Source organism: Haliotis rubra, unplaced genomic scaffold, assembly GCF_003918875.1.
Source record: "Haliotis rubra isolate DU_JTF1 unplaced genomic scaffold, ASM391887v1 Scf736, whole genome shotgun sequence".
Lineage (NCBI taxonomy): Eukaryota > Metazoa > Mollusca > Gastropoda > Lepetellida > Haliotidae > Haliotis > Haliotis rubra.
Window position 1 is genome coordinate 332,590 of NW_025767453.1, and position 144,179 is coordinate 476,768.

Consider the following 144,179-nt stretch of genomic DNA (forward strand, 5'->3'; position numbering starts at 1 on the left):
CCTTTGTCCTGGTCCAAAGCTATCATTATCCCATTTTATAAAAATGGAGATAAAACCTTGCCTGCAAATTACCGTGCCATATCACTTCTCAGAGTATTTGGCAAGTTATATACAAGTATCTTAAACAATAGACTTGTATTCCGGGCCGAGTGCTGCAATAAAATTAAACAGGAACAAGCTGGTTTCCGATCAGGATACTCTACCATTCATAATATCTGTACCCTACAGGCCCTTATCAGTAAATACCTCTCAAAAAAGGGTGGAAAACTCTATGCTTGTTTTATTCCGTTCAACAGACCAAAGCTCTGGTATCTATGAAAAAAGAACGGACTAGGGTAAAAAATAGATAAAGTGTTGCGATCTGTGTACCAAAACGTGAAAGCATGTGTGCGTACATCGAATAACGTAAACACAGAAGTATTTGAATGTACTCTAGGGGTACGGCAAGGTTGTGTTCTTAGTCCATTTCTGTTCTCATTTTTCATTAATGAATTGGTCGATGAAATCACGTCCACTTGTACAAATGGCGTTCAGTTATTCCCTGACCTACTCGAGCTGTTTCTTCTTTTATTTGCTGATGGACTCCAAAAATAAATTGATATTTTAGAGAATTACTGCGAAACATGGAGTCTCCAAGTAAATTTAAACAAGACAAGTATTGTTGTATTTAAACATGGGGGCAGACTTTCTAGAACGGAAAAGTGGACCTACAAACTTGTTCCAATTAAAGTTTCATCATCATATAGATACCTTGGCATGCTATTTACTAGAAATCTCACTTGGCACGCAGCTATAAATAATCTGACTCTTAAAGCTAAGAAGGCTCTTATAACCGTTCAACGTAGCTTGTTTAAGTTTGAAAATCTCTCATATGAACTATATTTTAAAATCTTTGACACTAAAATCCTTCCAATTCTATTATATGGTTCTGAGGTGTGGGGTGTTCAAAGATTTAAAAGCATTGAAAACATTCAGTTGCAAGCTTGTAAACGTTTTCTGGGCATCCGCAGATCAACATCCATTCTCTTCCCACAGAGGTTACTCCTGTCATATCTTCCTACGTAACCTCTGTTCTAATACGGCCCTTTCATGGTGTGAGCGTTCAAGACTCGTGATGGGAGGCAATCAGATTTAGTTGTGCAATCAGCGACGTTGTTTCAAAAGTGATCATTCAAGGCCTTGGTAATTTCCGTATGCTTCGAGAAAACTAAACTTCTTCCCCTGCGCGATGCGCAATAGTTTCTTCTAGACAGAACTCAGTCATGTTATGGCGGATCAGTGGCGTCTCCATCGCCCTCGTTGACAACGGACAAGCTAGCCATTACACGTCTTGTGTGTAACATCAACACAAGTCCCCGGCAGATGGGGGGATATTTGTGGCCCCACATTTGCTTGTGTTAGTCAAGTTGAATCCATGTCGATGTAACAAGTGTTCTGATTGGATAGAAGGAAGGGAGATAATTCGTGTTGCGATCTTTTGCCGCTAGGGGATTTTACGAGAACCCGGAAATATGGCCGTATTAGAACAGAGGTTCGTAGGAAGATATGACAAGTAACCTCTGCGGGAAGAGAATGATCAACATCCAGCGATATTGTATTAGGTGCATGCGGAAGATTGAAACGTTCTATCTTATAATCTTATATTGGTTGAAAGTCATCTCAATGCGTCCTCACCGCTACCCCTTAAAAACCTATAAGATGCTACATAACTGTATCTGGTTGAAAAATGCTAGCGAGGCTAGAAATAAGCACAACTGGGCTATGTTAATCAACAAGACATTGTTCCAACTTGGTCTCGTATATTCATGGGTCGGTCAGGGAGTTGGGGATGCTACAGCTTTTTTATCCATTGTTCAACAACGATGTAAGGATTGCAAGAGTGGACCAGAAATATTCAAACTGGAAAATGTTCTTATTCGTATTCATTGTTTAAACAACATTTTATGTGTGAAAAGTATTTAACAGACGTAAGTATAAGGAAATTAAGTGTATCGTTATCGCAGTTTCGATGTGGCTACTATGATTTAATGTATTTTAAAAGAATATGTCATGTTACTGAGCGCCAATACTGCAAAATGTGTGACAGGAATATTACTGAAGATGAATACCATGTCCTTCTCATCTGTCCACAGTATGAAGACCTAAGAAAGTATTATATACCATCTAAGTACACGTCCTGTCCTACATTTTACAAATTCAGCATACTAATGTCAACAGAAAATGTATAGCTACTTCAGAATATTGCTACGTTTATACACCATGCACTGTTAAAACGCAAACGCGCTTGTACCACACACCCATTGTACCTGTTTTTTACTTGTACTATGGGCCTCTGGCCTACAGTTCAGAAATAAATGTTTCTCCCTTCAGCAAGATATCTTGTATGTTTTGTAAAACATTGTAGGAAAAGATGGCAGTGCAAACGTGTGTCGGTCATGATATACATAGAATGGTGTTTTGTCGTAATGCACTCTGGAAAAGAGTTAGTCTGTCACGATATACACATGACAACAGTGTGCCTCACAAAATAAACTCATGACAAAAGTGTGTGTTTTCATGACATATAGTGTTTTGGAATCAGCTCTGTTGGCAAGAGGTTGACGATACCAACCCACACTCAACAAAGGCCTGAGTAAATAAACGAGGAGTTTATTACACAGAAGTCACAGGATCATCTTTTACATAATCAGTCAATAATAGTATGGATTACAAATACTTAATACAACGCGTTCACAACGCAATCAACTTTCAAAGTGCTTAAACACCACATGTATATTCGTTACACATTAATCACAACGTAATACAATAGTTCAATATTCTACACATCACCCCAGCCGGCGTTCATACAGTCACAAAACAGCATAGTGCTCACAACGTAATGTAATAGTTACGGTACCCGACACACTATACAATCTATAATAGTCACAAAACCGGGTAGGTAAATCAGTATTGCATAAACAATCCTGAGCAGAAATATATGACAGGATACCACGCTCCACATAAACCTGAAAGTACTGCCAAGGGTCGTAACATATAGTTAAGGTATTTACAATATATTAAGGTTAACATAGAATAACAATGGTAACGATGTGTCAAAGTAGAAGATAGTAAAGTTTCTTACCTGAGTAAATACACGAAGAGTATATTATGCAGCAGTCACAAGATGATTTGTGACTGTGTGTCGTCCCTTTTTATAACTATTCCAGCTAGCATAGATAAATGCATTTACTGAAAAAATGACGACAAAGTTGTTGCCGATACAGACGCCGTTCTCATTGGCCCCCATCTCGGCTCCCCACGCCCACGCGGGTTTGCTGAGCACTGCTCCATACGTGTGGGAGACCTGGTCCACCTCGATAAATGTACACTGCAAACAGTCGTCGGGAATTCCAATAGCAACAATTTAAAAAGCAAACCCATGCTAAACTTGAAACAAACACGCTACCCTTTTTCGACCCAACTTGGAACATTCTGGCTGGCCCGTGTGCGAAAAACGCATTATGTCGTTAAGCGCACGTAAAATCCTCCTCCTCTTCCTCCTCCTCATCATCATCGTCGTCGTCGTCGTACGTAGTCTCATCAGTCTTAAATGAAACACAGACTAAGGACAGTCGCCATTGTCTTTCTTGTTTGGTTGGATGGGTTGGAGGTATAGTTGAGTTGGTTTGCTGCATAGTTTCCGTGACTTCCCAGCTAACACGTTTTTTCAACGTTGTGGGAAGGTTGTAGATTGGCAACCTCATGACACAACGTTGTCACAACGTTAGTATTACAACGTTAGCATTACGTCATTTTATGACGAAATGTCACACCATAACACCAACAATATACGCAGATATAAACAGAGCTATATACATACAATTGGTATTGTAAGAAGCATTGTTGTAGATACACTGGCTATGGTGGTCAGTAGTGACCTACTTTGCGGTAATCACAAACCGTCTATATACAAGTGATTTAGTAAATACATATCAAACGTCTTTCTGTTTCTACTGTTTCTATACATAATCAATCCAGTTATAGAAGCTATCTTGGAATAAGATTCAAAGCTCTTATCTTAGCTAACAAGGGCATGGAGCAGCCACCGTAAGAGACATGTCACGTCTTCACATTCAGGTCTTAGCCACCGTAAGAGACATGTCACGTCTTCACATTCAGGTCTTAGCCACCGTAAGAGACATGTCACGTCTTCACATTCAGGTCTTAGCCACCGTAAGAGACATGTCACTTCTTCACATTCAGGTCTTAGCCACCGTAAGAGACATGTCACTTCTTCACATTCAGGTCTTAGCCACCGTAAGAGACATGTCACTTCTTCACATTCAGGTCTTAGCCAGCGTAAGAGACATGCAACTTCTTCACATTCAGGTCTTAGCCACCGTAAGAGACATGTCACGTCTTCACATTCAGGTCTTAGCCACCGTAAGAGACATGTCACTTCTTCACATTCAGGTCTTAGCCACCGTAAGAGACATGTCACTTCTTCACATTCAGGTCTTAGCCAGCGTAAGAGACATGCAACTTCTTCACATTCAGGTCTTAGCCAGCGTAAGAGACATGTCACTTCTTCACATTCAGGTCTTAGCCAGCGTAAGAGACATGCAACTTCTTCACATTCAGGTCTTAGCCAGCATAAGAGACATGTCACGTCTACACATGCAGGTCTTAGCCACCGTAAGAGACATGTCACTTCTACACATGCAGGTCTTAGCCAGCATAAGAGACATGTCACTTCTACACATTCAGGTCTTAGCCAACATAAGAGACATGCCATTTCTACACATGCAGGTCTTAGCCAGCATAAGAGACATGTCACTTCTACACATTCAGGTCTTAGCCAACATAAGAGACATGCCACTTCTTCACATTCAGGTCTTAGCCAACATAAGAGACATGTCACTTCTACACATGCAGGTCTTAGCCAACATAAGAGACATGTCACTTCTTCACATTCAGGTCTTAGCCAACATAAGAGACATGCCACTTCTTCACATTCAGGTCTTAGCCAACATAAGAGACATGCCACTTCTACACATGCAGGTCTTAGCCAGCATAAGAGACATGTCACGTCTACACATGCAGGTCTTAGCCACCGTAAGAGACATGTCACTTCTTCACATTCAGGTCTTAGCCAGCGTAAGAGACATGTCACTTCTTCACATTCAGGTCTTAGCCAGCGTAAGAGACATGCAACTTCTTCACATTCAGGTCTTAGCCAGCGTAAGAGACATGCAACTTCTTCACATTCAGGTCTTAGCCACCGTAAGAGACATGTCACTTCTTCACATTCAGGTCTTAGCCACCGTAAGAGACATGTCATTTCTTCACATTCAGGTCTTAGCCAGCGTAAGAGACATGTCACTTCTACACATTCAGGTCTTAGCCACCGTAAGAGACATGTCATTTCTTCACATTCAGGTCTTAGCCAGCGTAAGAGACATGTCACTTCTTCACATTCAGGTCTTAGCCACCGTAAGAGACATGCAACTTCTTCACATTCAGGTCTTAGCCAGCATAAGAGACATGTCACGTCTACACATGCAGGTCTTAGCCACCGTAAGAGACATGTCACTTCTTCACATTCAGGTCTTAGCCACCGTAAGAGACATGTCACGTCTACACATGCAGGTCTTAGCCACCGTAAGAGACATGCAACTTCTACACATGCAGGTCTTAGCCAGCGTAAGAGACATGTCACTTCTTCACATTCAGGTCTTAGCCACCGTAAGATACATGTCACGTCTACACATGCAGGTCTTAGCCAACATAAGAGACATGTCACTTCTTCACATTCAGGTTTTAGCCAACATAAGAGACATGCCACTTCTTCACATTCAGGTCTTAGCCAGCATAAGAGACATGTCACGTCTACACATGCAGGTCTTAGCCAGCGTAAGAGACATGTCACTTCTTCACATTCAGGTTTTAGCCAGCATAAGAGACATGTCATTTCTTCACATTCAGGCCTTAGCCAGCGTAAGAGGCATGCCACTGCGTGGGAGGGAGTGTCAGACACATATGGCATGTTGAGAGCACTATCTCCACTGGGGATTCTTCTCATCTCCGTAGACCTTCGGGACACCTACGGGCACGTTTCTGTCCATCCAACAGAAGGAACAGCTAGAGGACAATTAAAATGCTTATGAGCAAATATGAATCTTACAGTTATGAATATTGGCAGCCCATGAATGTTTGAGATTATCAGAAAGCCGAAGTGTAAACTGCTGCATAAGTACCTTGCTATCACCGACCTCTTAAGAAAGCCATACAAACCCAAAACCAAACGTACACAGGATATTGTGTAGCCCATGTACACGTAGTCCTACCCGAATCATCAAGAGGATTCAACACATTATAACCCTGAAATTGGTGTGTATGTGACTCTAACTGAATTAACCTTCAGCAATATGTATCCGCTCTAGACATATGATTAAACTACAATGGAAGCCTGCCACATTCCCCTAGAATTATACTACTACTTACATTTCTACCAACTCTGAAGTAATATCTACAAATCTTAATGTAAAGGACGTCATTAATTTTACAATATGATTTTCCCCAGACTTCAGATTCATATAACAAAATAGGCAGAATGACAGAATCAAACAATTTAAAGAGATCCTGAGCTGACAAAATACCAACATTTCTTTGAAAAGAATAGATAGACATAAGTGCTTTGTTACTTTGGGAGAGCAGACAGTGTTGAGCCTCTGTCCATGATAGTCATGACAGTGGAAACTATGCCAGGATACCTATAACATGACACCACCTCAATGTGTTTACCTTCGATGAACCAATTTTCATAATGCCCTTAACATCCTGAATTTCTAGGCACCATAATCTTTGCTTTGTCCATATTAACCTCCATACCAGTATGCCTGCAAAATTAGATCAAGTGCATTTAACCTTTTCTGCAACTAGAGTGCAGTATCTGCAACTCCTGACACATCATCATAAAGATGATCAACATTGACACCAATATTAACAGCTTTTCCTGCAAAAGGTTCAAGAACTGAAAAAAGCCTGTTTAAAAAAGTAATGATTAATTGAGGACTTGACGGGTACCTTAATTACACCTGAACGTATAATTGAGACCATTTGGAGTCCTAACACAAGCTACCAACTACATGGACACAAAAATATTATGAAATTTACCAGTGTTTTCAACAACCTCTAGACAATCAAACAAACTTTATGATTAATTGTATTGAACGTCTTTGCGAAATCTAGAAAAACACAATAAAATCTCCCCCGTTTCTTATGTGCAAATTTTTGTATATAACACCATTAAATGAAAAAGTATGGTCAACAGTGCTATAATTAGATGTAAATCCAGCCAGATACTCACAAATAGTATCGTTACTCTCACACCACTTCTGCAGCCAAGATGTTAAAATACAAGAAAACAATTTACAAAGTGAATCTACTAAAGAAATACCCCTATCATTACTAGCTATAGGGTCTTGCCTTTGTCCTGACTTGAAAAGAGGGCATATAATATTTGTACCCCACACAGCTGGGAAATTGCCTGTATTAGATATTTGAGCAAAAAGTAATGTAAGATGTTTTACAGAGTATGGTGTTGATGATTTGATAAATTCAGCTGCTATGCCATCAGGCCCAGGAGATTTATTGTTTTTTAGCTTGGCAATGTTAGAGTTCACCTCGCGTGCAGTAATGATATCACTTTAGTGATGATCACCGAAATTACACACTGCACCTGGAATGTCACATGAAGGTAACTGCAAGTCCTGATCGCAAGACATCAGAGATAACACGTGTTTAACCCAGCCACATTGGTCAATATTAACACCTATATTAGGTGGTTTTCTGGCAGATGTTAGTCACAGCCAAGGCGTTTTAGGGTTCTTGCCTACTTGACAACAATAGCCAAACATAAGGACAACTTTAGGGCGTATGAAATAGTGTGTATAAAAACTAGCAGCACATGCGGCAAATTATCCAGCATCATGACCTCTTTGTGCATTTGCTTGTAATACTAACATGTTTGTTCAATGAACATACAATCCCGAGTTGTTATATCTGTAAGAGTCCATAGATGACAAATATGCCTTGTGTGGTAATAATAAGAGTCGTAATGAAGCCATATTTGAAGAACGCCCCGAACGTAAGAGAAACATTCAGAGTCTGCTTCGCTTTCTGTGCTACAATTATGTTTGCCACGCTGCCGAAGAGTGTGAGGTTCCCAGCGATGGTAGAGCACCACGCAAGGTATAGTACAAAATCCAGCTGATTGGCACACGGTTGCAACTGCTCCAAAATGATAATCGTCAAGGGTACGTTGCTGAAAACATTAGATCCAAAGATTACAAACACCGCAAATATTGCAATGCTCTTGGCGTCATCAATAGGACGACCAGCTAAGCCTATGGCCTTCCACACATAGCGTGGTACTCGCGTGGCGTTTACCCCGCCCAACCATACGAAAATACCGAAGAACATGAGGATGACGTTCCAGTCTACTTTCATTATGAGGTGACTTGGGTTGGTCTTGTTCAATGCAACATCTGCTGCCATTATTAACGCAGATGCCGCCATTGGAAGAATACCTGAACACCAAAAGAAAAGAATTATATGTCATTAAACATGTCAATGTTAAGTTAAGACACAGATCAGTTACAACCCGAAGACAATGTCTCATTCATGGAACATATCTAGTGATAAATGCTTTTATTCTCTGTTTTATAACTCTTCTCTCTAGCGTGTACATTTGTTAGCTTGTAAAGCGAAACCATACAAACCCATGTCAAAACGGAGCTCGTCTGTCTTAACAAACAGAAGCACCAACATGATGACCAGAAGTAAGGGTGGCAGCAAAAAGAAGACGCGGCTACTTCCCCGTTCATCTTTCTCTGATGGCAACACACCATGTACCTCTTCTGCTACAGGGACCTGCTGTGCACAGCAGCTAGTGGAAGCATTCAGCCTGGAGTGAACAATCAGGAAGGCCAGGTTGAGGAGGTAGCCCAAGATGGCCGGTATTCCGAGGTACGTCACGCTGCGCTTGAGATTAAGCTGACTTTTAAGGTATACAGTGTTCTCGGTTGTTGACGCTATGAGTGCTATCTGAGGATTACCGAATATGGTTATGACACTTCCAAGGTTTGCTGATGTTGAAATAGATAGTAAAAGGGTTTCCAGCTCGACACTTGATCTTTCCTGTGAACACCAATGCTTTAGAATCAACGGTGTCAGTATGACACATGCAGCGTCGTTAGTAAACAACGCAGCCACAAAGAAGGACAACATCGTGACTCTCCATAAATAGCTGGGGAAGGATATATCTTTCTTCAGCACCTTATTAATCAAAGTTTGAATGATTTGTTCCCTTTCAAAGTACTGGGATATAATCATCATACCAAGGAGAAGGAATATTGTCCGCATGTTGCCGTCTTCTCCTATAATGTCATAGAAGTCTCCCTGGGACAGGACGGTGGTCGCCACCATGAGCACGGCCCCCAGGAGGATGGCGGAGCTGGCACCGATTGGGAAACAGCTAAACTCGAAAAGAACAAAGGGCAGGATGAGTAAAAACACAAGTGAGCCTGCCACCACTTTGTATGTGTCGTTTAGAGAGTAGTCCAGCTGGGGTAGAGATTCATTCAACGTGTTACTGTTAAATGCATTGCAGTTTATAGCGACGAGGTCGAACGACGATGCCATGGTCTATAACTTCTGGCTACAGTCTTCAATACAGTTTACAACCGAGGTTTGGGATATCTGAAAATAACAAAAAATACATAAAACCATTTCCAAATTAGCGACACTTGAAGACTGTTTGGTGAAGTTCAAAGACAAGCTGTGCTATAGTTTAATGTCACGATGTTATTTACAAACTGAAACGCAGAGGTACACACAACTAATTCAAGAAATTATTTAACGTCCACATAGGTTGAATTACTTTATGAGGTGATTTGCAAATGAAACGCACATGATGACCCAGAAAGTTTTAGGGTTACAATGAAAACCGGCACAAATCTCCGCAGAATGCCTGTACACTAGTCTGTCCTTCGGATGTTTCCAGGCCAGGCATCCAATCCGCACTTGCTAGGGAGATAAGACGGGTCGTAAGAGGAACCCGAATCAATCTCGTGTCACTGTTCCATAGGTTCAGGCAGCCTTCTAGAAACTTCTCGAACGGTCACGATGATTTTACTTTTTACTCTGTAGTACTCTGCGCGGTTGCTAAAATCAACTCGATCCTCACTCCTTCATTATTTGTGAGATCAATCAGCAAAGATTTCATAATACCTGCGTCAGAAAGTATTAGCAATAAAGAAGTGTAAAGTGTAATTTAGATGCCTCCTCAATGCTATGCAATACGTATACATAGACAATACAATATATATATGTATATGTATATATATAAATGTATGTATATGTATGTATATATATATAAGAAGAAGTTTCTGAAATAATCACACGACACGGATCTCCTCCAACATTAACATAATCCGTTTAACTGTAATCACTTCTCCCTGAAGATAAAAGTGAAACATGTTGGAGAAGATCCGTGTCGTGTGATTATTTCAGAAACTTCTTCTATATATGTACTACTGTACGCTCGGTATTCTCGTCACTTTCTTTATATATATATATATATATATATATATATATATATATATATATATATATATATATATATATATATATATATATATATATATATATCACATAGATAAATAAAAACAGAATGCCTTTTTCTCCAACATGTTTGGTTCTTTACTCTTCAGGGAGATTGTAGCAGTTACAGGATGACGTCATTACATCTATATTGTGACGTCACAATATGGACAACATTCTAGAACGACAAGGTCACAGCTTGCAATGGTTTAACATTGGTTTGAACTTGTCTATGAACTAGTGTTCTTTTAAAATTCGTTTTACTTTGTCCGAATTTTTGAACTTGATAAAAAGGAAATATTATAAATTTAACATCGTTTCCTTTCGCACAGACATCTAGATGTTCACTCAGCGGGATACATTGGGTTTCAGGACACTTTATTTGTTGTTTGTGGACACGAACCCGGGCTCTTAAATTTTCTGATTGACCAATATACTGTTCATTACAGCCTGTGCATGTTATGACATATATAATAATTATGTTTTTGGAAGAGTAGTCAAAATTCTGTTGTTACATAGAATTCTCCGCGTTACAGAGTGTCCTTCAACAATATGTCGACACGTTCCACAGTTACCTCTGTTGCATCTAGCTAGACACAGTAGGATTTGATAAATTCTGTTTCTTTAAAATAAATTTGGCTTTTGTTAGTATCTTTTTAAGATTCCGATTTTGTCTTGTGCTATTTATTATTTTTCTAGATTTCAGCATTGATTTCAGTTTTTCATCTTGTTCTAAGATGCACATATTTGTTTTTATGTTCTGGAACGCATTTGGGTTCAACGGATTAAGTAAGCAATTACTTTTACCTCATTGGTTTGTTTCATCGTTCCTGTCAAAGGATCTTCTCTATTAAGCTGTGAAGCTTTATTTATTCAAGAGATTTAACAAGAGATTTTGGACTGACTGACTGAGTTTGGTTTTACGCCGTTTTTAGCAATATTCCAGCAACATCACGGCGGGGGACACCAGAAATAGGCTTTACTCATGTGGGGATTCGAACCCGGGTCTTCGGCGTGACGAGCCAACGCTTTAACCACTAGGCTACCCCACCGCCCCAGAGATTTTGGATATTCCCGTAATAGTAAAAACATCTTAAGTCCATTCAGTCTTTGATTACGGGTGTCCTGGTTTGAAACTATTGTACATATTCTTCGTGCCAGGTTATATGGAAGACTTCTTTTAGTGTGGCTCGGATGACAGGATTTGAAGTTTAAATATTGTTTCGTATCTGTAGGTTTGTAGAAGATATCTGTGTCCCATTTCCGCCCCGATTTGATGACCATTGTGTCTAAGAAAGCCATTTTAGTTTCATCTGCCTCCATAGTGAAAACAAGATTTTCGTCCATGCTATTTAATAGTTCGTAAAATGTATTAAGTTTCTCCTCAGAAAATGGCCAAATTATGAAGCAGTCGTCTAGAAATCTTTTCCAATTATCCATGAACAAATGGGCAACATCCTCTCCAAGAATTTGACTGATTTTATGCTTGAACTTTTCCTCCAGATAACCTAGGACAAGCGTCGCATAAGTCGGCGCCATTTTGGTTCCCATGGCTGTTCCTTTAATCTGTTTATAGTACTTATCGTCAAAAAAGAAAATAATGTTTTTTAAGATGAATTCAACGCTTTCCAAAATGAATGATTTTGAAATTCTCTCAGGTATGTGTTCTTCACAACGGTTTAACCAATAATCCAACGTTTTAATTCCCAGGCTATGTGGGATATTTGAATACAAATTTGTTACGTCAAAAGTTACAAGTTTGCTTGTTTCATTAACGTCTTCTGGTAAAGAGGAAAGGAAATGCATGGTGTCACGAGTAAAACTTTTAACATTTGATGAGATTGGTTTCAATAAAATATCAATGAAATTACTGAGTCTATGTGTAGCACACGCTGGGCCTGCAATTATAGGTCGGAGTTTCAAATCTCCCGGGTGTTCCATCTCAACATAGCTGCTTTTAGCACTTTCACAATGTCTTATGATCTCCTTACTTTTATGAATTTTGGGTAAGCCATAGAAATTGCTCGATTTGCAGTCAAAATGTGTTATATAATTAAGTTCATTTGATGTGAGCTCTTCTGAGTACTGACTGGTTAGGTTCTTTAATTTCCGAAGTACACTGTCTGACTCTTTTTCACTGCACGGGACATAAGTACCTTTGTCCAGGAGTAAGTCCATTGCCATGTGTTTGTAGTTCGTTGAATCCATTAATACTGTTGCTCCGCCTTTGTCAGCTTCTTTTATTATGATGTTCGGCCAAAGAGTTTAAAGAATCTCTCTGTTTGCTGGTTATATTAGAGTGTTTCTTGCTTGCGTTAGGAATTATTGGATAACTGTTTATTTGATCCACAAAATTATCCAAATGTTTGTTTTGTCCCTTTTTGGCGCACCAAAAACTTTTATTTCTAACTAGGGATTCCTCCCCATTTTCACACTCGAAAAAGTATTCCTCATTTCGAAATTTTCTGCAGAATTCAGTTAAGTCTTCTTTCACTTCATTGCAGTTACTTGATTTTGGGGTAGGTGTAAATTTGAGTCCCCTATTTAATATTGTAATTTCATCTTCCGTTAAAGGGCGCCTGGACAAGTTAAATATCTTTATGTCTACTGTCTTTGGTTTTTCATTTTCCTTCTTTTCTTCACATTCCAAGTGTTGAATAAAAAAGGATTTTCAGTGTTGTAGTTTGTGTGGCTTTGTGAGGGGAATACATCAGTTTTACCTTGATTTCGCGGCACTGGTTTCTGATTTGTGTATTCCTCCTGGTGTTTTCTCTGCTGGTATGGAACTCCATACTGGAAGTGAACATTACTGTTATTTGTCAGTATCCTTCCATTCTTGGTCTTGCTTCCGATAAATGTAACTGATCTGGATTTCGAATTGTGGTGGACTGACTCACGAAGTTTGGATTTTCCTTCATGTTTGTTTGATTTAGATTTCAGCCACGGATTATCAGCGTAGATTTTGGAAGAAAATTCTTGTTCGTACTTCTTCAGCCATGAGAGATTTTTATCCCATCTGTTATAAGAATTGATTTCTTCTTTCTCGCATTGTTGCTGCCATTGTTTGAATAATGTGTCGGCTGTTGTGCCCTGTGTAGTTTTGTTGATTTCTTATTTCATCATTCTATCTATGTCAGCAACGCTTTCCTGTTGGCCAGCTGATCTCATCTTCATTAGTTCTATCTCCGTTTGCATGTAGGTGAATGCTTGCATCTCTCTCTTTCTCCTTTGTTCTGCAGATTCGCCAGGAATCTCCTTTATTTTGAATTTTTCTGGTATGATTTTAGTATCATTGTCCAACCACTGTATGAGTATATCAGCACAATTGTTGTTCCTGAGGCCTTGCCAGAATAGTTTTCTTCTTTGCGTCATATATATATACTCTCCCCCAAAAAAGAAACGCATATAGGAATTTCAACTGTATTTTTATGTTTATTTTGAAACATCTTGTAGGCTTTATGAGTCAATGAAATATAGCGAAATTGCACACTGGGAATGCAGACTTATCCGTCTTTTGCACCAACCCTAGGAAAGTCAGTTTGAGTGTCACATGGAGACGTGTGGTGGAAGTCAATACCTCGTGTGACCACCGTCGGCATCCAGAACTGCACGGCATCGCCTCGGCATCGAACGAATAAGTCTAAGAATCTCGTGTTGCCCAATCGCAGCCCACTCTGTCTGTAGTGCCTGTGTGAGTTGCTGAAGTGTCTGGGGCTGAGGGTTACGGTGTCGCACCCGTCTGTCCAGGGCATCCCACAGATGTTCGATCGGGTTTAAGTCCGGTGATCTTGAGGGCCAGGGGGGGGGCACATTGATGTTGTGGTTCTGGAGGAAGTCTCTAGTGTGACGTGCTGTGTGGGGCCTGGCATTGTCCTGTTGAAACAACTCCCTCTGGCGATCAATGATTGGAAGGAGGTGTGGGCGTAGGATTTCGTCACAGTACCGTTGAGCTGTCAGGTTGCCCTGGATCATCACCAAATCACTTTTCCTACGGCAGGTGATCGCTCCCCACATCATAACACTGGCCCGGCCGAATCTGTCCACCTGGGCAACGCAAGCGTCGGCGAAACGTTCGCGTCGACGTCTGTACACCCGCATTCTTCCATCGCGTCGTTCCAATAGAAATCGTGATTCATTACTGAACCAGATTTTACGCCAAATCGGTAGGTTCCAGGCCTGAACGTTGGTGCACCATTGAACTCGATGTCGACGATGTTGTTGTCGAAGCACAGGGCCAAAATAAGGTCTTCTGGCACGTAAACCAGCCTCTCTCAACCTGTTCCTGACGGTCTGTGCAGAAAGCCTCCTCAATTCGGGTATTTGTCGAGCGGTACTGGTGGCCGTAGCTGTTCGATGACGCAGGTGATGTACCCGGATGTAGCGATCCCGCGCCGCAGTGGTCGCTCGAGGTCGCCCACTACGAGGAGCATCTGCTACCGCATTCTGCCGGCGATATCTCTCCCAGAGCCGTGAAATGGTGCTTTGGTGAACATTCATGCGTCGGGCAATTGCACGTTGAGACTGGCCAGCTTCAAGCAAACCAATGGCGATATGACGGTTGGCTTCACTTAGACGTGGCATTTTGCGTTCGTCAACAATATTCCAAACGCAGTGAATAATCGACAGACAACGATCAACCTTTTATACCCATCATTGAGACTATCTGATCCCCAACTTTCACGTGCATTGCATGTGAATTCTGTATTCTGTGACACTACACGCCGAAATTGAAAATCATGCTGTTAAATACGGGTATTTTTCGGATGGTGCGTTTTGTTGTGATGTTTCAAAATATAAACACCATAGGACTCATAAACAGAGAAAAACATTTTGTATAATGAATCACGTTTTAATTCATTGCTATTTTCATGATGCGTTTCTTTTTTGGGAGAGTATATTAACATTTTTCAATATGATATATGATCATGCGTCGGGCAATTGCACGTTGAGACTGGCCAGCTTCAAGGAAACCAATGGCGATATGACGGTTGGCTTCACTTAGACGTGGCATTTTGCGTTCGTCAACAATATTCCAAACGCAGTGAATAATCGATAGACAACGATCAACCTTTTATACCCATCATTGAGACTATCTGATCCCCAACTTTCACGTGCATTGCATGTGAATTCTGTATTCTGTGACACTACACGCCGAAATTGAAAATCATGCTGTTAAATACGGGTATTTTTCGGATGGTGCGTTTTGTTGTGATGTTTCAAAATATAAACACCATAGGACTCATAAACAGAGAAAAACATTTTGTATAATGAATCACGTTTTAATTCATTGCTATTTTCATGATGCGTTTCTTTTTTGGGAGAGTATATTAACATTTTTCAATATGATAAAAATGATCTTTTAAATGCAATATCATTTAACTTAAGTCAGTGCGCCGGAACATCGTTCATTCACGGGTCCTAGTCAAAATGGCCACACGTCAAAATGGCCATAAAACATCCAAGTCAAAATGGCCACCAAAAAAAGTCAAAATGGCCACAAACCCCTAGTCAAAATGGCCATACCAAAAAGTCAAAATGGCCATAGAAAAGGTCAAAATGGCCATACATTATTTTAATATTTTTTGATACTTATAACATTTTCCCATGTGGCATTATTTGATATCAAGGTGTAAAAATGACAAAAGAAGTTATATCAGACAAAATTCGATGTTTATTACACATCAACAAATCATATTTTGAACAAATAACAAGACATATATATGTAGGTTCTTTCTTCATGTACATGTACTATGTACTATGTACTACTACAAGACATCCATGTCATTCCTCCGTTTGTCAGACAGTGGGTATGTATTATCAGGCAATACTGCCGCTTTAACAAAATGCACTATAGATTAAATAAATATGTTTTTGTATGGTCGGATGAGTGCGCGGGTGGACGTGTCAAAAATTGGAACTACCGTTTGAAAGCCAAAATTAAAGAATGGGGCTATGGAAGAGGGTGTGAGTGTGAAGAATGAATGTGAGCGGGTACAGGTTACTTGTATAGGAAAGTATGTGTCTGAGTGGTATGAAGCGTTGTATAAACAAGAAGGCAGAGTGGGTAGCAATAAGTTGCGGACGTATAGAATGTTTAAAAGTGTGTATGGTTGCGAAAGCTATGTAAGTATGCAAATGTCACGCTCCTATCCATCTGCCCTTTCCAAGTTTAGATCTGGTACTGCACCCCTAAAGTTGGAAACAGGCAGATATTCAAATATAAATGTAAATGAAAGGGTGTGTTTCCAATGCATGATAAGACTGGGGATGAACGTCATGTACTGTTGGAATGTCCGCTGTACGATGATCTACGTGAAAGTTTATATGGCCATATGTGTTTCAACTATCCCAACTTCCTAGATTTATGTGATAATGAATAAATGGTTTACTATTTAAAGAACATGTTTATTTTACAGCCAAAACCTGCTTTTATATACTTCAAAAAAGAAAACATCTTTTATACGGCTAATTTCATATTGTTACTTTTATCATATATGTCACTTCTATGAAATAGTCCCTCATAACCCTTAAAGGGTGGCTCATTTTATGTATATAATGTGTGTATATATCTGTACTTTTACATGAGGTGAGACTTAAATAAAATATCTGTCAGTCTGTCTGTCCATGTAGATCAGTTACATCAAGTCAGAAACAGTTCATTACACTGGTCCAGTCGTGATCAGCTGGGCACACAAGCGGAGAATTTCCACATGGCTCAGCTTTCCGTCCTTGTAGAGACTCTGCGAATACCTCCTCACCTTTTCAGCAATGGAGCGTCCAGACTCCTGCATATTTGCCATGGCTGCTTCCTTCACCTAAAAAGTATAAGAACAATTACAATAAACACAGAGATTGACAATTAACTGATCAATTACGGCTTGATGAGTTAACGAGGTTTCACATCTTAATTAAGGTTACACAATGTATGTAATTCCATGTTGATTAGTAATTAACGAGCCAATTTAAGGATAAGTTGTCATTTTTTTAATACCTATGCTTCTTACCTTTATCTTCACTTGTGCCTCCTGAAGTTTACCAGGCTCTATGGGATGGAAGTGTGGTGAAGAGCCCTAAGTAAAGGTGTCCTGGTCACTTATTGTCATGTTATCAAAACAGTAACCAAGGATCAAAGGGTCTTGAAATAACATTTAAAAGTATTAATTAAGAAAATGCGAGAATAATTAAACAGCCCAAAGTATTACATAAGAAAAAAAACATACTCGGATCTATAATTCCAATTTTACTGAGATTTGTAATTACTTTCATTAAAGCCCGTTTACCTCTTAGTGCCAGATCACCCCCCAGATCATTAACACAATTTCTCATTTTAAACACCCAAATATTTATAAGTATTAACTGTTGTTATTGGCTCATCATTCAAAGCAGAGTTTTCGCTTCTTGCTAGTCGACCTCCCCTTCTGAAAACAACAATTTTTGTCTTATCTAAATTAATTTTCAAGCCCGAGTATTCAGAGAAATTATACAAAATATTAAGCTGATTTTGTAACCCAGGAATTGTATCAGACACAAGAACGATGTCGTCTGCAAACATAAGTAATAAAATTTCTAATCAGTTAGGAAATAACTGTATACCATATTTACCATATTTTGATAATTCATCTGATAATTCATAATCTCAAAGTATCAATTAAGAGAGCATTTCAAGAACAATACTCATTAATATGAAAAAAATAATGTATGGCCATTTTGACTTTTTCTATGGCCATTTTGACTTTTTGGTATGGCCATTTTGATCAGGGTTGTGCCATTTTAACTTTTTCTATGGCCATTTTAACTTTTTCTATGGCTGTTTTGACTGGGGGTTGTGGCCATTTTAACTAGGGTCAGTGTGGCCATTTTTTCGTGTTGCCATTTTGACCTGTTCCCTCATTCACAACTGACGTGTGTCTAGTGACGGGCGATGGTGTAGTGTTGAAAAACACTTTGGCCCAAACCTGTCAATTTTTGGGAAAGTCAACGGTTAAAAGTTGGGAAATCTAAAAGACAACCATCCCACGAATACATCTAAAACACGTTTTCTGTCAAGAAACTCAATAAGTTTGAAGATTTAACATTTTGTTCTGTGGAAGTCGTGTTACAGTCACGTCATTGGTCGCAGTAGAGTACAGCAGTTCCAAGAAGGATAGCACTAGTCGGAATCCGAGTCAATGGGAAGAATATGCCTCTTTGGAGCAGATGGTCGACTCACAGAGGAGTCATTCGAGATGTTGAAGTGGAATAAAATGGACCTGAGAATATGTATGTACAGAATGAAGATTTACGTCATGCGACAAAGACTGTGACGTCATGGTAGCAGCCTGATGCTGAGGATGAGTGGGCAGAGTGGTGGAGTTACAAGGGTTTGACAACAATTTATTGATGGACTGATGTTGTTTCTCATTAACTGAAGAGTAACTGTTTAATGATTGAACATTTGTGCCTGGTTCTATGGCATGGACGCCGTGGCTGACGCACTTGTCACACTTTCAGGTAACACCTTAAGTTGGTATCTTGCTGCTTCTATTTCCCCGAATTCAGTTTTAATATCAAACAGGTTGTAGGAATTCAAGGTCTGTAGTATTCTTATCACTCTTCCTATTAGATCACCATCAACTTTAACTAGGTCATTGACTTTGAGCGGGGTTAGCCTAATGGCGGCCACATTTGTTGCAAACGATGCAAACGATTGTTGTTGTTGTTTTTTTTAAATGTTATTTATTTTGAAAAGTCTACTATTTATAACGCAATATATGTTCAAGTACACCACTCACTTCCTTTCCATTACATCAGCCTGTACTTGTACCCTCATTCCTCTCAATAGCCATCAATCACATATATAGAGATCCCCTTCTTCTCATATGTCTCCCCTAAGCATCCACTCATTGTCCTTCAGGGCCTCTACAGTCATCACCGTCCGGCACCATCCAAACTCTCAGTGAGATCTTCCACATTCTACGGGGCGGTGGGGTAGCCTAGTGATTAAAGTGTTGGCTCGTCACGCCGAAGACCCGTGTTCGAATCCCTACATGGGTACAATGTGTGAAGCCCATTTCTGGTGTTCCCCGCTGTGATGTTGCTGGAATATTGCTAAAAGAGGCGTAAAACCAAACTCAGTCAGTCAGTCTACATTCTACTAAGTGAGTTTGGGATAATTTGTGTAAAGTTCTAGTTTTTTTCGAGTTGCGTTAACATAACATGTATTCTGGTATGCATAGCCGCAACACATCCGGCAGGTTGATGTGTATCTGCCTGCAGCTGGCATGGGCAGCACATGCGTTGCCTGGCTCCATCCCTATAAAGGGAGTAGCTTAACAGTACTCCTAGTCTTTAGACGACTGGTTCACCAGAGGTGAGGACGCTTACTTCGGGTCCTGGTAATGCAGACCAAGTAGATAGGCTTTTGGTGGCTATTTTTCGTATTCCTGGAACTTTGAACTCAACGTCTGGAATGCCTTTTGCATAGGGAATTAATGTATTATTTTTGAATGTGCAAAAAAACTCCAAAGAAATAATCATAGATTTTAGAAAAGCTGAGTTAACAATAAGTAAGCTGTAAGTATTGAAGATAATGAAATAGAAAGAGTAATTGAATACAAATACATATACTTGAGTACTATCTTAGTTTGAAAGGTCTCTGGACCGAAAACAAAGAGTAAATATATAAGAAAGGACAACAACGCTTGCATTTTTTGTGGAAGTTGAAACATTTTAAAATGGACCAAACTATCATGATGTTATTTTGCAAAACCTTTATTCAAAGTGTCATAACCTTTAATTTCTTGAGTTGATTCGGGAACCTGTCTGTCCAGAATATAAGTAAACTCTCAAAACTTATAAACACTGCGTCTAAAATGATTGGTTCCTACCGAAAGTATCGGCAGTTATTATGAGCAGCAAATTTAAAAAAAAGGCAAACAAAATTTTAAGTGATCCTACTCACATACTTTTTTCGGAATATTCATCATTATATTCTGGACGCAAGCTGCGTATGCCGACTTTTAGAGCAAACAGGGTTCGCCACTCATTTGTTTCAGCCAGTATTAGATTCAATGAATTCAATAAATTCAATGAATGACTTGTCTTCCAACTGTCCAAATTCTAGTCAATATCAATGTATGTGTACTAAATTGATGTATTTATATCCTGATTATTTTAAACAATAGTTTTATGATTATCATTTGCAATGTTATATTTGGCTGCTTTATGAAAGAAGAAACTGGAGAACTGCAAATGATGCAAAACAAATTTCCCTTGGGGTAATAAAGAAATATTATCTTATCTTATCTTATTTATTTTTGGACATAAGCTCTGAAATCAGAGTCATGTCTCGTTAGGGGTAGGTCTTATGTGCTAGGGGTTAGATTGCTAAGGGTTCGGTTGCTAGGTATATTGGGATGTTAGGATTTTAGGGTGTTATGTTGATGGGTTCATCGCTAATGGGTTGAGTGGTTAATTAAGAAGATTAAAAGTTAGACTTTTTAATTAAATTTAGGGTTTAGGGAAGTCTGTGAGGTTTTGAATGTCTTGAAATGTGAGAATTTCACTGTATTGAGTTGACGTTTTGTGAATAAGTTATTGAGTTTCTCTGTTCTGTTTGTTATGTTTTTACCAGCATTGAGGCCTGATTCATAGAACCTATACACTTGAAGTTGGCTACCTTAAGATCATCATAAAAATACACAACGTCCTGTAGGTCCTATATCATACACCATTCTCTTCCCACAGAAGTTACTCAAGTCATATCTTCCCACGTAACCTCTGTTTTAATACGGCCATATTTCCCGGTTCTCGTAAAATCCCCTTGCGGCCAAAATTCGCAACCCGAATTATCTCCCTTCTTTCTATCCAATCAGAACACGTGTTACATCGACTTAGATCCAATATGGCGACCGCGATGGAGTTAGTTGATCAATATGCGAAGGACAGATTCGGTATTTCATGTTTAACTGAAAATCAGAAACTAGCAATAGAAAGTGGGGCCACATAGAAGAGGGTGAGAGGTACTAGTTTTTCCGAAGCATGCGGAAATTACCGAGGCTTTGCGAATGATTGCTTTTGAAACAACGTCGCTGATTGCACAACTAAATCTGATTGCAACCAGTCACGAATCCTGAACAGGCGCGCTATGAAAGGGCCGTATTAGAACAGATGTTACGTGGGAAGATATGACTTGAGTAACCTCTGTGGGAAGAGAGGGACCTTACACTAGCCAATTGTCACCTGGCAGAGAAGCCTATTACTATAAAATAACCTTAATGTAAGCTTTATCCACAGCGGCTTACATTCATGGTGATAGATGCGGTGTCAGCCCGATCTTTCGACAAATGAAAAATAGGATGTCGCTCTCTGTTTTAATTGGTGTGTTAATTCCGAGAACACTGGGCGTGAAGTCACTCATGTAGAACATCATCTCCCTTTCCCCGGACTGTTGACAAGTAATTTGGACGGATTATTTGTTGTTGTCGACAGTCCGGGAATAAACCATAGATTCACACGACTGACCTGACTGCGTACTGAACTGAACTTGTAACTCCTGCATGCACAAGGCTGCCGGTAGGTCAGGAGTATACACGGTGTGGGCGCTAGTGCAAACGTACAGTTGCATCGTTATAATAAGCACATGTGTCGGTCATAATATACATAGGAGAAGAGTGTCATGTCACATGTCACAGGACAACAGTCTGTCTGTCATGATGTACAACAGAAAAGTGTGCCTGTCATATTATTCGCAGGATAATAGTGTGTCTGTTATAATATGCACATAGGGAAACAGTGCATCAGTCATGTTAGACGTATGACAACAGTTTGTCATTATATACATAGAAGAGTGTCCCTGGCATGATATACCAGTGGCAACAGTGTGCATTCCATAACATACGTAGACGGGGTAGTCAGGTCAGTAGTGCACAGGACAACAGTGTACGTGAGTCTCATGATAAGCACGGGATGGTATGTCGGTCATGATTTACACAGCGCAAAAGTGTGTCGGTCACGATGTACATAGAATGTCGTTTTGTCGTAATGCAGGCTGGAAAAGAGTTATGATATACACCTGACAACAATGTGCCTGACAAAATAAACACATGACAAAACATGTCATTACATGCACAATGCAACAGTTTCTCTGTCATCATATACAAAGTACAACAGTGTGTCTGTCATGATATATACAATGCAACAGTGTGTCTGTCATGATCTATACAACACAACAGTGTGTCTCTCATGATATATACAATGCAACAGTGTGTCTGTCATGATCTATACAATACAACAGTGTGTCTGTCATGATATACACAGTATTACAGTTTGTCTATCATGATATACACTATACAACAGTGTCTGCCATGATATACACAATACAACAGTGTCTGTCATGATATATACACTCCAACAGTTTGTCTATCATGATATACACAATACAACAGTGTGTCTGTCATGATATATACAATACATCAGTGTGTCTGTCATGATATATACAACACAACAGTGTGTCGTTCATGATATACACAACACAACAGTGTGCCTGTCAAGACATACTCAATACAACAGTGTGTATGTTATGACATACACAATAAAACAGTGTGCCTGTCATGATATACACAGTACAACAGTGTGTCTGTCAGGATATACGCAATACAACATTGTATCTGTCATGATATATACTATACAACAGTTTGTCTATCATGATATACACAATACAACAGTGTGTCTGTCATGATATATACAATACAACAGTGTGTCTGTCATGATATATACAACACAACAGTGTGTCTCTCATGATGTGCACAATACAACTGTGTGCCTGTCAAGACATACTCAATACACCAGTGTATGTTATGACATACACAATACAACAGTGTGCCTGTCATGATATACACAATACAACAGTGTGTCTGTCATGCTATACACAATACAACATTGTATCTGTCATGATATATACAATACAACAGTTTGTCTATCATGATATACACAATACAACAGTGTCTGTCATGATATATACAATACAACAGTTTGTCTATCATGATATACACAATACAACTGTGTCTGTCTTGCTATACACAATACAACTGTGTCTATCATGATATATACAGTACAACTGTGTGTCTGTCTTGCTATACACAATACAACAGTGTCTATCATGATATATACAATTCAACTGTGTGTCTGTCTTGCTATACACAATACAACTGTGTCTATCATGATATATACAGTACAACTGTGTGTCTGTCTTGCTATACACAATACAACAGTGTCTATCATGATATATACAATACAACTCTGTGTCTGTCTTGCTGTACACAATACAACATTGTGTCTGTCATGATATATACAATACAACTGTGTGTCTGTCTTGCTATACACAATGCAACAGTGTCTATCATGATATATGCAATACAACAGTGTGGCTGTCATGATATACACAATACAACAGTGAGTCTATCATGATATATACAATACAACAGTGTCTATCATGATATATACAATACAACTGTGTGTCTGTCTTGCTATACACAATACAACTGTGTCTATCATGATATATACAGTACAACTGTGTGTCTGTCTTGCTATACGCAATACAACAGTGTCTATCATGAGATATACAATACAACTGTGTCTGTCTTTCTATACACAATACAACAGTGTCTATCATGATAATACAATACAACTGTGTCTGTCTTCCTATACACAATACAACAGTGTCTATCATGATATATTCAATACAACTGTGTGCCTGTCAAGACATACTCAATACAACAGTGTGTATGTTATGACATACACAATACAACAGTGTGTCTGTCACGATATATACAATACAACAGTATGTCTGTCATGATATACACAATATAACATTGTGTCTGTCTTGCTACACACAATACAACAGTGTCTATCATGATATATACAATACAACTGTGTGTCTGTCATGATATATACAATACAACAGTTTGTCTATCATGATATATACAATACAACAGTGTGTCTATCATGATATATACAATACAACAGTTTGTCTATCATGATATATACAAGACAACAGTTTGTCTATCATGATATATACAATAAAACTGTGTGTCTGTCATGATATATACAATACAACTGTGTGTCTGTCTTGCTATACACAATACAACAGTGTCTATCATGATATATACAATACAACAGTGTGTCTGTTATGATACATACAATACAACAGTGTGTCTATCATGATATATACAATACAACAGTTTGTCTATCATGATATATACAATACCACTGTGTGTCTGTCTTGCTATACAGAATACAACAGTGTCTATAATGATACGTACAATACAACAGTGTGTCTGTTATGGTATACACAAGACAGCAGTGAGTCTGCCATGATTACGCAGCGTAATGATGTGAACAGCAATCCATCATGGTGGTAGGGCGGCCCTCCTGCACGTGGCAGATGCACTGAGGGGATTCCGATATCGACAGGTGATTCTGCAACACAGCGTCACTCAAGACATTTCGTCAGCTGTGGGCTGTTCCAGCACGACAACGACAGACAAAGTGTTGTTTGTTTCAACGGCGCCACAACGTCAAGACATCACCTTGGCCTGCCCGTTCGCCGGATGTTCCCTCAATCCAACATCTATGGGATGATATTACGGCACTGTTGAGCAACGTTTGATTGCTTCCATGAGTCGTTACTGTCAAGCTGTGATCAGGACGCATGTTGGCCATAGCAGATAATACCTATGCCACTCGCATGCATAGGGGTTCCCTGAGATTTCGTTTATAGCAAGTCTAGTGTTGGCCATAGCAGATAATACCTATGCCACTCACATGCATAAGGGTTCCCAGAGATATTGTTTATAGCAAGTCTAGTGTTGGCCATAGCAGATAATACCTATGCCACTCACATGCATAGGGGTTACCAGAGATATTGTTTATAGCAAGTCTAGTGTTGGCCATAGCAGATAATACCTATGCCACTCACATGCATAGGGGTTCCCAGATATATTGTTTATAGCAAGTCTAGTGTTGGCCATAGCAGATAATACCTATTGCACTCACATGCATAGGGGTTCCCAGAGATTTCGTTTATAGCAAGTCTAGTGTTGGCCATAGCAGATAATACCTATGCCACTCACATGCATAGGGGTTCCCATAGATATTGTTTATTGCAAGTCTAGTGTTGTCCCCATCCCATTCTATGGTCTTTTGTTGCTGAAATCATGTGTACCAATTTTGGTTCTAAACTTTGAATGTCTGTATCAAGCTGTTTTAAGAGTATACACATGGTTATCATGTGCTTCTCAACACAAACACAGGATAACAGTATAACCATCGCCGCGGTGTGGCTGTTGTGAATACACAAAGGTCAGCTGTATCGATGTAGCTTGGTTTACTGATGTAGGTTGACCTGGGCTACGTCACAATGACGACGAGATAGTAGGGGAATTAACTTAAACCATAAAACCGAGAATGAATGAATGAATGAATGAATGAATGAATGAATGAATGAATGAATGAATGAATGAATGAATGAATGAATGAATGAAATGAATGAATGAATGAATCTCTTTATTTCCTCCAGATTATATTCCGAAGATCATTATAAACATGTACATGAAATATTTACAGCAACATAATCACAACAATATATTCACAACACCTTCATATAGTCATATATATGTACAAAGAAAAGATGAAAGGTCTAGAATGCACAGTTTAGTGAGGGAAGCAAGGAATATAGGTATTTACAGAAGAGGACAATCATACATCTCCATGACATTTCATCAATATCGTTAATAACTAGTAGTTCACCCCCAGAAAATAGTGATAACATTTCATCTTCAGATAATAATTCTATTTGTACATAAACATCCACATCAAAGAGATCTATAAGTTTTGAAAAGAAATTATTTCTGTTGTACATATAGTGTTCACAGTGTAGAATTACATGGCAGTCATAATCATTACAATATCTTTTGCAGAGTTCACAATGTTTTGCGAATTTTCCCCTTGAGCTGATTTGTACACAAAACTGTAATATATCTTTAAACTGTGGGTAAAAATACATCAAACAATACAATCTATGTACACCAAAGAAATTGTGGGTCAAGCGATATCTATTCATATCGTGCCTTACACACACTTGAGAAACCCATCGTTCAGTTTCAGATTTATTTATACAATTAATAGTTATTCTTCGCCATGACGATTTACATGGAAACCTTCCAAAATCGAGATAGTCACTAAGATAATTGAAGAGATTGTATTTTAAACTGGTTTGAATAAGTGTGTCACATATACTGTGTAAGAAGGCTGCAGAGTCCCTTAGAGTCTTTATTCGTAGCAGAGTGAGAAGTTACGTATACACGTATAGAGAGATTTCAAACAATAACTATACACTTGAGATAAAGTAAATTACTAACAATTAAGTGTAACATTACCAACATATCAACAGTATTGTTATTTAGGCAAAGATGTACGATTATGTTGGCAGACTTTAAATGACTGGTTTATCATTACTACAAATACGGCAATACAATGGACATGACAAGACTTTATGGATGATCCACTTCTTTATTTTAACAATGGCGACGTTTCGGTATAGATGCTTATACCGTTTTCAAGCATATGGGGAATGAAGGGGTACACCAGTTTATATACAAGATAAGATAAAGAGATGACAATAACAAGGGTGGAAACAAAGCATGAAAGAAAGTTACATGATGAGCTACAATAGCATGATGATGAGCTAAGATAACATAAATGAGATGAGTGGGATTACCAAGACAATTAGTGACAGTTACAAATTGTCTTGGTAATCCCCAACTTAATCGTACATCTTTTGCCTAAATAACAATACTGTTGTTATGTTGCTAATGTTACACTTAATTGTTAGTAATTTACTTTATCTTCCGTAAGTTAAGTTTAACTTACAGTCACTAATTGTCTTGGTAATCCCACTCATCTCATTTATGTTATCTTAGCTCATCATCATGCTATTGTAGCTCATCATGTAACTTTCTTTCATGCTTTGTTTCCACCCTTGTTATTGTTACCTCTTTATCTTATCTTGTATATAAACTGGTGTACCCATTCATTCCCCATATGCTTGAAAACGGTATAAGACTCTATACCGAAACGTCGCCATTGTTAAAATAAAAACTGAATCATCCCTAAAGTCTTGTCATTTCTATACCTACGACTTCTAGAATGCCACTCAAACAAATCACGGTAATACAATTACAAAGTAAATTGTGTCTGATACTAGACAGGGATCTTATTCTAGCGTATGTCACACAGGAACTGTTAACGATTCCATTTACGGCATTCTAGCGTTACTGATGTATTTACATATACATGTATTTTACATATACTGTAATATTTCAATGCCGTAAACGCTTACCCAAATAATAGACGTAGCATAGAAATTCACATGACCCGGTATGTACGTGAGGTTAGCAGCGGGTATTTACCACACTGTACTCGTACTCATACTATGTAATTAACTGACTATCTATCACTTGGCATATCAGCAGTTAATGTATGATTGAACTAATATACTAATATCTACATATATAAACGTACTATTTGCATCATCCTTGCTTGTTTTATGATGAACTATATAGACGTATGGTTAAAGCTGTGAAAATTAGTACACATAAGTGGAGTTCATATGATACGATATATCTTCAATACCTTAACTAATCAAATAATACAGTCTTACCTTAAAAACCGAGAGAAGGCTGCTGAGTCCTTTGGAGTCTTTATTCGCAGTGCTCAGAGTGAAGTATATGCTGCTGGACTCGGTATATACAGGGACTGTGGAATATCTAAGTTACTTAATATTATAATGATCGAACATCTGGTGTATCAATTACAATCATCATTTACATCACTATGTATCTGACGTTATACATTTTTAATGACAATGCGCTCGGCCATGCACAGCATGTTACAGCCTTAGGCAGCTTGACGGTACTGCATAATTCAGAGTTACTGATATGTGACGGTCCGTAACGTGAACGGCAAGTCCCTTACTTTATCGTAAGAAATATATATTAAAATTGTGCTGATCGTTTAATACATGTACAATATTGATGCAAACACGCAACTTATTATCGAAATATGATGACCATTATTTTGGATTAATTATAGTGATTTTAAGACTATGACAATATCCCTCCGCTGTGGGAAGCTTTTGATTGCAAAAGCAAAACATGGATGTTACATGTGCTACTGATTCTATCGAACAGTCATTTGTTCCTGATGAACCAAACATGAATATGGACATTTGATCAATCAACGATTGACGAAAGAGAACATGCGGCATTATTGCTTATAAACATGTATACCACCATAAAACACAGTGCAATATATGTCATAATAAGGAATTCCAATTGTTCTGCTTTGAGAAGCAAATATGGAGTAACATATGGTGAACACAATATCATTCTGTGCAATGAACTGACATAATAAAACACGTATGATAGAGTATTGTTCTCAGCAGGAGCTCAATTTTAGAAAGCCCCTTAATGGAAAAGGTTATTCACCTGTGATGGTCAAATTCATTTGGAACACTACTTAGAATGTAGAATATCGGAGTAAGGTTTTGAGAAGTTTCCAAATAGTTGTCAGGAGGACACACGGACGAATGTCAGCCCAGTTGGATTGGTCAGGCTTATAGTAAGATTATAAAGCTTGCGCGATCGTACTGTTACGCTGTTCAACCATTCCATGTGTCTGGGGGTAGTACAATGATATGAAGTGGTGTATAACCTTAAACATTTCACAAGTAGCACTGGCCAGCTTTGATGTGGACTGGCGACCTCTGTCAGTGATAAGAGTTCGAGGGGAACCATACCATTAAAGATCTTTGTTGCTACATCCACAGCATCTTGGGTGTGCAATGGAAATGCTTCAATCAACCTTAAGAATGAGTCCACAGCTACAAGAACATACATGTGCCCATCCTTTGTTTGAGAAAGAGGTCATATAGCCTGGCATATAGCCTGGAAAAGTTGTCATCAATAGGCATAGGTACAAGTGGAGCTGATTTGGAATGGAACCAACGTTTGCTTCTTTATTTTGACATTCACCACACGATTTGGTGTATGTTTCAGCATCTTGGTACAAGCCTGTCAATATGGACTGGCGAGTAGCATCACGACCAAGGTGGCATCCACCTGCTTTTGAATCACGGTAAGCATAAAGCAGGGATTTCTTGTCTGTAATAGGAAATGTCAGTTTTGTGACCTTTCTTTTCTCTTGCCGTGAAATGATATATTATTATCCATATGGAGGTTAAAATCGATGGACAAACTATTGGAAGAATGGTGAATATATTGCAACCTTTGGGAACACGCAGGGTATGTTAAGACGAGGGGTGTAGTGAGGCATTCTTTCAGTTTGTTAGGTGCCTGACCAGACCAGACCAGTTAAATGTGGCATCCTTTAGAAATTAGTTGTAAAATGGTGATGCTATCTCAATCTTATACTGACACAGATGTGTTTTGCCTAGCTCTGACCATTCGTGTGCAAAAACCGATCTTTGAGACAAGAGGAAGCACTCAAGTTGTTGATTTTGGGTCTCAGTGAGATCTGAATCACTCAGGTCAAAGGACAGATTAGAGTTTAGCTTTGAGGAGCTAGAAGGGACTGCAGTGTTGACTGAAGGATGAGCCTTGATTGGTTCAGATTCCAATGTATGGATAGATGATGGGTCTATGATGGTGGCTGTGACTATTCGTTGACAATAAATTGGATGAGACATTTGGCTCCTTGAAGATGGAGTGCCTCTAGAACAGAAAATGGTTCCAGTAGCAATACCCTCTTGTTCTCACAACGGGAGATTTTAGCAGGAATATTTGCTTGTGAATGGGAAGGAATATGAACGGTTTTTTTGTTTGTTGTTGTTGTAAAAGCAAGAATTTTATGGATGTCAACTTCTTTATTGTGCTGGACACAGCATTTCGGAGTGCATTTTCTTACTCCTTCACGTGAATGAAAAAGACAGACAGCTATATATAGTATGACCAGAAATTATTGAGAATTTTAGGAATATGTTTAATCGGATTTCTAGTATAAACAACCTTGACCAGCTATCAAGTGCTTGGTTTCATTCGAGAGAGACAACTCCGTTAATCTTTTTTCATTAGTTTGTGAGGAGTTATCCCCCTTTGTTTACTTGCTCGCAGACGACATTTTCAGTGATCCTCAGTATGGATGATTTAGAGAAGAGGAAGTTGATTTTAGAGTATTATAACAAGGTCATCAGATCAGCTAAAGGGATTTCAAGTAGAACAGGCATCCCTTTGTCTACTGTTTATCGTGTTTTGAAAAATATTGCAAATGGATATGGCACTGAGCACCACGGAGGCGCAGGTAGGCCCAGAAAGTTGACTGTCGGTGACAGGAGGCGGCTTGGTATTCTTGTTTCTAAAAACAAACGAAGGAGTTTAGAAAACTTAAGGCTGGATGTGATTGCTAGAGGAACCGTGGCTGTCTGTAAGGAGACAATTAGAACTGAGCTGCATGCAATGCATTGGCAGAAAAGTCGAGAAATTCCATCACCGATCATGAAACCTGAACAAAAGGAGCGAAGGTTGAACTGGTGCTTACAGCATAGACATTTTAACTGGGACAATGTGATTTTCTCAGATGAAAGTTCTGTTAGGCTGTTTCCTAATACACTGAAATTCTGGACCAAACAAACTGAAAAACCTTTGTATCAGCGCCCAAAGTACAGTCCGAAATTTAACGTGTGGGGTGGCATATCTGTGTTAGGGGCAACGCCCCTCTGTGTGTATTTGAAGGGAATATGAACAGTGAGCGGTACACAGATATTCTCGAGGGACATTTACTTCCATCTGCTCACGTGTTCTATGGAAATGTTTGGATTTTTCAAGCAGGACAACGACCCAAAACATCGTTCAAAGCATTCACAGGCCTGGTTTCGGACCCCAAATATGACATTATTAGATTGGCCAAGCTATAGCCCTGACCTAAATCCAATAGAAAATGTTTGGGGATTTATGAAGGAAAGTGTCAATAAGAAAACTCTGACAAATATTGCTGAAATGAAAGAAGAGGTGGTCCGATATTGGGACAGCATGGACCACGACTTTCTAACTTCTTTGATCAGTAGTATGCCCCCCGGCATTGAAGCCTGCATTGCTGCCCATGGTGACTTGACAAAATACTAACTGTTCACCTGTCTTTGAATTTGGAGTTATGTTCTGCTAATATTCACATTTAATACGTGAGTAATGAGTAAAAAAGAAATTTACAATCTTTAAATTCTCAATAATTTCTAGTTGTACTGTATGTGCATGTCAAAACAATAACAGTATGATAAAACAAGGCAAATCAGTAGGTAATTGGACAAGTGGAAGCCAGGGATTGTTAAACCAGGCATGACTGATTAGGTAACAATGGTGGCAATTTAACAGGGACTAAGAAAACAAATTTGAAATTGCCACCATTGTTCATAATTTGAGCCCACTTTAACATACATATGCATTGTGTACCGCCGTGTCACACACTGAGCAAATCATATCCAGATGAACTGTTAACAAACTCCCAGTTCGAGCAGTATATTATACCATCTGTTGATAGATTTCATTCCACACTAGAAATCGCACGAAAGTACAAACATTGGTGTTATGTGATATATATAAGCATATATTTTCATGAAAATGAAAGGGAATCAACAAACAAACCATATGACTTATGCATATACCTCTCCCTATACATGTTGAATACAGATGCATGAAACAAACCTTGAAGTCAACCTGAAACATCTATTACACAAATATTTAAAAAAATGAGTGTTGCGACCTTATATGTTTGCATAAGATAACAAAGATTCAAGTCCCTATGTTGCTTAGTGAATGAGGAAGTGGGTGAGTTCGGGATTTGTTTTGTTTGTTTGTTTTGACGTATTTTTTATTCACTTTACTTGATTACAGTTGAACAAGATATATGGGTAGAGTAACATGTTACAAATTGCACAATAAAAGGAAGCCTGTATAATGTATTTCAAATTGGGAATATGGATTAAACGGTTGAAATGATGCATAGTAAGACGGAGAATGTGAAAGACTAAATTCTAAATTACAGGACTGCATATAGGACATTCCATTTTCTGTAAAATGTTTCATATTGTCGTTCTTCTTATCGAAAAATTTCTCAATCTCATAAACGTCCTTTAATAATGTTCTGTAGATTGTGAAGCTAGGTTTGTGTCCTTTTATATCCATTACGAAAATGTGTCGCTTTGCCAATAATATCAAGTGGTTGAGTAAATGGTTCCCCTGCAACAAAATAGAATATCATGTGGTTGAGTAAATGGTTACCCCTGCAACAAAATAGAATATCATGTGCTTGAGTAAATGGTTACCCCTGCAACAAAATAGAATATCATGTGGTTGAGTAAATGGTTACCCCTGCAACAAAATAGAATATCATGTGCTTGAGTAAATGGTTACCCCTGCAACAAAATAGAATATCATGTGCTTGAGTAAATGGTTACCCCTGCAACAAAATAGAATATCATAATGTGAGGTTTCATACGTTTTACCAAGGGCTTGAGTTACAAAATTGTTAAAATCAGTCCAGAACATTTTGATGATTGGACAATCAAGGTATACATGGTAAATATCCTCACTTACTGAACCACATAATGTACATAGGCCATTATCTATCAATTTCATTTTAAGTAGTTCTGGTTTAGTTTGAATGGCCCTGTGCAATACTTATATTGAAAATCTAAGAGTTTCGTGTCTTTAGTGGATTGTCTATATTGTGAAAATATGGTTTTCCAATTTATCAAATCATTTAGTTCCCCGATCCATTTGAGACACACATTCGGAATGTTATAATCAGATATGAAATTATCATAGAATATTCTTGAGTCTTTACTAGGTTTAATCAAATCATTCCAAAGAGAACACATAGATAGCGTCGATATATTAAAATTGTTTTTGGTTCGTATAACTTCTTTCCACTGTTTGGATATACTAAGAAGAACACGATTAAAATCAAATGCAGTACCCCTAATGCCAAATTTTCCTGTAAGTTCCGCAAATGTTAGAAAAGCGTACCCAACATTTGAACCAGTTATGAATGATCGAGTTTGGCTGGTTACACTGGTGATTTAGCCATAGTGGTTGCATGAGTATTTCATTAATGTCGTTATTGTTACATTCATATCTTTTAACATACAGATCTATACCAGGCATCGAGAGAGTCTTTCCAAAATGGATTTTTAACTTTATAGTGTTTTGTAGTGTTGGCTCCTAGGAGAAGAAGGTTTTGTAAAGGGAAACCGGCAAGATCATAGTTCTTAGAGTTTGAAATGTATCTTTTCAAGCATGAAAGTTTTAAAGAGTCGATAAAGGTTTTCACATTGACCATACTTAGACCACATTCTTCGTACATTCGCACTAAATTAATTCGGTTTATTTTGTGAATTTTATCATTGACATATACATTTGAAGAAAAATCTGTTCAAATCAGTAGTTAATGTTTTCGGGGGATTAGGGAGAGAAGAGAAGATGTGGACAATCGTGGATAAAGCTAAACTTTTTACAACGGTTATTTTCCCTATCAACGTTAAATTACGTCTTTTCCAATTCAGTAGAATTCTTTTTATATTTTCGAGTGTCTTCTTTGTATTGATTACCCATAGGTTTTCTAAATGGGCATTTAATTTGATTCCCAATATGTCGAAATTCTCATTATGCCAATACAGCTTATAGTCATGGGATAAAAATATTTTACTACCTGCTATTAAACCTAGCCATACTGCTTTTGTTTTGTCAATATTTATTTTCTAACCTGACATCTTGTAAAAAGGAGATCAAAGTTTACATAGATTCATTAACAGAGGTTTTCGGACCGTCCAAAAACAATTCGTTTAACACAATCCCTTTTATTCTGTGGTTGTCTCTGATTATTATTCCTAGTATTTCTGCTACCAATAAGAATAAATACGGAGAGAACGGATCACCCTGTCTACATCCTCTTTCGTTGTCGAAAATCATTGACAAGTGCCCATTCTGTATCATACACGAGGATGCATAAGCAATCAATATGTTAACCCATTTTTGGATGTTCCTTCCAAAGCCAAACTTATCTAGGACCATCTCAATGAATGTTTTTGACACTGTGTCGAAAACTTTTTCAAAGTCAATTAAGATATGTTAACATTTTATGTTTTGCCTTTTAGTTTCAAACATAATGTTTTCCGGTTCGTTTTTTTGTGAGGCTTTCAAAAATCTTTCAGACATGAGGAATATTGTAGAAGCTTATGCCCATGCGGTCCTGTAGGCTGGGAAGACGTGACGATGTCACGCTTCTTGCATTCCCGGCTAGGCGGCAGTCATTTTGAGGGGCTGAGATGTAAGGAGCGATTGCATTGGCTGTATTTGTGAATCCCCTGTGCTGGCTATATAAGCCTACCCTGGGTAGGGAATCGGCAGTCGTCCTGTACCTGCATCGGGTAAGTTAACTGGCGACTTTCGAGTCTTGTAGCAAGGGTACACTCAGTTTCCAGTTCATGTTAGGTTTCTTCGGGGAGTACATTAGATTAGTGATAGTTGTGGGCTAGGAGAGAAATAGAGTAGGAACAAATAGGTTCATTTTTTTTTATTCATGTTTATTTTATTTTATTTATTTATAGGTTAGCAGGGTGAATCTAACCGGAAGTTTCATTGAGTTCAAGAGGTTGGATTTACGTAGGTGGGACAAGGGGAGAAACATGTAAGGGATGTTTGCTATATTGCTATACAGGCTTGACCTTTCTTTCATTCATTCATTCATTCATTTTATTTACCCCTTGTCTTTCATAAACTGACTTGAAGTTTCATAGTCTTGTGTTTTGTCTATAATTAACGAAGTTTTGGACACCGGCCAGGAACCCTACAGAAAACGTAGGCAAGGATTACTGTACACACAAGATAAAACGGTATCCATCTTACCATATACATCTACCTTGTGCTGCTATCACTGGGCGTCTAACACCACACGCGCTAGGCGCCCAATACAGATTTGGTGACGTGACGCCGATATTTTCAATTTTCTCATTACACTCAACTTCAGAAAAGAAATAAAAAATATGTCTGAAGATTTAGGTTTGAATTGATCATTCTTGTCCGAGACTGATGATCAGTTTCATGGCAGTACCGGTGTTAATCTGCAGGAACCACTTATCAATTTGACAAGTGAATTCCCACCACTTCGGCAAAATATGTATCCAGCTTCCGCACCGTAGTCACCTCTTCCTCCAGTAGGAGATGTTGTCGATTTAAAGCAAACACAGGTTGGTAGGAATACTCATATAGGTCAACCGTTGATTATCGGTTGTTTGGTCCTAATGTAGCAGATGGCATGACGAGTGATTGCTGTTCTGTGCATTTCAGTACACCAGAAACACAGGATAGGTATATATTGATTTTTCCGAATCGGCTCTGTAGTCGTATAATATTTTCTGCATAATTTATGAAACATGCCAGCTCTGTACTCCTTATTGTATAACGCATGGAACAAGTCAGCTCTGTACTCCTTATTGCATAATGTATGAAACAAGTCAGCTCTGTACTCCTTATTGTATAATGTATGAAACATGTCAACACTGTACTCCTTATTGTATAATGTACGAAACATGTCAGCTCTGTACTCCTTATTGTATAATGTACGAAACATTCCAGCTCTGTACTACTTATTGTATAATGTATGAAACATGCAGCTCTGTACTCCTTATTGTATAATGTAAGAAACATGTCAGCTCTGTACTCCTTATTGTATAATGTATGAAACATGTCAACACTGTACTCCTTATTGTATAACGCATGAAACATGTCAGCTCTGTACTCCTTATTGTATATTGACGAAACTTTCCAGCTCTGAACTCCTTATTGTATAATGTATGAAACAAGTCAGCTCTGTACTCCTTATTGTATAATGTATGAAACAAGTCAGATCTGTACTCCTTATTGTATAATGTATGAAACAAGTCAGCTCTGTACTCCTTATTGTTTAATGTATGAAACATGTCAGCTCTGTACTCCTTATTGTATAATGTATGAAACATTCCAGATCTGAACTCCTTATTGTATAATGTATGAAACAAGTCAGCTCTGTACTCCTTATTGTATAATGTATGGAACAAGTCAGCTCTGTACTCCTTATTGTATAATGTATGAAACATGTCAACACTGTACTCCTTATTGTATAATGTACGAAACATGCCAGCTCTGTACTCCTTATTGTATAATGTATGAAACATGTCAACACTGTACTCCTTATTGTATAACGCATGAAACAAGTCAGTTCTGTACTCCTTATTGTATAATGTATGAAACATTCCAGCTCTGAACTCCTCATTGTATAATGTATGAAACATGCAGCTCTGTACTCCTTATTGTATAATGTATGAAACAAGTCAACACTGTACTCCTTATTGTATAATGTATGAAACAAGTCAACACTGTACTCCTTATTGTATAATGTATGAAACATGTCAACACTGTACTCCTTATTGTATAATGTATGAAACATGCCAGCTCTGTACTCCTTATTGTATAACGCATGAAACATGTCAACACTGTACTCCTTATTGTATAATGTATGAAACAAGTCAGCTCTGTACTCCTTATTGTATAATGTATGAAACAAGTCAGCTCGGTAAGATTACAGAATACCGGATACCTTCCGCCATCTTTGAAAGCACGCGAGTTTACTTTTGGTTAGGGTTAGGGTTAGGGTAAGGGTTAGGGTAAGGTTTAGGGATAGGGTAAGGGTTAGGGTAAGGGTTAGGGTTAATGGTTAGGGTAAGGTTTAGGGTTAGGGTGACGTCACACTAAACAATATGGCTGGTAGGTATCCGGTATTCTGTAAGTGTACTCCTTATTGTATAATGTATGAAACATGTCAACACTGTACTCCTTATTGTATAATGCATGAAACATGTCAGCTCTGTACTCCTTATTGTATAATGCATGAAACATGTCAGCTCTGTACTCCTTATTGTATAATGTATGAAACATTCCAGATCTGAACTCCTTATTGTATAATATATGAAACAAGTCAGCTCTGTACTCCTTATTGTATAATGTATGAAACAGGTCAGCTCTGTACTCCTTATTGTATAATGTACGAAACATGTCAGCTCTGAACTCCTTATTGTATAATGTATGAAACATTCCAGCTCTGAACTCCTTATTGTATAATGTATGAAACATGTCAGCTCTGTACTCCATATTGTATAATGTACGAAACATGCCAGCTCTGTACTCCTTATTGTATAATGTATGAAACATGTCAACACTGTACTCCTTATTGTATAACGCATGAAACATGTCAGCTCTGTACTCCTGATTGTATAATGTATGAAACATGCAGCTCTGTACTCCTTATTGTATAATGTATGGAACAAGTGAGATCTGTACTCCTTATTGTATAATGTATGAAACATGTCAACACTGTACTCCTTATTGTATAATGTATGAAACAAGTCAGCTCTGTACTCCTTATTGTATAATGTATGAAACATTCCAGCTCTGAACTCCTTATTTTATAATGTACGAAACATGTCAGCTCTGAACTCCTTATTGTATAATGTATGAAACATTCCAGCTCTGAACTCCTTATTGTATAATGTATGAAACAAGTCAGATCTGTACTCCTTATTGTATAATGTATGAAACATGTCAACACTGTACTCCTTATTGTATAACGCATGAAACATGTCAGCTCTGTACTCCTTATTGTATAATGTACGAAACATGTCAGCTCTGAACTCCTTATTGTATAATGTATGAAACATTCCAGCTCTGAACTCCTTATTGTATAATGTATGAAACAAGTCAGCTCTGTACTCCTTATTGTATAATGTATGAAACAAGTCAGCTCTGTACTCCTTATTGTATAATGTATGAAACAAGTCAACACTGTACTCCTTATTGTATAATGTACGAAACATGCCAGCTCTGTACTCCTTATTGTATAATGTATGAAACATGTCAACACTGTACTCCTTATTGCATAATGTAAGAAACATGTCAGCTCTGTACTCCTTATTGTGTAATGTAGGAGAGATTGATTTAAGCTCTGTATTCCTTGTTGTATAATGCGTGACGATCTTGGTATTTCATGTGATTTCCCTGATGCCTTTCCGCTTACATGTTAACCTCCAATGGTATTATATCTATCAGCCTAGCAGCTAGTAGGGCACTTGGGGCTGGCTTCTACCCGACTGTCTGACGGAATAGTGACTGAAATGTGTGAGTCGCGGCTCATGCGTATGCCTGATGCGTATACCAAGTTGCATGAAGAAGTCTTGAATGGTTTCTCGGAATGGTTACTATTTTACAAACTTCACCCAACAGTGAAGTACATGGGCAAGTACAATTATATGTACTTAACTATACAGAAATACTGGTACGTTCTATTTTTGCACCAGTGAGGTCCAGTTCATATGTTCGAAACATAAGGATCCTTACCATCAATACCGTATGGTTGTGAAGTCCACTCCTGTAGAAGGTGTGCATGAAAATTGTTAAGGTTTGTACTGAATTTAAAACGTTATAAGGTGAGAATACCACGGATAATTGTTAGAGACTAAAGTCCCATTAATTTTACCTTCCTTATAAATTTCTCACACTACACTTATTGCTCATGACCTAGACTCCAAATGGCCTGAGATCGTGATTAATGTCCCTTTTTAAACATCTCATTTTGTTAAATTATATAATAACCCACTACCCTAATAAAATGTCACTTCTTTTCTCAATTAACCGTTGGTCAGAAGTCTTCATACTGATTTATGCTCGCCCTGCGATGCATGGAAGAAGGTATTACATAGTAAGCAAAACCAATAGGTAGTGGTGGCCATACAATCACAAATGTCTCTCCGTGTGTAATAGCAAAACTGAATAGAAAAACTGAATGTTTGGCAGCACAATCATGTTTCGTGGGCAATATTTTCCAAACCGCGCTTCCCTGTATAGTCCGAAGCTACAAACAAAAGATGAGCTGGGTAGCGACTCCGTGGGGTGAAGCATGTTACTCTTGCGATCCATTGTCTTCCTTTTGTACACCAATCATGAAAAAATACCTTTCAATTTGTTCATTGCACTCTTCAGAAGTCCTTCACGTGTCATTACATAACATACTCAGACATCTGAAAAGCATTTATTTCCACGGAAGCTTACAGCAGTCCTGCAAACAGCGTAAAAAGGCAACCTAGAAATTGCAGTCAGTTCACATTTGCCGCTATAACCAAATCAACAAAATTATCCAATATATACAACTTTAATAGCTACATAATAAATACTTCATAGATATACAGCATAAAAGCTTGTTTTAGGGAATTATGGACGAAACCAGAAGAACACACGAAGCCACTTGTGGTTATTTTCAAGTGAGTCAATCGATCTGCGATAGCCCCGACACAGCCAACATTCAGTGAAGACAACACATACAGGTCGTGTGCAGCAAGGTGCAAGGCTACATGTGACCACACTACAGACGTCCACCACGAAGATGGTTCCCAGGTGCAGTGTTTACAATGTTAGGCAACACGTGGTATAGTCATTGGCCAAGTTCACGACCCTCCGGTACAGGGAATACATACATAAAGCACACATGGACAGTTTTGCTTCTTCTCTTAAAGCGTAATTGTGTTTATCTTCATTTAAAAATGACCAAGTCAGACAATAACACGGGTTTCGGAAGTTTAGAAATATATACGTGTGCCTGGATGCCATAGAGTACCAGCTCTATTGGAAAGGAAAACTTATCAAGCTTATATCGCAGTGTTCAAAGTGCTTACAACCTAGAAACTGTAGATACACTACCTTCACCCACTTACAAATGATTTGACAGAGATACAGCGGCGGTGGCTGGAGGCGGCTGCACAAGCCCCAAACACCGTCAGTGGTGTCCCTCCACAAAGAGAGTATTGCAAGACAGACTTTGGCGCAGATCCTTGCATCCTAGTTATATCAGACATTCTACACGTCCTAGACTTATTCTACGAAGCCTGCTTATAAATTATTCCATGTTATATGCGAGTGTTCTGTCAGTAAGATACATCTCTTGTCCTGACCACCTTAAAGGAATATATTCCAAACATTAAGTACACTGAAATGCATTTGCAGCCTATAAATGAAGTGATGTTAAACGCTACTTTGATCGAGTTGTAATTTACTGGAGAGACGATGTGTAGATACAAACAGCACATAGAAGACAAGTGGTCCTTGTGTGTGGTATGTTGGCAGTGCCTTACTACAGCCCTGATTTAACATTCAATGTCGTGTAAGGTCTAGTTCACTTGGGACTGTTTGTAAGGTTTTTTGTGATGATAAAAATACATATACCTTTTGCTCATGTACTCCTGTGTATCCTGACCATTTGGGACAATAATTCTCAAGAAAATATATAAAACAAAAATGGAATGCATTAAACCTTAATATTGACAATGCACAGTAACACTGTGCAACCACACGCACATATATGACACGTCAAGGTGCAATGTTTGAAGACCACTGGTTTGTTTTGGAAAGTCAGTCTGTCTGGTTTGTTTTGGGGCATATGCAAAAAGCTGCGTTGGTTCACTTTAAATATACATAAGGACAGTATTTGCACGGGAGTATTATGCATTATGTTAGTAGTGGTCCACTAGCGCGTGTCGACAGACTGGGACAGTACGTTGGTCTGGCTGAGACAATAACAAACGCACACGCGTTTATGCACGGGATGCGGAGCTCTAGAAAGCTGTGGTAGAAGGTCGCCAAATAGTCCTTTATTTGTAGAATTTCACTTCGGTTTCACAGAAATCATTAAAAAGATCATTGAGTTCCTGCAGCTTGTTGTCGTCGATATCCTGAACAAACTCTCGGGTATCCTGGAGGCAATCTGTTTCTAATCTCTGCATGGTATGGAGCAATTTCTTACCGGCTGGTGTGTCGCCCTCCATCAGTGCTCTACCTTTCTCATGAGCTTTGAATAACGGGTGGCGCCGATCCACGGCTGTTTGAAAACTTGACCGGGCCTTGTCTCCAAAGTTTGGAGAAACGGTAAAATATCCGATCGAAGGTTCAGGAGAGAACATGAAAGGCTTGAAAACTGAAAGACTTGGGTTAGGCGTGGCTGTAAACCAGTGAATATCCATGGACTTGGATCCCTCCGGACGGAGGAGACTGACTTGACTTGACACTGTCTGCAGCTCGCCACTGAAGTTGATGCTGCTTTTTTCATCACGCAGTATGTTGAAAATGTTGGTCTGATTCAGCTTACCTGAAAATTTAACAAATCTTTGCTTATTCAAAGCCACGATCTTACTACCAAACTTATTTGATTGAAAGGGTATGGCTTTTGCTGTCACACTGTGAACCATTAGGAGAGTCCCATTCTAATGTACTGACACGCTACTATGGGATGACACTGAAGCCTTTGTTTCACTTTTTCTGATAGATATGCTATCTCGTCTATGCTAACGTACCTTCATTCGAAGCTGCCTCCAAGAGTTCCTTCCCCTTTTGCAGTCTGTTGCTGGCAACTTGAGCCTCGGACAGCGACATCCCAGTGAATGAAGCCCCGAACACTTTAGTGAAGTTAAAGTCCCCGTCCTCCGGTTTCCAATATCCCTCTGCCTTCGCCTTCTCCCGGAGACCACTGGAGCTCACGTCGAAGGCAGAGCCGATAGTGAGGGTGCTGGAGATGTTGTAGGTACCTCCTACATCAACAACCCGTAACATACGTGAACACATTCCTTCGTCCTGGGCATAAAATACTGTCGTAATGGAAACCACTTCAGCATGTTTCTTAAAAACTTCATATTTCCAAAATACTTCCATATGTTCCAAAGTGTACCAACATTATATAAACTTTGTCTGTCTGATACATTCAGCAAACGTTCGTATCCCTTCTTATTATACAAGTTCCCCCCAGGCAGCATCCTGAATCTCCACTGCTGTCTATAAATGCCAGTTTACGTCAGTTTATGATGCCTGGTCTTACGTATGTACATGTTCGTAAGTCAATCACCCTGAGTTAAGTTAGGTTACACATCTACCCTGGAAACAAGGAAATCGGCCAAGATCATCGTCAGGAACAAATGGGTTGTACAGCAACTATGGATTGTACGGCTGTGGGTAACGCATCACCAACGACTGCGTCGACGATGAAAAAACGCCGTCCGCCTTCCTGCATGTTTGTGTATAGTCAACTACTTTTTTTGTATGTGGCTACTCGGTTTGAGTGTGCATTCCTCCTCGTGAATACTATTACCATTTTCGCTACCTCCACATATCTTTTTCAACCTACAGCAATAAACCTTACTGTTGTCTAAAAACTTTCACACCTGAGTTTTTTCTTCCGAATACGCCAGCTCTTTCACAATAGTATAAAATGCCATAGAGATGTGCATGTGGCTTGGAGCTTTCGTAATGTATTGGCCTCACGTCCGTTTTAAGAGGTCGTCGTTCTATCTTGTTTAGTCTGTCTCACAGTCCCTGAACCACGTTATTTTCCTACTGCCTAGCCCTTGCTTCAATGATCAAGCCCTAAATGAAGCAAGTCTGTATTTCCTCCTGTTCAGAATCTCACAGCTCACCTTTTCAATTTACATGGGTTTAATTGTTACTATCAATACTATATATATTCAGGGGTTAAGTGTTAGTCTATATCCTGTTATGCTTCCTTACTTGTCAGCTTGTGAGCTGCCCAGAACTGCCCAGCTGTGTCCAGAACCCATGCCTCTGAGCGGTCAGCGATGAGGAAACTACTGTGGTATGTCCACTGACTGAAGCTGTGGTCTTCTGCACATGGCCCACCCTGTCCATACCGCTCAAGGAGTCCGCTGATCACATCCAGTGCGTCCTTGGCCGACTTGCTTCTCTCCAGGCCCAGCCTGAATGTAGGACACATACGTGTCAATCCGTGTATCAATAACAAAGCGAGATGAAATATGGTAGATGTATACAACGATGTGCAGGCTAACATTAGGCAACATGTCTTCAAATACCGACACACAACCTATATCATTTGCTTTAACTGAAATCTGCGTAAGAATCTCGTTTAAAGGATTCTAAACAAAAATATATGCATTCTGTATACACGTTGTAACCTTTCTTTTTGATAATGTGATATGTTTTTTCAACTATTTCAAGTAGAAAACATATCCCTATTCTATCTGCATTTGACTTATATTGTCATCAACGGCATATATATCTTGATCCTAACTTCAATCAACACACAATGAGAAAGGTGAAAGGACAAATCAAACAAACCTTACAAAATCTACACCAATAAGCTTTTCTGCGTGGTCCCCTGGGTGGCACAGTTTGGTCCACACCGCCGTGTTGCCGATACAGACGCCGTTCTCATTGGCCCCCATCTCGGCTCCCCACGCCCACGCGGGTTTGCTGAGCACTGCTCCATACGTGTGGGAGACCTGGTCCACCTCGATAAATGTACACTGCAAACAGTCGCCGGGAATTCCAATAGCAACAATTTAAAAAGCAAACCCATGCTAAACTTGAAACAAACACGCTACCCTCACCCCTCGCCACCTCTTGCCACCTCTGGCAAGATTTCAAATTAAAATTTCTACATAACTAAATAAGCCACTTATTTGGCTACACACCCCTCTTTCGATCCAACTGAATATTCTGGCTGGCCCCTCTACGAAATACGCATTATGTCGGAAAGCGCACGTAAAATCCTCCTCCTCCCCCCCGCCTCCTCCTCATCATCGTAGTACACATTTTCAACAGTCTTTAAATGAAATACGGATTAAGGACAGCCCTCATGGTCTTTCTTGTTGGTTGGATGGGTTGGAGGTATATTTGAGTTGGTTTGCTGCATAGTTCTCCGTGAATTAGTATTCTGTGTCAAGGAAAAGTAACGTGCCACGTAACTTCAGTTCGAGGAACCAACCTTAATTAAAGTTATGGTTCATCGTCCACCTGTCAATTGATGATAAGATCAGTACTGAAAACCAGTGTGATAAGTTGTGATCATTCGTCTGTATATACTTTATACTTATACGATACGGACAAGAGGCGGCTAATTGAATATTCCCCCAAACGTGTGTTAGACCTTCAACATTGTTTATGTGTTCATGTGTTTATTTAAATCTTTCGGAGTTTTCTTCTTTTGTGTATAACATAGACATAACTGCAAAATTCATGAAACATGGGGACCCGGGCTTATAGTATAACATGCCAAAACACTCAGATATTGCTTGAATTGTACACTGGTATCTATCATAACATTAAGGCAGTTGTCAGAACCAAATAGGTTATGAATATGTGTCTAATGAAGAGGTTTCATTCAGAAATTTTATTCTTATTTCTGTATACAGTAAAAACACAAATAACCATTTCTCTTTAACAAAACGACGATCCGTGCAAATCAGGTTATGCCTAACATTTCCTACAGTTCTGCCTGTTTCAAAGTATAAGTGAGCTGCATGTAAGCCAAATTAGAGATTTTCGAAACTCATTTAACTCTGTATAACCTGTTACTCATGTCATATAGCTTATCATGTCATGTGTTGCCCATTACGATATATAGAAGGCCACGTGCAGTTTCCGAAAATATGTTTGATCTTATCAGTCCACGTCTAATTCGACCTCGACACTGTTATTATTTCTATATGAAAAGCAAAACCTACACCAAGATGTCCTTATAATGAATAAAACAATGGGATTGAGATTTTATCGTCATGGTGAATATATGTAGCAACTTTGATGACATTCACAGGATATATGATATCCCCGGTCACTACTATACATCTGATATAGAAGTTGACTCACATGAAGCTTCCCACCAGCGTCGTGGTCAGATGGGGGGACATATATGACTTCTTGAACTTCTGACTGCGGTCGGTCCGAGTTCTTCCCGAATAGAACACTGCCGTCAACTGTTGCACCAGGCAGAGCCAAGAAAATGTCGGACATTGTCTACCAATCTGTAATACAGGACACATAGATTAATGATACCATGCATGTACTATATGAGTCATTACAAACATACCGTTCCACAGATATTCATCAATTATGACCACTCGTGGTGCCTGCTATCATTATGAAAGTACTCAGTCATTACACATGCATTAGCCAGTGTGCCTATACCAACCATGTATTTACTGATCATAACACATGTTCTAGTCCAATAAGTGTACTGTGAATATGTTAATAGTACAACACGAAGCTGCTCTTACAAATGCGCACTTCATGCCCCGGTATTGACTATGTACAGCTTTGATTATGCTCTTCAGACACTGGTACAGTGGGCACAGTACACACACATAGTTGTGTCGTCTCTAGAATGTGTGCACACGCGTTAAATACACTGACGGGCAAATGACAGTATCCACTAAATTTGATGGTGACTGAAAGAAACTAGTAATGATTAATCCATGGTGATGTGTTCAAGCTATATTACAAGCATCAAAGAGCATATGACAACATATGCTCTTTGAACATAGCAATTTCACACAATCTATTAAGTACAGAGAAGAGAGAATTTTCTAGTGACTATCATCTTTGTGGGGCAATCTAGAGAAAGCCAGGTGTGCACTCGAACAAGATGCAGCCTTGCCCGGAATCAATCAGTACACCTGCCATGCACGCATTGAGCTGAGGGAGACATTGATCATGCTTCCATATCATGATAGACAGGAAGACGACCTATTTCCGTCTCGGAGTGACATTAGGTCGATCAACAGCAGCTCAAAGACAAGGAAGACGACTGCAGAGGAAAGGGCAGCTCATGGCGTGACAGCAAGACGGCCACAGTGTGTACAGTAGGTTATGGTGTCAGACCAAGACGGCCACTGTGTGTACAGTAGGTCATGCTGTCAGACCAAGACGGCAACTGTGTGTACAGTTGTTCATAGTGTGACAGCTGTGTGTACAGTAGGTTATGGCGTGACAGCAAGACAGCCACTGTGTGTGCAGCAGTTCATGGTGTAACAGCAAGACGGCCACTGTGTGTACAGTAAGTTATGGTGTCAGACCAAGACGGGCACTGTGTGTACAGTTGTTCATAGTGAGACAGCTGTGTGTACAGTAGGTTATGGTGTGACAGCAAGACAGCCACTGTGTGTACAGTAGGTTATGGTGTAACAGCAAGACAGCCACTGTGTGTGCAGCAGTTCATGGTGTAACAGCAAGACGGCCACTTTGTGTACAGTAGGTTAGGGTGTCAGACCAAGACGGCCACTGTGTGTACAGTAGGTTATGGTGTAAAAGCTAGACGGCCCCTTTGTGTACAGTAGGTTATGGTGTAACAGCAAGACGGCCACTTTGTGTACAGTAGGTTATGGTGTAACAGCAAGACGGCCACAGTGTGTACAGTAGGTTATGGTGTAACAGCAAGACGGCCACTGTGTGTACAGTAGGTTATGGTGTGACAGCAAGACGGCCACAGAGTGTACAGTAGGTTATGCTGTGACAGCAACACAGCCACAGTGTGTACATTAGGTTATGGTGTAACAGCAAGACGGCCACTTTGTGTACAGTAGGTAATGGTGTCAGACCAAGACGGTCACTGTGTGTACAGTAGGTTATGGTGTAACAGCAAGACGGTAACTTTGTGTACAGTAGGTTATGGTGTAACAGCAAGACGGCCACTGTGTGTACAGTAGGTTATGGTGTAACAGCAAGACGGCCACTTTGTGTACAGTAGGTTATGGTGTACCAGCAAGACGGTCAGTAGGTTATGTGCACAGCCAGGTTATGGTGTAACAGCAAGACGGCCACTGTGTGTACAGTAGGTTATGGTGTCAGACCAAGACGGGCACTGGTGTACAGTTGTTCATATGGTGTGACAAGAGCCACTGTGTGTACAGTTGTTCATAGTGTGACAGCTGTGTGTACAGTAGGTTATGGTGTGACAGCAAGACAGCCACTGTGTGTACAGTAGGTTATGGTGTAACAGCAAGACAGCCACTGTGTGTGCAGCAGTTCATGGTGTAACAGCAAGACGGCCACTTTGTGTACAGTAGGTTAGGGTGTCAGACCAAGACGGCCACTGTGTGTACAGTAGGTTATGGTGTAACAGCTAGACGGCCCCTTTGTGTACAGTAGGTTATGGTGTAACAGCAAGACGGCCACTGCGTGTACAGTAGGTTATGGTGTAACAGCAAGACGGCCACAGTGTGTACAGTAGGTTATGGTGTAACAGCAAGACGGCCACTGTGTGTACAGTAGGTTATGGTGTGACAGCAAGACGGCCACAGAGTGTACAGTAGGTTATGGTGTAACAGCAAGACAGCCACTGTGTGTACATTAGGTTATGGTGTAACAGCAAGACGGCCACTTTGTGTACAGTAGGTTATGGTGTCAGACCAAGACGGTCACTGTGTGTACAGTAGGTTATGGTGTAACAGCAAGACGGCCACTGTGTGTACAGTAGGTTATGGTGTAACAGCAAGACGGCCACTGTGTGTACAGTAGGTTATGGTGTAACAGCAAGACGGCCACTTTGTGTACAGTAGGTTATGGTGTACCAGCAAGACGGTCACTGTGTGTACAGTAGGTTATGGTGTAACAGCAAGACGGCAACTTTGTGTACAGTAGGTTATGGTGTAACAGCAAGACGGCAACTTTGAGTACAGTAGGTTATGGTGTAACAGCAAGACGGCCACTTTGTGTACAGTAGGTTATGGTGTAACAGCAAGACAGCCACTTTGTGTACAGTAGGTTATTGTGTAACAGCAAGACAGCCACTGTGTGTACAGTAGGTTATGGTGTAACAGCAAGAGGGCCACTGTGTGTACATTAGGTTATGGTGTAACAGCAAGCCAACCACTGTGTGTACAGTAGGTTATGGTGTAACAGCAAGACGGCCACAGTGTGTACAGTAGGTTATGGTGTGACAGCAAGACGGCCACTTTGTGTACAGTAGGTTATGGTGTAACAGCAAGAAAGCAACTTTGTGTACAGTAGGTTATGGTGTAACAGCAAGACAGCCACTGTGTGTACAGTAGGTTATGGTGTAACAGCAAGACGGCCACCGTGTGTACAGTAGGTTATGGTGTAACAGCAAGCCAACCACTGTGTGTACAGTAGGTTATGGTGTAACAGCAAGACGGCCACAGTGTGTACAGTAGGTTATGGTGTGACAGCAAGACGGCCACTTTGTGTACAGTAGGTTATGGTGTAACAGCAAGAAAGCAACTTTGTGTACAGTAGGTTATGGTGTAACAGCAAGACAGCCACTGTGTGTACATTAGGTTATGGTGTAACAGCAAGACGGCCACTGTGTGTGCAGCAGGTTATGGTGTAACAGCAAGACAGTCACTGTGTGTACAGTAGGTTATGGTGTAACAGCAAGACAGCCACTGTGTGTACATTATGTTATGGTGTAACAGCAAGACGGCCACTTTGTGTACAGTAGGTTAGGGTGTCAGACCAAGACGGCCACTGTGTGTACAGTAGGTTATGGTGTAACAGCAAGACAGTCACTGTGTGTGCAGCAGTTCATGGTGTAACAGCAAGACGGCCACTTTGTGTACAGTAGGTTAGGGTGTCAGACCAAGACGGCCACTGTGTGTACAGTAGGTTATGGTGTAACAGCTAGACGGCCCCTTTGTGTACAGTAGATTATGGTGTAACAGCAAGACGGCCACTGTGTTTACAGTAGGTTATGGTGTAACAGCAAGACGGCCACAGTGTGTACAGTAGGTTATGGTGTAACAGCAAGACGGCCACTGTGTGTACATTAGGTTATGGTGTAACAGCAAGACGGCCACAGTGTGTACAGTAGGTTATGGTGTGACAGCAAGACAGCCACTGTGTGTACATTAGGTTATGGTGTAACAGCAAGACGGCCACTGTGTGTACAGTAGGTTATGGTGTCAGACCAAGACGGTCACTGTGTGTACATTAGGTTATGGTGTAACAGCAAGACGGCAACTTTGTGTACAGTAGGTTATGGTGTAACAGCAAGACGGCCACTGTACGTGTGTGTACAGTAGGTTATGGTGTAACAGCAAGACGGCCACTTTGTGTACAGTAGGTTATGGTGTACCAGCAAGACAGTCACTGTGTGTACAGTAGGTTATGGTGTAACAGCAAGATGGCAACTTTGTGTACAGTAGGTTATGGTGTAACAGCAAGACGGCCACTTTGTGTACAGTAGGTTATGGTGTAACAGCAAGACAGCCACTTTGTGTACAGTAGGTTATTGTGTAACAGCAAGACAGCCACTTTGTGTACAGTAGGTTATGGTGTAACAGCAAGACGGTCACTTTGTGTACAGTAGGTTATGGTGTAACAGCAAGACGGCCACTGTGTGTACAGTAGGTTATGGTGTAACAGCAAGACGGCCACTGTGTGTACAGTAGGTTATGGGTGACAGCAAGACAGCCACAGTGTTTACAGTAGGTTATGGTGTAACAACCGGCATACTTTGTGTACAGTAGGTTATGAGTGCCACGAAGCCACTTTGTGTACAGTAGGTTATGGTGTAACAGCAAGACGGCCACTTGTGTACAGTAGGTTATGGTGTAACAGCAAGACGGCCACTTTGTGTACAGTAGGTTATGGTGTAACAGCAAGACGGCCACTGTGTGTACAGTAGGTTATGGTGTAACAGCAAGACGGCCACACAGTGTACAGTAGGTTATGGTGTAACAACTTAAGATCGGCCACTGGTGTAACAGTAACAGCAAGACAGCCACAGTGTGTACAGTAGGTTATGGTGTAACAGCAAAGACAGCCAACTGTGTGTACAGTAGGTTATGGTGTAACAGCAAGACGGCCACTTTTGTGTACAGTAGGTTATGGTGTAACAGCAAGACAGCCACTTGTGTATGGTGGTACAGTAGGTTATGGTGTAACAGCAAGACAGCCACTTTGTGTACAGTAGGTTATGGTGTAACAGCAAGACTAACTCCGACCAAAGAAGACCAGGAATCTACAACGGCCGACACACAAGACACAGCCAACACACAGAAGACCACACAACGCACACCAGGCACACAGGCGAATACAGGAACAGTGTGTACATAGGAAGACCCCAGGTTATGGTGTAGACAAGCAAGACAGGCCACTGTGTGTGCAGTAGGTTAAGGTGTAGTAGCAGCAGATGGCCACTGTGTATTGTACAGACACACCAAAGATGGTGAAGATAACAACAAGACGGCCCACTGTATAAAGACAGTAGGTTACGATGAGACAACAAGACGGCCACACAGTACAGTAGGTTACGGGTGTCAGAACAGCAAGACAGCCAAATAGGAAAGAAAATAAAGAAGAAAATAGAAAGAATAGCCAACGACCAGGAAGAAGACGAAGAAAAGGAAGACGGAAGAAGGACAGACGGAAGAAGACAAAGAAAAGGAAGAGGAATAGTGAAGACGGTCAATGGAAGAAGGAAGGAATGAAAAGAAGAGGAAGGATGAAAATAGTAGAAGAAAACGGAAGAAGAGAAGAAGACGAAATAGGAAGAAGACAGAAAATAGGAAACAGGAAGAAAGACGGAAGACCAAAATAGAAACAGGAAGAAATAGGGAAAGGAATGGAATAGGAAGGATGAAGAAGATGGAAGAAGGAAGAGGAAGTGGTGTGTACAGTAGGACTGTGTGTGGCAGTTCAGTGTAAGAGCTGACCCTTTGTGTACCAGTAGGTTATGGTGTAACAGCAAGACGAAACACTTTTGTGTACAGTGAGGTTATGGTGTAACAGACAAGACCCAGCAACTTGTAAAGTACAGTGAATAGGTTATGTAGTTAGGAATAACAGCAAGATAGGGCCACTTTGTGGTACCAATGGGAGTTACAGTGTGACAACAAGGAATACGGCCACCTTTGTGTACAGTAGGTTATGGTGTAACAGCAAAGATCCACCACTGTGTGTACAGTAGGTTATGGTGTCCACAGCAAGATCTGGCAACTTTGTGTACAGTAGGTTATGGTGTAACAACAGACAGCGTCTTTATTGTACAGTAGTCCATGGTGCTTAACAGCCAAGACAGCCACTTTGTGTACAGTAGGTTAGGGTGTAACACCCAAGACAGCCACTTTGTGCACAGCCAGGTTATTATGCAACAGCCAGATCCAGCCACTGTGTGTACAGCAGGGATTATGGTGTAACAACAAGACCCAGCCACTGTAATTATTACAGTAGGTTATGGTGTAACAGCAAGACGGCCACTGTGTGTACAGCAGGTTATGGTGGTGTAACAGCAAGACGGGCCACTTTGTGTAAACAGTAGGTTATGGTGTAACAGCGAAGATCAGCCACAGTGTGTACAGTAGGTTATGGTGTAACAGCAAAGCTGGCCACTGTAAAATTGACAGTAGGCGATGGTGTAACAGCAAAGACGGCCACTGTGTGTACAGTAGGTTATGAGGTGTAACCGCAAGACAGCCACAGTGTGTGCAGTAGGTTCATGGTGTAATGGGAAGACGGCCACTTTGTGTACAGTAGGTTATGGTGTAACAGCAAGACAGCAACTTTGTGTACAGTAGGTTGTATGGTGTAACAACGAAGACGGCCACTTTGTGTACAGTAGGTTATGGTGTTACAGCAAAGACGGCCACTGTGTGTACAGTAGGTTATGGTGTAACAGCAAGACTGGCCACTTTGTGTGTACAGTAGAGTTATGGTGTAACAGACCAAGACGGCCACTTTGTGTACAGTAGGTTATGGTCAGTAACCAACAAGACAGCCACCAGTATTGTACAGTAGGTTATGGTGTAACAGCAAGACAGCCACTGTGTGCATACAGTATGTTATGGTGTAACAACTAAAGACGGCCACTGTGTGTACAGTAGGTTATGGTGTAACAGCAAGACAGGCCACCGTGTGTAATAGTAGGTTATGGTGTAACAGCAAGACGGCCACTTTGTGTACAGTAGGTTATGGTGTAACAGCAAGACAGCCACTTTTGTGTACGAGTAGGTTATGGTGTAACAGCAAGACGGCCACTTTGTGTACAGTGCAGGTTATGGTGTAACAGCCAACCAACCGCTGTGTGCCAATACAGTAGGTTATGGTGTAACAGCAAGACGGCCACTTTGGTAATACAGTAGGTTAATGTGACAACCAGGTGACAGCAAAGACGGCCACAAGACGGCCACAGTGTGTACAGTAGGTTATGGTGTAACAGCAAGACAGCCACTTTGTTGTACAGTAGGTTATGGTGTAACAGCCAAGACTGGCCACTATTATTGTACACAGGTTGTATGGTGTAACAGCAAGATCAGGCACACTGTGTGTACAGTAGGTTATGGTGTAACGAACAAGACGGCCACTGTGTGTACAGTAGGTTATGGTGTAACAGCCAAGACTGGCCACTGTGTGTAAACAGGAGTTATGGTGTAACAGCAAGACGGTCACTTTGTGTACAGTAGGTTATGAATGTAACAGCAAAGACAGCCACTTTGTGTACAGTAGGTTATGGTGTAACAGCAAGACCGACCCACTGTGTGTACAGTAGGTTATGGTGTAACAGCAACATCTGGCCACTGTGTGTACCGCAGGAGTTATGGCATTGTAATCAGCCAAAGACGGCCACTGTTGTATTACAGTAGGTTATGGTGTGCAACAACAAGACGGCCACTTTGTGTACAGTAGGTTATGTGGTGTAACAGCAAGACAGCCACTTTGTGTACAGTAGGTTATGGTGTAACAGCAAGACAGCCACTGTGTGTGTACAGTAGGTTATGGTGTAACAACAAGACGGCCACTGTGTGTGCAGTAGGTTATGGTGTAACAGCAAGACGATTACTGTGTGTACAGTAGGTTATGGTGTAACAGCAAGACCACTGTGTGTAACATTTAGGTTATGGTGTAACAGCAAGATCGGCCACTTTATTGTACAGTAGGTTATGGTGTAACAACAAGACAGCCAATTATTGTACAGTAGGTTATGGTGTAACAAGACGGCCACTATTTGTGTAACAGTAGGTTATGGTGTAACAGCAAGACAAGCCACTGTGTGTGTACAGTAGGTTATGGTGTAACAACAAGACGGCCACTTTTGTGTACAGTAGGTTATGGTGTAACAGCAAAGACGGCCACTTTATTGTACAGTAGGTTATGGTGTAACAGCAAAGACAGCAACTTTGTAAAAACAGTAAGTTATGGTGTAACAGCAAGACAGCCACACAGTGTGCACAGTAGAGCCAGGAGGACACAAGATCCACACCCCTAGACAACAGCAGGTCATGGTGTAATCACAAGACAGCCACTGCACAGCAGGTCATGGTGAAACACAAGATCACACCTCCCTAGGCAACAGTAGGTCATGGTAATCACAAGATCACCAATCAGGTAGTAACACATGGTGAAACAAGATCACCACTCCAGTAGGTCATGGTGGAAGAAGACCAATCAGGCACAGTAGGCCATGGTGAAACAGCAAGATCCACATCCTACACAGTGAGGCCAAGACAGCCAATCAGGAAACAGTAGGCCATGGTGAAAACAAGACCGGCCCAACTTGTAGGCACAGTAGGTCAAGGAAAATCACAAGACAGCCAACTTTGTGTATCAGTAGGAAGAGAATCAGCAAGACGGCAATCCCAGCCAGGAAGAAGACAGCCAATCAGGCACAGGAATGAAGACTGACCACAGAATCAAAGAAAGACACACAGCCAACCAACAACGGCCAACATGGAAGAAAAGAACAGGAACAAAGACAGCACAGGAAACAGCAAGACACACAGGAAGACCCACACCAGGCACACAGGAAACAGCACACAGGAAGACACAGGAAACAGGAAGATCCACACCAAAATACAGGAAGACGCACACCAGCAGGAACAGGAAGACACACCAGGTACAGGAACAGAAGACAGCACCAAAGAAAGAGGAAAAGACGAAAATCCCTAAAATAGTAGAAGAGGAAGACAGGAAAGGACAGTGACAGCTAACACGGAAAATAGGAAACAGGAACAAGACGGTAACTTGAAAAATAGTAGGAACAGGAATAGTAAGACGGCTTAATGAAGGAATGAAGAAATAGAAGAGGAAAATAAAGACGGAAGACGGAAATAGAAGGAAATGAAAGAAACAACTGACCAGGAATGGAAGGAAATGGTGGACAGTGACGGAAGAAAATAGGAAGAGGAATAGTAAAGACAGAACTTTTATACAGTAGAAAGAAAGGAAACAGTGAAGACGGAATAAAAATAGAAGAAAGGAAGAAGAATAAATAGAGCAGGAACAGAAGACGGAAAGAAAATAGAAGAGGAATGAAGATGAAAGAAGAAGAGAGGAACAAAGACGAAAATAGAATTGAAGACGGCCACTGGTGGGAAGACGAAGAAGAAGGAACAAAGAATAGGCAGGAAGATGAAGAAGGAAATGAAGACACAGGAATGAAAGACACACCAGGAAGAGAAGAGGGAGAAGACGGCTGAAGAAAGAGGAATAGTGAAGACAGCACCAGGGAAACAGGAAGAAGACGGTAACTTGAAGAAAGAGGAATGAAGAAAGAAAATAGAAAGAAAGAAATGAAAAATGACGGCAACTTTCAGTAGGTTGGCGTGGTGTAACGCGAAGATCCACACACCAGGCACAGCAGGCTATGGTGTAACGGTGCCAGTCAAAACCAATTTGTACCAGTAGGTCATGGTAACGTACAAGACCGTCAATCGAAAACAGCAGGTTTATGGTGAAACAAAGAAGTCAACCACCGTGCGCCAGCAGGTTTAGGGCGTAAACAAACGGTCAACAGTGCGTAACAGTAGGTCGGCGCATCAGCAAAGATCCACACCTCGGTGCAACAGTAGGTCATGGCGTAACAGCGCCGATCACAACTGCATACAGTAGGTTATGGTGAAACAGCAAAGATCAACAATCGTGCGCAACAGCAGGTTATGGTAATTCAGCAACACCGTGCGCCAGTAGGCCATGGTGAAACGAAGACCGGCCAACAGTAGGCCATGGCGTAACCAGCAAAGCATCGGAAAACACCTTTGTGCACAGTAGGTCATGGTGAAACAGCAAAGATTCAATACCGTGGTGCACAGTAGGCCATGGTGTAAACAGCGAAGATCACCGTGTGGCAGCAGCATATTTTGGTTTAACAGAAAGCAAAGATCTGGCCACCAAAATAGCAGGTTGGCGGTGTAACAGCGAAGACAGCCACACCGGTAGTGCGTAACAGTAGGTCATGGTGTAACGAGCAAGATCTACAACTCTGCGCCAGTGGTTATGGTGTAACGAAAGCAAGACAGCCAATCGTGCGTACAGTAGGTTATGTATCAGCGTCAGCCGCTGTGCACAGTAGGTTATGGAAAATTGTACAAGACGGCCACCTTTGTGCAACAGCAGGTTACGTGGTGTAACAGCAAAGACAGCCACCGTGTAAAACAGCAGGTCATGGTGTAACAAAGCAAGACAGCAACTTTGTGCACAGTAGGTTATGGTGACAGCAAAGATCTGGCCAATTTGCGTAACAGCAGGTTATGGCGTAACAGCAACATTCAGCAACTTAAAGCAGTAATATTGTGATCAGCAAGACGTCCAATCGTGTGTGCGCAGTAGGTTATGGTGTAAAGAAAGTTAAAGATTTGGCCACCAAAATAGCAGGTTATGGTGTAACAGCAACATCGGGCCACCGTAAAATAGCAGGTCACGATGAGACAGCAAAGACCCGGCCAATTGTCAGCAGGTTATGAAAATCGGTGCTAAAGACAACAGCCACCGTGGGGTGTGCAGCAACCATGGTGTAACAGCAAGACGGCCACTTTGCGCAGTAGGTTATGGTGTAACAGCAAATATCACCACTTTGTGTGTGCAGTGGGTTATGGTGTAACGAAAGCAAGACGGGCCACCTTGTGTAACAGTAGGTTATGGTGTAATCAGCAAGACGGCCAATTTTGTGCGCAATAGGTTACAGTGACGAAAGAAGACAGCCACCCTTTGTGCACAGTAGGTTTATGGTGTAACAGCAAGACGACCACCGTAACAGTGGTTATGGTGTAACGCAAAGACGGCCACCTGTGCGCCAGGTAGGTTATGTGTCAGACCGAAGATTCACACTGTGTAAAAATAGTAGGTTATGGTGTCAGACCAAAAACGCCACAGTGTACAGCAGGTTTTGTAAACAGCAAGACGCAGCCACTTTGTGTAACAGTAGGTTATGGTGTAACAGCAAAGACGACAACCGTGCGTGCGCCAGTAGGTTATGGTAACAGCAAGACGGACAGTGTAAAGTAGGTTATGGCGTAACGAGCAAAGACGGCCAACAGCAACAGTAGGTCACGACGAGCATCAGCAAAGATCTGGCCACCGCAGCCAGTGCAGGTTATGGTGTAACAGCAAAGACAGCCACTGTGTGCGCAGGAAGTTCATGGTGTAACAGCAAGTCTGGCCACCAGCAGTAGGTTATGGTGTAACAGCAAAGACAGCCACCTTTGTGTGCAGTGGTTATGGTAACAGCAAAGATCTGGCCAATTTTGTGGTAACAGTGTAGGTTATGGTGTAACGAAAGACGGCCACTTTGTGCAATAGGTTACGGTGTAACAGCAAAGACAGCCACTTTGTGTGGCCAGTAGGTTACGGCGATCAGGCAACGACCACTGTGTGCACAGCAGGTTATGGAAAATCAGCAAGATCTCAATAATTTCACCAGTAGGTTATGGTGTCAGACCAAGACGGCCACCGTGCGCCAGTAGGTTATGGTGAACAGACCAAACCGGCCACAGTGTGCACAGCAGGTTATGGTGCAACAGCCATCTACCAATTTGTGCAACAGCAGGCCGGCGGTGTAACAGCAAGACGGGCTCAACAGTACACAGTAGGTCATGGCGTAACAGCGCGATCGTACCACCCCAGGCAACAGTAGGTTACGTGGTGTAACAGCAAGATGGTCACCTTGTGCACAGTAGGCCGGTGGTAACAGCAAAGACCTGGCCACCGTGTAACAGTAGGCCGCGGTAAAAGACGGCCACCGTGTGCAACAGTAGGTTATGGCGTGACGTTAAAGACCCGGCCACACAGTGCTTCGCCAGTAAAATATGGTGAACAGCCAGACGCCCACTGTGCGGCCAGTAGGTTATGGTGCAACAGCAAGACGCACACCGTGTGGGTAACAGTAGGTTATGGTAACAAAGCAAAGATCTGGCCACTTTGTGTAACAGTAGGTTATGGTGACGAAGCAAAGACGCACACCGTGTGCAACAGTAGGTTATGGGCGTAATAGCAGCTCGGTGCCCCACTCGTGCGGTAATAGCAGGTTTATGGTGCACCAGCAAGACGGCACACCTTGTGCACAGTAGGTTATGGTGTAATAGCAAGACAGCCACCGTGTGCAACAGTAGGCGGTGTAACAGCAACATCGTGCCAACCTTGTGCAACAGCAGGTTATGGTGACAGCAAGATCTGGCCACCCCAGGCAACAGCAGGCTGGCGGTGCAACAGCAAAGACAGCAACCTTGTGCGCCAGCAGGTTATCAGGTGACAGCAAAGACGGCCACCGTGTGCGCAGCAGGTCATGGTGCAGCAGCAAGACGGCCACCGTGTATTGGGCAGGTCATGGTGTAACCAGCAAAGACGGGCCTCACCCGTGCGGCCAGTAGGTCACGATGAGACGAAAGCAAAGATCTGGCCACCGTGCACAGCAGGTTTATGGTGTAACAGCAAAGACAGCCACTGGTGGGTGCAGCAGTTCATGGTGTAACGAAAGCAAAGATCTGGCCACTTTTAGGTGCAGTAGGTTATGGTGTAACGAAAGCAAGACAACAGCCACTTTTTAGGTAGTGGGTTATGGTAACAGCAAGACTGTCAATTTTAGGCACAGTAGGTTATGGTGGAATGAAAGCAAGATTCACACTTTGAAAAGTAATAGGCCACAGTGTGTGACAGCAAAGACAAAAAGCCACTTTTAAAATAGTGGTTATGGAATAGTGAAGGACGACCACTTGTGGAAGAAAGAAAGGAATGAAAAGACGGTTAATGAAAATAGGAAGGAAATGAAGACGGCCAATTGTGTGGAAAGCAGGAACAGACCAAACGCACAATAGTAATAGGAAGAGGAATGAAGACAGTGAAGGAAGAGGAACAGTGAAGACGAACACCAGGTATTAGTAGGAAGAAGACGGACACAGTGAGCAGGAATAGTGAAAGACGGAAGAAGGAACATGAGACAGTGAAGACACACTGAAGAAGAAAGATAGCTGGAATGAAGGAAGATGGAAGACAGGGAAGAGGGAAAGAGGAATGAAGAAGGAAGGAAGACGACCACTGAAGGAAAGAGGAAGAATAGGAAGAGGAAACAGATCTCAAGAAACAGACCAAACGACAATAAAATAGGAAACAGGAACAGTGAAGGAAGGAAAAGACGAACACAGGGAATGGGGACAGGAAAGAACACAGGAATGAAGACAGGAACAGCAGATGGAGCCACTTTAGGCAACGCAGGTTTACGGTGTAACCAGCAAATGATCCGGTCAACTGTACCAGTACGGTCCAACGGCCAATCGTGCACAGTGGTCATGTGGTGACAGCAAAGATCTGGCCACAGTGTTTACCAGTAGCCAGGAAAACGCCAGATCCACACCCCTTGCGCGCAGCAGGTCATGGAAAAACAGCAAAGATCTACACCGTGTGGCAATAACAGCAGGTTATGGTGTAACGAAGCGAAGATCCGGGCCACCGTACCAGCAGGTTGGCGGTGCGACGAAGAAGACGACCAATCAAAAGCGCAGGTTATGGCGGCAACGATCCGGGACACAGTGTAAAGCAGGTTACGGCGTAACGGTACAAGACGGTCAATATGTGTAACAGCATGTTTATGGCGTAACAGGAACATCAAAACACCCGAAAATAGCAGGTCATATGGCGTAACAGCAAGACGGGCCAATAGTGCGCCACAGCAGGTTACGGTAATCTGTGCCAGCAGTCAGCCACCAGGTACAGCAGGTCATGGTGTAACAGCAAAGATCCGGCCACCGTGCAACAGCACGTTATGGCGTGACAAAGCCGTGCACAGCAGGTTACGCAGGTAACAGCGAAGATCCGGCCAATCGTGCACAGTACTTTATGGCGTAAACAGCAAAGACCTGGCCAATTATGTGCAACAGTAGGTTATGAAAACGATCTGGCCAATCAGTAACAGCAGGTTATGGCGTAACAGCAAGACGGCCACCGTGCACAGTAGGTTGGCGTGATCAGCCAGTGCACAGCAGGTCATGGTGTAACAGCAAGTCGGCCCACCGTGCGTCAGCAGGTCATGGTGCGATCAGCCGTGCGCCAGTAGGTCATGGTGCAATTCATGCCCAATCAGTAACAAAACAGGTTATGGTGTAACAGCGTAAAGATCCACACCAGGCAACAGTAGGTTATGGAAAACAGCGATCTGGCCAATTTGTGTAACAGTAGGTTGGGTGTAACAGCAAGATCTGGGCCACCCTTTGTGTGCTAATAGGTTACAGTGGCATAAAGAAGACAGCCACTTTGTGGCCAGGTTATGGTGTTTGAAAGAAGACGACCACCGTGCACAGCAGGTTGGCGGAACAGCAAGATCCACACCTTTGTGCGCCAGCAGGTTATGGTAAACAGACCAAGACGGGCCACCGGCACAGTAGGTTATGGCGGTCAGACCCCAAAACGGCCACAGTGCAACAGTAGGTCATGGTGCAACAAGACAGCCACTTTGTGGCACAGCAGGTTATGGTGTAACAGCAAAGACGGCTCCACCGTGTAACAGTAGGTTGCGGTGTAACAGCAAAGACGGGGACACCAGTGGTTATGGTGTAACGAAGAAGACGGGCCACAGTGTGGGTGGCCAGAAACACGACGAGACAGCAAGACGGCCACCGTGTAAAATAGTAGCCAGGAAAAATCGAAGAAGATAGCCACCAGGTGGTGTGAAACAGTGGAATAGGAAGACGCACACTTTAGAAGGAAGAAGACAGCACGGAAGGAAGGAAGACGGTTAACGGAAGGAAGAATGACCACTGAAGGAATGAAGACGGAAAAGGAACAGGAAATGACCAAGACTTGCCACTGAAAATAGGAAGGACCGGGAAACGCACACAGGAACAGGAATGGACACACCGAAAATAGAAAGGAAACACACCAGGAACACAGGAACAGAAGACGGCCACACAGAAGACACAGGAACAGCACAGGAATCAACCAGGAAGAGGACCAACGACGGCCACCAGGACACACACAGGCCAGCTGATCCACACACAGGAACAGCCGACCACAACCAACACAGGAAGAAGATCACACCCAGGAACAAGACCCACACAGGAAGACGACCCCAGGAAGACGGCCCACAGTGGCCACCAGGAAGACGGCCACCAGGCACAAAGGAAGGAAGACGGCCACCGGCACAGGCCAGGAACAAAGAAGACGGCCACCATAAAAATAGAAAGGAACAGAAGACCACACAGGAAGGAACAGCAAAGACGGCCACCAAAAGGACAAAATAACCGACCCCAGGCACACAGGACAGCCACACAGGAAGAAGATCCCACACCGGCACAGGAACAGAAGATCCACACCAAAATAACGGCCAACCAATCAGAAGACCACACAGTGGACAAAGAAGACAGCCACCAGGCCACAGGAAGACGACGACCGTGGCACAGGAACAGCAAGACGGCTGACCCCAGGAAATGACCCAAGACGGCACAGGAAGAGGAAGACAGCCACCAGGAAGAAACCATGGAAGGAAGACGGCCGGAAAATAGAAAAGAAAACAGACCCGGCCCTGTAAATAGAAACAGGAAAATGAAGACACACCAGGTAAAGAAAGACAGGAATGAAAGAAGACACACCAAAAGGAAAAGGAAAGCCACAGTGTGTACAGTAGGTTATGGTGTAACAGCAAGACGGTCACAGTGTATGTGTACAGTAGGTTATGGTGTAACAGCAAGAGACTAATTGCACAGTAACAGCAAGACGGCCACTGTGTGTACAGTAGGTTATGGTGTAACAGCAAGACGGCCACTTTGTGTACAGTAGGTTAGGGTGTAACAGCAAGACGGCCACTTTGTGTGCAATAGGTTACAGTGTGACAGCAAGACAGCCACTGTGTGTACAGTAGGTTATGGTGTAACAGCAAGACGACGACTGTGTGTACAGTAGGTTATGGTGTAACAGCAAGACGGCCACTTTGTGTACAGTAGGTTAGGGTGTCAGACCAAGACGGCCACTTTGTGTACAGTAGGTTATGGTGTAACAGCAAGACAGCCACTGTGTGTGCAGCAGTTCATGGTGTAACAGCAAGACGGCCACTTTGTGTACAGTAGGTTAGGGTGTCAGACCAAGACGGCCTCTGTGTGTACAGTAGGTTATGGTGTAACAGCAAGACGGCCACTGTGTGTACAGTAGGTTATGGTGTAACAGCAAGACGGCCACTGTGTGTACAGTAGGTTATGGTGTAACAGCAAGACGGCCACAGTGCAATAGTACAGTAGGTTATGGTGTGACAGCAAGACTGGGCCAATGACAACTGTGTGTACAGTAGGTTATGGTGTAACAGCAAGACAGCCACTGTGTGTAGACAGTAGGTTATGGTTGTAACAGCAAAGACGGCCACTTGCGTATTGGCCCGCAGTAGGTTATGGTGTAACAGCAAGACAGCCACTGTGTGTACAGTAGGTTATGGTGTAACAGCAAGCCAGCCACTGTGTGTACAGTAGGTTATGGTGTAACAGCAAGACGGTCACTTTGTGTACAGTAGGTTATGGTGTAACAGCAAGACGGCCACAGTGTGTACAGTAGGTTATGGTGTAACAGCAAGACGGCCACAGTGTGTACAGTAGGTTATGGTGTAACAGCAAGACGGTCACAGTGTGTACAGTAGGTTATGGTGTAACAGCAAGACGGCCACTGTGTGTACAGTAGGTTATGGTGTAACAGCAAGACGGCCACTTTGTGTACAGTAGGTTATGGTGTAACAGCAAGACGGCCACTGTGTGTACAGTAGGTTATGGTGTAACAGCAAGACGGCCACTGTGTGTACAGTAGGTTATGGTGTAACAGCAAGACGGCCACTGTGTGTACAGTAGGTTATGGTGTAACAGCAAGACGGCCCACAGTAGGTGTGTACAGTAGGTTATGGTGTAACAGCAAGACGGCCACTGTGTGTACAGTAGGTTATGGTGTAACAGCAAGACGGCCACACTGTGTGTACAGTAGGTTATGGTGTAACAGCAAGACAGCCACTGTGTGTGCAGTAGGTATTATGGTGTAACAGCAAGACGGCCACTTTGTGTACAGTAGGTTATGGTGTGACAGCAAGACGGCCACTGTGTGTACAGTAGGTTATGGTGTAACAGCAAGACGGCCACTGTGTGTACAGTAGGTTATGGTGTAACAGCAAGACGGCCACAGTGTGTACAGTAGGTTATGGTGTAACAGCAAGACGGCCACTGTGTGTACAGTAGGTTATGGTGTGACAGCAAGACGGCCACAGTGTGTACAGTAGGTTATGGTGTAACAGCAAGACGGCCACTGTGTGTACAGTAGGTTAGGTGGTGTAACAGCAAGACAGCAACTTGTGTACAGTAGGTTATGGTGTAACAGCAAGACGGCCACTGTGTGTACAGTAGGTTATGGTGTAACAGCAAGACAGCCACTGTGTGTACAGTAGGTTATGGTGTAACAGCAAGACGGCCACTTTGTGTACAGTAGGTTATGGTGTAACAGCAAGACGGACACAGTGTGTACAGTAGGTTATGGTGTAACAGCAAGACGGCTGCTGTGTGTATAGTAGGTTATGGTGTAACAGCAAGACGGCCACTGTGTGTACAGTAGGTTATGGTGTACTGTCGGGTACATTAGCCCTTGGAATGACGGAAGAAAACTATCCATTAATGGTGTCAATGTTATGTTATTTGAAATGGCATAGCAGTTGGTTATTCATCTCATGAATGTTTTATCATAACAATTTCACTGACAAAACCCATAGTATGTAATAGAAAACTGACAGGAATGGTAAAACTTAAATAATGTCAATATCGGATCTGGCCACTAGGTAGAAGACACTAGATGGTTTAGAACAGCCCGGGGGAAGTTATTCCTAATGTCAGGTAAACATTGGGTCAACTGAGCTAGCATTAACAGGTTGATTCTAGTCCTGTCGTAGGCGTTCCACCCTCACATTAAAGACATGTTCTTTAGGGGCAACGGCGACGTTATGTTGCCATAAGAAGGCATGCTACAGCACGAGAAGCATGTGAAGAACTACAATGAGATGTTAATACCCCTTATACAAAAGGTGGAACATGATTTCTAACAATGCCGTCCCGGCAGCGCACGGCATTAAAACTGCCATGAACGTTGTACCATCAGCCTGTTCGTCATGAGCCGTGATGCCACCTTCGCTGATCACATCAATAAATAAATACGCATCATCGTGTACTGTTCACATTGTAATACCACGTTTGTGAATATCAGAAACACGAAAACATTCACGCTGTTTGCCGTGCATGAACATGAATGAGCAAGTTGTAAATTACGATCCTGGAGATGCCGCCAGAAAATTTAGTGAACTATCCATCATACTATTTTCACAATACATTCATTTTTATTGGACTTCATATGACGCCCGGTTATTTTTTCCTAAGTATATCCCTCTCGACCCTTCTCTCTCACCCTGAGTCACTCAACGTTAGACTCTGACCACCATGACATTACATTTGACCTAACTGATGGCAATGCCAACACAATTAGAGCTGATAAGAATATCATGGGTTTCACGTTGCGTTGGGTCATACATTTTCCTTCTGACTGTTAAGTCAGTGATATGCCTATTATGCATTATCAAATATGAAGTGTGGTTCAATTGGGGTTGCGCAACAAGTCACATAATCGTGAAACACAACAATTATGTCAACCGACGAAAACACCATAGTGGCGAGGAAAATTACTGTTTAGCTACACGCACGCACGCACGCACGTACGCACACCAGAATCCTTGTGTTTACACATTTCACATACTTGTCATCAACATAGGTTCGCATTACCTTAAAGTATCCCAACTTTGCTTGTAAATTTTACATTCTATTTTAAAAGAACAACGGAAATACATATATAGGCCTTTATTCTCCGTCTAGTGACTATATATAATTGTAGGTTCATAGTTACATAGGCATAGAAGCCTGGGATCAGACACCGAACATAAAAGTCAAGATGTTTACCGATTAGAAATAAACTATGTAAATTCGTTAAAAAAGGCTTTTAACAACTAAGAGGCTTTGTGGGATTGCGCAACAGTCTGTAGACACACTGGGTCAGGTCAGAGGATATTGATGTTTGTGATGAAGCTGTATGAGTCATGATGTCTGAGATAACGACAGATACAGACGCACCTGTTGGTGTTACTGCCGCACATCGTGTCACCTAGTTGAAGGTATGCAAGAGCTCCTTTCACGTGTCTCTTCACCTAGTTGAAGGTATGCAAGGGCTCCTGTCACATGTCTCTTCACCCAGTTGAAGGTATGCAAGAGCTCCTGTCACGTGTCTCTTCATTCAGTTGAAGGTATGCAAGAGCTCCTGTCACGTGTCTCTTCACCCAGTTGAAGGTATGCAAGGGCTCCTGCCACATGTCTCTTCACCCAGTTGAAGGTATGCAAGAGCTCCTGTCACGTGTCTCTTCACCCAGTTGAAGGTATGCAAGAGCTCCTGTCACGTGTCTCTTCACCCAGTTGAAGGTATGCAAGAGCTCCTGTCACGTGTCTCTTCACCCAGTTGAAGGTATGCAAGAGCTCCTGTCACGTGTCTCTTCACCCAGTTGAAGGTATGCAAGAGCTCCTGTTACGTGTCTCTTCATCCAGTTGAAGGTATGCAAGGGCTCCTGTCACATGTCTCTTCACCCAGTTGAAGGTATGCAAGAGCTCCTGTTACGTGTCTCTTCACCCAGTTGAAGGTATGCAAGGGCTCCTGTCACATGTCTCTTCACCCAGTTGAAGGTATGCAAGAGCTCCTGTTACGTGTCTCTTCACCCAGTTGAAGGTATGCAAGAGCTCCTGTCACGTGTCTCTTCACCCAGTTGAAGGTATGCAAGAGCTCCTGTTACGTGTCTCTTCACCCAGTTGAAGGTATGCAAGAGCTCCTGTTACGTGTCTCTTCACCCAGTTGAAGGTATGCAAGAGCTCCTGTCACGTGTCCGTTCATTCAGTTGAAGGTATCCAAGAGCTCTTGTCACTTGTCCGTCCATCTAGTTGAAGGTATTAAAGAGCTCCTGTCACGTGTCAGTGCACCGTGTTCACGGTATGCAAGAGCTCCTGTCACGTGTCAGTTCAACAAGTGGAAGTTCTCAGTGTGATCTCACCTTGTATTAAACCATTGTCAAATGGGTGTGAGTGTGATGTAGCCCGGTATTAAACCAGTGTTACATGGGTGTCACCTTGGTGAAGGTGGGTATCAAGCCAGTGTCAGATGGGTGTCACCTGCTAGTACACCAGTGTTAGATGGGTGTCAGTGTGATCTCGGCTGGTATTACACCAGTGTTAGATGGGTGTCACCTGGTATTACACCAGTGTTAGATGGGTGTCACCTGGTATTACACCAGTGTTAGATGGGTGTCACGTAGTTTTACACCAGTGTTAGATGGGTGTCACCAGGTATTACACCAGTGTTAGATGGGTGTCACCTGGTATTACACCAGTGTTAGATGGGTGTCACCAGGTATTACACCAGTGTTAAATGGGTGTCATCATGTATTACACCAGTGTTAAATCTGTCAGTGTGATGAGGTCTGGTATTACAGCAGTGTTAGATGGGTGTCACCAGTTATTACACCAGTGTTAGATTGGTGTCACAGGGCATACATCAGTGTTAGATGGGTATCATGAGGTATTACGCCAGTGTTACATGGGTGTCAGTGTGATGTAGTCTGATATTACACCAGTGTTAGATGGGCGTCAGTGTGATGTAGACTGGTATGACACCAGTGTTAGAAGGTTGTCACCAGGTATTACACCAGTGTTAGATGGGTGTCACCAGGTATTTCACCAGTGTTTGATGGTTGTAACCTGATATTACACCCGTGTTAGATGGACGTCACTGTGATGTAGACTGGTATGACACCAGTGTTAGATGGTTGTCACCAGGTATTACACCAGTGTTAGATGATTGTAACCAGGTATTATACCAGTGTTAGATGAGTGACATTGTGATGTAGCCTGATATTACACCAGTGTTAGATGGGCGTCAGTGTGATGTAGACTGGTATTACACCAGTGTTAGATGATTGTAAACAGGTATTACACCAGTGTTAGATGGGTGTCAGTGTGATGTAACCTGGTAGTACACCAGTGTTAGATGATTGTGACCATGTATTACACCAGTGTTAGATGGGTGTCAGTGTGATGTAACCTGGCAGTACACCAGTGTTAGATGGGTGTCACCAGGTATTACACCAGTGTTTGATGGTTGTCACCTGGTATTACACCAGTGTCATATTGGTGTCACCTGGTATTACACCAGTGTTATATTGGTGTCAGTGTGATGTAGCCTGGTATTAGACCAGTGTTAGATGAGTGTCACCTGGTATTACAACAGTGTTAGATGGGTGTCACCTGGTGTTACACCAGTGTTAGATGGGCGTCACCTGGTATGACACCAGTGTTAGATGAGTGTCACCTGGTATTACAACAGTGTTAGATGGGTGTCACCTGGTGTTACAACAGTGTTAGATGGGTGTCACCTGGTATTACAACAGTGTTAGATGGGTGTCACCTGGTCTTACAACGGTGTTAGATGGGTGTCACCTGCCATGACACCAGAGTTAGATCGGTGTCACCTGGTATTACACCAGTGTTAGATGGGTGTCACCTGGTATTACAACAGTGTTAGATGGGTGTCAACAGGTATTACACCAGTGTGAGATGGATGTCACCTTGTATTACATCAGTGTTAGATGGGTGTCACCTGGTATTACATCAGGGTTAGATGGGTGTCACCTTGTATTACACCAGTGTAAGATGGGTGTCAACAGGTATTGAAACAGTGTGAGATGGGTGACTCCTGGTATTACAACAGTGTTAGATGGATGTCACCTGGTATTACATCAGTGTTACATGGTTGTCACCTCGTATTACACCAGTGTAAGATGGGTGTCTCCTGGTATTACACCAGTGTTAGATGGGTGTCACCTGGTATTACACAAGTGTTCATGGGTGTCAGTGTGATGTAGCCTGGTATTACACCAATGTTAGATGGGTGTCACCAGGTATTACATCTGTGTTAGATGGGTGTCACCAGGTATTACGCCAGTGTTAGATGGGTGACAGTTTGATGTAGCCTGATATTACACCAGTGTTAGATGGGTGTCAGTGTGATGTAGACTGGTATTACACCAGCGTTACATGGTTGTCACCAGGTATTACACCAGTGTTAGATGGGTGTCACCAGGTATTTCACCAGTGTAACCTGGTTGTAACCTGTTATTACACCTGTGTTAGATGTGTGTCAATGTGATGTACCCTGGTATTACACCACTGTTAGATGGTTGTCACCAGGAATAACACCAGTATTAGATTGGTGACAGTGTGATGTAGCCTGATATTACACCAGTGTTAGATGGTTGTCACCTGGTATTACAACAGTGTTAGATGAGTGTCACCTGGTATTGCAACAGTGTTAGATGGGTGTCACCTGGTATTACACCAGTGTTAGATGGGTGCCACCTGGTATTACACAAGTGTTCATGGGTGTCACCAGGTATTACACCAGAGTTAGATGGTTGTCACCATGTATTACAACAGTGTTAGATGGGTGTCAGTGTGATGTAGCCTGGTATTAGACCAGTGTTATATGGGTGTCACCTGGTATTACTCCAGTGATACATGGGTGTCACCTGGTATTACACCAGTGTTTGATGGGTGTCATCTGGGATAACACCAGTGTTAGATTGGTGTCAACTAGTATTACAACTGTGTTAGATTGGTGACACCTGGTTTTACACCTGTGTTAGATGGGTGTCATCTGGTTTTACAACAGTGTTAGATAGGTGTCGCCTGGTATTACACCAGTGTTAGATGGTTGTCATCTGATATGACACCAGTGTTAGATGGGTGTCGCCTGCTATTACACCAGTGTTAGATGGGTGTCACCTGGTATTACACCAGTGGAAGATGGGTGTCACCTGGTATTACACCAGTGTTAGATGGGTGTCACCTGGTATTACACCAGTGTTAGATGGGTGTCACCTGGTATTACACCAGTGTTAGATGGGTGTCAACTGGTATTACACCAGTGTTAGATGGGTGTCAGTGTGATGTAGCCTGGTATTACACCATTGTTAGGTCGGTGTCATCTGGTATTACAACAGTGTTAGATGGATTTCACCTGGTGTTACACCAGTGATAGATGGGTGTCACCTGGTATTACACCTGTGTTTGATAGATGTCACCTGGTATTACACCAGTGATAAATGGGTGTCACCATGTATTACACAAGTGTTAGATGGATGTCACCACGTATTACACCAGTGTTAGATTGGTGTCACCAGGTATTACACCATTGTCATATGGGTGTCACCTGGTATTACATCAGTGTTAGATGGGTGTCAGTGTGATGTAGCCTGGTATTACATCACTGTTAGATGGGTGTCAACAGGTATTACACAAGTGTTCAATGGGTGTAAGTGTGATGTAGCCTGGTATTACACCAATGTTAGATGGGTGTCACCAGGTATTACATCAGTGTTCGATGGGTGTCAGTGTGATGTAGCCTGGTATTACACCAGTGTTAGATGGGAGTCAGTGTGATGTAGACTGGTATTACACCAGTGTTAGATGGGTGTCACCAGGTATTTCACCAGTGTAACCTGGTTGTAACCTGATATTACACCTGTGTTAGATGTGTGTCAGTGTGATGTACCTTGGTATTACACCAGTGTTAGATGGTTGTCCCCTGGTATTACAACAGTGTTAGATGAGTGTCACCTGGTATTGCAACAGTGTTAGATGGGTGTCACCTGCTGTTACACCAGTGTTTGATGGGCGTCACCTGGTATTACACCCGTGATAAATGGGTGTCACCATGTATTACACCAGTGTTAGATGGGTGTCAGTGTGATGTGGCCTGGTATTACACCAGTGTTAGATGGGTGTCACCAGGTATTACACCAGTTTTAGATGGGTGTCACCAGGTATTACACCATTGTCATATGGGTGTCAGCTGGTATTACACCAGTGTTAGATGGTTGTCACCAGGAATAACACCAGTATTAGATGGTTGACAGTGTGATGTAGCCTGATATTACACCAGTGTTAGATGGTTGTCACCTGGTATAACACCAGTGTTAGATGGGTGTCACCAGGTATAACACCAGTGTTAGATGGGTGTCACCTGGTATTACAACAGTGTTACATGGGTGTCACCTGGTATTACACCAGTGTTAGATGGATGTCACCTGGTATTACATCAGTGTTAGATGGGTGTCACCAGGTATTACAACCGTGTTAGATGGGTGCCTCCTGGTATTATACAAGTGTTCATGGGTGTCACTGTGATGTAGCCTGGTATTACACCAATGTTAGATGGGTGTCACCAAGTATTACACCAGTGTTAGATGGGTGTCACCTCGTATTACACCTGTGTTAGATGAATGTCACCTGGTATTACATCAGTGTTAGATGGGTGTCACCTCGTATTACACCAGTGTAAGATGGGTGTCACCAGGTATTACACCTGTGTTATATGGGTGTCACCTGGTATTACACCAGTGTTAGATGGGTGTCACCTGGTATTATACAAGTGTTCATGGGTGTCAGTGTGATGTAGCCTGGTATTACACCAATGTTAGATGGGTGTCACCAGGTATTACACCAGTGTTAGATGGGTGTCACCTCGTATTACACCAGTGTAAGATGGGTGTCACCAGGTATTACACCAGTGTTAGATGGGTGTCACCAGGTATTACACAAGTGTTAGATGGGTGTCACCTGGTATTACACAAGTGTTCATGGGTGTCAGTGTGATGTAGCCTGGTATTACATCAATGTTAGATGGGTGTCACCAGGTATTACATCAGTGTTAGATGGGTGTCACCAGGTATTACGCCAGTGTTAGATGGGTGACAGTTTGATGTAGCCTGATATTACACCAGTGTTAGATGGGTGTCAGTGTGATGTAGACTGGTATTACACCAGTGTTACATGGTTGTCACCAGGTATTACACCAGTGTTAGATGGGTGTCACCAGGTATTTCACCAGTGTAACCTGGTTGTAACCTGTTATTACACCTGTGTTAGATGTGTGTCAATGTGATGTACCTTGGTATTACACCACTGTGAGATGGTTGTCACCAGGAATAACACCTGTATTAGATTGGTGACAGTGTGATGTAGCCTGATATCACACCAGTGTTAGATGGTTGTCACCTGGTATTACAACAGTGTTAGATGAGTGTCACCTGGTATTGCAACAGTGTTAGATTGGTGTCACCTGGTATTACACCAGTGTTAGATGGGTGTCACCTGGTATTACAACAGTGTTAGATGGGTGTCACCTGGTATTACACCAGTGTTAGATGTGTGTCACCTGGTATTACACCAGTGTTAGGTGGGTGTCTCCTGGTGTTACACCAGTGTTAGATGGGTGTCACCTGGTATTACAACAGTGTTAGATGGGTGTCACCTGGTATTACACCAGTGTTAGGTGGGTGTCACCAGGTATTACACCAGTGTTAGATGGTTGTGACCTGGTATTACACCAGTGTTAGGTGGGTGTCACCAGGTATTACACCAGTGTTAGATGGGTGTCTCCTGGTGTTACACCAGTGTTAGATGGGTGTCAGTTTGATGTCGGGTGACAAAAAAACGTGTGTTGTGTTTGTCACAGATTTTACATTAATCTCTGATGATGATAAACTACTGCGACTCCCAGCAACTGTTTGAACTGCTAGTTTTATTTTGTCGATACCTCTACATTTTGGAATAGAGGGTCTAAGATCAGCACGCTGATGAACTGTCCATATAATAGGCGCTAATGGGACGGATGTCAAACTCCATGCGACAACGCCAATGTCACCATGAGCCAGTCAGTTAGGCCTGCTGACTGTGGTCCCTCGTGTAGCACCAAGCTCGTAGTACATGGAACTACATTCCCATCCAGTATTGATTTTCCTCACTGTTCTAAGAGCGACCAAACACACGCCCGTAGCAGGGCCAAGATCTAAATATGGACATTGTTGCATGCATATAGCTGCATAAAATAACAGAGATCACAGAGGGAGGTTAACAATGAACTGAGTGCTTCTTGAAGTACTTGTCTTTCTGTCTGGTTAAGATTGTCTCTGTGTCTTCATCTCCCGCGATCAGACTTAGAACTTTCCAGTGTTTATCTGTCTGTGTGTCGTTGCGGCTGTGTCATTTGTCTGCACAAATGTCTGGCTCAGTCACAACCAGACTGTCAACAGATTAGCTTCACCCTTGAGCAGACTGTCTGTCTGCCTACTGGGCTACTGTTTGTGTGGGTTTATCACTGTGTGCCTGATGGTATGTGCATCACCTAACGTTAGCTCGTTTTAAATTCACGACTGTGCAGACCATCGTAGTTATGGAACTGTTCTATGTGTGAAGAGAATTATATACTACCACAATATGCTTTCATTTCAAACTATCAAACATAAATAAACGATTTGATGACTACACACTGTACTAGTCTCATGGGGTGAGTCATGTAGCCAGGCACATCCGGAATCGCCATTCTAATTAGAGAGTATGTGGCATGTTCACTCAAGTCGTGTAACATACGGTATTTTCGTAACCCTATCGAAAACCGATGCCATGAACATATCATCCACATGTAATCGTCTTTGCTTTCATGACCCTGCGATAGTACACTGGCGTGGCGAGTTCCTCCTGGTTACCATGGCAATTAATGACCCAATCTGCCGATTGCCGTAAAACGTCCCGCTCTATCTTGACTTCCGGAGGTCATGCATGGCCACATGATGTATATTATCGTGCATGCGAGACTTGGTCGGTATGAGTGGCCTGGGGCTTCATTATGATGAACTGCAGTCGGGGCATGGTTGCCATGTATATCTGTACGACGTGGAAGCACGCAAGGCAATCCACATATTCTAGGTCAGGTATTACGTCATACAGACGTCTAATCCTGAAAGAATGTTGAAATATGAAATCGCTATTTTGTTCAGCGGTCATGATTTTGTAAGCAGGGGGTCCATTCCAAAGTCGTGTCGGTTTAAACATGTTTGTGATAGACATTATGCTAATTTGATTGGAAGTCGTTTGTTGATACCATGCTGTATGTTTTGAAATAAGCCAACTTCAAACAACACACAATTCTTTGTTTACAAACCTAAAAACATAACTAGCGGCACCGAGAGGTGAAATGTTGCGTGTGGTGTGCTGGCAACAAGAAGAAGCTTGGTGCCGAGGCCGGCCCATACATACCGCCAACACAAGTCAATATACATCGCCTTCCAATCACACAGCCAACTGGCCAACACACACCAGCCTTGGATGCAAAATATCCTTACCTAAAGAAAGCTAGTTGGTAAAAATCCTTCAGAAAATATTCCTAGACAAGAGCGATACTGGTCGTTTCGTGAATAATGCGCCGGTAGAGGTGTACATTCCCCGTGATGGCCAGTACGCATGTGTAGGAAATATCAATACTTGCAGTGATCGTACTGTGCACCGTGCTGCTCGCCGGTGGCGCCACTCGCAGTTGATGTAGATTGTGATTCACTCTATGGAAACCTGGAAGGGACATTGTTGCATCAACGCACTACAAACACAAGCAAAGTACACAATATTTTGTCAAGTACGATAATTCAACAACGCAGCATTTTGACCGTTTGCCGTAATGTTGCCTAATCGCATTGTCTTGCTTGGAATATTTTTAAAAAAATTAACACAAGGCGACATCGCGACACTCGCCAAGGTCACAATGTATTGGGCTGTTGCACGTGTAGCCCTGACTAAATGTACAGAAAAGGGCGTCAGAACACAGATACATTGTTAATGTCACAGTGTCGCCCTCCCCCACTATATTGTGGATGTGGCGTATGGGAAGTACTGTGAGTGCGCTGAAATAGTCCCTTTCTAAACCCACAGGTGATCGTTTTGTTTATCTCCAATCATTGTAATACCAAAGTTATATCAATGGGAAAATAGGGGTTTAGTGCTTAGAACAGAAAAAAATCTTTGATCTCTTCTTTACAAATTGTACGTCCTCTGTGGTCTAGTGCAGAGTGCGTCAGTATAGAGAGCGATTGGAAGCTATGATAAACTGCGGCACAGGATATGGAACATGCATTACCACACACTAGAACGCGCTCACATGCACATATCCCCCCCCCCACACACACACACACACACACAGACACACGCACGTACACACATATACTAATTCATGAACACCAAATTTAAATTTTCATAAATCGAAGCGTTTTGTCGTACTGTACATATAGTCCAGGAGGAGGCAGCTGAAAAATTTCAAATCGTAGCCTCCCAAGTACTGATTTTGTTTGACACTATTTTCAGTTAGTATGATGTCTTGGGCTCATGAAAAGGCCTGTAATACTCTCAGATTGTGGTATCAGGTTTTTTTTACAGGCCATTATATGTGGTGGGGGTGCGAGCATTTTCGCCACATTTGGTTTGCTGCCCGACACCTCAAAGTTAATCATTAATAGTTTTATTACTATCAATCTGATCACTTTCATTTTGATTCTGTGTACTGATAAAGGATGTAGAAATTATTTGACATAATTTTGTTTTGAAAATTTTTTTAAATGGCCGCCATTTTGTTTTGTCGTGTTTTGCCTTCTCAGCACTTAAATTTACATAAAAATGAACACCGAATGTTTCCATTTACATCCAAAGTTGATACTATTGATGTGTTTTGACACTTATTTCCCCTAGAGTGTTGGCTTGGGCACAAAACAAGTCATTTTGTATGGTCATAGCATGGTAATTTAATGTTTTACAGCTTATTCTTTGAGACAGGGGTATTTTTGCAATTCTCCGACTTTTCATGGAAATGTGTGAGGGTGATTGATTTAATGGCAGTTAACATTTTTGTTACTAAAACAGACAGACAGACAGGTTTATTTCATAGATGTGGCCATGAGGCCAATAGTATAAAATGACAATTTAGATTAAATTTTTACAGAGCGCATAGACATGATTTTGTTTACAAAAATTGCTAGACGTATTATGGTTCTTAGTATTTAGAAGATGTACAAATTTTTGTTTATTTGGGTTCATAATATAGATACTTGGTATGTAGTGAGTTCTTACTGCTGCATATAAAGGACATTTCATTAACACATGATACTCATCTTCTGGTACATTTTTACAATAATCGCACATAGTTACACTAATGTCATTGTCTTTAGATCTTCTATACGAAACTATTTATAAATTGGTGGAGCCGCATCTGAATTCTGTTAAGACTCTGCGCAGATGTAACGAAGAGAGTGCGATCAAATACAATTCAGGAACAATATCAGATTTAAAGGCAGAATACATATGTAATGATTTTGAGTTTCTTATATCTTGTGTCCATTCTTGATAGTACATGTACATTTACAACGTTGTTTGAAAAGATTTAAAAACAATTCCCAGTTTCCCACATTTTGATATGTCCATACATAAGCAAATCCAAGTTGAAATAATATTGATCGTACTGCCGAAGCCCAGTTAATATCTCCATTGTCGTCTAAACGTTTCAACATATCATACGAGCGACGTGGGTAACGTGTGTCTGGTTGCCGAAGCAGACGTATCCAGAACGAAACAACTCGTGTCATATAATTTACATGTAAAGGGTATCTCCCACATTCTGCTAAAACTGCCTTGTTCGATGTGCGATAGCCAACGTTTAGAACGTTTTTACAAAATTTGAATGTACTTTTTCTATTCTATGGCGGATAACAGTTCCCCAAATTTCTGCTCCATATAATAATATAGGTTGGATTTTACAGTCAAAGATTTTGAAAAATATATCGAACGGAATTGTTTTATATCTGTACATGAATTTCTTAATAGGAAATAATGCTTTCTCTGCTTGCTTACACAAAACACCACAAGCTTTTGTGAATATATTTCTACAAGATAACGTTAATCCCAGATACTTATAATAGGAGACAGTTTCTAGTTTCTCTGTTCCAATTGACCATTTTTCTCTTTCTGCTATTCTACCACCTTTTTTAAAAACTATGACCTTTGTCTTATTTGTATTTATTGACAATCCCCGTTTCGTACAATACTGTTCTAAGATATCTATCTTTTTCTGTAGTTAACAACGCTGTCTCCAAATATAGCGACATCATCCGCAAACAGAAGAATTGACAGTGCATTTATAGTCTCATCAATAAAAGCGCCACTATAGTCGCTGTTTATGATGTCGTTAACTAGTTCATCAATGTACATAATAAATAGGATTGTTTTTGTTTTCTCTTTACTTCTAGAGTGACGGCATATTTCTAGGGATTTTTATATATTACCCAGAATTCAAAATTGAAACCAAAATGGCCGCCATTGTAGTTTAACTACATATACTTATTGGAGGACTAAATTTGTACTGATATGAAATCCAAACAAATCATTTGGTGTCTAATGTTTAATACAGTATAGGAATAGAGCTAAATTTCAATGATAGGGTCAATCAAAGTTTCACACTCCTAAAATAGTTGATGAAATAACATTATCCAAATGTGTTTGAAAACTATGCTTCATATCCGATAACTACGTCTAAGCTTTGGTTGTAGGTATTCAAATTGTTCTATCAGATAACTCTTAATCACTTTTGATACATCCATAAGCTTGCAATTAACCCTCCTTTTCACTTTCTTTCATTTCATATGTTACTTCATGTCAGAATCGGACCTTTGAAGATTCAGGTTAGAATTGATCTTCAATAACCCATGCTTGTTGTAAGAGGCGACTAACGGGATCTGGTTTTCAGGCTCGCTGACTGGGTTGACACATGTCATCGTATCCCAATTGCACAGATTGATGTTCATGCTGTTGATCCCTGGGTTGTCTGGTCCACACTCGATTATTAACAGACTGTCGCCATATAGCTGGAATATTACTGAGTGCGTAAAACTAAACTCACTAACTCACTCATGTCAGAATCGGAGTCATCTACTGGCAACACGTCAAAGGTGTTCGGGCAACAATCATTTGCCATACAAAAAGATATGCCTCTGTGCACACTATATCATTCTTTCTGCTGGCATGCAGACTTTTTGCATTTACACGATGTCAGTTCAACCAATCCATGGGGAGCAGGATCTCTCGACATCAGAATAGCTGACCATCACATATGCTCCAACCATGGTCAACTGGTGAAAGAATGTTCATGATTGGTTGCAGAGACTGTTTCCAAACATGGACTTTGAAGTTTACTCGTTCAATGTGATGTTTTAGACTGTTGGATGTTGGTGGGAGGTTTTCATTCAATATCTTGTGTCATCTACAGACTTCACTTCACTAAACAAGCTGTAGTGTACAACACACTAAACAAGCTGTAGTGTACAACACACTAAACAAGCTGTACTGTACAACACACTAAACAGGCTGTAGTGTACAACACACTAAACAAGCTGTAGTGTACAACACACTAAGCAAGCTGTAGTGTACAACACACTAAACAAGCTGTAGTGCACAACACACTTAACAAGCTATATTGTACAACACACTTAACAAGCTATAGTGTACAACACACTAAACAAGCTGTAGTGCACAACACACTAAAGAACCTGTAGTGTCCAACACACTAAACAAGCTGTAGTGTCTAACACACTAAAGAATCTGTAGTGTACAACACACGAAAGAACCTGTAGTGTACAACACACTAAAGAATCTGTAGTGTACAACACACTAAACAAGCTGTAGTGTACAACACACTAAACAAGCTATAGTGTACAACACACTAAAGAATCTGTAGTGTACAACACACTAAACAAGCTGTAGTGTACAGCACACTAAACAAGCTGTAGTGTACAGCACACTAAACAAGCTGTAGTGTACAACACACTAAACAGGCTGTAGTGTACTGCACACTAAACAAGCTGTAGTGGATAACACTAAATAAGCTGTAGTGTATAACACTAAACAAGCTGTGGTGTATAACACTAAACAAGCTATAGTGTATAACACACTAAACAAGCTGTAGTGTATAACACACTAAACAAGCTGTAGTGTACAGCACGCTAAACAAGCTGTAGTATATAACACTAAACAAGCTGTAGTGTACAGCACACTAAACAAGCTGTAGTGTACAGCACACTAAACAAGCTGTAGTGTACAGCACACTAAACAGGCTGTAGTGTACAGCACACTAAACATGCTGTAGTTTATAACAATAAACAATCTGTAGTGTATAACACACTAAACAAGCTGTAGTGTATAACACACTAAACAAGCTGTAGTGTATAACACTAAACAAGCTGTAGTGTACAGCACACTAAAGAATATGTAGTGTACAACACACTAAACAAGCTGTAGTGTACAACAAACTAAGCAAGCTGTAGTGTACAACACACAAAACAAGCTGTAGTGTTCAACACACTTAACAAGCTCTATTGTACAACACACTAAACAAGCTATAGCGTACAACACACTAAACAAGCTGTAGTGCACAACACACTAAGGAACCTGTAGTGTACAACACACTAAACAAGCTGTAGTGTATAACACACTAAACAAGCTGTAGTGTACAACACACTAAAGGACATGTAGTGTACAACACACTAAAGAATCTGTAGTGTACAACACACTAAAGAATCTGTAGTGTACAACACACTAAACAACCTGTAGTGTATAACACTAAACAAGCTGCAGTGTACAACACACTAAAGAACCTGTAGTGTACAACACACTAAAGAATCTGTAGTGTACAACACACTAAAGAATCTGTAGTGTACAACACACTAAACAAGCTGTAGTGTATAACAGTAAACAAGCTGTAGTGTACAACACACTAAACAAGCTATAGTGTACAACACACTAAACAAGCTGTAGTGTATAACACTAAAGAATCTGTAGTGGATAACACTAAACAAGCTGTAGTGTATAACACTAAACAAGCTGTGGTGTATAACACTTAACAAACTATAGCGTACAACACACTAAACAAGCTGTAGTGCACAACACACTAAGGAACCTGTAGTGTACAACACACTAAACAAGCTGTAGTGTATAACACACTAAACAGGCTGTAGTGTACAACACACTAAAGGACATGTAGTGTACAACACACTAAAGAATCTGTAATGTACAGCACACTAAACAAGCTGTAGTGTACAGCACACTAAACAAGCTGTAGTGTATAACAATAAACAAGCTGTAGTGTATAACACACTAAAGAACCTGTAGTGTATAACACACTAAACAAGCTGTAGTGTATAACACACTAAACAAGCTGTAGTGTACAGCACACTAAACAAGCTGTAGTGTACAGCACACTAAACAAGCTGTAGTGTATAACAATAAACAAGCTGTAGTGTATAACACACTAAAGAACCTGTAGTGTATAACACACTAAACAAGCTGTAGTGTATAACACACTAAACAAGCTGTAGTGTACAGCACACTAAACAAGCTGTAGTGTACTGCACACTAAACAAGCTGTAGTGTATAACAATAAACAAGCTGTAGTGTATAACACACTAAACAAGCTGTAGTGTATAACACACTAAACAAGCTGTAGTGTATAACACTAAACAAGCTGTAGTGTACAGCACACTAAAGAATATGTAGTGTACAACACACTAAACAAGCTGTAGTGTATTACACTAAATATATTTGTATTGCTGTAGTGCATAGTTTCCAGATGTTTCCCTGGATGCCCAATTGATGTAACTTGTAAAATAGACCATCGTGCCATGTTCTGTCAAATGCTTTTTGTTATCTAAAAAGGCAGCATATACTGTAGAGTTTCTCTCAATGTAATATTTGGTACTTTCAATAAGAGCAAAAACCCTCATAACTGCGCCATGTTCCTTTCTAAATCCAAATTGGAGTATATCAGGGAAATAAGGATTATTTTCAAGTAATTTAGTTTCTATACGTTTAAGTAATAGCTTCTCAAAAAGTTTTCCAAGGCATGACGTTAGAGTAATTCCCCTATAGTTTCGGGGATCGGATATTTCCTTTTTACCTTTATAGATTGGAATGACCATACCAAGTCTATAAGTAAAAGGCACATAGCGAAATTTAATTATTTTGTTAAAGAGGTCACAAAGGTGTGTAATGAGACACTGCCCCCCGTGGATAATGTGCTCATTTGTAATGTTATCTGGGCCTCGAGATTTGTGTTTGCACAGAGATTTGACAGTCTCTCGTACCTCGTTATCTGTAAGATCCCTTTCCAGTCCTTCATCGATTAAATAGTCATCTAATGCTTCAATAACTGCAACCCTCTGACATATTTCATCTTTAAATTCATCATCAAACATCTGTGAGGTGTGTGGCTGAGCTAAGTCCGAGTAATATTTACTCCACAGTCTACATATACCAGCAGGTGTTGATTCATTTTCATTATCATAGTTAAGTGTGGTTATAACATCAGTTGTGGATCTTTGTTTTCTGACAGTTTTGTAAAAGGTATTGATATCAAGTTTAGCTGCATGTTCAATATCAGTCAAAATCCCACGCTTTTTAGATCTTTTAGATTTTCAATGCAGACGTCTAAAGTTTGACTTTTCAGTTTTATATGATAATTATACATTCGAGTCGTCACTTCTGGGCTTACCACTGTTAACCCATGCTCTACGAGCAACTCTCATACGGTAGTGGGCATTATCTAAACCATCCTGTTTCCAGTATTGCTTTCGATAAGGCGTGAATGTACTTTGTGGGATACATTTACAGCTGGCCTGTATAAGGCCGTTAGTAATAATCTGACAATGGTTTTCTATAACTTGACAATGGTCAGTTGTAGATTGTGTGCTTGGGTGATATACAAAACTGAGATATTTTTCTATTTCATACTCAAACATATCTAAGTTGTCCCTGTTAGCTCTGTTCCATTTTGGGACTTTAGGGTTTTTGTTAAAATCATCACGGCGTAGGACGTGTTCTGAAAGGGACAAAAGACAAGGAAAGTATAACCCAAGGAGCCAGTTGTAACATATTACACACCAAACCAGCTGTACTGTATCTCACAACAAATTGTAATGTGTAACCAGCCAGTTGTAACATATCATAATGTATAATACACCAAACCAACTGGCATGTATGTATATATATTATAAGACTAAGCGTCACCCTGACATCGCTGCAATCAAGTTGTAAAGTCGTGGTCCAGACGCTCACACCAATGTGTAACTCTCACAGTCAGGCTCAATGTTTCTACTTGGGTTATTGTGGACACAGACCCCTCGTGGTCCATCCGAGGCTCACACCAATGTGTAACTCTCACAGTCAGGCTCCATGTTTCTACTTGGGTTATTGTGGACACCGACCCCTCGTGGTCCATCCGAGGCTCACACCAATGTGTAACTCTCACAGTCAGGCTCCATGTTTCTACTTGGGTTATTGTGGACACCGACCCCTCGTGGTCCTTCAGACGCTCACACCAATGACAGTCAGGCTCAATGTTTCTACTTGGGTTATTGTGGACACCGACCCCTCGTGGTCCTTCAGACGCTCATACCAATGTGTAACTCACACATTCAGGCTCAATGTTTCTACTTGGGTTATTATCCCTGCTGAGGGTCACTTAATCCAATAAGCGCGGATAATGACGTCATCTACTCTATAGTCTTTATTGTACAAGTGTAGTTCATTGACTTTTGAAGACTCCCCTCGGAGATCTAGACGTGATCTAACGGGTAACACGAAGACTGACATTACAAGTGTGTCAGTATGACAGAACAGCACTGTGAACATGGTGAATGTCCAACTGCTTGAATCACTGCACACCAATGCTCCTGTATAGTCCCTTACATAAAACGCAACAACTACAAGTACATCCTGCTTGCATATATGGAACGAGCTATAAGACACATGCAACCACTGCATTTGTGGATCTACCGAGGTTTATAAGCCTGTCAACATGCAGAACAGAAGACCAGTCCTTGTGTTGGATGGCTCGGGTCGGACCGTTCTATGAACAACATTTGAAATTTGGAGACGGAGAAATCTGAGAGTTGTACTTATCTGGCTTTTAGATAAGTAATGTCGTGGCTTGCTCTCCGAATATAATAAGGTACAGTTCTCGTAATAATATGAACATTGTTTTCAATATGGTGACTTGTAAAGTACATTGCGCACAGTGTACAAAGAGGATACTACCCTCGGTTTCGTTACATACCTTCTAAACGGAAGCAGTGCACTCCCTACGGTATCTGAACGAGTTTGGTATCATTTTAATATGCCAGTGCCATATATATCATATGTGCACGTGTGCACATATCACCTTTGCCTAACAACCATTGATTCTGTATTTCGTCGTCTCTGACATTATTAAATAATGGAACGTAACATCAATTAACAGGGCCGTCTTGCTTACCGAGTTTTACTGTACAAATGTAAATAAATATAATGGATTATAAAGAAATTATTACACTCGCCAGGGATCGTCCATCTCTCTCTTACGTTTGTATATAGCTTTGTCGTCAGTGACACATTGCGTACAGTACACATATGATGACCTTCTGTATCTAGGGTTACGTTAGTGACACATTGTGTACAGTACACATATGATGTATTGTATGCGGAGTGTGCGTTAGTGACACATTGTGTACAGTACACATATGATGACCTTCTGCATGTAGAGTGTACGTTAGTGAGACATTCTCTACAGTACACACATGATGACCTTCTGAATGTAGAGAGTAGGCTAGTTACATATTGTGTACAGTACACATATGATGACCTTCTGCATGCAGATTTTGCGTCAGTGAGACATTGTCGCCAGGGATGACGTGTACGTTAGTGACAATATGTCTACAGTACACATATGATGACATTCTGTATGTAAAGTGTATGTTAGTAAGACATTATGTAGAGTACACATATTGTGACCTGCAGTATGAATAGTGTACGTTAGTGAGACATTGTGTACAGTACACACATGATGATCTTCTGTATGTAGAGGGTACGTTAGTGACACATTGTGCACAGTTCACATATGATGTCCTTCTGTATGTAGGGTTACGTTAATAACACATTATGTACAGTACACATATGATGACCTTCTGTATGTGGGGTTACGTTAGTGACACATTGCGTACAGTTCACATATGATGACCTTCTGTATGTACAGTGTACTTTAGTGACACATTGTGTACAGTTCACATATGATGTCCTTCTGCATGTAGGGTTACACTAGTGACACATTGTGTACAGTACACATATGATGACCTTCTGTATCTAGAGTGTACGTTAGTGACACATTGTGTACAGTACACATATGACGTCCTTCTGTATGTAGGGTTATGTTAGTGACACATTGTGTACATTACACATATGATGACATTCTGTATGTACAGTGTACGTTAGGGACACATTGTGTACAGTACACATGTGATGACCTTCTGAGTGTGGAGTGAACATTAGTTACACATTGTGTACAGTACACGTATGATGTCCTTCTGTATGTAGGGTTAAGTTAGTGACACATTGTGTACAGTACACATATGATGACATTCTGTATGTACAGTGTACGTTAGGGACACATTGTGTACAGTACACATATGATGACCTTCTGTATCTAGAGTGTACGTTAGTGACACATTGTGTACAGTACACATATTACGACCTTCTTTATGTAGGGTTATGTTAGTGACACATTGTGTACATTACGCATATGATGACATTTTGTATGTAGAGTTACGTTAGTGACACATTGTGTACAGTGCACATGTGATTACCTTCTGTATGTGGGGTTACGTTAGTGACACATTATGTACAGTACACATTTGATGAACTTCTGTATGTAGGGTTACGTTAGTGACACATTGCATACAGTACACATTTGATGACATTCTGTATGTAGAGTGTACGTTAGTGACACATTGTGTACAGTACACATATGATGACCTGAGTGTGGAGTGAACGTTAGTTACACATTGTGTACAGTACACATATGACGTCCTTCTGTATGTGGGGTTAAGTTAGTGACACATTGTGTACAGTTGACATATGATGACCTGAGTGTGGAGTGAACGTTAGTTACACATTGTGTACAGTACACATATGACGTCCTTCTGTATGTGGGGTTAAGTTAGTGACACATTGTGTACAGTTGACATATGATGACCTGAGTGTGGAGTGAACGTTAGTTACACATTGTGTACAGTACACATATGACGTCCTTCTGTATGTGGGGTTAAGTTAGTGACACATTGTGTACAGTTGACATATGATGACATTCTGTATGTAGAGTGTAAGGTAGTGACACATTGTGTACAGTTCACATATGATGTCCTTCTGTATGTAGGGCTGCGTTAGTGACGCATTGTGTACAGTACACATATGATGTCCTTCTGTATGTAGGGTTAAGTTAGTGACACATTGTGTACAGTACACATATGATAACCTTCTGTATCTAGGGTAACGTTAGTGACACATTCTGTACAGTTCACATATGATGTCCTTCTGTATGTAGGGCTGCGTTAGTGACGCATTGTGTACAGTACACATATGATGTCCTTCTGTATGTAGGGTTACGTTAGTGTCACATTGTGTACAGTACACATATGATGTCCTTCTGTATGTAGGGTTAAGTTAGTGACACATTGTGTACAGTACACATATGATAACCTTCTGTATCTAGGGTAACGTTAGTGACACATTCTGTACAGTTCACATATGATGTCCTTCTGTATGTAGGGTTACGTTAGTGACACATTGCATACAGTACACATATGATGACCTTCTGTATCTAGAGTGTACGTTAGTGACACATTGTGTACAGTACACATATGACGTCCTTCTGTATGTGGGGTTAAGTTAGTGACACATTGTGTAAAGTACACATATGATGACATTCTGTATGTACAGTGTACGTTAGTGACACATTATGTACAGTTCACATATGATGACCTTCTGTATGTAGAGTGTAAGGTAGTGACACAATGTGTACAGTGCACATATGATGTCCTTCTGTATGTAAGGTTACGTTAGTGACACATTGTGTACAGTACACATATGATGGCCTTCTGTGTCTAGGGTTAAGTTAGTGACGCATTGTGTACAGTACAAATGTGATGACCTTCTGTATGTAGGGCTACGTTAGTGACACATTGTGTACAGTACACATATGATGTCCTTCTGTATGTAGGGTTACGTTAGTGACACATTGCGTTCAGTAGACATATGATGTCCTTCTGTATGTAGAGTGTACGTTAGTGACACGTTGTGTACAGTTCACATACGAATACCTCGTGTATGTGCAGCGTACGTTAGCGACACATTGTGGACAGTACACAGATGATAACCTTCTGTATGTACAGTGTACGTTAGTGACACATTATTTACAGTACACATATTATGACCTTCTGCATGTGGGGTTACGTTAGTGACGCATTGTGTAGAGTACACGCATGATGACCTTCTGTATGTAGGGTTAAGTTAGTGACACATTGTGTACAGTACACATATTATGACCTGTATGTAGGGTTACGTTAGTGACGCATTGTGTACAGTACACACATGATGACCTTGGGTATGTAGTGTTAAGTTAGTGACACATTGTGTACAGTACACATATGGTGACCTTATGTATGTAGAGTGTACGTTAGTGTCAGATTGTGTACAGTACACATATGATGTCCTTCTGTATGTAGGGTTACACTAGTTACACATTGTGTACAGTACACATACGATGTCCTTCTGTATGTAGGGTTACGTTAGTGACACATTGTGTACAGTACACATGTGATGACCTTCTGTGTGTGGAGTGTACGTTAGATACACATTGTGTACAGTACACATATGACGTCCTTCTTTACGTACAGTGTACGTTAGTGACACATTGTGTACAGTACACTTATGATGACCTTCCGTATGTAGAGTGTAAGGTAGGGACACATTGTGTACAGTACACATATGATGACTTTCGGTATGTAGGGTTACGTTAGTGACACATTGTGTACAGTACACATATGATGACATTCTGTATGTAGAGTGTACGTTAGTGACACAGTGTGTACAGTTCACATATGATGACCTTCTGTATGTAGAGTGAACGTTAGTGACACTTTGTGTACAGCACACATATGATGACCTTTTGTATGTAGAGTGTACGTTAGGGACACATTGTGTACAGTGCATATATGATGACCTTCTGTATGAAGAGTGTACGTTAGTGACACATTGTGTACAGTACACATATGACGTCCTTCTTTATGTATAGTGTACGTTAGTGACACATTGTGTACAGTACACATATGATGACCTTCTGTATGTAGAGTGTAAGGTAGGGACACATTGTGTACAGTACACATATGATGACTTTCGGTATGCAGGGTTACGTTAGTGACACATTGTGTACAGTACACATATGATGACCTTCTGTATGTAGAGTGTACGTTAGTGACACATTGTGTACAGTTCACATATGATGACCTTCTGTTTGTAGACTGTAGAGTGAGCGTTGGTGACACTTTGTGTACAGTACACATATGATGACCTTTTGTATGTAGAGTGTACGTTACTGACACATTGTGTACAGTGCATATATCATGACCTTCTGTATGTAGAGTGTACATTAGAGATACATTGCGTACAGAACACATATGATGACCTTCTGTATGTAGAGTGTACATTAGAGACACATTGCGTACAGAACACATATGATGACCTTCTGTATGTGAAGTGTGCGATAGGGGAATCGTGTGTACAGTACACATATGATGACCTTCTGTATGTAGAGTGTACGTTATTGACACATTATGTACAGTGCACATATGATGACCTTCTGTATGTAGTGTTACGTTAGTGACACATTGTGTACAGTGCACATATGATAACCTTCTGTATATAGGTTTATGTTAGTGACACATTGTGTACAGTACACATATGATGCCCTTGTGTATGTAGGGTTACATTAGTGACACCTTATCTACAGGATACATATGATGACCTTCTGTATGTAGGTTTACGTTAGTGACACATTGTCTACAGTACACATAAGATGTCCTTCTGTATGTAGAGCGTGCGTCAGTTATTTATTGTCTACAGTACACACATGATGACCTTCTGTATGTAGAGTGTACGTTAGTGACACATTGTCTACAGTACACATAAGATGTCCTGTATGTAGAGTGTGCGTCAGTTATTTATTGTCTACTGTACACATATGATGACCTTCTGTATGTGGAGTGTACGTTATGTATCCATTGTGTACAGTACACATATGATTACCTTCTGAATGTAGGGTTACGTTAGTGAGATATTGTGTACAGTACTCACATGGTGACCTTATGTGTGTAGAAGCTCCTGTTTTCGGTGTTATCATCAAACAGTTATATATATTGTCCCACGATATACCGAAGAAGCGGGCATTCACGAAAATGGGTTTTAGTGGTTGTACGGTCAATGACCATCATGCTAAAACACAGCTTGGTTGGCTGCATATCAAAGCAAAGGGTTTAAACATTTTGGTTACGCTTATGATCCTGCAGACTGTTTGTATGTTTTGCATCATGAGAAATTTAACCGAATCAAGTGTGCAAGCAAGTTTCTCAAAAAAGAAAGACGGACACGAAGGCAGATCCTTTACAAACAAAGACAGTCAAGCTATAGCTTATAGCTTCCCCATTTTCAAAAACACTCACACGTTATTTCATTAGCATATGGTTTAGCCAACAGTCCTAAATACATTTACTTCGGTACACAGGCACGTGAACGTCTTTCTGCACTCAGTCGAAATGATGAAATACATCAATATAAAGCAAAGTTGCTTTTTCACCACCATGTGTGTGATGTGCTGGTTTGGTAAAAGTGAACAGTTCATAGGTGTGATGTACTTCTAGTTTAGTGTCTCTCCAACACGAATGATAGGTTTGCATACATACATCGTCAGCCTTTCTTTACCAGAGCAAGTAGTTGACGTATGCGCGCAAGGCAACAACAGCTTGTACAGTGTTCTTTATATCGTGAAATGTGACTGCGGGTGATGTGTCATTGTCCCGTCAGTTGACACAAACCACCAACTATGTTGACGCTGAAATGTAGTGTGACTATTTTATTCACGTCAGGCAAGCTGTTCACGTCTCAGTGGTTAACCAAGTTCCACCATTTTTTTATTTTTTCGAATAAATTTTGGGCACGTTGGCTTAGACAGTATTGACTCGCCTATGTGATTGCTATCACCGCAGAAGACGACGACAGCAGCGGCAGCATGTACCTTAACCACTACAACAGGTCCTCCTCGTTCCCCAGCATACTGATCCAGTATGACACGCCACGTCTCGCTAAACAGGTGAGAACATATGAACAGCAATGATTTCTAAACAGACACTTCAATACACAGATACATCAGGTGAAATCACACAGAAGGCTTTTGACAATCTCAGTGGGATACACAGACACCTCAGGTGAAATCACACAGAAAGCTTTCACAGTCTCAGGTGAAATCACACAGAAGGCTTTCACAGTCTCAGTGGGATACACAGACACCTCAGGTGAAATCACACAGAAGGCTTTCACAGTCTCAGTGACATACACAGACACCTCGGGTGAAATCACACAGAAAGCTTTCACAGTCTCAGTGGGATACACAGACACCTCAGGTGAAATCACACAGAAGGCTTTCACAGTCTCAGTGACATACACAGACACCTCAGGTGAAATCACACAGAAAGCTTTCACAGTCTCAGTGGGATACACAGACACCTCAGGTGAAATCACACAGAAGGCTTTCACAGTCTCAGTGACATACACAGACACCTCGGGTGAAATCACACAGAAGGCTTTCACAGTCTCAGTGACATACACAGACACCTCAGGTGAAATCACACGGAAGGCTTTCACAGTCTCAGTGGGATACACAGACACCTCGGGTGAAATCACACAGAAGGCTTTCACAGCCTCAGTGGGATACACAGACACCTCGGGTGAAATCACACAGAAGGCTTTCACAGTCTCAGTGACATACACAAACACCTCAGGTAAAATCACACAGAAGGCTTTCACAGTCTCAGTGGGATACACAGACACCTCAGGTGAAATCACACAGAAAGCTTTCACAGTCTCATTGGGATACACAGACACCTCAGGTGAAATCACACAGAAAGCTTTCACAGTCTCAGTGGGATACACAGACACCTCAGGTGAAATCACACAGAAGGCTTTCACAGTCTCAGTGACATACACAGACACCTCAGGTGAAATCACACAGAAAGCTTTCACAGTCTCAGTGACATACACAGACACCTCAGGTGAAATCACACAGAAAGCTTTCACAGTCTCAGTGACATACACAAGCACCTCAGGTGAAATCGCACAGAAAGCTTTCACAGTCTCAGTGACATACACAAGCACCTCAGGTAAAATCACACAGAAGGCTTTCACAGTCTCAGTGGGATACACAGACACCTCAGGTGAAATCACACAGAAAGCTTTCACAGTCTCATTGGGATACACAGACACCTCAGGTGAAATCACACAGAAAGCTTTCACAGTCTCAGTGGGATACACAGACACCTCAGGTGAAATCACACAGAAGGCTTTCACAGTCTCAGTGACATACACAGACACCTCAGGTGAAATCACACAGAAAGCTTTCACAGTCTCAGTGACATACACAGACACCTCAGGTGAAATCACACAGAAAGCTTTCACAGTCTCAGTGACATACACAAGCACCTCAGGTGAAATCGCACAGAAAGCTTTCACAGTCTCAGTGACATACACAAGCACCTCAGGTGAAATCGCACAGAAAGCTTTCACAGTCTCAGTGACATACACAAGCACCTCAGGTGAAATCACACAGAAAGCTTTCACAGTCTCAGTGGGATAAAAGGTCAGTTCAAGTGACGTTAGATGTGAGGCTTTCACAGTCTCAGAGACAGGGTTTCACAGAATTAGTGACATACACAAACACCTCAGATGAAATGACATGGAAGGCTTTCACAGTCTCAGTGGCATGCAAGGACATTATCTGTTCTTCCGGATTGGAAACAAAATGCGAAATACTTTCATCGGAGAAGCCCTCAATTCATGACTTACATTACAAAGTCTAACGTCGAGGTAAAGATGGGTAATTCACATATTTTACTGACACTTCTATTAATATCTTAACGTGGCATATACAGTCTTACTAAAAAATGCAAACTGAATATGGGCGCCATGTTTAATGATGTATAATGTCAACAGTCAATCTTAGCTTTACAGACGCAGTCTTTGGGTGGATTGTATCAGAAAATCGCCATCAGAAGTTCTCTTAAACGTTCTAGTATGTACCTTGTGTAAAGATTCCCAGATTTCAACTGATCTCTAGACGTGTGAGTATTATGTTGAACAGTTATGGTCTGTCACATAGGGATGACTTTACGTTTATGTACGTAGGTGCACTGGTCACGTCGAACCAAGGAGGAGGAACGAAGTAAGGGAATAAGACAGAGCGGAGATGATCTGGACAGACTAGAGAACATAGTGGAGAAGAAAGGGAGAACGGAGGTAAGAGAGCAGTGGGGTAATAATAACAATAATATATGTATTTCTATAGCGCATATATTCACACAGCAGTATGCTCTGTGCGCTACTCAGACAAGGTGAATGTAGGAGAAATGTCTTTTGAAAGAGACAAGTCTTTAGATTATTGTTTAAGGAAGGCACGGTTTCAGCTATTTTGAGGGATGTAGGCAGCTCATTCCATAAGGTTGAGAATATCACATTGCAGTATTGCAGAGATAAAGTGTGATTATAGAGACTGAAGGTAGATGGGAGTAATGTAACATCCCTGAGAGAGGAACAGCTATATGAAGGAAAGGTTAGGTTAGGAGACAGAAAAGGTAAACGTCCGAGGTTAAGGATGGGAGCCAGTTGGTACACCACTGCACAAAGCTGTATTCTAAGGTGAAAAGGACCGGAAAGGGTATCCATTATATAATTCAATCACAGACATTTGTCCAGACAAGTACAAGCCGACAGACAAGGCACATCCGCACGCACACACGCACGCGCGCGCGCGCACACACACACACACACACACACACACGTAGACTTAATGCGACTGTCGTCTCGACAACATTTGAAGATTCTTTGTAAAAAGAATTCATATCAAATGGCTTAATTGCAAACACTCAGTGTTATCACTTTAATGTTCAATATGACACGTACAACCGACAATGTATCGGCCTCATACGAATAAGCTAAGATATTACGTCACCCAGCAGATGCGGGCCCTGAAACTTGAAGCGATTGCGAGGGAACAGCTAGCCAGGTATGACAGCTATATCCAGCGGCTCAACGACAAGGTGGCCCGACAGAGGGCGGAGATGAGACGCCGCACAGAGGAGACTGAGACCCGGATCCTGGCACAGGAGCAACAGGTACAACTTCCCTTGTATGTAAAGCCAATGGCAGCTTCTGACGACAGCTGGATATGTCTACAGCCATTTTGAGCAGCTTTACCGTGAGGTTTCGTGTCTCTGGGTAATTCTTAGCCACGTTGTTTCAGCGACGACGTGAACGGAAAGCCAGGAAAACACAACCTCTCCCTCCAATAAACAACCCTGACCATTTCAAGAAATATCCAAAACAAAATTTGGCAAGGTCAGTAACAAAATTGTCCAACTGTGTTTTTGTTGATTACATCTTAATATGGCTCTGTATTAATGATGTCTTTAAGAATTAAAAGGCAGAATATACATGTAAAATATAGTTTGTCGATATTGTTGCGTTAGCCGGGGTCTTCAATTGATAACACTTTTGTGTTTCAACGGGTTTATTGATGACGACTGTCAACAAGCCATAATGATTTGACATTGTTTTATATCTCGTACGTAATCTGTTTTTGCCTGTTGAAGTTGTTTGTTCATTACATTGTTTTATTAATACATGATTATGTTTAACTCTGTATGGAGTGCAATATTTCCGCCCGACAGGGTGTTGTTTTTGTTAAATACAATGTAGTGTATTCATGCTTCTTACACGTAGACCGTGCTCCTCGGAGACGTCTTGAAAAGGAAGGGCTTCCTGCGCTGTCAGGAGGAAGTGGATCGGTTCTGGCACACTAATATGATCGGCCACAACGTAGGTCAGCACTCATCTGCCTAGTCCCTGCACTACTGCCCATTGATATGGCTTCTGCAACACAGGAATCGGATACCCCATGCGGACGACGCTGTCTTCCTTCGCCTGTAATCAAAGATATGTTCCAGCCTGCCTCGTTTATTTTACATCCATGCGCTGGATCACCGGCTGCTAAAGACCAAGGGAAGTACCTGCAGAGAGGTACATGGGTGTCTCCTGGTACTGTGTCATTACGTCCGACAAAATACTTGAGTGAGTGAGTGAGTTCAGATTTCTCGTCACATCGGGGTATTTCAGCCTTTTAGGGACTGAAACAAGTTATGCATTCATCACAGACGAATCCAGGATATGAAATACGTAGAGCAGTAAAAGCATCAAGAATATCAAGATATACAGCATTATAATCTGAAATGTAGACAATACAATATATAACAGGCTATATATCGCAAACAAGTGAAGGTAGATCACCATACTAAGGACAGTAATCACTTACATTACTTTTCCTTCCTGCATGGACCCTAGCTAGATTTACACCGTCACTTCATCCGTTGGCGTTGTGCTATTTATCTATTTACAAAATATATTTATCCAAAATTTTCAAACAATTGAATTTCTTTTAACAAATCAATAATTAAATAACAACTAACATTACCAAAACGATCCTTGACTGTTTTCACGGTGAAATGTTTCCCCCTTGTCATGGACAAAATCAACACAGTCAATCAGAACATGCTTGAACACGTGATTCTTTCATCGCAGGGGATGCAAAATAGCGGATTCTCACCTTTCACATAAGTATTCAGGTGTATATCGTGGATGGCCAATACGGCATCGTCGCATAATGATTTCGTCTAACCTGGACTAACAACCCATGTAGGTGTAACCGATAGTTGGTTTAACTTCATGTCATTTATTGACACCTACTTGAGTGTCCCACTTGTTTTGTATTAAATCTCTAATGCAACATCTAATTATTGGTTTATAATCTGTGTAGGGGATGGTAAGTGGTGTCACAGATTGGTCAATCTCAAGATGACATGTGATATGTAATATACAATAATAGTATTCTTTAGAATATAGTTACTGTAATAGATTCACATGCTTTAGAACACAATCATTTAAGAACAGAGCCAACTCATTTTCATTGGCAAGTGTCTGCAGACACACCGATGTCATGAGTATGCGCCTCTGAATGTATGAACATACTAGTTTTTTACGTTGGTACGCATAGTTGGGATGTAGACGTGCAGACAATACACGAACATAACATACATACAGTATATTCGCAAGAGGGAATACCGACAGCTAGATATTAGTTAATTGGTACTTGTCGCAAAGCTACGTTAGAGTCATGACATTATACCTTACACCTAACATATTTAGTTTGAAGCGAGCAGCGTAAGAAATGTCTTACCTTAAAGAAGGGTGTTGAGTTGTCGGCGTTTATTAGGCGGAGGCAGAGTGAGGCAGGCATCACGACAGCCGTTAATACAATTCAAGCCTTTATTAATAATTGTTTTTATTATTTACATACATGTTTTACATAACGCACCCTGTGACGCAAGGTTAACACATGTATATAACAAATACAACATATCTCCCACGGGATGTCTCCACAACACCTCTACTTCAAGGTAAAGAATCTGCGGAATGAGTGGTCGGTATGAACAATAGTTTCCATGGTATCTCCGAGTGTGTTAAGTAGCAAGTGAAATGCGTTGGCAACCCCTGCAGATAGGTGTACTGGGTCCCAGTGACATGCGTGGTGTCATCCATCCACTGTTATAACGACATGATGGTGACTGAAACGTATTGTTGCCAACTTGATATCCTGATTATTGCTCTACACCTTTCTGATACATTCTGGTGTTATTCACATCACCACGTACAGATGCACTTCAAACGTGATCTTGTTTATTCATAAAAATATTCAATACAAATGCAATATTTTTATACAAAGATGTTAGTCGCATGTTCGATAACTGGCTAGGTGCATAAACGCAACCATTTTTAACTTATGTGCAGTGACAATGACTATAAAGGGTCAAACGTCATTAACCATTTGTCATCTGTTTGTCCACTTACTGGAAGTGGGAAAATGTAGAGGCTGAATATTGCCGATCGCAACATTGCCATATGACTTCTGAAAACGGAGAGTCCCAGTCTGCAGTTGCACGTCATTTCAACGTACACTAGCGCACCGTATCTCGTTTTTAGGGATCGGTATACCGCCTCAGTTCAACCCAAAGTCGTCCGAGAAATAGCCGACCACTTCTGCATAAGTTCTCTACATCCGGGTCTTTCATTCAGGTCATGATGGCTTGAGATTATCGGGGCATGCAATCACGGGAGTAGGAAATGAGAAGTAACCCCAGAAGACCGAGAGTGTACCTGTATGATGCAGCAGCTCTATACTGGCGGCGACAATGGTGTAGTGATGAATCATTATTTATTCTCCGACGCCCAGATGAAAGACAACATCTTTACCGACGGTGCGGTGAACATTTTGCAACGAGATGCATCTTACAGATCGACAGATACGGTGGCGGGAGTGGGATGGTATGGGGAGCCATATCCTATACAGGTCGGACTTGGAGGTGAAGGTGGCGGTAGTTCAGGGGTATCTAACAGCAAACCGGTATTTTGATCGAATTCTCCAACGTCACCCTCGTTTATCAACCAACATAGATGTTTCAACTAGACAACATTCACGCCACATGATACACAGCTCGAGTCACAGTGTACTACCCATGCAGAAGTCAGTATCTGGCCACGACCAGATCTCCGGACCTGAACCCGACAACCAAATACAGTTGCTATTATCTTAACAGATCATGTGACTATCGCCTTTCTTTGTTTTATTCTTGTATCACTCATAAGAAATTATTTTTTCTTTTATTTATGTGTATTATCAACTCTTACTATATATTACTCTCGTCATCGTGTGAACTACTCCAGTAACATTCCTCGAAACTGGATCCGCAAAGACTAATCGTTTCAATGTATACATGCGCCACAGTACTATCTCTATTGTATATGTAATATATTCAGGGTGTCTTCCCAGTATGACTACGTCCCAGTATGGATACTCCTCCAATACACACCTTGAATGGTTGAGTGATTTCTAATTACTAGCTGTCACCCCTTCCCTGTGGGAACAGCCCTAGAAGCTAGGAGGTCTTGCCATTGCAATTGATTATGGCTATGGTAGTTTGTATGTTTTTAAAAGAAGCAGAAGAAAATGTAGGTTCATTTTCCTTGTATGCTATATACGTAATGCATGTATTGAACATAAAAGGAACATGAACCTACATTTTCTTCTGCTTCTTTCAAAAACAAGATGTAAAATAGAACAGTAGAATAACATACACAGTATAGTTACAGTAGTACCATAGCATTGGAATATGACCAACAGATATACTCTCTATTTGCACCATCCATGCATAACATATGCAGCGTAATTATACATGTATATACATATCTGTGTATGAAAGTATCTGATATAAATTATCTGAACATTTGTATTATTGCAATATCAGATGTACACTAAACATAGCATGATTCGCAGTATTTTGATGAGTAACTCATTCAACGTCAGTGTTTTAAGTCACAAGTCACACAGAAATATTCAGTCGAACTTCAGCAGGCTTCATAGCCTGCAGGGCTCCTCCCTGAGATAACATAAACTCTGCTCTCTGAACATTGGCCATAGTTGTGCCAGGACATTTCCGTTTGTATCTTTTATAGTGAAGTTTTAAAGTTAAACAAAATTGAGAAGCTAAGACACTCAACTTCCTACTACTCCGTACTACTACTCATTATCCATAGGCAGTTTTATATTTCCCAGTTTCCATGACAACAATTTGGACTTAGTGTCAAAACGGAGGGGTGGGCTTATTTTCCGGAGCACAACTAAAAAATCGTTCCATATACGATTTGGACAATTTAATTATCAGATGATTTGATCTTCTGATGACTCATGTTTACTGTTTGTATCTACCTGGGTATGACATTGGTTTTACAAATGAAGATATGTTTACAAAATAATAAGTTAATTGATAATTAGAAGGATCACCACCCTCACAACTTTTGTGCCATAAGGTGATTATCGTAGTTCTAGTATAAACAGATGGCTACTCAATGTACAGTGTACTATGTACACATGTCTATGAACACCTCCTTGTGTAACCGAAACTGCCGGATGTATATTAGTCATGTAACATCATAACATAACGTAATATCCGTACCTACAAAACATGATGGACATGGTCAAACAGGGAGACAACATTTCATGTTAGTCCCCAATCTGCAATAAACCTGGCTGGTTTCTTCACATTTGCATTTTTGTTTTCAGTCACCCGATTGAGATGCCACCTGAAAACAAATCAGGGTTCTCGGACATAATGAATTAAAAACTCAAAAACAATCACAAAGTAGGTGTGTATTTTACTATATTCAATATATGTAAACTTGCGTGGGTACTGGAATGCTGCATACCACCCAGGGGGCTGCATACCATACCTGATAAAGTTAGATAACGGACCGGACTGGACTAGAGTCACTAGGAAGCACTCGGCGTATAGACAGAACAAACATTGTAATAAAAGGAGATCATTCCAACACATGCCACAGAGCCCATATGGCGTTTATACGATACTAACTGGAGATCTGGCCAAAGAGAGAACAACGTTAGTAGACTTCTAGTTCTGGCTGTTTGCATCTCATTGATACTCATCTCATTGATACTACCGATATGGATTAGTGGCACATTGGCTGGAGCTTAGCCCTTTGCAGTTTCCATAAATAATACGTAAAACCATATGTAACGCTTCAACTTTCGGAATTAACTGATTCGAGTTACTTCTCTGACTTAAACCATAGTATCACTGAAACTTAATTTACCCATGATTTCGCAAAATACACTATAGCTGCGTCAGATTTACTTATGTACATGCACGCTAATATATGGACTTTACACACTGTACCAATATGGGGAATCGAACCCGGGCCTTCGGCGTGACCAGCGGACGCTCTAACCACTAGGCTACCCCACCGTCCCCGATATAATGAACCTATACATAATGTGCAACATACCATACACGCCTATGTGACACCAATCAAACACGTCTTGTGCATTAAGCCACACAATTCTCCATGTTCCCAAGCTAACATACAGATATACGCTATAGCAGGATGTAAGCTCTCTCCTACCGGCAGTGAACAATGTCCTGAACCACTTGTCCTCAGGCATGCATTGTTTCAGAACGGACATCAGTAAGGAGATACCCAATGGGGGAAGGTGAAACGTCCTCATTTACCCGGTGCAGAAATATACTCTCCCCAAAAAGAAACGCATCATGAAAATAGCAATTTCATGTAGCAATGAATTAAAACGTGATTCATTTTACAAAAGGTTTTGCTCTGTTTATGAGTCCTATGGTGTTTATGTTTTGAAACATCATAACAAAACGTACCATCCGTAAAATACCCGTATTTAACAGCATGATTTTCAATTTCGGCGTGTAGTGTCACAGAATACAGAATTCACATGCAATGCACGTGAAAGTTGGGGATCAGATAGTCTCAATGATGGGTATAAAAGGTTGATCGCTGTCTGTCGATTATTCACTGTATTTGGAATATTGTTGATGAACGCAAAATGCAACGTCTAAGTGAAGCCAACCGTCATATCGCCATTGGTTTGCTTGAAGCTGGCCAGTCTCAACGTGCAGTTGCCCGACGCATGAATGTTCACCAAAGCACCATTTCACGGCTCTGGGAGAGATATCCCCGCAGAATGCGGTAGCAGATGCTCCTCGTAGTGGGCGACCTCGAGCGACCACTGCGGCGCAGGATCGCTACATCCGGGTACATCACCTGCGTCATCGAACAGCTACGGCCACCAGTACCGCTCGACAAATACCCGCACTGAGGAGGCTTTCTGCACAGACCGTCAGGAACAGGTTGAGAGAGACTGGTTTACGTGCCAGAAGACCTTATTTTGGCCCTGTGCTTCGACAACAACTTCGTCGACATCGAGTTCAATGGTGCACCAACGTTCAGGCCTGGAACCTACCGAATAGGCGTAGAATCTGGTTCAGTGATGAATCACGATTTCTATTGGAACGACGCGATGGAAGAATGCGGGTGTACAGACGTCGACGTGAACTTTTCGCCGACGCTTGCGTTCCCCAGGTGGACAGATTCGGCCGGGACAGTGTGGGGAGCGATCACCTGCCGTAGGAAAAGTGATTTGGTGATGATCCAGGGCAACCTGACAGCTCAACGGTACTGTGACAAAATCCTACGCCCACACCTCCTTCCAATCATTGATCGCCAGAGGGACAATGCCAGGCCCCAGACAGCACGTCACACTAGACACTAGAGACACTTCAGCAACTCGCATAGGCACTACAGGCAGAGTGGGCTGCGATTGGGCAACACGAGATTCTGAGACTTATTCGTTCGATGCCGAGGCGATGCCGTCCAGTTCTGGATGCCCACGGTGGTCACACGAGGTATTGATTTCAGCGCCACCACACGTCTCCATGTGACACTCAAACTGACTTTCCTCGAGTTGGTGCCAAAGACGGATAAGTCTGCATTCCCAGTGTGCAATTTCGCTATATTTCATTGACTCATAAAACCTACAAGATGTTTCAAAATAAACATAAAATACAGTTGAAATTCCTATATGCGTTTCTTTTTTGGGAGAGTATATATGATGATATTGGGAAAAAGTGGACATGTCTGCGCAATGTCACTAAGCACGTTACATTGTTCAGCTAGGCTCAACACATATGAAAACATCATGGCATAACAACTTTGCTGAAAGAACCAGCATGCCTCATCAGTAATGTCACAATACTAGCCAATGTCGATACATACCAAGTCATTAAAACTCGCCGTGCAAAATCATGTTTCATCACGTTCTCGTTTTCTAACCAAATACTTTGCTCGTTTTGAAACACTTCATACGCCTCTTTTAGCAAAACCCATTCCTATCCAGCTGCAGTCCTTCCCTAATGAACACAACTGTTCTGCTAAATACAATCTGGCCTGCATTGTAACCCTATCACTGCTTGTGATTCTCGCCGCCAATAGTAATGCCACTGATACGATGTAAAGCAGCGTGCATTCATCCATTCTTCCTGGGATGGGTGTTAATGCATCCTCTGGCAGGCCACAGAAGCCAACAAAAAGCAGTAGCTCTTGTCCCTTGTGTGGAGCAACATGTCGGAAATATTCTGGGCTGTTGTTCATGTGCCGTGGGACTGGTTCAAAACTGAAACAGATTCAGAAACCATGTTACGACCAGACAAGCCCACAAACATGTCTTATACTAACAGGTCAAAATATTCCCCATGAAGCCTTTACCAATCAGGGGAGATCATGTTAATCTTACACCAACAAATGTAAGTGTTCCCCATGAAAACTTTACCAATATAAGGGCATCATAAAATCCCTATAAAACCTGTACCAATCACAGGACATGACCATACAGATGGTATTCTGACAAGTGTATGGTTTCCTATGAAGCCCTGAACCAGTCGGATCACTCACTTGGGACTTTCTCCTCAAAGGATATATCCATTTCACTGGCGGGATCCTTAGGCCCAGATATTGTCACGTCTATGTACGGGAGGTCCTGATCGACTGCACTGGCGACCGTGGCTGCTGATGTCGGTTGTATTGGGGGTTGTGAACGTAGAACCAGTCCTTCCTCGATGGTGGCCAGGCGCTTTAATGGTGGGTCGTTGATGGCGACATAGTATTTGAGGAAGGCTATGACGGACCTTCTGCCCCGCTGTCACACGAAATCCGTTGCATTATTGGTGAATAAGACATTGAAAACAGTATATTGCGTATTTAACCATCTATGTTGTAAAAGGCAAATATGTTCTCATGTAAGTCATATATGCTTACCTCGACAATACTTAGGTAAGTCATATATGCTTACCTCGACAATACTCATGTAAGTCATATGTGATTACCTCGACAATACTCATGTAAGCCATATATGCTTACCTCGACAATACTTAGGTAAATCATATATGCTTACCTCGACAATACTCATTTAAGTCATAGATTGATTACCTCGACAATACTCACGTAAGTCATATATGCTTACCTCGACAATACTCATGTAAGTCATATATGATTACCTAGACAATACTCATGTAAGTCATATATGATTACCTCGACAATACTCATGTAAGTCATATATGATTACCTCGACAATACTTATGTAAGTCATATCTGCTTACCTCGACAATACTCATGTAAGTCATATATGAGTCATATATAAGTCATATATGATTCCTCGACAATACTCATGTAAGTCATATATGATTACCTCGACAATATATATAAGTCATATATGCTTACCTCGACAATACTCATATAAGCTTACCTCGACAATACTCATGTAAGTCATATATGATTACCTCGACAATACTCATGTAAGTCATATATGATTACCTCGACAATACTTATGTCATCATATATGATTACCTAAGTCATATATGATTACATCGACAATACTCATGTAAGTCATATATGATTACCTCGACAATACTCATGTAAGTCATATATGCTTACCTCGACAATACTCATGTAAGTCATATATGATTACCTCGACAATACTCATGTAAGTCATATATGCTTACATCGACAATACTCATGTAAGTCATATATGCTTACATCGACAATACTCATGTAAGTCATATAATCGACAATACTCATGTAAGCCATATATGCCTACCTCGACAATACTCATGTAAGTCATATATGCTTACCTCGACAATACTCATGTAAGCCATCTATGCTTACCTCGACAATACTCATGTAAGTCATATATGATTACCTCGACAATACTCATGTAAGTCATATATGATTACCTCGACAATACTCATGTAAGTCATATATGCTTACATCGACAATACTCATGTAAGTCATATATGATTACCTCGACAATACTCATGTAAGTCATATATGATTACCTCGACAATACTCATGTAAGTCATATATGATTACCTCGACAATACTCATGTAAGTCATATATAATTACCTCGACAATACTTATGTAAGTCATATATGATTACCTCGACAATACTCATGTAAGTCATATATGCTTACCTCGACAATACTTATGTAAGTCATATATGATTACCTCGACAATACTTATGTAAGTCATATATGATTACCTCGACAATACTCATGTAAGTCATATATGATTACCTCGACAATACTCATGTAAGTCATATATGATTACCTCGACAATACTCATTTAAGTCATATATGCTTACCTCGACAATACTTATGTAAGTCATATATGCTTACCTCGACAATACTCATGTAAGTCATATATGATTACCTCGACAATACTTATGTAAGTCATATATGCTTACCTCGACAATACTCATGTAAGTCATATATGATTACCCCGACAATACTCATGTAAGTCATATATGATTACCTCGACAATACTCATGTAAGTCATATATGATTACCTCGACAATACTCATGTAAGTCATATATGATTACCTCGACAATACTTATGTAAGTCATATATGCTTACCTCGACAATACTCATGTAAGTCATATATGCTTACCTCGACAATAAGCATGTAAGCCATCTATGCTTACTTCGACAATACTCATGTAAGTCATACATGCTTACCTCGACAATAGCATGTAAGTCATATATGCTTACCTCGACAATACTCATGTAAGTCATACATGCTTACCTCGACAATACTCATGTAAGTCATATATGCTTACATCGACAATACTCATGTAAGTCATATATGATTACCTCGACAATTCTCATGTAAGTCATCTATGCTTACCTCGACAATACTCATGTAAGTCATATATGATTACCTCGACAATAAACTCCCGGTCCGCATCCTCCAGCACAAAGTCTGTAGTGCCCACGTGACCAGTGTTGATCCCAACACTCCTCTCTTTGTCCCTTTCCTGGGAACGACAAAGACAATGTAACAGTGCTTGACACATCTCTGGGACGGTGCTAAACAATGCAAGAGTTTTTTATGAAAGATACCAGTGGCTTTACTACACCTGTACAGTATGTGTGACACCAACACGACAAAGGTGTTGTACGTGTTAGAACCGGATTACCTCTACATATATCCTTCTTGACATTAGTTAGTAGTGTAGACTGTAGCGTCGAGAAGAAGTTGAACAAGTTGTTGACTTCCTTCCTGTCGTAACCAAGGAAACGAGTCTGCAGTGTGATCCCAGTTTCTTCCATAAACCGCATGAGTTCGTTGTATGTGATCTGCGACAAACAAAGGATCAGCTTATTAGATCTGATACGTCCCAAATATAGGATCAGTTCAGTATATGTGAATTGTTGCAGATGATGGATAAATTGGTTACACGTCATCTATCACAGATTAAAGATGTGAATGTCACCATGGATCAGCTTGTGATATGCGTTTCATCATGGAGAATCAGCTCGCTGCAAGTGATCTGTCACAGGAAAAGGATCAGCCAAGAAGCTATAGATTATCTGTCACTTTGGATAACATATATGTGTGTTGCTCAGGTAAAAAGAGAGCCATCTTACATTTCCGTTCCCATCACGGTCCAGATATTGAAGGATGGTGTCGTCGTCGACGTCCCCGAAGATCCGTCTTCGGCGCGTCCTGGTGAAGGTGGCCTCCTGTGGTGTAACCAGTACATATATGCAGGTGAAGTTCACCAATGTCATTTATATGTGTACTACTGCAGCTATATCCTTTTTGGAAAAATCCCAGGAAACATCTTAAATTCTATTTCACATTTGTGTTGCGCATTTACTGTGAGCGCCTAAATGGATGCACCTTGTTTTGGGGTCCTTATTCTGTTCACGCACGCATTCTCTTAGTGTGCGTACGTGTGTGTGTGTGTGTGTGTGTGTGTGTGTGTGTGTGTGTGTGTGTGTGTGTGTGTGTGTGTGTGTGTGTGTGTGTGCGTGCGTGCGTGCGCGCGTGTGTGTGTGTGTGTGCGTGTTTGTGTGTGTGTGCGTGCGTGCGTGCAGTCATAGTATTTTATCACAGAGATGCTTGCAGTGAGCACGTTTAATTCATAATGACAACTGTATATTCTAAGTTGTCTATGTCGACATTAGTGGTGTAACGATTCATCGATAGTATCGATGTTTACATCGTCAACTACGCGATACGTGTGCATCGATACAAAACACATTTAGGCAATATATCAGGATATTTATATCGCAAGGGTCCATGATACATCGATGTATCGCCACAAGAGACGATATATCCCGATACTACTTAAATACTACTTAAAGTTGTAAGGAATATTGCATTAGGATTAGGAAGGGAGTCTCTTTGAAATACTTCTAAATTTAAAAAAAAGACTGAACCTTGTAGGAATTTGTTTGTGTGTGCCACATTTGTTACATGGACAAAAGAGTTGGTGTGTGAGTGAAAGAATGTGAACATTTTTCAATCTCTGTGAATTGTAAAGATTTGTCTTTAAGTAATTGAAACATGTTTTAGTTGTTTGACAAATAACACCATTTATTAGCAACTATGAACGATGTCTGTGTTAAGAAAGAGAAGATAAAATTTAGAAAGCATACTTAAGAGATTTTTTCAGTGATTCTGGTATAAATTACGTTGAATTGTCTGTGAATGCATTGGTGAAACACAACTTTCCAAGGGAAACCTAGATCAAGGTATACTGAATATGTTTGATTGTACTTTCTTAAGCATTAAGTGCTGAAACTGTATTACATAAACAGCCTTTTAAGTGTGTGTGAATGTAACACCTGTTCTCCTGTATAACAAATAAAGATTCAGTCATTTCATCTATCATATATGTCCTGTTTCTAGAATCGTATAGTATCGGGATACGTATCATATCGCCATCACTGTATCGTGAATGAAGACACTTTTGAAATCAGTTTACCTTATAACCAGCAACCACAAAGTTCAGAGCTCAATAACAGCTTAACCAAAACCCGTTTTGATTCAAATGCTCAAATCAGTGGATTGGGGTTAAAAAGTGGAACAGAGGCATATGTCTGACCTGTCAATAATAGGGGAGGGTAGCTCAATAACAGTTGGGAAACATACAGAATTACATTGTGTGTCATCAAGTTCACAACCACACGATACATGGGAAGAAATCAAATTCAAATGTTTCCCTTTTATAAAATAGCTTCAAGGGACAAACTCAAACAAAGTGAACGTCTGGAAGAACAATAGGTCATTCTATTAGTCACCTATTGAAGACATCAATGTTTATTGTATGACGTCACAATGCTTATACCACTGTCACAATGGTATTAGACCTAGCTTTACCCGTGGAAAACTGAGAGTCATCACACTGTATGCAGTTTCTATCAATTTATGTTGGAGAATAATAAACAGAATACTAAAGTCGCTTCCGTGAAATACCATCACAATCCTCTCCCTGATGACACGAATGAAACAGATCGCAGGAAGTAATCAGCAATGTGTTTATATTGAATACATTGTGACGTAATGCAAAAAGTGCACATTATCGTCTGATAAAGTACTGTCGGCGCCTTTGATATTTCACCGAAGCATCTTAGAATGTTCATTATAGGTATGTTGGACTGTGCACTAGAACACCTAGAATGACAAATGTATAGAGATGATATACTTACGTCACGAAGTGCTGCCTCTAGTTCGTCCCGGCTGATTGTCGAATCACAGTCAACATTATGACGTTTAAGAACCTGCAATATTGTTGATGAAGTGAAAACGAAGAATTTCTATCATATTTCATGTGTAATGCTCAGACAAGGGTAAGGACCGACAGTAGAATATCTGGTTGGGCGGACTGGGTTGTTTTATAAAGGACCAGGGGTGGTTGGACGATTTGACTAAGGATACTATTATTCTGTCATATCGAATAGACAGCATACATTTTCTATGAAATAGATTCATTTATTTCACAATAACGAAATAGATCTGTACGGCATGAGTACAGAATGATTTGCCAAAGCTACAATTCTTTAAACGTCATCATTCTGTAAAATACGTGACGCTTAAAGAGTGACGTGATCTGCATTTAAATTCCTAAATCGTGAGGACTGCGAGGTACCATATAAATATTATCCTGGTTTTAAAGGGAATGAGGTAATTTCCGGACTTGATGCCCGTAGTGTGATGTTTCATTTCCTTTGGCTGATTAACTAGCAGATATGATGTAGGTGTCTACACTCGTAGTGGGTTTTCAATGAATATTGTTTTAAAACACCTATAGATCTGCCTAACGCCAGTTTAAACCTGATCATGGTATATTTGACTTGTTTGACATTCAGCTTATTGTTGTTTATTTATTTGAGTTCAAAGTTTAGATAATACTATTTGAAACTGGAGAAGCACATTGACCAACATCACGAGTCTGACCTGGAGGAAGGCGTCCACAGCCCTGACAACACGCCTGTGCTCCCTGTCCGCTTTCAGCTGCAGCTGCCGCGTCTTCACCTTCTCCCTGAAACATTGACAGTGACTCTTAAAAATATACAACTTATGATCTGTAATGACATTCTTAGTTTCATTCTGTAAAGGATATGAAGACAATGCCGGACGGACCCACCTGGCCAGTTTAGTGTCCGGGAGATCCTGGAGCTCCACGCCCATCCTCTTCTCCAGCTGGTACCTCAGCACGTCCTCCTCATTGTCAGCATACTGCAACATCAATACACAATCAACACAACAGCCACGTCTTTGATGACTGACCAGTTATTACTCTTCGTTATTTAGTTTTGATAACGGTTAAGGTTCATGGTTAGGGACCACTTGTACAGAACATTCTTAGCGCTACAATTATTGTAATCCTTAAGATCACAATTTTAGACCTCGGTTACAAACGATTGTAGGCTAAGACCAGTGTAAGCTACAATGGAAACTTACAGTTGGTCCGGACCAATCTTAAATAACCAAGATCGTTGTTGTCCGTGACAAAATGTCTTTTAAATCAGTTTCACACAAGTTTACCCTACGTGTTTTACACTTCCTCAACACGGGGATTACACCACTGATTTAACGTCAGAACCATTGTTATTTACGGTAGTGAACCACATAACTATGAAGTGTGAAACGACATACCTTTTCGATAATCAAGAATAAATAATAACGACCTTTTTACAAACTGAAGGTCCTCTAATCTCAGTTTACACGCAACATGGGAGTGGTTTCCATTGACATAATATGCCGCTGTCGTAGAATCTGCCTTGACCAATGTTTCCAGTTTTGTAACATCACAGAGCACCACCTATACTTCTTTGCGACATTCGCTCACTTTTGTCTTGTTTCGGTTTGATTTTGTCTTTAGTTTAATCTATCATTTAAATATATCAATTAGACACAAGTTAGCGTACAAAATCAAGTTTCTTTCTCATTCTTAAATCTTAAGTGTTAATATATGCATTTCAAATATATACATACATGTATTCATCAAACAGGGAAATACACATGCTGAGGCATTTGAAATTTGTGTGAAATATCTTATAAACAGCAAAATAATCATTTTAAAACATAAGATCAATAGTGCTAAATAATTAGTACACAGTGAATAAGTATTTAACAACTGCTCTCTCGAAATATCATCATTTATTATTAATATTTCCCTGTCATGCATTTTTCACACTCCTGTTGCAATAACACACTTTCATCTAGCAACAAACCTTATAATTCTGGGATATATTTGCGATTTTAAAAACAAATCCCCTAAACGTATGCGTTTTAGACAATGACTCACTGACAACAATTGACATATCATATATCTACGGGCTATGTTAAAAGGAAATATTCGTTATATTAATGTAATAACGACAGTTTGCATGTATTATGCTGTCTTCACACTAATCGTTTCCTTCAAACATTTGTGGGGTCTTTTTCATAAAACAACTGTGCGGGATGGAGGGTTTGTTTGTTGCTAGATGGGATGGATGGATGGAGGTATGTGTTCTCTGCCGTAATCGGTTCCACTATTGGTTTGTGAAGTATGCTATGCGTGCTTGCAGACAAATGTAGGGTCGAGTGTGAGAAACTCGATCGTACCTTCCCCATCGAAGATCCCCGGTTCCGTTTCTCTTCATATCACTAGATACGTTGACGCCGCGCGCCCGAGCCCGGAGGGAATATAAGATAACATATTAATCTTACGGCACATGCTCTGTTCGTTTTCAGCTGGAGAGTCATGCTCCCCGGATATTGTGATCACAGTAACACGGATACCCACGCCGTGACTACAGTGACCCGGATACCCACGCCGTGACTACAGTGACCCGGATACCCACGCCGTGACTACAGTGACCCGGATACCCACGCCGTGACTACAGTGACCCGGATACCCACGCCGTGACTACAGTAACACGGATATCCACGCCGTGACTACAGTGACCCGGATATCCACGCCGTGACTACAGTGACCCGGATATCCACGCCATGACTACAGTGACCCGGATACCCACGCCGTGACTACAGTAACACGGATATCCACGCCGTGACTACAGTGACCCGGATATCCACGCCGTGACTACAGTGACCCGGATATCCACGCCATGACTACAGTGACCCGGATACCCACGCCGTGACTACAGTAACACGGATATCCACGCCGTGACTACAGTGACCCGGATATCCACGCCGTGACTACAGTGACCCGGATATCCACGCCATGACTACAGTGACCCGGATACCCACGCCGTGACTACAGTAACACGGATATCCACGCCATGACTACAGTGACCCGGATACCCACGCCGTGACTACAGTAACACGGATATCCACGCCGTGACTACAGTGACCCGGATACCCACGCCGTGACTACAGTGACCCGGATACCCACACTGTGACCATAGTGACCCGGATACCCACACTGTGACCATAGTGACCCGGATACCCACGCCGTGACTACAGTAACACGGATATCCACGCCGTGACTACAGTGACCCTGATACCCACACTGTGACCATAGTGACCCGGATATCCACGCCGTGACTACAGTGACCCGGATACCCACGCCGTGACTACAGTGACCCGGATACCCACACTGTGACCATAGTGACCCGGATATCCATAGTGCGTTTTTAAGGAAAGGTATGTGCTGTGAAAGAAACGAAAACGTTTTTTGTCTAAATAAAGTTTGCCAAATGAGCCATTTCCAAGGTAAACAATCGTCACAGAGAAACCGTAATACAAGTAAACGTGTCGGCGAACTGCAACGATAACGAGTTAAACCAAATATACATGGAGTCCCCTTGCAGCATCTGTCGGGCTGTAAAGCCGGGGCGGACAATCTGAGGGAGAGCACTCCTTAAGTCAAGCCATGTTCTTTCGGTTGTCAGGACAACGTGACGTAGGCTGAATATAATTTACAGGTAGCAGTCTGCTGAAGACCGAGGTTAGAGCATCGGTAAAGATGTGCGGTATGTTAATATAGGTTGGGCACCTGTTCCTACAACTGGGACTGTTTTGGTAACTTTAGACCCCGACTTTATAAATACAAAAAACAAGCGAGTAAACATACACACTCTGAGCCTGGTGATATCGGCACCGGTAAGGTTTCAAAGTCAACTATGAAATGTCATTTTCTTTTAATTCCTAGAGTGCCTCAAAATATTATTGGTCGTTATTATCATCACCTGAGCTATGGAAACTTGAATCGTGCTTTACACTAGCTATGATACGTAAACATAAAACCATCGGAACTGAGCCACGGGTCTTAACATGGTAACTGTTTGTATGTGGAATAATTGCCGAATAAGATTATCAATAATTATTTTGAGAAAAACACTTTTCAACGTGTGGCTCATTAAAACATGGGTGTCTGCGAGTTATCTTTCTGAACGTTCAGTAACGTTGACTGAGGTAATCCGTTTCATGTCAAATTTGTAAAATGTACAAATATAAACTGAAGAGTTCGCCTCTATGACAACCCCAGTAGGTAACTAAGTGTCGATTTCTGAACAGACTGAAAAAAAATGTCATTTTGAAAACAGCAACTGATGTGAACATAAGTAGTTCCGGTTGTTGACAATAAACCCAAACCAGGATATTGTATGTGAACATCAAGGGACACCGTAGGATAAAGCAAACATAACACATGAAAACGTATGCAATATAGGCCACCGAGCATATCACATTGGGGATGAGCCAAAATCACGGATGCGGCTAACAAGTTCACATATTTGTGATACTGTACAGAACTGTTAAAGTAGGTAGACAGACGGGCATAAGACTGACCACAATCCAGGACACGTGAGTTGGTGTTCAGGTGAGCTGCAAGATGGAAATACATTATTGTAGTCTTCAGCTGGGCGGTAAATAGTGCAATAAGTGAGCATAGTATCAACATAGTAGGAGTTCTCTGCTGTTTGAAATGAGTGAGGTGGAGCCTCTATGCTTGGGACTATATATGGATATATGGCCTCTATGCTTGGACTATATATGGATATATGGCCTCTCTATTCTTGGACTATATATGGATATATGGCCTCTATGCTTGGACTATATATGGATATATGGCCTCTCTATTCTTGGACTATATATGGATATATGGCCTCTATGCTTGGACTAAATATGGATATATGGTCTCCATGCTTGGACTATATATGGATATATGGCCTCTCTATTCTTGGACTATGTATGGATATATGGCCTCTATTCTTGGACTATATATGGATATATGGCCTCTATTCTTGGACTATATATGGATATATGGCCTCTCTATTCTTGGACTATATATGGATATATGGCCTCTATCCTTGGACTATATATGGATATATGGCCTCTCTATTCTTGGACTATATATGGATATATGGCCTCTATTCTTGGACTATATATGGATATATGGCCTCTATTCTTGGACTATATATGGATATATGGCCTCTATTCTTGGACTTATATATGGATATATGGCCTCTATGCTTGGACTATATATGGATATATGGCCTCTCTATTCTTGGACTATATATGGATATATGACCTCTCTATTCTTGGACTATATATGGATATATGGCCTCTCTATTCTTGGACTATGTATAGATATATGGCCTCTATTCTTGGGCTATATATGGATATATGGCCTCTATGCTTGGATTATATATGGATATATGGCCTCTCTATTCTTGGACTATATATGGATATATGGCCTCTCTATTCTTGGACTATATATGGATATATGGCCTCTCTATTCTTGGACTATATATGGATATATGGCGTCTATTCTTGGACTATATATGGATATATGGCCTCTATTCTTGGACTATATAGGGATATATGGCCTCTATGCTTGGACTATATATGGATATATGGCCTCTCTATTCTTGGACTATATATGGATATATGGCCTCTATTCTTGGACTATATATGGATATATGGCCTCTATTCTTGGACTATATATGGATATATGGCCTCTATTCTTGGACTATATATGGATATATGGTCTCTCTATTCTTGGACTATATATGGATATATGGCCTTCTATTCTTGGACTATATATGGATATATGGCCTCTATTCTTGGGCTATATATGGATATATGGCCTCTATTCTTGGACTATATATGGATATACGGTCTCTATTCTTGGACTATATATGGATATATGGCCTTTATTCTTGGACTATATGTGGATATATGGCCTCTATTCTTGGACTATATATGGATATATGGCCTCTATGCTTGGACTATATATGGATATATGGCCTCTATTCTTGGACTATATATGGATATATGGCCTCTATGCTTGGACTATATATGGATATATGGTCTCTATGCTTGGACTATATATGGATATATGGCCTCTATGCTTGGACTATATATGGATATATTGCCTCTATGCTTGGACTATATATGGATATATGGCCTCTCTATTCTTGGATTATATATGGATATATGGCCTCTATTCTTGGACTATATATGGATATGTGACCTCTCTATTCTTGGACTATATATGGATATACGGCCTCTCTATTATTGGACTATATATGGATATATGGCCTCTCTATTCTTGGACTATATATGGATATATGGCCTCTATTCTTGGACTATATACGGATATATGGCCTCTCTATTCTTGGACTATATATGGATATATGGCCTCTCTATTCTTGGACTATATATAGATATACACTGTGTTATGATACAGCACTGATATCTTATTGATTATATAACAGTTACAGTAATTTATCCAGAAAAGAAAGAGTTACGTCTTTTGCCCAACAGCAAGACAATGTGGTAATAGACCCCCACCCTGCTACCTGAAAACGAATGATTCTGTCTACAAGCTTTTATAGATGTGAATTGTTACCGCCGTATACGGTAACGAACACGAAATGATTGAAATGTCCCAGCGTTACCTTGCTCGCTCGACAACAGATTCGTCTATGTCAAACTTAGGAATGTTGTCAATGAATGGTTACATAGATAGATGTAGATTACAATCATTAGGAAGGCCCTGTCACAATGATTGCAACTCAATAACTAAAGATCTATTTATGCTCATGTTACTATCAACGCTCGTGACAGTACCAGCCGTCCGACAAGCATAGTGGAAGTACACCATGGTCACACTTAGGATATAGAACCCCTTGTTTGATTCTACGCTGTTCTGAATACGGAAATTTCATTACAGATATGCATATGACTAAATAGCATTATTTAGGTCGGCTCTGGCAGCAAATTACATTTTGTGATTTGAGTTGAGTTGAGTTGGGCTTTACGTCACATCGGCATTATTTCAGCCATATAGTAACGAGAACAAGTCTGCATTCATAAACATCTGAGTACAAAGTCCCAAATGAGTTGTATTTTAAAAAACATATATGTTCATTACATTATTATTTACAAACAGAAATTGACACAGCATCAAATTCAAAAACAAGCAATCCGTCGTTCACATTACATACAATTTATGATACAGGTCAAATTCCCCCAGGTAGCTAACAATGAGATGTCCGCTGACGCAGGAAAACAGGTGTTTCAGAGTTATCGCTTCATAATGACTTTGTGAGTCCGTTGCAGTTGAAAGGTCCACACAGTCAAGCAGTATATGCTTGATGGTGAACGCTTCTTCGCAAGAGATACACATCCATCCGTCCATCTCCATCCGTTTTGAGCAGATAGTCATAGGTAAACCGACTGTGGCCAATACGACATTACCGTAAAACTACCTCATCGCGTCTTCAAGGACAACCCAAGTAGGTATAACCAATTGATTTCATTTCATGAAGTTTATTTCTTCCTTCTTGGGTGTCCCACCTTTTTTGCATAAGGTCCCCAGTATAACTTTTGATAGTGGGTTTGAAATCACGATACGGGATCAGCAGTGTAGATAAGGTCTTGTCAAGAGCTGCTTTAGCTGCAGCATCGGCCTTTATGTTACCTGCTATGCCGACGTGACCCGGCAACCAGCAGAGGACGATGTCACATTGGCCAGTAGAAAGATCGTTGTAAAGTTCTAAAATGTCCAGGATGGTATTATGACTTGAAGTAACATTTTGAAGTGCTTGAAGGCAAGATAATGAATCGGTAAATACGATGAAGGTTTTGGAATGATTCTGCTGTTTAATGTAGGTCAAAGTCATGAGGATAGCTTTGTCCTCAGCAGTGACAATGGAACTATTGTTTGGGAAATCTGGAAGAGACAGTCTTGGATTCTTCTGTAAAAATGGATCTATGGGTGTTATACTTGGAACGTAACTGGTTGTATTCCTGTTGGAACGTCAAAGGATTTGTTTCTGACTTTTTGAGTTTGGTGAGGGTAATATGGCTTCACCATCTGCCAGGGTGGCGAAGACAGAACGTAACAGAAGTCGGCAAGGTGCTATGATATTGAAATCAATGTTAGCAGATATGTGGGGTTGAATTCTAATTCCGAGTGGTCGAACCAGGCTTGGCAGATTAGGAAACAGGTTTTCATAGAGAGGGTTGAAACACAATTGTATACTGGATTGGACTGATTTGAACGTAATTTAGTGATATACTGTACTGAAAGTTGCGGCGTTGTTCCAGGGGAGGTTCGTTATCCTCCGCTTATAGACTGTCTACCGTAGAGGTCCTAAAGTACCGGACGTATTCGTTTATGGACAAATCAGTTAACTCTCCAATGCTACTAAAAGGTATCTGTGGGTAAAATAATACGAGACAGATTGAAATATGCTAGAAATGTATGCCACAATGTCTCCACAGTCACCACTATTACCCCTTCTCCACGTCATGGCGTACTACTTGCGATTTGAGCGATTAACTCGGCACTGGGGTTTGATATCAAGTTACAATGTACATGAAATACTATCAATATTGCTAAGTACGCCAAATATATTTCAAACGTCTACAACTCGAGATATATGTTTTCTGACAGGCACTTTTCAAGATCTGGTATACAAAGATATAGGGTTACATACCAATATCCTTTTCTGGGGCTTTTGCCATCGGCATAGAATCCATTCCTGACATGAGTGCACACAGGGATACTTACAACTTCATTCAGTAACTTCAGTCGAACTTTTGAAAAGCCCAGGAAATATTTCTTAACCATGGGTATGAGCAACCGATCTGTTCGGCAAATAATAACATTGATTTACACCCCTGTCGATTTGTGAGCCTTATATGTGTGTATTGTCGAGGGAGCATTTGTTTAGTCCTGGTTTCCTTTTGTTTAGATATAAAATTTATGCATATGCGATCTTTTGAACAAAACATTTGAAAGTTTACACTTATCCAAAAACAAATATAATTTTTTCAAAATCTTTTATACGCGTAAGGACTGAAGCCAGACGGAGTCCCTTCTCCCTGGGCGATGTAAAGCCAGACGGAGCAGTCCCTTCTCCCTGGGCGATGTAAAGCACGAATATTCATAAGCGATAGACTGTGGCTTGGTCTCCTGTGTACTCGGAAATGTTAAAAACGGGTACCTCAGAAGATATGTTGTGTGTTTTGACAGTTACTCAGGCATGTAACATTATCGTAAGATGCATACCCCACCACCCCCCACCACCCCGGCTTATAAAAATAATTGAAACACCTACCAAAAGAAATCCTAGTGTCTTATCGTTGAATTCACCGAACCTCTCGCTCCTGTCGAAGAGCCGGGTGAGAGCACTGAGTGGCTGGAGTCGTTGGATAAAGCTGTCTGTGTTCTTCATCGACAGCCACCAGCCTGAAGCCAGATACAGAGAAGGTCAGTTATGTCAAACCGATGTAGGTGGCACTACATCCTGGATCTTAGTAGCTTCAAGTAGAATCAGAGTAAACAAGTCGGGATTAGATTGCCGATTTCCGTGAATGGCATATGCTGCAGTTAATGATGATCAGCACTATTTTCTCAAATTTGTTTCATCCACACGAAAATCCATCTTAGAGTAGGGCAGGTACGACAAATAGCACTAAACTGTACACGGATTGGCGCACTGAATAAGGACCGCTTCACTGTACACGGATTGGCACACTGAATAAGGACCGCTTCAATGTACACGGATTGGCACACTGAATAAGGACCGCTTCCCTGTACACGGATCGGCGCACTGAATAAGGACCGCTTCACTGTACACGGATTGGCGCACTGAATAAGGAGCGCTTCAATGTACACGGATTGGCGCACTGAATAAGGACCGCCTCATTATACATGGATTGGCCCACTGAATAAGGAGCGCTTCACTGTACATGGATTGGCGCACTGAATAAGGAGCGCTTCACTATACACGGATTGGCGCACTGTATAAGGACCGCCTCATTATACATGGATTGGCACACTGAATAAGGACGCAATGTACAAGATTGGCACACTGAATAGGCGCTTCACTGTACACGGATTGGTGCACTGAATAAGGACCGCTTCACGGTACACGGATTGGCACACTGAATAAGGACCGCCTCATTATACATGGATTGGCACACTGAATAAGGACCGCTTCAATGTACACGGATTGGCACACTGAATAAGGAGCGCTTCACTATACACGGATTGGCGCACTGAATAAGGACCGCCTCATTATACATGGATTGGCACACTGAATAAGGACCGCTTCAATGTACACGGATTGGCACACTGAATAAAGAGCGCTTCAATGTACACGGATTGGCGCACTGAATAAGGACCGCCTCATTATACATGGATTGGCCCACTGAATAAGGAGCGCTTCACTGTACACGGATTGGCCCACTGAATAAGGAGCGCTTCACTATACACGGATTGGCGCACTGAATAAGGACCGCTTCATTATACATGGATTGGCCCACTGAATAAGGAGCGCTTCACTGTACACGGATTGGCGCACTGAATAAGGAGTGCTTCACTGTACACGGATTGGTGCACTGAATAAGGAGCGCTTCACTGTACACGGATTGGCACACTGAATAAGGACCGCCTCATTATACATGGATTGGCACACTGAATAAGGGCTTCCAGTACACGGAACACACTGAATAAACAATGTACGGACTGAATAAGGACCGCCTCATTATACATGGATCGGCGCACTGAATAAGGACCGCTTCAATGTCCGGATTGGCCCACTGAATAAAGAGCTTCAATGTACACGGATTGGCGCACTGAATAAGGACCGCCTCATTATACATGGATTGGCCCACTGAATAAGGACCGCCTCATTATACATGGATTGGCCCACTGAATAAGGAGCGCTTCACTGTACATGGATTGGCGCACTGAATAAGGAGCGCTTCACTGTACACGGATTGGCGCACTGAATAAGGACCGCCTCATTATACATGGATTGGCCCACTGAATAAGGGCTTCACTGTACACGGATTGGTGCACTGAATAAGGGCGGCTTCATTACCGCGGATTGGCCCACTGAATAAGGAGTGCTTCACGGTACTGATTGGCACACTGAATAAGGGGCTTCACGGTAACGGATTGGCGCACTGAATAAGGAGTGCTTCACGGTACACGGATTGGCGCACTGAATAAGGAGTGCTTCACGGTGTTGGCACTGGATTGGCTTCACTGTACAGTTGGCGCACTGAATAAGGACCGCTTCATTATACACGGATTGGCACACTGAATAAGGACCGCTTCACTGTACACGGATTGGTGCACTTAATAAGGAGCGCTTCACTGTACACGGATTGGCGCACTGAATAAGGAACGCTTCACTGTACACGGATTGGCACACTGAATAAGGAACGCTTCACTGTACACGGATTGGCACACTGAATAAGGAGCACGAACAAGAACACTGTACACAGATTGGAGCACTGAATAAGGAGCACTTCCAAGTACACCGACAAGGCAGACTGAATAAGGAGCGCTTCCCTCTATAGGGATTGGCGCACTAAACAATGATTGATAAACTGTACATGGATTTCAATAATCAACAATCAGCAGTGCACTGTACACGGATTGGCATACTGAACAGTGATCTGTACACTGTAGACGGGTTGGCATACTGAACAGTGATCTGTACACTGTAGACGGGTTGGCATACTGAACAGTGATCTGTACACTGTAGACGGGTTGGCATACTGAACAGTGATCTGTACACTGTAGACGGGTTGGCATACTGAACAGTGATCTGTACACTGTAGACGGGTTAACATAACGAACAAGGAGACTACATAGTCTCAAGTGTCGTTGTGATTAAAGAGCGGTCAAGATTCTATTTCTTTGACGGTGACGAATAACAACTGCATCTTACGCAAGCAATAAACAATTCGGCTTGATCAGGAAGCAGACTGTTAGTGTGTATAAGGGGTTATCTCCCAATTGACAGACACCCATTTGACAGACACCCAATTGGCAGACACTGAACTAGAAGGTTAATTAGGGTGACACCTACGGGTATAATGGAACAGTCCACTGTCTAGTGAGCAGAGCAGGGTGAGCCTGAAACAGGTTCGTTACTGAGTAGTTTGATTGTGGGTAAATAGAACTTTGTTGTGATTGAATGATAAATGGTTTTCTTCTCAAAATTGATTTTACTATCAATTACTGTCGAATATAAAAACAGGTTTGTCACTGAGAGGTTTGATTGTGTTTATTGATAGAAAAGACCCCTCCCAATAAAAGCATATGTACAACAGAAGTTAACTGTGAAAACGTTTTGTTTGAGAGATATAGATATGTACATATTTGAAAACATTCTGATTTGCAGTAAATGAGACACCTGCATTGCCATGTAAGATACGATTAATACCAATCAGTGTTCTAATTTTAACAATACTTTCTAAAGATTGTAACAGTTTGTGTTTTTGAGTAGTATACAATGGACATTCAAGGAAGTAATAAAAAACATTCTCACATCCATGGTCACATTCACATGATGCGTCATACATTAAACAATTATTATAAATAAATCGTAGTTAAGTGCACTCGTCCTATATCTCAATGTTGTGTGCAAAACATATAACTTCTTTATTCCTTATGAAAAACATTTGGGTTCATATTTGTCTTTATTTGATTTATACGATACAACAGTGTCGCAATTTCTAATAGCTAAGTTAATGTTTTCAATATGATGATGCCGACTCCCGTTAGACAAGAAGGTTAAACCGAAATGTTTATGAAAATAAACTGTTTATATTGCAGCAACAAGCATTCAAATTACTGTATTTTCGTCCATCTTTCAAAATAAATAATAAAGCTTAAGATAGTTCCTGTGTTTTTATTTGGACTATTCCATAATAATGTTGTTGTTTTAAGGTGTCTGCGAACTGGCTGTCTGCGTAATGGGAGGACACCGTATAAGGTGCAGTCACTCTATGTTTTCCACAGTCGACCCGTGAAAGTAACTGATGATTCTCGGCGAAACACAAGAAGGATATGATGAAAAGATAATTGCATACTGCATCGATTAATATCTTCATAAAAAGCAGAGTATGTTTTTCGCAAAGAGATAATTATTACCAAGTTCTCACAAGATGCTCCTTTCTTGATGTGCATACCGCCATAGGAGTGTATGGGGTAGTAACAGATATTACTGTATGGGGTAGTTACAGATATTAGAGTATGGGGTAGTTACAGATATTAGTGTATGGGGTAGTTACAGACATTAGTGTATGGGGTAGTTACAGACATTAGTGTATGAGGTAGTTACAGATATTAGTGTATGGGGTAGTAACAGATATTAGTGTATGGGTAGTTACAGACATTAGTGTATGGGGTAGTTACAGACATTAGTGTATGGGGTAGTTACGGACATTAGTGTATGAGGTAGTTACAGACATTAGTGTATGGGGTATTTACAGACATTAGTGTATGGGGTAGTTACAGGCATTAGTGTATGAGGTAGTTACAGATATTAGTGTATGGGGTAGTTACAGATATTAGTGTATGGGGTAGTTACAGATATTAGTGTATGGGGTAGTTACACATGTTAGTGTATGAGGTAGTTACAGATATAAGTGTATGGGGTAGTTACAGACATTAGATATTAGAGTATGGGGTAGTTAGTTACAGATGTTAGTGTATGGGGTAGTTACAGATATTAGTGTATGGGGTAGTTACAGACATTAGTGTATGGGGTAGTTACAGATGTTAGTGTATGAGGTAGTTACAGTTACAGACAGATGTTATTAGTGTATGGGTAGTACAGATATTACAGGTAGTTAGTGTATGTATGGGTAGTTACAGATATTAGTGTATGGGGTAGTTACAGATATTAGTGTATGGGGTAGTTAGTTAGTGTATGGGGTAGTTACAGATATTAGTGTATGGGGTAGTTACAGATATTAGTGTATGGGGTAGTTACAGATATTAGTGTATGGGGTAGTTACAGATATTAGTGTATGGGGTAGTTACAGATATTAGTGTATGGGGTAGTTACAGATATTAGTGTATGGGGTAGTTACAGATATTAGTGTATGGGGTAGTTACAGATATTAGTGTATGGGGTAGTTACAGATATTAGTGTATGGGTTACAGTAGTTACAGATATTAGTGTATGGGGTAGTTACAGATATTAGTGTATGGGGTAGTTACAGATATTAGTGTATGGGGTAGTTACAGATATTAGTGTATGGGGTAGTTACAGATATTAGTGTATGGGGTAGTTACAGATATTAGTGTATGGGGTAGTTACAGATATTAGTGTATTGGATAGTTACAGATATTAGTGTATGGGGTAGTTACAGATATTAGTGTATGGGGTAGTTACAGATATTAGTGTATGGGGTAGTTACAGATATTAGTGTATGGGTAGTTACAGATATTAGTGTATGAGGTAGTTATAGATATTAGTGTATGGGGTAGTTTCAGATATTAGTGGATGGGGTAGTTGCAGATATTAGTGTATGAGGTAGTTATAGATATTAGTGTATGGGGTAGTTATAGATATTAGTGTATGGGGTAGTTACAGATATTAGTGTATGGGGTAGTTACAGATGTTAGTGTATGGAGTAGTTACAGATATAAGTGTATGGGGTAGTTACAGATATTAGTGTATGGGGTAGTTACAGATATTAGTGTATGGGGGTAGTGAGATACAGCACATACCGTCATAGCAGTGTATGGGATAGTTACAGAGGACCCCGCCATCCACAAACGTATCCTCCACGCCATGTAGTTTATACCTAGGGGCTCTGAACATGCCTGAAACAGATCATTGCTCAATGAACAAATCATACATGTGCTACAGTCCGTTTGATTTCATTTGAGACCAATGAGTTGTTCACTAACACGAAATCTAATAAATGCAAGAAAACAAAATTTTGCACAGTCACATGAAATCGACATACCAACTCTGATGATTTGTTTCATAATTTGGACACCCGAACAGAAAAGTTGTTTAACAAGCGATCATTATTTTGTTGTCACTTTTCGCTATTTTCAACGAGGGGAGACCACTTAATGGTAGAACAGCCAGGTGTTCGAGTTGCACGTGTGAAATTGAAATTTCACTACACACGCTTGTTGATTGCCTGGACCTTTAACGTGGACCAATGAGAGTGAGTATATTTTGGCTGTCTTGAATCCCATGTTTCATAAATTAGCCCTACCTGGTATTGCCATTGACATGCGCACTGCTTGCCTAACAGGCATATCCGGTGTTGTTTTGGGGTGGCAGTATTCGGTGCTCATTTGGTTCAGGTTGGTCACTACAACGCACAGCTCTTTCTCATACTTCTGTAGCACCTAAAAGTAAAACGTAAACAATAAAACAACAAAATCATGAGGATCGACACTTGAAAAAACACATACATGTCCAACAAATGCAGCAGGGTGTAACACGACTAGATCGTCTTTGCCTGTTCTTCTACTGCTTTGGTGCCGGGTGTTATTTTATTATGTACTTTAGCGTGAAAGACTGAGATTTCTGAGTTTGATGAATGTGATATTTTCACTGCAGTGACAGAAATTATATCTCTTTGCCGGAATTACTTCATTGCTCAGCAACGTTTTTATCCAGCATCTTGTCACACAACCCAACAAATGGCATACATTTCACCAAATGCATTTGGTCGGCAGGCCTATAGACATCGGATGACCAACCTCCATCCCCTAAAACTGGGTCCAATCAGCTGATCGCCGGGTCATCCAGTGACTACCCCTCGCTGAGTTGTGTCGAGTCTGCGAGTTTACCTAACTTAGGAACACTTAAGTTACGTTTCGGCTAAGTTATTCCTCTTACAGTCGGTGAGGGGCTGTAAGTCTTCCTGTTACTGTTCTGATGGGGCGTCACTGCGCTTGTTATATCAGTGCAAGGGTCTATTTAAACCGGTTATAGTATTGAAGGGACGTTATTTCTAGGAAGCGTTTCAACGCTGATGGAAAGTTATTGATACCGTTTAAAAGGGATTAAGGGCCTTACTATGCCCGTTATGTTTGTGAATGGTTTATATTATTTACAGCTGTGAAATCGGAGTTATATATACCTGTGTCAGAATTCCAAGAGGACCCAATGTTTACCAAATTGAACACTGTGAGACACGTACCATCAACTGTAGAGTTCCTCTGAGGTCTGGCCGTGGCAGGCTTTTATTATAATATTATATTTACTGACATCTAGGAGAGATCGTCCCATTTAGCCAATTGTACTGTGCAGCAGATTCAAATCTACTCCTGTCACCAAAAAGAAGTGGAAGGTGCAGAGCAGTGTGCAGGAGGGAGTACCGATAGTGAGCTTTTTCACGTGTCGTGTCCCCTGATAGTGAGTGAGTGAGTGAGTTCACATTTAACGTAACATCGACATTGTTTCAGCCCTACATGTATAGCGGCAAGTTGTCCCGGAAAATACAGTTGGGGGAGTCCCAGTACATGTTATTAGTAATGCACGAGCTGAGAGGCGTATGGTTCATGCCAGTCATCTGTGTGTGAACACACGTGTCTGGTCATATTTCGCCTATTCATAAAATTTCATTTTGGCATACATTTGAAACCCTTTGAACTCTCTTCGATTGAAAACGTTTGAAAACAGTTAATTGGTGCAGTCAGCATGATTGTTGGCGGTTGAAAGGCGCTCTTGTCTTGCATTCATTGTTATAAATGGGGGCCTCCTTCTTTTCGGATCACAGCACATTCACAAGTGTATTGCTTCACGGGAGGTCTATAGTCGCTTCAGAGAGCTTTAAGGTTATATTTCAGGCGCAACAGAGTGGTAGCTACAGGGTTGATTGATCGGTGGGACATGGACTTAGCAGACGCCTCAAATGCAACAAATAGCTCAAACAATGGTGATATCAACTACTCAATATGTACTCAATAACAATTAATATGTTTTTCTAGATATGTATGGGTTGAATACCAAGTCCCCCGATTTTGTGAAATATATGTACAACCGCTTGTAATGACAGATCACAGGACACCATCAGACATTAATGCTGAGAATGAAGCTTTGGTGTGATGGAATCAGCACACTGACACACTGGTCAACCCTGTTAAATCTGAAGTTGAGGAACAGACTAAACAAGAAACTTTACGATTAAAGTGGCTGATCCAGGTGACTGGCTCATTGAAAATAGATTTGTCAAGCTGAGAGATATCCAAGAAACACTAAGAGCTAGATTCCAGAGGCCTATATCCACAGGGAATTAGTAGGGAAACTGTACTGACCGCTACCTTGGACTTCACATTTTCTGATTGTGAGAAGACATTGTTCGAGAGAAGTCATCTAGTATACACGGTGCAGCTGAGTGGATGGTGTTAATGTACAGTACAGATGAGTGGATGGAGTTTAGTGTATAAAGTGCAGCTGAGTTAATGGATTTTAGTGTATTGTGCAGTTGAATGGGTGATTATTAGTGTATAATCCAGCTGAGTGGATGGTTTTTAGCATATAATGCAGTTGAGTAGATTATTTTAGGATATGGTGCAGTTACGTGGATGTGTTCGAGAACATGGTGCAGTTGAGAGGATCTGTTTTGGGGACATGGTGCAGTTGAGAGGATCTGTTTTGGGGACATAGTGGAGTTACGTGGATGTGTTTCGAGAACATTGTGCAGTTGAGAGGATCTGTTTTGGGGACATGGTGCAGTTGAGAGGATCTGTTTTGGGGACATGGTTTAATTGAGAGGATCTGTTTTGGGGACACAGTGCAGTCCGGTGGATGTGTTTCGAGAACATTGTGCAGTTGAGAGGATCTGTTTTGAGGACATGGTGCAGTTGAGAGGATCTGTTTTGAGGACATGGTGCAGTTGAGAGGATCTGTTTTGGGAACAAGGTGCAGTAGAGACGATTTGTTTTGTGAACATGGTTTAGTTGAGAGGATCTGTTTTGGGGACATGGTGCAGTAGAGAGGGTCTCTTTTGAGGACATGGTGCAGTAGAGAGGGTCTGTTTGGAGAACATGATGCAGTTGAGGGAGAATGAGTGTCTCCTGCTGTAACATGACGGTGACAGCAGTCCCTGGAGGGTATAAGCTGCAAGGTGTAGCAGGGTACATATTATGTTCTTACCTGCTTGAAGGTAATGTCTTTGTCTTGAGTCTTTGCTTCTAACTGGTTCCCGAACCACTGAAAGATCTTCTTGCCTGGGTTCCAGCCATAGCCCCTCATCAAGTTGGGTAGGAGACTGCAGTACCCACACTGGTGGTCTGTCAACAATAGACTAAACATACATACGAAAAGAACATGTACATTCAAATTTACATAGCACACGCATTAAACTCAGTTGCAACAACGAATTTCCTACACATGCTGTTGATATTGTCATGATCATACATGATTAAGCAGGTACTAGTTTCTATACAATTACGATCGGGCATTAAAGAGCCGCTGTCGGTAAATGTAAATAGGAAAATCGGGGCAACATGAAAAACACAGTTTCAACTAGTAGGGTAGACTAACAACTAGTCTCTGAAATGAACATATTTAGGAGATAAACGTACTGTGTTTTGAAATTAGATGAATGTTAGACCGAATTGATAGTCTCTAAATTTCATTTGAAGCCGAACGCGTAGCGTGATGTTTCAAATGATTAATTTAGAGACCAACAATTCGGTCTAACATTCATCTAATTTCAAAACACAGTATGTTTATCTCCATTCTACCATAACCGATTTAACATCGAACTTCCTCGTCCTGCGGAAGACACGGCGTAATCCGGCATGGGACGAGAAGGCGAATTGAACTCGTCTGTGAAGGGAGTGGTAGGTGCCGTTCGTATGTTTGTTAACATTGCAACACAAAATATATTCTGTCCAAAGAAAACAAACTACTGTTTATTCAATACAATAATGTAACACCTAAGAGCTTGGTTTATATAATCATAACTCCACACGACCGAAACCAGCCTATTCTTTTGTGTGCCGTGTTACTGTACCACCCCCACCCCCACTGTACCCCTGCCACACTATAATGTAATCGTCTGACCTATTTATTTTCTTGGCAGTAGACAGTTACGCAACAGTTTGAAATGGCAGACGAGCCAGTGTTTACATTTTGCGAAAGGTTGAAATTCGAAGTGACAGTTGATAATACTTGACTGACTGTCGAACCTGAACACTGGAGAATCGAAGAAAACATCGTTTTCTGATCGACCTATAACCTGTAACTCATCAAAGACTGTTGATTTTTATGACCGGCGAGTGTCGATCATGATTTCACGTACCTGCCTCCACCCCGGCATGCGACAAAAGAGTGACAGTGCTGCTTTGTGTACATGCGACTAACTTGGGATTCCTTGGAACATTGTTCTCATCATTTTGGACTGGATTGTGGCCAAGCTTTTCAAAGTGTACGAACATAGCACTGACAGCCTTGCGGGGAAGGTGGCAGAGAGCGGAATTCTCGTGGTTTAATTTTTGACATTTTGAACGATGCAACGGGACATGATGGAGTATGAGTGGCCTAAATTTTGTGTTTCTCCTGACCGTTATCTTGAGAATTTCTCATTCTAAACGGAAACAAATATACCATTTACCAAGTAGGTAAATGTTTACGAACGTTTTGCCGCACAAATAGGGATAGATAGGGATATTTTTAATTTTTACAAGGTTTTCTGATTTATATGTTAGATATTGTTTGTTTATGTTTGGGGATGTGTATTGTAATTAAGTTTGAATATTTTTATAATAGAAGGTAATAATTATGATAGTGAGGTTCCCTAATAATTGTGGAGGAGAAATCGTTTAATTGTAGTTTTCGAGTTTTAATAAATGTTTCATCAGTATTTCCATCACGTGTTGATGTGTTGATATTAGTCATGTTGGTGGCCAAGCTGAAGTAGTGCGGCAGTGTTGTATACGTGCGCAAATGTAGAAGTATATTAATATTGCTGGTCAAAAGATAAATGTAAGAGCGCATAGATTATAATACATCTCGTGAAAGCATATGTTATATGCTTCTTATGTTCTCTACTTCATCCACCGTGATATCTGTCTACATTTGAATTCGCAATATCTGATATTTTTATCCAGCAGTACCTTTTTATCATTCACACAGAATTTGATCATTCACATCTCCGTCCAACGTTCAACAACTACACGAGCTCAACCCACTTCTTCATGAAAAAGGTAGTTTACCCTTTCACATACAGGTCTTATTCTTCCTTCATACACGATCACACCAATAGTGAGGAGAGTGAATTTTAATTCATGTTAAGCTATGCTAGTTTTTTTGCGGCCTTACCTAAAAACACAGTTGACAAATCCTGGCTGAGGAAGCCTTCGATGTCTTTGGAGTTGTACCCCACAGCCAACAGCGTTGCCGTCATGGCCCCTGCGCTGGCACCCGCCAGTCTCCTGATCTGTGGCCAAATCCCAAGTTCCTCCAGCACCTGGCAGTTGAGCATCGACGTCAACACAAACAAATATCGTAATGTTTAGAAATGGCTACTCGGGAAGTAAGGCACGGTGGTGAAACATATTTAATAGTTAAAAACATTTAAAATTTAGTTTTTTCTCAGATTCAGAATTTATATCTGTTGTGTATCCATTTCACCTTTTCAGTGGTTGTGAAGTATGGTGTGTGTTGTGGGGTATGGGACTGGAAGCTGTAGCTGTTGAAAGGGTACAGCGATAATATATTTAGCCAATATTAAGTGTGAAAAGTGTATAAACCATCAGCCTTTGTAGATAGTGAAATCGGTATTGTTATATATTGGTTGTACATTATGAGTATTTACACGTTTTATGACGTTGTTGAAACATGCTTGGCATAAACTAGAATGAAAGACATGGGTTAACTTGAACACATATTTATCATATTAGTATGGATACGGTTGTGTGTGGTTGGCGCAAACTATAGACAACACAGGATTTAGGCACAGTGTAGCACAGAACTCGGAACACGGAACTCATAGAACGTAATATGGTCCTGGAACACCTAAACTCTATACTCGCTGACTGTAATATAGTCCTGGGAGACCTAAGCTTTACGCTCACTGAATTTGATAGGGTCCTGGGATACCTAATCTGTATACTCGCTGGCTGTAATATAGTCCTGGGACACCTAAGCTATAGGGTCCTGGGATCTGTGAAACCTAATCTTTATACTGGCGGACTGTAATATGGTCCTGGGACACCTAAACGTTATACTCGCTGACTGTCATATAGTCTAGTGATACCAAAGCTTTACGCTCACTGAATTTGATAGGGTCAAGGGATGCCTAAGATTTCCACTCACTGACTGTGATATGGTCCAGGGATGCCTAAGCTTTCCACTCGCTGACTGTGATATGATCCAGGGATGCCTAAGCAGGGATTTCCACTCACTGACTGTGATATGGTCCAGGGATGCCTAAGCTTTCCACTCACTGACTGTGATATGATCCAGGGATGCCTAAGCTTTCCACTCACTGACTGTGATATGGTCCAGGGATGCCTAAGCTTTCCACTCACTGACTGTGATATGGTCCACAGATGCCTAGGCTTTCCACTCACTGACTGTGATATGGTCCAGGGATGCCTAAGCTTTCCACTCACTGACTGTGATATGGTCCAGGGATGCCTAAGCTTTCCACTCACTGACTGTGATATGGTCCAGGGATGCCTAAACTTTCCACTCGCTGACTGTGATATGGTCCAGGGATGCCTAGGCTTTCCACTCAATGACTGTGATATGGTCCAGGGATGCCTAAGCTTTCCACTCACTGACTGTGATATGGTCCAGGGATGCCTAAGCTTTCCACTCACTGACTGTGATATGGTCCAGGGATGCCTAAGCTTTCCACTCACTGACTGTGATATGGTCCAGGGATGCCTAAGCTTTCCACTCACTGAATTTGATGTAGTCTAAGCTTTCCACTCGCTGACTGTGATATGGTCCAGGGATGCCTAAGCTTTCCACTCACTGACTGTGATATGGTCCAGAGATGCCTAGGCTTTCCACTCGCTGACTGTGATATGGTCCAGGGATGCCTAAGCTTTCCACTCACTGACTGTGATATGGTCCATGGATACCTAAGCTTTCCACTCACTGACTGTGATATGGTCCAGGGATGCCTAAGCTTTCCACTCACTGAATTTGATGTAGTCTAAGCTTTCCACTCGCTGACTGTGATATGGTCCAGGGATGCTAAGCTTTCCAAGCTTGATATGGTCCACTAAGCTTTCCACTCACTGACTGTGATATGGTCCTGGGATGCCTAAGCTTTCCACTCACTGACTGTGATATGGTCCAGGGATGCCTAAGCTTTCCACTCACTGACTGTGATATGGTCCAGGGATGCCTAAGCTTTCCACTCACTGACTGTGATATGGTCCAGGGATGCCTAAGCTTTCCACTCACTGACTGTGATATGGTCCAGGGATGCCTAAGCTTTACACTCACTGACTGTGATATGGTCCAGGGATGCCTAAGCTTTCCACTCACTGACTGTGATATGGTCCAGGGATGCCTAAGCTTTCCACTCGCTGACTGTGATATGGTCCAGGGATGCCTAAGCTTTCCACTCACTGACTGTGATATGGTCCAGGGATGCCTAAGCTTTCCACTCACTGACTGTGATATGGTCCAGGGATGCCTAAGCTTTCCACTCACTGACTGTGATATGGTCCAGAGATGCCTAGGCTTTCCACTCGCTGACTGTGATATAGTCCAGGGATGCCTAAGCTTTCCACTCACTGACTGTGATATGGTCCAGAGATGCCTAGGCTTTCCACTCGCTGACTTTGATAAGGTCCAGGGATGCCTAAGCTTTACACTCACTGACTGTGATATGGTCCAGGGATGCCTAAGCTTTCCACTCACTGACTGTGATATGGTCCAGGGATGCCTAAGCTTTCCACTCACTGAATTTGATGTAGTCTAAGCTTTCCACTCGCTGACTTTTTTATACCAGATAACAATAGGCGGGTTGTACTTAGTCCAGCGATGTCTAATAAAAAAAGTTTTATCTCTCAGCTGTTAATGAGCCAAACCGTTTTCAGTCGGTTCAGTTAGCGCTTCAGCAATATACAGAGCTCCAGCCTTGGGGCAGCTGACCAAACAATGTTACACCTGCTCCGTGTCAGTGAACACGCTGTACAGCAGATTGAAGTACAACATGTCAATGGGGGAGATGTGACGAACAGTCCAATAAATGCTTCATTGAACATACAATGCGGTTAGCAGTACGAATACCGTGCATTGAATGTTGGTACAATGAAATACCACGTGTTCAAAATATATTGTGAAATGGCTAGCTAGTTTCCAGTTGACCCATTTATATCTCATTTGGTAAAACTCATGGTCTGTCATAAAAAGTCATATGGCATATACATTCCTGTTCTCATTGTCTCTGGTACAGTCATTGATTACAACAGTGCCCGTAAATAAATGAGAAACAACTAGGAACGATGAAATCGACCTCTGACAATAATTTAAAATCCATACGCTGAAATACACAGACGGATATACCGGATATACCGCACACGGAATATAATTGTCCGGAATTTCCAAGGGTCTTACAGTCCGGTACACCATTTCAAAACACCGTGTGGCGAATTTATTACCCTTAAGATCTTTTTATTTAGCTTATCTTTAAACAACAACATTCATTCATCGGCAGAATGAGACGCAAAACGTTTCGCCATGATTTTCCCGAACGGTCATAAAGGGAGATAACTTAGGATGGTTTAGTTTATGACAAAATTATCGAATTTGAGTTTTTGTTAAACGACAAGTGAAATGCAGTAGCATTTTATTTTTTGGATATATTTATTGACACAAACAAATAAGAAATTATGGTAACAATTTTATTACTCTGTTTCTGCTTATAATTGAATACGCCAACTCTAAAATTTCGAAGTGATCAGCCGTTTGGCAGCCACACTCCATCTAAGGTCAAGGTCATTCGTACAACCCGCGTCGTGTGTCACATGACAGAATTGACGGGGTGTACGGTTCGTACGACCTGGCACATCCGCCTACATGGTTTCGTATGCTTTGACTACTGACCAATCAGAATTTAACAAATTCATCTTAAGTGTAACAAAGACAACCTACGGTCAACCTATATAGCTAGCGTGTACTGAAGGCAGTCATATACTCAAGCACAACCAGTAACACAGACGGATATACCGGATATACCGCACACACGGCCAACCTATATAGCTAGCGTACAGAAGGCAGTCATATACTGAAGTACAACCAGTAACACAGACGGATATACCGCACACACGGCCAACCTATATAGCTAGCGTGTACTGAAGGCAGTCATATACTCAAGCACAACCAGTAACACAGACGGATATACCGGATATACCGCACACACGGCCAACCTATATAGTTAGCGTGTACTGAAAGGAGTCATACACTCAAGCACAACCAGTAACACAGACGGATATACCGGATATACCGCACACACGGCCAACCTATATAGTTAGCGTGTACTAAAGGCAGTCATACACTAAAGTACAACCAGGAACACAGACGGATATACCGCACACAAGGCCAACCTATATAGATAGCGTGTACTAAAGGCAGTTATACACTGAAGTAATACCAGTAACACAGACGGATATACCGGATACACCGCACACACGGCCAACCTATATAGCTAGCGTGTACTGAAGGCAGTCATACACTGAAGTACAACCAGTAACACAGACGGTTATACCGCACACACGACCAACCTATATAGCCAGCGTGTACTGAAGGCAGTCATACACTGAAGTACAACCAGTAACACAGACGGTTATACCGCACACACGACCAACCTATATAGAAAGCGTGTACTGAAGGCAGTCATACACTGAAGTACAACCAGTAACACAGACGGATATACCGGATATACCGCATACACGGCCAACCTATATAGCCAGCTTGTACTGAAGGCAGTCATACACTGAAGTACAACCAGTAACACAGACGGATATACCGGATATACCGCACACACGGCCAACCTATATAGCTAGCGTGTACTGAAGGCAGTCATACACTGAAGTACAACCAGTAACACAGACGGATATACCGGATATACCGCACACACGGCCAACCTATATAGCTAGCGTGTACTGAAGGCAGTCATACACTGAAGTACAACCAGTAACACAGACGGTTATACCGCACACACGGCCAACCTATATAGCTAGCGTGTACTGAAGGCAGTCATACACTGAAGTACAACCAGTAACACAGACGGATATACCGGATATACCGCACACACGGCCAACCTATATAGATAGCGTGTACTGAAGGCAGTCATACACTGAAGTACAACCAGTAACACAGACGGATATACCGGATATACCGCACACACGGCCAACCTATATAGATAGCGTGAACTGAAGGCAGTCATACACTGAAGTACAACCAGTAACACAGACGGATATACCGGATATACCGCACACACGGCCAACCTATATAGCTAGCGTGTACTGAAGGCAGTCATACACTGAAGTACAACCAGTAACACAGACGGATATACCGGATATACCGCACACACGGCCAACCTATATAGCTAGCGTGTACTGAAGGCAGTCATACACTGAAGTACAACCAGTAACACAGACGGATATACCGGATATACCGCACACACGGCCAACCTATATAGCTAGCGTGTACTGAAGGCAGTCATACACTGAAGTACAACCAGTAACACAGACGGATATACCGGATATACCGCACACACGGCCAACCTATATAGCCAGCGTGTACTGAAGGCAGTCATACACTGAAGTACAACCAGTAACACAGACGGATATACCGCACACACGACCAACCTATATAGCTAGCGTGTACTGAAGGCAGTCATACACTGAAGTACAACCAGTAACACAGACGGATATACCGGATATACCGCACACACGGCCAACCTATATAGCTAGCGTGTACTGAAGGCAGTCATACACTGAAGTACAACCAGTAACACAGACGGATATACCGGATATACCGCACACACGACCAACCTATATAGCTAGCGTGTACTGAAGGCAGTCATACACTGAAGTACAACCAGTAACACAGACGGATATACCGGATATACCGCACACACGGCCAACCTATATAGCTAGCGTGTACTGAAGGCAGTCATACACTGAAGTACAACCAGTAACACAGACGGATATACCGGATATACCGCACACGGCCAACCTATATAGCTAGCGTGTACTGAAGGCAGTCATACACTGAAGTACAACCAGTAACACAGACGGATATACCGATATACCGCACACGACCAACCTATATAGATAGCGTGTACTGAAGGCAGTCATACACTGAAGTACAACCAGTAACACAGACGGATATACCGGATATACCGCACACACGGCCAACCTATATAGCTAGTGTGAACTGAAGGCAGTCATACACTGAAGTACAACCAGTAACACAGACGGATATACCGCACACACGGCCAACCTATATAGCTAGCGTGTACTGAAGGCAGTCATACACTGAAGTACAACCAGTAACACAGACGGATATACCGGATATACCGCACACACGGCCAACCTATATAGCTAGCGTGTACTGAAGGCAGTCATACACTGAAGTACAACCAGTAACACAGACGGATATACCGGATATACCGCACACACGGCCAACCTATATAGCTAGCGTGTACTGAAGGCAGTCATACACTGAAGTACAACCAGTAACACAGACGGATATACCGGATATACCGCACACACGGCCAACCTATATAGCTAGCGTGAACTGAAGGCAGTCATACACTGAAGTACAACCAGTAACACAGACGGATATACCGGATATACCGCACACACGGCCAACCTATATAGCTAGCGTGTACTGAAGGCAGTCATACACTGAAGTACAACCAGGAACACAGACAGATATACCGGATATACCGCACACAAGGCCAACCTATATAGATAGCGTGTACTAAAGGCAGTAATACACTGAAGTAATACAAGTAACACAGACGGATATACCGGATACACCGCACACACGGCCAACCTATATAGCTAGCGTGTACTGAAGGCAGTCATACATTGAAGTACAACCAGTAACATAGACGGTTATACCGCACACACGGCCAACCTATATAGCCAGCTTGTACTGAAGGCAGTCATACACTGAAGTACAACCAGTAACACAGACGGTTATACCGGATATACCGCACACACGACCAACCTATATAGAAAGCGTGTACTGAAGGCAGTCATACACTGAAGTACAACCAGTAACACAGACGGTTATACCGCACACACGACCAACCTATATAGAAAGCGTGTACTGAAGGCAGTCATACACTAAAGGACAACCAGTAACACAGACGGATATACCGGATATACCGCATACACGGCCAACCTATATAGCTAGCGTGTACTGAAGGCAGTAATACACTGAAGTACAACCAGTAACACAGACGGATATAACGGATATACCGCACACACGACAAACCTATATAGCCAGCTTGTACTGAAGGCAGTCATACACTGAAGTACAACCAGTAACACAGACGGATATACCGGATATACCGCACACACGGCCAACCTATATAGCTAGCGTGTACTGAAGGCAGTCATACACTGAAATACAACCAGTAACACCGACGGTTATACCGCACACACGGCCAACCTATATAGCTAGCTTGTACTGAAGGCAGTCATACACTGAAGTACAACCAGTAACACAGACGGTTATACCGCACACACGACCAACCTATATAGATAGCGTGTACTGAAGGCAGTCATACACTGAAGTACAACCAGTAACACAGACGGATATACCGGATATACCGCACACACGGCCAACCTATATAGCTAGCTTGAACTGAAGGCAGTCATACATTGAAGTACAATCAGTAAAACAGACGGATATACCGGACATACCGCACACACGGTCAACCTATATAGCTAGCGTGTACTGAAAGCAGTAATACACTGAAGTACAACCAGTAAAACATACGGATATACCGGATATACCGCACACACGGCCAACCTATATAGCTAGCGTGTACTGTAGGCAGTCAAACACTCAAGCACAACCAGTAACACCGACGGGTATACCGCACACACGGCCAACCTTTATAACTAGCGTGTACTGAAGGCAGTCATACACTGAAGTACAACCAGTAACACAGACGGATATACCGGATATACCGCACCCACGGCCAACCTATATAGATAGCGTGTACTGAAGGCAGTCATATACTGAAGTACAACCAGTAACACGGACGGATATACCGGATATACCGCACACACGGCCAACCTATATAGATAGCGTGTACTGAAGGCAGTCATACACTCAAGCACAACCAGTAACACAGACGGATATACCGGATATACCGCACACACGGCCAACCTATATAGCTAGCGTGTACTGAAGGCAGTCATACACTGAAATACAACCAGTAACACAGACGGATATACCGGATATACCGCACACACGGCCAACCTATATAGCCAGCGTGTACTGAAGGCAGTCATACACTGAAGTACAACCAGTAACACAGACGGTTATACCGCACACACGGCCAACCTATATAGCTAGCGTGAACTGAAGGCAGTCATACTTTGAAGTACAACCAGTAACACAGACGGATATACCGGATATACCGCATACACGGCCAACCTATATAGCTAGCGTGTACTGAAGGCAGTCATACACTGAAGTACAACCAGTAACACAGACGGATATACCGGATATACCGCACACACGGCCAACCTATATAGCTAGCGTGTACTGAAGGCAGTCATACACTGAAGTACAACCAGTAACACAGACGGATATACCGGATATACCGCACACACGGCCAACCTATATAGCTAGCGTGAACTGAAGGCAGTCATACACTGAAGTACAAGTAACTGACACGGATATACCGGATATACCGCACACACGGACAACCTATATAGATAGCGTGAACTGAAGGCAGTCATACACTGAAGTACAACCAGTAACACAGACGGATATACCGGATATACCGCACACACGGCCAACCTATATAGCTAGCGTGTACTGAAGGCAGTCATACACTGAAGTACAACCAGTAACACAGACGGATATACCGCACACACGGCCAACCTATATAGCTAGCTTGTACTGAAGGCAGTCATACACTGAAGTACAACCAGTAACACAGACGGATATACCGGTTATACCGCATACACGGCCAAATTATATAGCTAGCGTGTACTGAAGGCAGTCATATACTGAAGTACAACCAGTAACACAGACGGATATACCGGATATACCGCACACACGGCCAACCTATATATCTTGCGTGAACTGAAGGCAGTCATACATTGAAGTACAACAAGTAACACATACGGATATACCGGATATACCGGATATACCGCACACACGACCAACCTATATAGCTAGCGTGAACTGAAGGCAGTCATACATTGAAGTACAACGAGTAACACAGACGGATATACCGGATATACCGCACACACGGCCAACCTATATAGCTAGCGTGTACTGAAGGCAGTCATACACTGAAGTACAACCAGTAACACAGACGGATATAACGGATATACCGCACACACGGACCAACCTATATAGCCAGCGTGTACTGAAGGCAGTCATACACTGAAGTACAACCAGTAACACAGACGGATATACCGGATATACCGCACACACGGCCAACCTATATAGCTAGCGTGTACTGAAGGCAGTCATACACTGAAGTACAACCAGTAACACAGACGGATATACCGCACACACGGCCAACCTATATAGCTAGCGTGTACTGAAGGCAGTCATACACTGAAGTACAACCAGTAACACAGACGGATATACCGCACACACGACCAACCTATATAGCTAGCGTGTACTGAAGGCAGTCATACACTGAAGTACAACCAGTAACACAGACGGATATACCGGATATACCGCACACACGGCCAACCTATATAGCTAGCGTGTACTGAAGGCAGTCATACACTGAAGTACAACCAGTAAAACAGACGGATATACCGGATATACCGCACACACGGCCAACCTATATAGCTAGCGTGTACTGAAGGCAGTCATACACTGAAGTACAACCAGTAACACAGACGGATATACCGGATATACCGCACACACGGCCAACCTATATAGCTAGCGTGTACTGAAGGCAGTCAAACACTGAAGTACAACCAGTAACACAGACGGATATACCGGATATACCGCACACACGGCCAACCTATATAGCTAGCGTGTACTGAAGGCAGTCATACACTGAAGTACAACCAGTAACACAGACGGATATACCGGATATACCGCACACACGGCCAACCTATATAGATAGCGTGTACTGAAGGCAGTCATATACTGAAGTACAACCAGTAACACAGACGGATATACCGGATATACCGCACACACGGCCAACCTATATAGATAGCGTGTACTGAAGGCAGTCATACACTGAAGCACAACCAGTAACACAGACGGATATACCGGATATACCGCACACACGGCCAACCTATATAGCTAGCGTGTACTGAAGGCAGTCAAACACTGAAATACAACCAGTAACACAGACGGATATACCGGAAATACCGCACACACGGCCAACCTATATAGCCAGCGTGTACTGAAGGCAGTCATACACTGAAGTACAACCAGTAACACAACGGAGAGACGGTTATACCGCACACACGGCCAACCTATATAGCTAGCGTGAACTGAAGGCAGTCATACTTTGAAGTACAACCAGTAACACATACGGATATACCGGATATACCGCATACACGGCCAACCTATATAGCTAGCGTGTACTGAAGGCAGTCATACACTGAAGTACAACCAGTAACACAGACGGATATACCGGATATACCACACACAAGGCCAACCTATATAGCTAGCGTGTACTGAAGGCAGTCATATACAGAAGTACAACCAGTAACACAGACGGATATACCGGATATACCGCACACACGGCCAACCTATATATCTTGCGAGAACTGAAGGCAGTCATACACTGAAGTACAAGTAACTGACACGGATATACCGGATATACCGCACACACGGACAACCTATATAGATAGCGTGAACTGAAGGCAGTCATACACTGAAGTAATACCAGTAACACAGACGGATATACCGGATATACCGCACACACGGCTAACCTACATAGCTAGCGTGTACTGAAGGCAGTCATACACTAGAGTACAACCAGTAACACAGACGGATATACCGCACACACGGCCAACCTATATAGCCAGGTTGTAGTGAAGGCAGTCATACACTGAAGTACAACCAGTAACACAGACGGATATACCGGTTATACGGCATACACGGCCAAATTATATAGCTAGCGTGTACTGAAGGCAGTCATATACTGAAGTACAACCAGTAACACAGACGGATATACCGGATATACCGCACACACGGCCAACCTATATATCTTGCGTGAACTGAAGGCAGTCATACATTGAAGTACAACAAGTAACACATACGGATATACCGGATATACCGGATATACCGCACACACGGCCAACCTATATAGCTAGCGTGAACTGAAGGCAGTCATACATTGAAGTACAACGAGTAACACAGACGGATATACCGGACATACCGCACACACGGCCAAGCTTTATAGCTAGCGTGTACTGAAGGCAGTCATACACTCAAGCACAGCCAGTAACACAGACGGATATACCGGATATACCGCACACACGGCCAACCTATATAGCTAGCGTGAACTGAAGGCAGTCATACTTTGAAGTACAACCAGTAACACATACGGATATACCGGATATACCGCATACACGGCCAACCTATATAGCTAGCGTGTACTGAAGGCAGTCATACACTGAAGTACAACCAGTAACACAGACGGATATACCGGATATACCGCACACACGGCCAACCTATATATCTTGCGTGAACTGAAGGCAGTCATACACTGAAGTACAACCAGTAACACATACGGATATACCGGATATACCGCACACACGGACAACCTATATAGATAGCGTGTACTGAAGGCAGTCATACACTAGAGTACAACCAGTAACACAGACGGTTATACCGCACACACGGCCAACCTATATAGCCAGCTTGTACTGAAGGCAGTCATACACTGAAGTACAACCAGTAACACAGACGGTTATACCGCACACACGGCCAACCTATATAGCTAGCGTGTACTGAAGGCAGTCATATACTGAAGTACAACCAGTAACACAGACGGTTATACCGGATATACCGCACACACGGCCAACCTATATAGCTAGCGTGAACTGAAGGCAGTCATACACTGAAGTACAACAAGTAACACAGACGGATATACCGGATATACCGCACACACGGCCAACCTTTATAGCTAGCGTGTACTGAAGGCAGTCATACACTCAAGCACAACCAGTAACATATACGGATATACCGGATATACCGCACACACTGCCAACCTATATAGTTAGCGTGAACTGAAGGCAGTCATACATTGAAGTACAATCAGTAACACATACGGATATACCGGATATACCGCATACACGGCCAACCTATATAGCTAGCGTGTACTGAAGGCAGTCATACACTGAAGTACAACCAGTAACATATACGGATATACCGGATATACCGCACACACGGCCAACCTATATAGATAGCGTGTACTGAAGGCAGTCATAAACTGAAGTACAACCAGTAACACAGACGGATATACCGCACACACGGCTAACCTATATAGCTAGCGTGTACTGAAGGCAGTCATACACTGAAGCAGAACCAGTAACACAGACGGATATACCGGACATACCGCACACACGGCCAACCTATATGGATAGCGTGTACTGAAGGCAGTCATACACTGAAGTACAACCAATAACACAGACGGATATACCGGATATACCGCACACACGGCCAACCTATATAGATAGCGTGTACTGAAGGCAGTCATACACTGAAGTACAACCAGTAACACAGACGGATATACCGGATATACCGCACACACGGCCAACCTATATAGCTAGCGTGTACTGAAGGCAGTCATATACTGAAGTACAACCAGTAACACAGACGGATATACCGGATATACCGCACACACGGCCAACCTATATAGCTAGCGTGAACTGAAGGCAGTCATACATTGAAGTACAACCAGTAACACAGACGGATATACCGGACATACCGCACACACGGCCAACTTATATAGCTAGCGTGGTTTACACTAGTCTTAGCAAGGGTTGGACTAGGTGACCCAGGGCATCAACACGCCAAGTGCTATCAGGGTGTGCTGATCTCACCTTGTATATGTCGTGCCCAATTCCTGGAATTGCTTATTCCCTGGTTTTGTGCAACCGCTCTGTCCCATTTCCGGGAACGGGGCAATTCATGATTCAATTTGCACAATCCAAGGAATGGGCAGGGATTAAAATATAATCCAAATGAGAGACATCATGATTAATGTTTATTCTGATAAAGCAGTATCTTGATACAATGTAATACATCCAAACACTTATGTAGTCGTGATCTAGATGAATAGTCAGCATACATTATTACATTGTTCATTAATACTGGTAAATAATTTCTCTTCAATGATACAGTAATGCTGTCAGTGGCCTAATCATCCCAGGATGCCGCCATATTAACATTTCAAACCAAATTTACATGTCACCGTCAACCCCGTTTCAAGCCCTCCACTTACACTCCCTGTACAGACCATCCTCAGCAAACGACCGGCAAACATTTACACAGACTCTTTGTGTACACAGAGACGTGCAGGGAGAAGGTGTAATATGCCGTTATGTTACCGTGTCATGACGAAATGAAAAATATCGTGATAATCACCGAATCTGGTGTCTAAATCTCTTTACTTTAAATGCGAAATTCTCAGTCGGTGCTAAATACAGGTATCATGTGACATGAACCACTGCGTTTGACCCGATGCAGCAAATGTTTGACTGTAAAATCACAAAATGCCAGCGTGTATCTGACGGCGGGGCAACCGACCCTTACCATGACACAACCTTCACACATGGTAATATAGTTATACCGGTGCCGGTGTGGTTTAAACATAGAACCAACGCTGTGATCAGGGATGAATACAGAAATGTGATGGTGTTCCACTCCCTTAACCATTCACCAGTGAAGTACCCACACGTGTTCATCTACACACCGCTTAACATACAGTGGCCCAGCGTAGACGTTGTACTCAGTTAATACTCAAGTTAATAGTGCTCTGTGAAAGGACAAGTGAATCACCCTTCCTAAAGATGCATTGCGCAGCTAATGCACGTACGTTAAACACCACACTGATGTTTGACGTTGCTATAAACGTTCAACTGTAGTGTATCTCCATGTGAGATATATTTCATCAAGCACTGGCCCAGCTGGTCATAGTTTGAGTGTAAAGGTATATAATTAAGGTTTGGAGTTATAACAGCTAGTATCCTTACCCGAACAGCGCCACAGTATGCAAGTCCTTTATTCCCTCCGCCTTCGAAAACGATGTTCTCGAAAGGAAAGGTATAATCCGATGGGTCGATTTTCTTCGCCTTCCTGTCAACTGTATTTAACATAGAGTAAAACTTGCGTTTTCTGAACAGTTTTATTCCATCTGACTCGTCACAACTGCTTTCTTCATCCGCTTCTAGATCGGAATCAGATTCAGATTCGAACTTCGTCTCTATCTCTTCCAAGTATTTCCTCTGAGCTTCTTTAACGGTAAGCACTGCCGGGTTGATAGATTCCGAGGAGGTACTACTAGACTTGTTGCCCATTCTTTTAACAGTAATACATACGACTGACAATAAATAGTTGAATCGAATTGTGAGCAGACGACAACACACGTCTGCTCTGTTCTAGCGAAACACGTGTCTGGGGCTCGCAGTATATGCAACACAAGGGATATCTCACCTTACTGCCAGATATGTCGGATATGACGTAAAACTTTAAAGGATTTCATTCGCTCCCACACCACTGGTATTGACGTGATTAAGTTCAGACAAAGGTACAAAGGAGGTTGGCCATGGTTCGGCGACTGTATGTTGGCTTTGTAAGTTTCCGTGAAGCCAGGAGCAGTACAAGCAGACGTTTCATTGGGGACTGGTTGACTGAAACCTTTTGATAGTTCCGCGAGGGATATATAGGTTATCACTCTAATTATAGACAGGTAGCGAAATGAACCGGCTCGAGTTGTTTCCCTTAGTGAATAACTGCTTCGAGAGATATAGCCAGCTGATAACAGAACAGGCCCGTGACCCCTTTAACTTAGCCTTGTTCCAAAGCTGTATATTGAATGTTAAGTACATTAATTCGATCCTTTAAAGAGGCAAGTCTAGATAAGCGGACAGTACCGTAAAAACACCAGTCTGTTATTTACTTGTGAAGAAATTAACATTTAAACTATTAATTATTACCTCAGGGACTTGTGGAGGGTCTATCCCCTACTCAGGCGTGAGTATAATGCCTGATCATCCAGGCCCTGGTCAACACGTGATTACAGATCGACTGAAAACTCTGGATCTGTGCAGTGCTTATGTGTAGACCAACGCTTAGTCTCTGAATATATATAATTTTGTTTGCAACAAATAAACCCATTTAACTTGAAAAGGAGCCCCAGGGAGGCCAGAGGTTAAGAACATGGGGAAATCTAGACTTCCTTCATTTAGGGCTTTAGCTTTGCAGGGAGGGCTGGGCTGTAGGATAAATAACGTGGTTCAGGGACTGTGAGACAGACTACACTGCAGGGAGGGCTGGGCTGTAGGGAAAATAATGTGGTTCATGGACTGTGAGACAGACTGCGTGTATGTGCACCGTCGATTTTCTTTTACGAATGGGGAAAAGAAATCAGCTTGACCGACATGGATTGAAAGTGAAAATGTAGGTCTACATGTTTGAACTGTATAGTCTTAATATTCTTTATGTACTTGATACAACATTATGCATATGACACATCTTGATAGGAGTTTATAGGTACACTTATCTTTTGTCGAAGAGTAACTGATACTGATCAATTTCATTTCATGGAAACAAAAGACTCTACATTAAAGATCACAGATAGTAGCATCAGGGCAGGTAATTATACTCGTGGTGAGATCACAGACAGTCGCATCAGGGCAGTGAAATATACTCGCGGTGGGATCACAGACAGAAGCACCAGGGCAGGTAATTATACTCGTACAGGGATCACAGATAGCGGTGGTGGTGGTGGTGGAAATGGGTTTAACGTCGTGCTTGAGAATATTTCGCTCATATGACGACGTGTGAGGATCACAGATAGTAGAATCAGGACTGCGAAATATACTCGCGGGATGATCACAGATAGTAGCATCAGGGAAGGGGAATATGCTCACGGGAAGATTACAGACAGTAGCATCAACACAGGGAAATATACTCATTGAAAGATCACAGATAGTAATATAAGGGCAGGGAAATATACTCATGGGAGGTTCACAGATAATGGTATCAAGACAGGGGAATGTACTTGCGGGAGGATCACAGATAGTAGTATCAGGGAAGGGGTATATACTCGCGGAACGATTACAGATAGTAGTATCAGGGCAGGGAAATATACTCAAGGGATGATCACAGACAGTTGTATCAGGGCAGGGAAATATACTCGCGGCAAGATCACAGATAGCAGTATCAGGGCAGGGAAATATACTCGCGGCAGGATCACAGATAGTAGTATCAGGGCAGGGAAATATACCCACGGAAGGATCACAGATACTAGCATCAAGGCTTGTAAATATACTCGCGGGAGGAACACAGATAGCAGCATCAAGGAAGGGAAATATACTCACGGGAGGATCACAGAAAGTAGTATCAGATCAGGGAAATATACTCACGGGAGGATCACAGACAGTAGCATCAACATAGGGAAATATACACACTGGAGGATCACAGATAGTAGCATCAAGGCAGGGAAATATGCTCAAGGGAGGATCACAGATAGTAGCATCAGGGAAGGGATATATACTTATGGAAGGATCACAGATAGAAGTATCAGGGCAGGGAAATATACTCACGGGAGGATCACAGACAGGAGTATAAGGCCAGGGAAGTATACTCGCAGGAGGATCACAGACAGTAGTATCAGGGCAGGGAAATTTACCCACAGGAGGATCACAGATAGTAGCATCGGGGCAGGGACATATACCCACGGAAGGATCACAGAAAGTAGTATCAGATCAGGGAAATATACTCACGGGAGGATCACAGATAGTAGAATCAAGGCAGGGAAATATGCTTAAGGGAAGATCACAGATAGTAGCATCAAGGAACGGATAAATACTCACGGGAGGATCACAGATAGTAGTACCAGGGCAGGGAAATATACTAACGAGAGGATCACAGATAGTAGTATCAGTGCAGGGAAATATACTCAAGGGAGGATCACAGACAGTAGTATCAGGGAAGGGAAACATACTCGCCGGAGGATCACAGATAGAAGTATCAAGGCAGGGAAATATGCTTAAGGGAAGATCACAGATAGTAGCATCAGGGAACGGATAAATACTCACGGGAGGATCACAGATAGTAGTACCAGGGCAGGGAAATATACTAACGAGAGGATCACAGATAGTAGTATCAGTGCAGGGAAATATACTCAAGGGAGGATCACAGACAGTAGTATCAGGGAAGGGAAACATACTCGCCGGAGGATCACAGATAGAAGTATCAAGGCAGGGAAATATGCTTAAGGGAAGATCACAGATAGTAGCATCAGGGAACGGATAAATACTCACGGGAGGATCACAGATAGTAGTACCAGGGCAGGGAAATATACTAACGAGAGGATCACAGACAGTAGTATCAGTGCAGGGAAATATACTCACGGGAGGATCACAGACAGCAGTATCAGGGAAGGGAAACATACTCGCCGGAGGATCACAGAGAGTAGTATCAAGGCAGGGAAATATGCTTAAGGAAAGATCACAGATAGTAGCATCAGGGAACGGATTAATACTCACGGGAGGATCACAGACAGTAGTATCTGGGCAGGGAAGTATACTCAAGGGAGGATCACAAACAGTAGTATCAAGGCAGGGAAATGTACTCACGGGAGGATCACAGACAGTAGTATCAGGGCAGGTAAATATACTCACGGGAGGATCACAGACAGTAGTATCAGGGCAGGGAAATATACTCACGTGAGGATCACAGACATTGCTATTAGGGCAGGGAAATATACTCACGGGAGGAGCACATAGAGTAGTATAAGGGCAGGGAAATATACTCAAGGGATGATCACAGACAGTAGTATCAGGGCAGGGAAATATACTCGCGACAGGATCACAGAAAGTAGTATCAGGGCAGGGAAATATACCCATGGCAGGATCACAGATAGTAGCATCAAGGCATGGAAATAAACTCGCGGAAGGATCACAGATAGTAGCATCGGGGCAGGGAAATATACCCACGGAAGGATCACAGAAAGTAGTATCAGATCAGGGAAATATACTCACGGGAGGATCACAGACAGTAGCATCAACATAGGGAAATATACGCACGGGAGGATCACATATAGTAGTATCAGGGCAGAGAAACATACTCGGGGGAGGATCAGAGATAGTAGTATCAGGGCAGAGAAATACACTCGCGGGACGATCACAGCCAGTAGGATCAAGACAGGGAAATATACTCATTGATGTATCACAGATAGTAAGGTCAGGGCAGGGAAATATGCTCAAGGGAGGATCACAGACAGTAGTATCGGGACAGGGAAATATACTCACGGGAGGATCACAGACAGTAGTATCAAGGCAGGGAAATGTACTCACGGGAGGATCACAGACAGTAGTATCAATGCAGGGAAATATACTCACGGGAGGATCACAGACAGTAGTATCAGGGCAGGGAAATATACTCACGAGAGGATCACAGACATTGCTATTAGGGCAGGGAAATATACTCACGGGAGGAGCACATATAGTAGTATAAGGGCAGGGAAATATACTCACGGGAGGATCACAGACAGTAGTATCAGGGCAGGGAAATATACTCGCGGCAGGATCACAGATAGTAGTATCAGGGCAGGGAAATATACCCACGGGAGGATCACAGATAGTAGCATCAAGGCATGGAAATAAACTCTCGGAAGGATCACAGATAGTAGCATTGGGGCAGGGAAATATACCCACGGAAGGATCACAGAAAGTAGTATCAGATCAGGGAAATGTACTCACGGGAGGATCACAGACAGTAGGATCAATGCAGGGAAATATACTCAAGGGAGGATCACAGACAGTAGTATCAGGGCAGGGAAATATACTCACGAGAGGATCACAGATAGTGCTATTAGGGCAGGGAAATATACTCACGGGAGGAGCACAGATAGTAGCATCAGGGCAGGGAAATATACTCACGGGAGGATCACAGATAGTAGTATCAGGGAAGGGAAATATACTCACGGGAGGATCACAGACAGTAGTATCAGGGCAGGGAAATATACTCAAGGGAGGATCACAGACAGTAGTATCAGGGCAGGGAAATATACTCACGGGAGGATCACAGACAGTAGTATCAGGGCAGGGAAATATACTCACGGGAAGGATCACAGACAGTAGTATCAAGGCAGGGAAATATACTCACGGGAGGATCACAGACAGTAGTATCAAGGCAGGGAAATATACTCACGAGAGGATGACAGACATTGCTATTAGGGCAGGGAAATATACTCACGGGAGGATCACAGATAGTAGTATCAGGGCAGGGAAATATACTCATGGGAGGATCACAGATAGTAGTATCAGGACAGGG

General features: G+C 41.6%; 6 protein-coding genes across 7 annotated transcripts; 3 read left to right on the forward strand and 3 right to left on the reverse strand.

Annotated features, from left to right (window-relative positions):
- Positions 1–3,236: 3,236 nt before the first annotated feature.
- LOC124259775 (filaggrin-2-like) lies at positions 3,237–6,146 on the forward strand. Its single transcript, XM_046693980.1, has 4 exons — positions 3,237–3,362; positions 4,062–5,460; positions 5,671–5,712; positions 5,881–6,146. The coding sequence occupies exons 1-4, from the start codon at positions 3,237–3,239 to the stop codon at positions 6,144–6,146; spliced, it is 1,833 nt and encodes a 610-aa protein (XP_046549936.1).
- A 1,502-nt stretch (positions 6,147–7,648) lies between these two features.
- On the reverse strand, positions 7,649–28,401 carry LOC124259778 (putative transporter arsB). The gene is made up of 3 exons (XM_046693983.1): positions 28,343–28,401; positions 8,763–9,741; positions 7,649–8,570 (listed from the first exon to the last, which is right to left on the reverse strand). Exons 2-3 carry the CDS (start codon positions 9,682–9,684, stop codon positions 8,038–8,040), a joined length of 1,455 nt encoding a protein of 484 aa, XP_046549939.1. The 5' UTR covers positions 9,685–9,741; positions 28,343–28,401; the 3' UTR covers positions 7,649–8,037.
- Positions 28,402–39,794: 11,393 nt separating this feature from the next.
- On the reverse strand, positions 39,795–73,203 carry LOC124259777 (secernin-2-like). Its single transcript, XM_046693982.1, has 6 exons — positions 73,066–73,203; positions 45,441–45,595; positions 43,911–44,098; positions 43,326–43,531; positions 42,122–42,355; positions 39,795–41,916 (listed from the first exon to the last, which is right to left on the reverse strand). Exons 2-6 carry the CDS (start codon positions 45,582–45,584, stop codon positions 41,423–41,425), a joined length of 1,266 nt encoding a protein of 421 aa, XP_046549938.1. The 5' UTR covers positions 45,585–45,595; positions 73,066–73,203; the 3' UTR covers positions 39,795–41,422.
- Positions 51,000–54,507, forward strand: LOC124259776 (pre-mRNA-splicing factor CWC25-like). Its single transcript, XM_046693981.1, has 2 exons — positions 51,000–51,215; positions 54,139–54,507. The coding sequence occupies exons 1-2, from the start codon at positions 51,000–51,002 to the stop codon at positions 54,505–54,507; spliced, it is 585 nt and encodes a 194-aa protein (XP_046549937.1).
- Positions 73,204–81,586: 8,383 nt separating the features above from the next.
- On the forward strand, positions 81,587–93,259 carry LOC124259781. Of its 2 annotated transcripts, none has more exons than XM_046693985.1 (6): positions 81,587–81,755; positions 87,874–87,977; positions 90,065–90,175; positions 90,892–91,050; positions 91,179–91,273; positions 91,658–93,259. In XM_046693985.1, exons 2-6 carry the CDS (start codon positions 87,897–87,899, stop codon positions 91,680–91,682), a joined length of 471 nt encoding a protein of 156 aa, XP_046549941.1. In that variant the 5' UTR covers positions 81,587–81,755; positions 87,874–87,896; the 3' UTR covers positions 91,683–93,259. The 2 variants fall into 2 exon arrangements, with proteins under 2 accessions (XP_046549941.1, XP_046549942.1); XM_046693986.1 differs by having other exon boundaries at positions 90,895–91,050.
- Positions 93,260–98,514: 5,255 nt separating this feature from the next.
- On the reverse strand, positions 98,515–139,578 carry LOC124259779. Its single transcript, XM_046693984.1, is given in 15 exon segments — positions 98,515–99,038; positions 99,317–99,560; positions 101,639–101,734; positions 101,897–101,911; positions 101,913–102,056; positions 102,348–102,443; positions 104,418–104,489; positions 105,166–105,250; positions 105,356–105,447; positions 113,793–113,923; positions 119,216–119,311; positions 119,719–119,854; positions 122,613–122,749; positions 124,785–124,932; positions 138,872–139,578. Coding segments are annotated over 15 exon segments (1,842 nt in total). The 5' UTR covers positions 139,196–139,578; the 3' UTR covers positions 98,515–99,012.
- Positions 139,579–144,179: the final 4,601 nt, after the last annotated feature.

What these genes read in the sequence shown, in the direction of transcription:
- LOC124259781 (XM_046693985.1), top strand. Translation starts at nt 87,897, where the DNA reads ATGTACCTTAACCACTACAACAGGTCCTCCTCGTTCCCCAGCATACTG. An exon ending in CGCCACGTCTCGCTAAACAG is followed by an intron (nt 87,978 to 90,064) that starts GTGAGAACATAT and finishes TTATGTACGTAG; the next exon opens with GTGCACTGGTCACGTCGAAC. An exon ending in CCAAAACAAAATTTGGCAAG is followed by an intron (nt 91,274 to 91,657) that starts GTCAGTAACAAA and finishes TCTTACACGTAG; the next exon opens with ACCGTGCTCCTCGGAGACGT.
- LOC124259776 (XM_046693981.1), top strand. Translation starts at nt 51,000, where the DNA reads ATGGAAGAAGGAAGGAATGAAAAGAAGAGGAAGGATGAAAATAGTAGA. An exon ending in GTGGTGTGTACAGTAGGACT is followed by an intron (nt 51,216 to 54,138) that starts GTGTGTGGCAGT and finishes GTGTATCAGTAG; the next exon opens with GAAGAGAATCAGCAAGACGG.
- LOC124259778 (XM_046693983.1), bottom strand. Translation starts at nt 9,684, where the DNA reads ATGGCATCGTCGTTCGACCTCGTCGCTATAAACTGCAATGCATTTAAC. An exon ending in CGAGCTCCGTTTTGACATGG is followed by an intron (nt 8,571 to 8,762) that starts GTTTGTATGGTT and finishes TTTGGTGTTCAG; the next exon opens with GTATTCTTCCAATGGCGGCA.
- LOC124259777 (XM_046693982.1), bottom strand. Translation starts at nt 45,584, where the DNA reads ATGTCCGACATTTTCTTGGCTCTGCCTGGTGCAACAGTTGACGGCAGT. An exon ending in ATTGGTGTAGATTTTGTAAG is followed by an intron (nt 43,532 to 43,910) that starts GTTTGTTTGATT and finishes TCCTACATTCAG; the next exon opens with GCTGGGCCTGGAGAGAAGCA. An exon ending in GGCAGCTCACAAGCTGACAA is followed by an intron (nt 42,356 to 43,325) that starts GTAAGGAAGCAT and finishes TTGTTGATGTAG; the next exon opens with GAGGTACCTACAACATCTCC.
- LOC124259775 (XM_046693980.1), top strand. Translation starts at nt 3,237, where the DNA reads ATGACGACAAAGTTGTTGCCGATACAGACGCCGTTCTCATTGGCCCCC. An exon ending in CCTGGTCCACCTCGATAAAT is followed by an intron (nt 3,363 to 4,061) that starts GTACACTGCAAA and finishes CTCTTATCTTAG; the next exon opens with CTAACAAGGGCATGGAGCAG. An exon ending in TGTCACTTCTTCACATTCAG is followed by an intron (nt 5,461 to 5,670) that starts GTCTTAGCCACC and finishes CTACACATGCAG; the next exon opens with GTCTTAGCCAGCGTAAGAGA.